Source organism: Fulvia fulva, chromosome 8 (genome assembly GCF_020509005.1).
Source record: "Fulvia fulva chromosome 8, complete sequence".
Taxonomy (NCBI): domain Eukaryota; kingdom Fungi; phylum Ascomycota; class Dothideomycetes; order Mycosphaerellales; family Mycosphaerellaceae; genus Fulvia; species Fulvia fulva.
This window is the reverse complement of record NC_063019.1, coordinates 3600667-3741541: the sequence shown is the minus strand read 5'-3', so window position 1 is coordinate 3741541 and position 140875 is coordinate 3600667. Positions and strand designations below refer to the sequence as shown.

Genomic DNA, 140875 nt, shown 5'->3' with positions numbered 1-140875 from the left:
GGTGTCGCTATAGATAGGGTTATAGCGGGAATGTCCGTAATAATGTCTTCGAGGACCTAGTCAACCTACTTTAATACTAGGTATATTCTTATTAGCTTGAACTATGTTTCGTGGTTCTCTCTTATTAGAACAGGTGCTACTCTCTTTCTTATAAACCTAGTCTCGCTCTCTATTTTCTTTTATAAGTTAAGGGACAGGTTAGCTACCCTTAGGTAAAAGGATGTATTCGGTCGTACGCGATCGGATCGAAATAGGATAAAATAAACGCGAGGTTAATAGCGGAGAGGATAGCTATCCGCCGGGAAGGGGAGGAAAGTCGAAGGATCGTATTAGTACTAAGATACTATAGCGTAACTCTCTTAGTAGAGGGGGTTTCTAAGACACTACGGCTCTCTTAGAATAAACAGTTAGTCTATACGAACGCGATGTCCGGAGAGCGACTCTTCTTAGTAAGCTCGCCTACTTGTCTAAGGTATTAGTATAGGCTCCCTAACTCGGAGTCTAATAGTGCCTTACTAGGCTCTTTTACGTCTTATATATACCTATAGCACGGCTATAGCTTCCTATATAAGGCGGGTGCGGCCTCTAGTCTGCCTTCCTTTTGTTCTAAAGAGGAATAACTCTAATACGACTTTGTCGAGGGTGAAACACCGAGTTACTAACCCGGGCTTATAACCTATTAAACAGGTACGAGTTACGTAGTAGTAGAAGACGGCGGATTATACGAAAGACGAAGAAGGACCTAATAGGATAGCGTATATCTATATATAGTATTGCCGGTATTAGTATAGGTAGATACTAGGTGTCTAGATGTTTACTAGCCTATAGGCTAGCAAATCCTAGTCACGTGATCTAGTCATATAACACACCTACACCTATATACTTGTCCTACGGCCTATATATTCTTAACATATTATTAAGATATAGTACAATAATTAAGAAGTTAGTCGTACTAAGACAAAATTCCTAGCTTACTAGTATTCCTAGCTTACTAGTACTTTACGTTATACCTTTTATATATATATTACTAAGCGATATAGCTAATACTAAGAAAGATATAGGAAGCCGTAGTTTAAGAATTTATAACTTCTTAGGCTCTCTAGCGCCTTTCTCTTTTAGCCTAGCGCTATATATAGTATCTATGAAATGCTTAGTAAGAGGCTTAGTAAAGTACTATACTCTTATATTATATAATTCGGCCTAGTAATACTTTAATAACTCTTAAAAGTTTACTATTATTACTCTTTTAACTCTTAGATATTAAAGCTACTACTAACGTCTACTTACGAATACAAACCGCGCTATCGCTAAATACGACGTATCTAAAAGCCCTTTTTAAGGCCATTCTAACGACCTAGAAAGTAGGTTACTACCCCTAGAAATAAGAGATTTCTACCGTATTTAATTTAGATAGCTTAAAGTTCTCTTTATCCTATTTCTTTAGCTCCGGCTACGGCCGGCTTCCCCTTTCTAACTAGCGCTCCCGAGCGAATACGAGTGTTACTAGATTAGACCTATAGATATACGCCCTTAGGAGCGGTGCCGTACTTACTATCGAAAGTAACTATAAACTCGAAGTCCTACCTCTAGGGGCCTAGACCCTAAAATAACGGAAGCTTCCCCTTTAGGTAACTACCTAACGCTAACGCTAACCCTAATACTAACGCTAACTCTAACTATAACGCTATCGACAAAATCGAAGAACGATAGACATTAATAGGATACTATCGTCCCCGGACGCCCTCTTATAGCCTATATAACCCCTAAGAGTACTAATATAACCGTAAAAACATCTCGTAGGTAATAAACGACCCGTAGTATATTATAACACCCTAACCCAGATAAACCCCTTCTCTTTTACGTAAGAATAGTCCCGTAAATCACAGATCGAAAGGAAAATACTCGATATAAGAGACTTAATCCTTTAATCCTTAATCCTAGTATAAGGTACCTCCGGATAGAACGACCTCCTTAACCTACTCGAGATCTTTTGCGAGTATATAGAGAAGAAGAAGGTTCGATTATTAGTTTATAAGCTTTATATAGCTACTTAGCGAGATATACTATTATAAAGCGGTAGACTATCAAATCTAATAGATTCTAATACCCGTAAGTTCCTAGTATCGCTAGGATCGTACGGAAATGCTTGTCTAGGCCGTGATAGGCTAGCGCCGGACTACCGGCTTAAAATATCTTTAGAACTAGCTATGTTCTAACTATATTGAAATCTAGAACGCTCTAGGTAGTCTAGAAGACAAGCTATAGAATCTTATAGAATATACGAGATATAACTTCTTATAAATCCGCTTCTTATTATAAATATACTACGTAGTAGATTACGTAGTATAGAAGGTTCTAGGAGTCTATAATCGAATATAAATAAGAGTAGAATAAGCCCTCTAGATAGGACAAGCAACAAAACAAGTCTACTACTCTTAACTACTATAACCTCGACTATTATACTCGACTCATTACGACTATCTACGAATATCCTAAGACTAGCTTCCGCTACGAACACCTTTTTAATAGGTTATAAGCCCGGATCAGCTCTTAGCCTACGGAACCTAGTCGCCCCTACCGATTAGGAACAATAACTACGCCCTATATATACGACAAGCGGCGTAGCGACCAAAGAAACCCGAGGAAACAAACGAGAAACGGCAAAAATCGCGCGAATCTACTAGAAGGTCCGACACGGACAGGGATTCTCCGCGTTACAAATAAGCGGGCTATACTAAAAAGGGAAACACCCCGGATATCCTAATATCCCGGCGAAAAATCAGCGCTAGTCTCGGCAAACCTTCTGTTTACGGAAGTACCCCGCATTTCGAAGCTACGAGGATTGTGACCTACTATAATTATTACAACTTCGTAAATTTAATAACTCGACAACCCTAGGACCTCAAAATTCAAACCAACCTGTTTCCGGATCGGGAATATACGACAAATCTAACTATAGAGAGCTTATGGCGTTACAAAGTCCCTTCGGAGCGCTATCCTAAGTAATTAGGAATTTTAGCGTTACTAGCAGTATAGAATCCTTACGAGGAACCTACTAGCAATCCGTATACTAATACGCTAGGACGAAAAATAGCGAAATCTGAGGGCGGGAGCCTGCGAAAGTAGCTAAAGTATTGTGCCTATCTCTCTATAAAAGGAAAGGGCGATTTTTAAATAAAGCTCTTTACTTTCTAAAGGACGCTTTTTTCAAGATGTCTTTAAACGATAAGACATTTAATATTACGCGTCTAAGGGGCCAATCTAATTATAAATTTTGGGCCCTAAGGATAAAAGCGTACCTTACGAAAGAAGGCCTAAATAGGGCTATAGAGGAACCTATTACGGACGATAAAGAAATTAAAAACAAAGCGCTCGCCGTTATTAGGTTATCTATCGAGGATAGGCCTCTTCTACAAATTCAAAATAAGAATACGGCCCGAGAAGCGTGTAATTCCTTAGAGGACTTATATGGTCCTAAAGGATTTAATTCCTCGTTCTTACTTTTAAGAGAGCTATTTAATACTACGGTCTCTAAGAGTAATAACTCGGTAGAAAAATATACGACTACGATTCGCCGTCTATACGACGACCTTAAATCTAAAGGCGTCGAGTTGCCTAAGACCGCTATAATAGCGTGGACTTTAAATAATCTCACGGACGAATACGAGTCGTTTGTTACCTCTATTAGTCAAAGCCTAAGAGCTGACATAGAGGCTTATTCTCTCGAAGAATTGTTTAGTAATTTACTAGACGAATCGCAAAGATATAGCGCTAAAGATAAGGAAGATTGCGCTTTATTCGTCGGCAACTCTTCTAAAGAAAAGCCTAAGAGATACGGGCCTAAACGGCCGGGAAATCAAGGTCCTAAACACGCTAATTCAAATAAAGTATGGTCCTATTACGATAAAAAGGGACACATCGAATCTACGTGTTTTAAGAAGAATCCTAATCTAAGAAATAAGACTCTTAAGAAAAAGGATAAGGATTCTAAGGAGGATAGCGACGCGCTATTCGCTAACTCTAACGAAGTTAGTAAAGTCGAAGTACTATTCTCTAATATAGAGGACTTAGGCGGCGAAGAATTAAATAATACCGCGGCTTTAAGCGTAAATAGCGATAATAATTGCGATAAAAGCGCTAAAAGTACCGAGTTTATTCTAGATTCGGGCGCTTCCCGGCATATTATAGCAAATAGAGACTATTTCACTATATTCCGGGATACTACTACCGTATTACGGTGGGGTAACGCCGGGAAAATAGTCTCCTACGGGCAAGGAGATATAAAAATGCGTTTTAAAGACACTAATAAGGTAGTTCTTCTTAAGGATTGCCTTTATATACCTAAGTTTGGCGTAAATCTTATAAGTCTAGCGCAATTAGATGCTCGTAATTGCTATGCCCGTCTTAAGAACGGCGTTATAGATCTATATAGCGAAAATAATGCCCTTATAACGCGGGCTAATAAAGACAAATCGCTATATAAGTTAGCCGTTTATTCTCCGAATAATAGCCTACCTAAAGACTCGAAAGACAAAGAGGGTACGTTCTATACCCTATCTTATAGCGAGAATAATTCGCTAATTTGGCATAAAAGACTAGGACATATAAATCCTAACGCCTTAGAAAAATTAGGCGTAAAGGTAGACAAAACCGATCCTAGGCTCGTAAATTGCGACGTTTGCCTAAGGGCGAAATTTACGCGCAAAATTAATAAAATAAGTAATACGAGCACGAAGGCTAAAGCCTTCCTAGATAAAGTTAGCTTCGATATCTGCGGTTCTATAGAGCCTAGGACTAATCGCGGACTTCGTTATTTTATTAGCTTTATCGATCATTACTCTAGATTTATAGAGGCGGATATAATTAAGTCTAAGTCCGAAGCTTTTCGTTCTATTTATGCCTATAAATTACGTACTAAGAATTCTTCGTCTAATAGCGTAGCCAATAATAAAAGGCCTAAGCTTAAGATCCTTAAATCGGATAATGCTCTCGAATTTCTAACTAAGAATTCGAAGAACTAGTACGGAATAGCGGTATTATACGCGAGCTAATCGCGCCGTATTGTCCGGAGCAAAACGCTAAAATAGAAAGGCCTAATCGTACTATAATGTCTAAAGTACGAGCTATGTTATACGAGTCTAGGCTACCTAAATATTTTTGGGGAGAAGTCGTTTTAGCGGCGATTTTTATCTATAATTATACGCCGCATTCTAGCTTAGGCTTTAAATCCCCGTACGAAGTTAGGTACGGGACTAAACCCGACCTTAATAATATTAAAATCTTCGGATCTATCGCCTATTATCGTAATCCGAGTCCTAAAAAACTCGACACTAGGGCGAAAAAGGCTATTCTATTAGGTTATACCGACTACGGTAACTATAAACTATTAGATCTAGACTCTAGAAAAGTAGTCTTTACTAGAGACGTAAGAGTCTTAGAAGGAACCTTTTTAGATAGTCCTTAATCCGAAGAACCCGCTATAGTTAGCGAATTCAAGGTAACCGATAATTTAAAAATTAGCGAGGATATTAAAGCTTCTAGCGAACAAAATAAAATAGCTACGAAGCAAAACGAGCCGAGTAATAAGAGACTACGCTTAGATACGTCTAGGAAAAATACTTCCGGAAGCGTAGAGGCTCTTAGTCCCGCTATCAACCTTAATAATAGCAATTTTAGCGCTACTCCTTCTATAAATTCGCAAAATAGGGCTGATACTACTCGTTCTAGTCCTCTAGAAAATATGAACGACGACGTAGACCCTATATCTATAGAGGCGAATAAGGAATTAGACGGCCCGTCGATTTCTAATAACCCGTTAATTTCTAATAATCCGTTAGAATCTAATAGTTCTAAGACTTTAGAAGACGACGGATTAGAAGACGAGCTAGCGCTACTCGCTAATTATAGCGGGTAGACCGCCGATCCTATTACTTATAAAGACGCGATTACTAGTCCTAATAAAGTCAAATGGCTAGAGTCTATGAAATCCGAAATAGGCGACTTAAATAAGCTAAAAACTTGGGACTTAGTTAACCTTCCTAAGGATCGCGTAGCCCTTAAAGGACGGTGGGTTTATAAGACTAAAACCGACGCTAAAGGCAATATAATTAAATATAAGAGTCGGTAGGTCGTAAAGGGCTTTAAACAAATATTCGGAGTACATTACGACGAGACATTTAGTAATACTTGTCGACCCGAAACTTAGCGTTCGTTATTCTATTTTGCGGCTTATAATGATTGGGAAATAAAGCAATGGGACGTTGAATTAGCTTTCCCTAATAGCCCTATAGATAAAGAATTATATATCAAACAGCCCTTAGGTTTCGAGGATAATACTCCGAGAGTTTGCCGTCTAAATACGGCGTTATACGGCTTCAAACAAGCCTCTAGACAATAGTACTTATACCTTAAGTCTATACTTCAAAAGCTAGGCTTTGTTCCGCTTAAGAAAAACGAGGTGGCGTTTAAAAACGCTAATACGGGCATTATAATAACGTGCTACGTAGACGATATGCTTATATTTAGTCCTAACGAAGGACTAGTTAGGGAACTTAAGGATAACCTCTCTAAGTCGCTAGAACTAAGTGATTTAGGCGACGTAAACTACTATCTAGGGATCGAAGTAACGCATAATCGCGAAAATAAGTCTATTACTCTAAGTCAAAAAGGGTATTTAGATAAGATCTATACTAGATTTAATAAGAGAGGTCTTAATCTGGTTAGTAGCCCTATAGAAAATAGCCTACGTCTAGAAAAGAATAAGGAACAAGCTAGTTTAGAGGATACTCGGCTATTTCAAGCCGAAGTAGGGTCCTTAATTTATCTAGCTACTAAAACAAGGCTAGATATAGGCTACGCCGTAGGGCAAGTAGCTAAATTTGCCTCTAATCCCGATAGCTCACATTTTAAAGCCCTAAATAGATAGATAGATAGATATTTCATTAAGCTGTTATAGTGCCCTTTGGCCTATACAGCTATACTATCTTGTTTTTGTATATATAGAGGGGAAACCGTGTTAGTAAAAACCCCTCCTCCTTCCCGCCTGTCTTTTCCTCCTCGTTATCGTCTTAAATTTCCCTTATTAGGGGTACGCTAGTGTTATAGGCCTGCCCTAATGACTACCCTATCTATAACCCCCCTCGCTTCCACCTCTTGTCTATCTACTCCTCCGTCTCGCTCGCGAGGCTAAACTACTAGAGGTATCCCTACTATAGTATCTACCGAGAGATTCGGCAAATGTTGCCTTTGTCCCTAATAATTAACTTATAGTCTCTCGTTCCCGCTTAGTGCCTCTAATTTCCCCTACCTCTCGCCTACTACGGGCATCTTAGTAGTATATGTTCTAGGTTTTACGATAGGTAGCTATACTAGTAGGCTAGGCTATAGATGTCTAGTACGCGTCTCTTAAATAGGTAGGCCCTTAATCTAATATATTCGGACCTGATTTGGATCGCTATGCTTACTTCGGCCCTTATTAGCTCCCTATATAGCTAGTAATTGTGTCTCTAGAAGGCTCGGAGCGCTATCGGGCCTGTTATCTTAGGGGGCTTCCTTTTCTAGTCCTACTCCTATAGGTAGCTCGCTATCTATTCCGCTAGGCTTTAGGTCTTAGCCTTACTCCCGCCGGCCTAGCGAGTCCTACGCTCCTCCTCCTTTCGTACTAGCTATTTAGTACTTGTCTATACGGCCGTAAAGGTAGTAAGGTCATCCTCTTTTTAGCTTGTCCTATGTCCTACCCCTCTCCGGTAGCGGCTTTCTATCTTATTCTTTACCTCCTAGATCGTAGTTTATACTAGGTAACCTATCGTCTTTACCGCGTATTAAATTCTTATTCCCCGGATATACTAGCCGGTTAGTAGTATTTCTATCTCTATTTCTACCGTGCTTATTAACGTTATCTTATATACGCCTAGTACCCTACGTAGGTTACCTACCTATGTCCTATTTAGGGGTTGCTCTATCCGTTTCGGGATTAGCTTACCTACGCCTCCTATTCCCTAAATCTATACCCCGTACAATATAGCTAGTCTAACGATCGCCTTATATATTACTCTTGCCTTATTAAATATTGCTCCCTATATAGATGCCGTAAGCCTCTTTATCGAGGCTTTATTGACTTACGCTCGACTCTAGGCTTTCTTAATCTATACATTCTAGCTTAGCTTCGGGTCGAGCTAGATCCCTAGTACTCGTAGCTCCGCTAATAGCTTAGTCTCGTAGCCTTAGATTCTTACCGCCGCCTTTATATTATAGTATGTTCTCGCTTTACTAAAGTGTATAAGTTAGTACTTTTTAGGGGCGAACCGGGTACTATACTTCTTTACCTACTCCTCGTATTTCTTATACCTATCTTTAAGGAGGCGACAGTTCTCTTCTGTCGAGTCTAACTAAGCTAGGATGTTTATATCGTCTACGAACCCTAATACTAAGGTTTACGGAGAGGTAAGTAGAGGGATAAGATCCGATATAAATACTAGAAACAGGATAGGGGAGAGAGTAGATCCCTAAGGTATTCTAGTCTCTACCTTTACCGGGTCGGACGTATACCTTCCTAGGACTAGGTATGTCGTCCGTTCCTAGAGAAAGGAGTAGACGAACGACGTTACCTACTAGGGGATGCCTTTCTACTATAGGATATATATTAGCCTTTAGTATAAGACGTTATCGAAGGCCCCTACGATGTCGAGGGATAGTAAGGACGCCGCTCGGTTCCTACCGTAGTACTAGAGGGTCTGAATTTGCTCCGTAATTAGCTCTATTACTATTAGTATCGATCGCTAGCTTCTTCCCCCTATCTATATTACTAGGAGTACGTAGTTGTCCTCGGCTAGCTACGTAAGTCTCTAGGCTACTATCTTTTCTAGGACCTTTCCTATCGTATTTAGAAGTGCTATTAGTCTATACGACTTAGGCTAAGTATAGTCTTCCTTCTATAGCTTACGTAGTACTACTGTTATAGACTCTCTATACGGCTTCGGGTAATACCCTAGCCGTAGGTACGCGGTAAATAGGTTTATAAGGCTCGGCGCGATCTCTTCTCTATACTCTTTTAGTAGTACGTTTAGTATCCTATCTAGGCCTAGGGCTTTTCGTCCTTTTAGCTTACTTATAACTCCTATTACTATATTAGAGCTAACCGCCTAATCTATATCTAGGGGTTCCGGGTATATACTCGGGTCGATGTCCGTAAGGTCTACCTCTACTTACGTCGAAAAGAAATAGTCGGCTAACGCTTTTGCCTTGCCCCGGGGCGTAGCCTAGTAAGGAAGGAATCGTATTTAGTAAGCTAGCTACGAGATAAGGTAACAAGTCTTAACCGCGCTTTCCTACTTATCTAGTACTACCGTATAGCCTCGTTTCGAGAGGTTAGCCCGGAGCAAAAGCTTCTCTCTACGCCCTCCCTCCCTATTTACTCCTTAAGCTAATATCTACCTCTATAGGCCTAAGCCCTTTAGTGCTCTCTATTAACCGATATACGTATCCGTCCTCTCGGGCTATATAGACAGTATTAGCCGTCGCTACTAGTATATACTACGCCCTAGGTTTTGACGCCCTTTACGTTACCGTAGCCTATCTCTAGAAAGCGGCCGTCTATACCTCGTAGGTTTGCTCGGGGCACATACTACGCCGGGTAGCGTACTCCTTACGTTTCTACCTACTAACTAATATAAAGTTCCTTATTACCCTACCCTCGATCCTCCCCGATTATAGAACTAATCTGCTTATATTATACGTCTTTTCCCCGTCCTAATAGCCGTCTTTTCCTTGCTTAGGCTATCGTCTTTTCCTCGTCGTAATCTACTATATTAGACTAGGTACGTTATATAGCGGGACAGGTAGTACCTTAGGTAAAACCCTCGTTCCTATACCGGGTGTTTAATAGGCCCTTATAGGCATCGTCGCGTGTCTACCTACCTACCGTATTGCCCGCTAGTAAATACTAGATTGTTTCGTAGTCCGCTCGACGCCGTCGTATAGACCGCTTAGTTATTGTTCTATAGTCCGCTCGTCTAATGTTCGTCGCTTAGCCCGCTCGGTCTACGGTCTCCGGAGGTAAAAATTCTATACTTATACTAGAGGTGTCCTGTCGAGCGTATAGGCTACGGTTCCGCGCCCTTCTTATACGTAGAAAGAAGAGGGACTCGCTCCCGACACGAGTATACGCTCGTTAGATAGTTTTTATACCCGTTTTACTAGTAGTCCTCTATTCGCTACGGCTTCGCCTACGTTACGCGCCCGTCGCGCCTATAACGCTCTAGCGTAAGAATACTTAGCTCTCTCGTAGCTAGACGAGAGGTTTGTAGCCGACACTACGTATAGGTGATTCTCGTCGTCGACTAAAGCCCTAAATAGGATTTGGAAATACTTGAACGATCCTAAGGCTTACGAGCTAAAACTAGTCTATAAAGCGTAATCGTCACCCCTATTATTAGGCTATAGCGATGCCGATTAGGGGGGTGATTTTACGACTAGAAAAAGTACTACGGGATATATTTTTACTATAGGACCTAAAGCGCCTATAAGTTAGCGTAGTATCCTACAAAAATTGGTCGCGCTATCGAGTTACGAAGCCGAATATATGGCCCTAAAAGAGACTATAAGAGAGTTCTTATTCCTAAGAGATATATCTCGAGATAGGAATTAGTACGGGCCTTAATACTATTCTTACGGATTCTAAATCCGTAATAGAACTAGCTTATAATCCCGAACACTACGCTAAGACAAAGCACATCGATATACAATATCACTTAGTTCGAGAGTGCGTTCAAGAAAAAATAATAAGTCTAGAGTTCATCCCTACGAAAGAAGAAATAGCGGATATTTTAACTAAAGCTCTAGACTCGCCGAATTTTAAGAGGCTACGGGACCTTATTTACGGCTAGTTCTTATATCATACTAGTACTCTTTTATCTTATTTAGGTTGTGATCCCTATCTAGGTTTTTAACGAGACTAGTTAGTTTAGAAAACCTTCGTACTCTTCTTCCTTTATTAAAGGTTTTTTAACGAGACGAAGTACTCTATAAGGCGTTAATCGGCGTAAAACGGCCCTTAATTATAGAGCTATATATAGGCCTTGATCCTAGAACTTAGGTAGGGGTAATGGTAGTTAGTTGGTACTTTTATTGTTTTTCTTTAGAGGGACGCCTTTAGAGAAAGTCATAATTTTCGAATTTTAGAAATTCGATTATAAAATAACGGCTAATCCTACTACTATCAACCGAGATTTAGGATACTTTACTTAAGTATACCTAAGAGGTTTTGTAGACTAGTAGGGTAAAGAGCTGTTATTAACCTTAAAATAAGCCGTTTTTAACGTATTACTTTTATAAAGTAATATTAAGAGGCAATTCGAGCTAAAGTACTATTATATACTTAAGAGCTTAGAATTCTCTAGAAATAGCGAAGTACGTACCTACCTTATAAGGATAGGAATACTAAAACGTTTTAGGTTTCAAGGCGTAAAGTCGCTAAAACGGTAGGGTTACCCCCGTTAAAAGTACCTTAATCCTAAAAAATTAGGAACGACGTTTTAAGTCTATAAGGAATGACTATAGCGAAGCTTTACTATAGTTAGGAAGAGGTCTTTAACCTAGCTTAAGGATTATATCCGACTAGGAGAATAGTATGTCCTATAGACTCTCTTAAAATTGCGCGTACTTAATACCTTATAGCTATCTATACTTTAGAAAAGAGTATAGAAAATAGGCTATTTACCTAAAGAAGGAGAGAGTCGTCTCTTTAGCCTAAAAACCCCTTAGTAGAAAGGTATTCTTGCCTTAATAGGTAGTATCAATATAAAGCTTATAGGGGTGTATTAGTTTATGAGCTTTATATAGCTACTTAGCGAGATATACTATTATAAAGCGGTAGACTATCAAATCCGATAGATTCTAATAACCCGTAAGCTCCTAGTATTACTAGGATCGTACGGACATGCTTGTCTAGGCCGTAATAGGCTAGCGCCGGACTACCGGCTTAGAGTATCTTTAAAACTAGCTATGTTCTAATTATATTAAAATCTAGAATGCTCTAGGTAGTCTAGAAGACAAGCTATAGAATTCAATAGAATCTACGAGATATAACTTCTTACAAATCCGCTTCTTATTATAAATATACTACGTAATAGATTACGTAGTATAGAAGGTTCTAGGAGTCTATAATCGAATATAAATAAGAGTAGAATAAGCCCTCTAGATAGGATAAGCAATAAAGCAAGTCTACTACTCTTAACTACTACAACCTCGACTATTATACTCGACTTATTACGACTATTGTTAAATAGGTACGAGTTGCGTAGTAGTAGAAGACGGCGGATTACACAAAAGACGAAGAAGGACCTAATGGGATAGCGTGTATCTATATACAGTATCGCCGGTATTAGTATAGGTAGATACTAGGTGTCCGGATGTTTGCTAGCCTATAGGCTAGCAAACCCTAGTCACGTGATCTAATCACATAACACACCCACACCTACATGCTTGTCCTACGGCCTATATATTCTTAACACTCCTACTCAGGCCACATAGTCTCCTACAATCCCTTTACGTAAGCTAGAGCTACCTTACAAAGTTTTGGAACTACTAGCTATTAAGGGGCTTTGTTAACCTATCAGTAGCTATGTCCTTTATATAGCAGTAGTCCACTGTAATCTTCTTCTACTACTAGAGATGTCTGACATAGTTATATATAACATCAATATGCTTTGACCTTTTATGTATATAGGCATCTTTAACAAGTGTCAAAGCGGCTTAGTTGTTACCTATAAGCTTGACTAGCCTTAGCTCGTTAATAGTGCCCTTGCTTGCCCTTATACTCGGCTAGAAAGAGCTCTTTCCCACCAGTTCTAGGCACCCCATTTCCCTAAGGACAGTAGCAAGAAATTGTGACTGCTTTGCGGCTACGTTCATAGCTATAAACTTAGCTTCTATTGTTAATGTTATAACAGACTTCTGCTTCCTACTTATCTAGGACACAGGTGATCCACAAAGGAACTATACGTATCCTAGAATTGAGACTCTATCCACTTTGTCTATAGCGTAGTCAGAGTCCGAGTATCCCTAGAGATTGCCCCCTCCCTTTCTATATATAAGACCTAGGTCTAGGTACGACCGCAGGTATCGGGAGAGCTTCTTTAAAGCCTTTATATACTACTACGAGGGATTAGCAACAAATGAGCTAATTCTTCTAAGGGGGAATGCTAAGTCTGGCCTTGTCATTGTCATTGGCCACATCTAGGTACCATTGTGGCTCTAGTAATCCTGTTTGTTGCACCTCTTATCTATAGGTACCGTAGGTACTAAATGCTCGTAGCTCTCTATAGGTGAGTAGGTTGGCGTAGCCTTCTCTCTAGCTATGTTCATCTTGGCTAAGTTAGCGTAGACATAGTGTCCTTAATCAAGCTTTAAAGTGCCTTAGGACCTGTCTCTTATAATCCTTATTCTAAGGATCTTCGTAGGTTCACTAAGATCTTTAATCTTAAACACTTTTCTAAGCTTAGCCTTAAACTACTGAACTTCTAATAGCTTCGGAGCTGTAATAGGTATGTCATCTATATAGGTAAGGACTATAAGGTCTCTATCCGTATAGATAAGTAGGCATAGATCTACCTAGGACTAGGTAAATCTAATCTTCTCTAGCTTCGTAACACAGAGCTTGTTCTAGTCTCTAGCTGCTTACTTAAGCCTATAAAGGCTTCGTAGGACCTTGAACACTATATTTAGAGGTGCTTCAACTCCTAGGGGTGGGATTATATAGATGTCTTTAAGAAGGCTGCTTTAGGTAAAAGCATTATTCACATCTACTAGGTACATCTCGAGATCTCTCTTACATACTACTGCCATGAATACTCGGAGAGTATCATGTCTAATAGTAGGTACAAAGGTCTCTTCGAAGTCAACCCTACATTTCTATAAAAACCCTCTTATAACTAGTCTTGCCTTGAACTTCTTAATAGCTCCACTAATCATTCTTTTCACATCAAAGACCTACCTAGAAGTAATTAGATTCGCACCCTTTGGCGGTACAACTGCTTCCTAGGTGTTGTTGCTTGCTAAGGTAATAAGTTCGTTCTCGATTACCTCTCTCTATATATGTCCCTATTCGGGGTCTCCTACGGCTGCCTTATAGGACTTTGGGATTGGCACTTCCTACTAATAGGCTATAGCCTACCTAATAGCAGCAAATGTATATTCTTCCACGTCGTTTAGAATCTCCTCTACCTAGCTTATTGTAGGGTCTAGATAGAACATCTAGGCGATAAGAGCCTTATAGTGTTTAGCCTTATACTCTTTAGAGTTATTATCTCCGTCCCCCCTTAACCTCTTGTTGCCTACAACCTAAGGTGGCGCTAGGTGTTCGGATAGGTCGAACTGAACGACATCTTCTTTTTCTTTTATTAGAGTACCCTAATCTCCAAACTTCTGGTATTCCCTAATGTCCTTTAGGGGAGGGGGAAGTTGCACAAACAGCGGTTGCTATAGTGTTGATGACTTAGGTAGGTTCTGTATAGATCCACCGTTATCGGCCTTCGATAGTGTTGAAACCGCCTTAATATTTTCTCCTAGCCTTCGTAACGGTGTCTCTAATAATCCCCTATCGGAAAATTTCGCCCTAAAGGGCTTCCTCCTAACAGGATTGCGCTATAGCGCTCGACTCGGCTAGTTAGTAAAGGTGATACCAAGATCTATATCTCCCCCCTTCTTATTCTTAAACTAGTCGACGTAACTATACGCTTTTATTGCTTTTATATCGGGATCCTAGAACAGCTATTGTTTTGTAGTGTTTTCTAAGTAGCCTATAAACACGGCTTCTTTTCCTCGGTTTATTAACTTGTCTCTCCTTAAGCCTTAAGGTTAGGCTCTTAGGTCTATATAGACTATAGCTTTGCATCCCTAGACGCGGAAATGGTCGACTGACGGTACTTAGCTAGTAAAGGCTTCTTCTAGTAAAAGAGCAATACTATCAATGATCGGACCATTAGGTAGTCTATTTCTAATCATAGTCTATGCTTATAAAGCTTCTAGCTAGAACTTAACTAGCATGCTAGAGTCTTTAAGCATAGCCCGGACTATGTTCTTAGAGGCTTAAATTGACCTTTCTATAGGTCCATTTTGAAGAGAGTTGTAGGCATCAGTTGTGTCTATCTGAGTACCAAACTCCTTCTCCTACTCTTTTAGCAAGGCGAGAATTTCCTTTGTACTATTACTACGGATCGTAGATAGAAAGCACCTTGACTACCGTTCTGCCTAGACCTTCTAATCCCGTAGGGCTGTAGGAGCGTCGCTCCTGGCCTTCAAAGGGATTACCCACTTCTTCCTAGAGAAGTTGTCTACAATCTCAAGCCAATATTTGTATCCTAGCCTAGAGACTACGCCCTGAAAAGGCCTATAGATGTCAATAGAGATGAGGGCCAGCCTCTCCCCTTTCCTCTCTATAGTAGGTCCTTTGAACTTCCTTATGTTTATAAGGGAGCAGACCTTGCAATTCTAGTGTTTAGAAAGAACAGGAATAGGATCTTTCTTATTAGTAACTCTATATAGGTTTCTTAGCAGTCCCTTACTAAGGTGTACACATCTTCTATACTATAGCTCCTACTGATCTTCGGACTTAGTATTAGCTATAGCGGTACCGTCACGTTCTTAAGAGAGTATACTAGTATACTATAGCTTAAGAATTTCCGAGATCGAGTAGATAAACGGTACTCCTCCTCGAAGTTTGGTCTAGACAACGGGTTTACTAGACAAGGATTTTAGGGTGAAACTAGGTAGTTAGACAGCAAACTGTTAGCTGAACTGATTCTACGAAACAAGACTAACTCTAAGGCTAGGAACAAACAGGACATTTTCTAAGACAATTTGCTTTCTAGAAGGACTACCTATTACTGCACTTCCTATATATATAGCTTGTAGATAGCTACCCCTAACCTTGATCCACTTCCTCTTTTGAAGAGGCTTTAGTGTCCTAAATAGTGAATCTTAGTCAGTTATATGTGATGATGTATAAGAGTTAAGCAACCACTCGGACGAGGGGTACTTGCCTTTAGCTTCTATAGTGGAATAGGCAACCTTATTAACATTATTATCTTCTAATAGTATCTTAGGGTCTAATGCGTCTTCCTAGGTCGTATAGGCCCTTATAGGCTTACTAGAGGAGGCCTTTAGCTTGCGGCTCTCCTTTATCTACTTTGTAAGGTCCGTTATTACCTTGAGGACATTACGAAGGTTTAGTAATAATAACCTCCTACGAGGTGGTAACGGTTGTCTCTTAGTAGGGTAGGTAACCCTAGCTAGTTTGTCCTTATTCCTAACAGCCTACTGAGCTATAGAAAGGTGTAGGCACTTGCTTATAAAATGGTCACTACCGTAGAGATAGTACGTGAGCTTGCCCTAGAAACCCTTCTTAGCGAACATAGCTATCCCTTAATAAATCATTGATTCTTGCTTCTCCCTAAGAATTGTAAGAATGTCTTGTAGTGAGAGATTCACCTAGGCTTTAATTACATCGCGAATTAAGCCAAATAAGTCTAGTAGAGCTACTAAGAGTTACTAGATCTTTCTGTCCTTAGTCTTGATGTCTTAGAACTAAGGCGAGATTGAAACAGCCCTCCTTACAATTGAGCTAAGCTCCTACTAGGCGTCATCTATAGACTGGTCTTCTGTCATTACGAAATTAGTGTATTGCTAAAGCAAACTTCTTCTAGTAGCGAGAAGTCTTCTCTTATATTTAGCTTCAGCCCATTCCTACAACTCCTTCGTATACCGGATCTCGTATATTATCTCTTAGTTATCTGTCGACAGACAGATATATATCTTATATAGGGCCGTTACATTGTGCCGTCTGTACGATGCCTTCCTTATCGCTTGATCTAAAGGAAGGGATGACTCCGATAATATAGAGGGTGTCGCTATAGATAGGGTTGTAGCGGGAATGTCCGTGATAATGTCTTCGAGGACCTAGTCAACCTGCTTTAATACTAGGTGTATTCTTATTAGCTTGAACTATGTTTCGTGGTTCTCTCTTGTTAGAAGAGGTGCTACTCTCTTTCTTATAAACCTAGTCTCGTTCTCTATTTTTTGTAAGTTAAGGGACAGCTTAGCTACCATTAGGTAAAAGGATATATTCGGTCGTACGCGATCGGATCGAAATAGGATAAACCGAACGCGAGGTTAATAGCGGAGAGGATAGCTATCCGCCGGGAAGAGGAGGAAAGTCGGTCGGTAAGGATCGTATTAGTACTAAGACACTGTAGCGTAACTCTCTTAGTAGAGGGGGTTTCTAAGACACTACGGCTCTCTTAGAATAAATAGTTAGTCGATACGAACGCGATGTCCGGAGAGCGACTCTTCTTAGTAAGCTCGCCTACTTGTCTAAGGTATTAGTATAGGCTCCCTAACTCGGAGTCTAATAGTGCCTTACTAGGCTCTTTTACGTCTTATATATACCTATAGCACGGCTATAGCTTCCTATATAAGGCGGGTACGGCCTCCAGTCTGCCTTCCTTTTGTTCTAAAGAGGAATAACTCTAATACGACTTTATCGAGGGTGAAACACCGAGTTACTAATCCGGGCTTATAACCTATTAAACAGGTACGAGTTACGTAGTAGTAGAAGACAGCGGATTATATAAAAGACGAAGAAGGACCTAATAGGATAGCGTGTATCTATATATAGTATCGCCGGTGTTAGTATAGGTAGATACTAGGTATCCGGATGTTTGCTAGCCTATAGGCTAGCAAACCCTAGTTACGTGATCGAATCATATGACACACCTATACCTATATACTTATCCTGCGGCCTATATATTCTCAACAACTATCTACGAATATCCTAAGGCTAGCTTCCGCTACGAACACCTTTTAATACGTAGCTCCTAGTACGACCGCTATAATCGTCTAGCGACTACTATAATATATAGGTACGAATAAGAAGGAGGACCTACTAGTTTACTTATAGAACCTACCTTTATTAAACCGTAAGTAGCGGGAGGACCTTAAGAAGTAGGGTAAGTACTACCGCTACTATATAGGCTCGTACGTATTAACGAACCCCGAATACCCAATATATAGTTATAACGGCGACTACCGCCCTCTACGCCTACGAAATAACGTAAACGCTAACCCGAACCTTAGCTCCCTTACTACCGACCTATAGTAATAGGGAAATAGTACGACCGCTACCTAAGCGTAGTAGATAGCGGTTAGTAACCGAACTTTCTAAGACAGAAAGAGTATAAGATTAAGAGATATAGAATGTAAGAGACGGACTATAGTAAGGAGCTTAAGATATTAGTATATATACTAGATAAATAACAACTAGCTATACACCCTTATATAGTATTACCCGTAATAATATAATATAAAAAGGCTCGCGGCCTTATAGATTCTACCTCTACCCCTCTCTTTCTTAATTAGAAATTTATACGTAAATATATAACCCCCTTAATCCCTTTGACAAAGAATAGACGATTAATACTAGGAGATAGATCGGCTATAGCGTGTCAGATCATATATATAGCCCTTATAGACGTAGTTATCGGCGGTTATTACGAGTAAATACTATACTACGTTACTAACCTCGAATATAATATCGTCTTTAGACTACTATAGCTCTCCGCGTATAACCTAAACATCTTCTAGGAAACTAGCGAGGTAGCGTTTAGATCTAACTACTACTTCGGTTACTATCGATATAATAAGATATTAATAATAGTACAATCTCTAAACTATATTGGTAGAACCTAGTAAACGAAATATAGACTAAAGCCCTTTACTAGCGAATTAGTAGGATTTATAGCCGGAGGGGCGGAGCTAAATGTGTCCGCTCTAGAGGTAGATAAAGAGGTAGATTACTAGGAAGTCTCGTAGCGCGTATAGGAGATATACGCGTACCGGCCTAGGGCCGAGTACTTCTAAATTATACCTACGGGGCGCGAGGATAACGATAATAACGATAATAGCCTTAAACTAAGCGCGATAGTAGCTAATAACCTAGATTAGTTCTTAAATAAGCAGTTTAACTACAATCCTAAAGAGAAGCTCCCGCCTATATACTACGACATTATAGATACTTTCTTAGTAAAGGAATATAAGAGACTCCTACCTTACCGACTAGGTATCGACTACGTGATTTATATTAACCCCGGTAGACCTTAAGAACCGCTATATCGAAAGCTATACGGACTAGCCGAGAAGGAGAATAAAGCCGTTAAGAAATAGTTACTCGAATAGACTTTAGAAGGTAAGGTACGTAAGGCCGGTTAGAAAACAAGCTAGTTACCGGCACCGGTATTAGTAGTAAGAAAGCCTAGAGGAGGGCTACGAGTATATATTAACTACCGTAGGCTAAACGCTATTACTATTAAGAATCGCTATCCTATTCTATTAATATAGGAAACGCTTAACCGTATATACGGTAAGAAGTACTTTATAAAACTAGATATTATAGTAGCCTTTAATAAGTTACGTATCGCGGAAGGGCACGAGTAGCTAATAGCTTTCGTAATACGCTACGGTATATACAAATGCCTCGTATTACCGTTCGGCCTCTATAACGGACTCGTTACCTTTTAGTTATATATTAATAAGGTTCTATAGAAACATCTAGATAACTTTGTGTTAGTATATCTAGATAACGTCCTTATCTTTAGTAATACTCTAGAGGAATACGTCGAACACGTACGAAAGGTATTGATTAAACTACGAGATACCGGGCTTACTATTAATATCGATAAGTACGTGTTCTACTAGGAACGTATAAAATATCTAGGCCTTATTATTATACCCTAGAGTATCGAGATAGACCCGGAGAAATTGGAATGTATATAGACCTATAAAGTACTAACTAATCTTAAGGATATCTAAGCCTTCCTAGGATTCGCGAACTTCTACTATAGGTTTATCGAGGCCCTCTCTCGTATTACATCCCTATTAACTAACCTAACGAAGTTAAATAGGCCTAGTAGTTATAAGAACCGTAGAATTAACTAGACTAATAATTGCTAGAGGGCATTCGAGGCGTTAAAAGTAGCGTTTAGTAAGGCGGGTCTACTAGTATACTATATACCGGGCAGGTAGACCGTCGTCGAGACTAACTCCTTAGACTTTATTAATATAGGTGTACTCTTATAATACGACGAGTAGGGAGTGTTACATCCTATAGCTTTCTATTCGAAGAAGCTAAGCCCCTAGGAGTATAATTACGAGATCTATAATAAGGAACTCCTCGTAATTATTAAAGCATTTAAAGAGTAGCGCCCGGAGCTTACTTACGAAGTAGACGAGGACGGCGATCTAGTTAAAGTGTTTATAGACTATAAGAACCTCGAATATTTTATAACTACAAAGTAGCTAAATCGCCGATAAGCGTAATAGATAGAATTTCTATTATAATTTAACTTCTAGATTATATACCGCCTAGGTATATAAGGAACAACGCTAGACAGCCTAACGAGACGTAGCTAGGACCTTCCGTAGGGGGTAGACGATCCGAGAAATTAGTACTAGTATTAGACATTAATTCCGCTAGAGCGATTCCTTAAGATCGACTCTATATAAGCTACTATCAAAGATACACCCGAAGAAGAAGAGACAACTCCCCTAAATCCTAAAGCAATCGAGTTTATTCTAGAACTAGAATAGGTACTATAAATATAGCTAGTACTAGCTTAGGAAGTATAGACTATAGATAAAGCCGAAGTCGAAGCTGAACTCGAGTACCGTATAACGACTACTTACGCCCTAGACTAAGAACTTAAGGCGGCAATTAAGATACTACGGAAAGATAGTACTATCCCTCTACTCTTATAGAAGGCGAAGATATACCCTACGTACTATAAGGTAGATAGTAACATATTATATATACGAAACTAGTACGATAGTTAGAGCCTATAGGTACCCGATAACTAGGCCCTATAGACTCGGCTTATTAAATGAATTATAACGCTCTAGTAGTAGGATATCTAGGACGATCTCGAACCTATAAACTCGTAGTACGAGAATTCTATTGGCCTAGCTTAGTAAGATTAGTACGTAGATATACCGCGAATTACCGTATATACTGTACGACAAAATCTCTATACTCCTAGCTACCTAGATTATTATACCTACTTTTAGTACCGGACCGACCTTAGAGGTATTTTGTAGTAGACTTCGTAGTCGGACTTCCTAATAGTACCCTTAATAGTATAACCTATAATAACATTATAACCGTAATAGATAGGCTAACGAAGGAAGTCGAGCTACTTCCGATCGGAGCGATAACTATATAGAATACGGTAAGACTTTTCCTTAAGTATATATTCTCCCGACGCGGATTTCCTAACACTATTACTTTAGACCGCGGTAAGTAATAGGTTGCTACCTTTCAGAAGAAACTTTATAAGATACTTTATATAAGTCGTTAGCTAAGTTCTTTATACTACCTAGAAACTAATAGATAGTCGGAACGTACTAACTAAGTAATAGAATAGTATCTCTATATATTTACTAACGAGGCATAAGATAACTAGGTAGAATAGCTTTGTCTAGCTTAGTTCGCGATCAATAACTATCTTTCTAAAACTACTAGTATGTCGCTATTCTACGCTACTTTAGGCTATACCCCTAAGTTTATAGAGCGCGTAGACCTAAGCGCTAGAAAAGAGGGAGGACTAACTACTCTCTAGCGACTAGATACGCGATCGGCTAAAGCCTTTATACGCCGGATTTACGACCTTTATAAGCACCTTTAAGAAAGTATACGGATGTTATAAGTGTCGCGATCCGAGCGTATATATAGGTAATATCCTATTATTAAAACTTAAGGCTACGTACGCTAAGAATTAGGTAACTAATTAGTTACCTATAGCCTCTTTAAGAGCAATACTTGTCTATTCTAGATAGACATATACAATACATAACCTGCTTTTATAACACCCTATATAAGCCCGTATAATGACTTCCTATACTTCTAACGTAATGGTTATAAGCCCGGTTAGCGCTTACTAACATTCGCTACGATAAGGAAGCCCTAAAGTAGAGTTTGTATCGTTATAGCACTACTGCTATAACTAGTACAGTAGTATCCCCTAGGCCTAGTGAACCCGCGTAGAACTTTCACTAGCCTATAACCTATTTTATAGTTATAGCTACTACCGAGACGCCGGTAACTACTAGTACCCTACCTTAGGGTACCGTAGTTCTAAAGAGCTATAACTAATAGGACAAGTTTAACCGTTAGCTAGAGCTCTACGTAGAGTCTTTAAATGTGTAGAAGTATATAGCTCCTTACTAACTAAGTAACGAGCTAATAGAGCCTACTTACTTAACGTTTAAGGAAATCTAATAAGCGTATACGGTAGGAGACGCTATATTAAGAGATCTTATTAAGCTATAATAAATAGACGTAGACGGAAGGTAACGGATATACGACATCTTTACTACTACGCGATTAAAGCTTATTACCTACCTCATCCGTACGACGATAGAGCTAGGGCAAGAGCTAATATACGGCTAGAACACCCTTAGAGCGAAATACTAGGCTCTTAAGGATTAGTATAGTCTAGACGATATACTACGTAAGCGGTAGCTTACGCTTGAGCTGTCTAGGCTTTAGAAGGCTAGCGTACGTAGAATTGATAACTAGTACTTAGACTAGTTAGTTTTGTAGACTAAGATACTTAAGTATAACTACGCCGAGTACGACGGCCTTAGTAGATACTTCCTACTTACTATTTAGTAGAAGTAGGCTCTAGCCTACGGTGCTTCTCTATATAACGAGTAGAAGCGTAACAAAATGTCACTACAAAAGCTTACTAAGCGTTACCTTAAATAGATACGCAACACCGTACTAGTAATAACTAACGGTCGATTAGTCTTTATAACCTTCTCCGGAGAAACCTTAGTAGAAGTAGAGGATAAAACAGTACCTATAGGTGCTAGTTAAAAGGAGGGTGACCGTAGTAGTAGCCGCGGTAATAATAACCGTAGTAATAGCCGCGGTAATAAGGGTCGTAGTAGTAGCCGCGGCGATAAGAACAAAGATAAGGACAATAATAGGCTAAGCGGCTACTAGAACATTACCGGCAAGCCTAAGGACACCTATTATAAGGACCTGTTCTTATAAGATGTAATTAACCCCGATAAGCGCCTAGTAAAGGATTAGCGCTTAGAGTAGTAGAAGAAGTACTAGAAAAACTTTATTAACTACTACTTAAGCGACGACGGCGAGCGTCTGCTTAGCGTATTAAGTCGTAACAATCGTAAGGACTAGGAACGTAATAAGGCTATTACTAATGCGAAGAAGGCATTACTAAGCTATAAGGGCTTTATTAGCCTTACTGTTCTTTCTAGCTTAATTAGTAAGTTAAGCGTTAACTTTAGGGATTGCTAGGTATATAATAACTGTTTAGACACTTATATAATCAATTATTATGACTAGGAGGGTATAGAGTTCATTATAGAGCGCCTTACTACCTTAGAAATCTAGGCTAGAATAACTACCTTTCTAATTATAGCGTTAGGGCGTGTTTATATATTAATTCGGGGCTATTTATTCACCTTACTAGATGTAGCTTACTATCTAGGTTTTTATATAAACGTTATCTCTTATATACGTATAGAAAGAGCCGGACTCTAGTATTACGGACGTAGCAATTCAATATAGCATAACGACACTAAATTGATAGACCTATACCGCCCTACTAGTATAATCCCTTTCTTTAAGGTGGTCATACTACCTAAGTTACCTATTATTTACTAATGGCCTATAAAAGAGGGCCTAGTACTACTAAAGGTTACTAAAAAGATACGTAACGCGCACTTTATTAGTACTATTAGTAGGGGTGTAAACATTAGCGATAAACCTACTAATAGCGTAGTATCTCTAACTGCTTAAGAGGATAGTAACCGTACCGTTCTCGTAGTTATAAACAGTACTAGGGGTACTAAAGGTATAGCTACGTCTATTAGGACCTCTATTAAACACCGAAAGCTCTCTAGCCACTAGTAGCATCAAATCTTTAGTCATATTAGCGCTAAACGTATTAAGTAGTTGCCGCTTAGAGTTAAGGGGGTGATTATTAACGATAATCTAAGCGCACCCCTTACTACATATTATAGAGTATATAGGCTTAGTAAAGCTTATAAGGTGTATAATTGGTCTTAGCCTATTAGGGTAATGACCCTATACGGCTATATAGCTATAGACTTAGTAGAATTCACTATCGCCTATAATAGTAATAGGTACCTTGTCTACTTCTACGATCTAGATACCTATAGATACTTCTAGTTCACTATTAAGAATAGGGATTAGTAATCGGTATTAGCTTACTTTAATAGCCTACTAAGCTTTATCAACTTTATTAGTCGTAGGTTCGTATACTTCTATAGCGATAACGAGCCCGCTATTAGGAAGGTATTTCGCTTAGTAATTATTAATAACAAGATTAAATAGCACGTAACCGCGGAATACGCGCCTACGTAGGACCTAGTAGAGAGAGCTAGAGCTCTAATTATTACTATAAGTAGAACTATTCGTATCTATATACGATTACCGGAAAAGCTTTAGCTAGAATGTACTATAGCAGCGGTATATATCCTCTAGCGATCCCCTATCTAGTTAAAGGGCTAGAAGACTCTATTCGAATTAGTAATAGGACGAATTCCGAACGTAGGTCATATAGTAGTATATAGCTCCCTTGTATACGTGTTTATCTATAGACTAGATTAGCCTAGTAAGAGCAAGAAACTCTAAGAGAGAGCGCTTATAGGCTACCTTATAGGATACGGCTCTACTAATATCTACCGCGTATAGGACCTATTAAAAGATAGGGTTATACGAGTCAAGGACGTCCTCTTCGATAAGACTACGTTCTATAACCTATTACGCCTAATAGTAGGGTATACGACCCCTATCGAGAATATCGTAGTAGCGGAACCGGCTAAAGAGCCTAAATAATACTACGACCTATATATCGCTTATTACGAGTAAGATATAGTATAGGCCGAGGGGGTAGAAGAACAGGCTTAGTAGCCGTACACCTAATAACCTCGAGACGCCTACTAAAAGCTCCTTAGGCAAGAACTATACTAGCCGTAACACCGCGAGTTAGTAATATATAACTAAAAAGACCGGCAAATCGAGTACGTAACAGATCACGTGACTCAAGACAATATATAGTAGTTAGCACCTAACACTACTAACTACTACGACACCCTGTAGCAGTAGATAATAGATGCCCTTACCGTAGAAGACCGTAAGGAGATTATAGGTAATACGGACCCTAATCGCGAGCTATATCTATTTACATTCATACTACTAGAAGACGCGTCAATACATAACGTGTCTAATATACTACTCTTCCCCCTAGAACTAGAGCTCTATATACTAGAGGAGTCTAACTATATATTTATAGAGAATAGAAAGCGCCTACGAACGGCCTACTTCTACTATATACTATACTAGATTATAGTCGCTAATATAATTATCGGCTAGATGTCCGGTATATAACCTAAAATACGCGCCTATCGCGATAAGAGCGATCGAAGCCCTATACAAAGAGGTAATAGCCCTCTAAGGCGTGTTAATACTACTACCTCTATATACCGCGATAACCTTCCGCCCGAACCTTCTAACTACCGAGCCGCTATAAAACACCGCTTCTCCTAATAGTAGATCGAAGCTATAGCTAAGGAGTTTGCTAAAGCCCTAGTAATAGGCACATTTAGATAGGTAATAAAGGAAGAGAAGGATTAGGATACTTAGTAAGAGGAGGGACTTTAGCTACTACTACCGCTTAAGTAGGTATATAAATATAAACTAGACGAGCACGGTATACTAGAGAGCTTTAAGGCTAGGCTATACGTAAGAGGCGATTTATAAGGAACACAATTCGATATTGTTAACGCCTTCCTAAACTCGGACCTACTATATACTATATATCTATAACCACCTCCTAGAATCGATAGGCCATCCTATAGACACGCCCTTAAGCTAGTTAAGGCCCTCTACGGTCTAAAGGAGCCCCCTTTATTATAGTATAACTCCCTAACCGAGACGCTAGCCTCCCTTAGACTAGTACCCCTATCGGACTCCGAATGTATCTACTATAATAACAAGGTTATGTTCTTCTTTTACGTTAACGACCTAGTTATGCTCTACTACTATGAGTATAAGGCCTATACTACTAATATTAAGTAGCGGCTACTTACTAAGTACGAGATATACGAGCTTAGTAATCTCTCCTAGTTACTAGGAATCAAGGTTACGCGCGATAGAAACAAGCGCTTACTATAGCTCTCTTAAGAAGACTATATTAAGAAGCTAGCCGCTAAATTTAGTATATCTACGAATTTACGTAAAACGACAGTACGAATAGATTAACACCTTAATTAGACCGTTCTAGAGGGTTATTAACCTACCTCTATCGCTATTCTTACGTACTAATAACGTATAGGATCCCTTAACTTCGCCGCTATATATACGCGGCCTAACATCGCCTTTTCCTTATCTATACTATCGTAGTATCTAACTAAGCTAACTAAGACATACCTTAAGCTTATAGATTAGTACTTACGCTATCTCCTAGAGACTAAGAACCTCTACCTTATATATAGCGCTAGCAAATATATCACTAGCCTTTATAGCTAACTAGAGTACCTCGGTAGTAACTACGAGTTCTTTAGAGCATCGGACACGTCCTACGGTATAAATAATAATAGGACTAGCTTAAATAGCTAGGTCTTTATACTGTTTAGTAGACTAGTAGGTTATAAGGCATCTAAACAAATCACTATTACTAAGTCCTTAATAGAGGCTAAGCTACTCGGGCTTTCGTAAGCCGCCTTAGAGCTTATATAGTAGGAACGAGTCTTCGCTAAGATATACCTTTAGTTCAATTAGCGTACCTACTTATACTACGACAACACGTAGACCATCCGCCTTGTTAACTAATAAGGGCAAAAGCTTAATACGAAGCTACGCCACGTTGATATCCACTACTACTAGCTCCGATAGCGAGACTAGCGCGGAGACATTAAGATCAAGTATCTTAGCACTAACGACATGCCTATAGACGGGCTGACTAAGCTACTTCTACTATAGAAGCACAAGCACTTCGTTAAGCTACTTAATATAGCTAAGGAAGGCGTGGACCTACGTACCTTAGTGCCCTCTATAGCCGTATTAGGAGGTAACGGGCTAATAGACGCCTAAGAAGCCCGTAGTAGCGGCCTTACCTTATCTCGAAACGAACACCGAACGGCTTTATCTTTACGGACACCTCTCTAGAAGCGCTAGTAGGCGCAAAACACGGCCACTAGTAGCTACTAATACTATAGACGATAACGAAGCTAGGGCAAAGTATCTACTATTTACCGGTACGGCCCTAGTACTATTATTAATAGGTGTTTCTCGGACTCCTATTAGGTAATAGCGTAAGGGCGAGAAACATCCCTATTACTAGTAGTAGCGTACGCGCGCGACAAAAGTAGCGCGTCTAATTAGAAAGCAAGAAACGCCTCTAACTTACTACTAGTAATAATACTACTACCTTATTACTATATTATCCGCTGCTTTCGCACCTTATATATAGTGTATACTTGCCTAAAACAAAAAGGTGTCACTACCCTAAGGTAATGACCTTTAAAAGTATAGAAAGTAAGGTACCCCGAAGGTACCTTTTTAACTTTCCGATACCGTTGCTCCGGTATTACCTATTAGAGCCCTATTATACCTTATATAGTATAAGCTCTGTCGTAGACAGCCTAGTACATTACGCTACTAACTAGTATCTTATACTCCCTAGGGGTAGAGCGAGCTCTCCTACTATTTGCCGGAGTAAAATAACTTAGTATCGAGCAATTATCGGACAATTTAATAAGTTAAGCGGACGACAATATATGTTCAAGTATACGATAGGACTAAGGCTACCCCTAGATTAAACTTAGGACCTCTAATGTTTACCGGTAGGTAAGATGATTATATACTTAAGTAAAAGTCCGCATAACGGGACTATTACCTAAGCTATCTTACCGGTAATAGTTATATATTCTATACTTTATTATATAGATAAAAATAGTAGTAGTGAAAGTAAGGAATGAGGGAAGGGGTACAAAGCTCACCTTACTTACCTTAGCTCACTTTACTTAAAACAGCTAACTTACCCTTACTATAGTAGTAGTAACACTAAGGGCCTGACGTTACTACTATAGGTAGGGGGGGTAGTTATAATAGGGTATACGTAATTATATAGGAATTAGCTTATTTACTCTAGCGTACGAGCTAAGGGGGTGTGTCGCGATCCGAGCGTATATATAGGCAATATCCTATTATTAAAACTTGAGGCTACGTACGCTAAGAATTAGGTAACTAATTAGTTACCTATAGCCTCTTGAAGAGTAACACTTGTCTATTCTAGATAGATATATAGAATATATAACCTGCTTTTAAAACCTCTATATAAGCCCGTATAATAACTTCCTATACTTCTAACGTGATAATAAGCTCTCTAAGCTAAAGTAGTAAACCGCTACCGAAGTATCCCGCTAGACTATAAAGTAGGCGACTAGGTATACCTAAGTACTAAGAATATCCGTACGACTCGAGTATCTAAGAAGCTCGATAGAAGATACGCTAGCCCGTACTAGATTATAGAAGTTATACTAGCTAAGCTCTTATATAAACTGAGATTATCGGATGCTATAGTAGGACTCGATAACTACTTTTATACTTCGTTACTTTAGCGAGCCGATCATCCCGACTTCCTACTACTCGAAGGCTAGTATCTAGTACTACTACCGCCGATAACTATTAACCCCGATACTATAGAAGCCGATATAGTCGCTAATATAGTCGTAATACCTATATATATATATATATATATATATATAAGGTAGAGAAGATCTTAGATATATATACCCGTAAGCGAGTAGGTAAAGTAGAAAAGGGGTAGAAGCGTAAAGTATACACTTAGTATAAGGTGAAATAGCTTAGATATTAGAATAAGGAGGATAGTAAGACCTAGTAACCGGCTAAGAATATGTTTAAATACGCGGCCGCCGCTATTATAGACTTTTACTATAACCGGCGGGAGTTATCTACGCCTATAGGCTTCGTAGCTCTATCTAATAAGGTCCTCCTAAGTAATAAGGTCCTCGGGCTCAATACGATTAGGGTTAATAGTAACACCGTTACGAATAAGTTATCTCGAGCTATACCTCTAATAGAATCTACTTAGTATATATTTACTACGTACCGCTATACTAGCTAGGTTACGGGAAAGCCTACTATCTTAACTAAGGACTCCGGTATTACCTACTACCCTTAGCTCTACGATAGTACTAGTAGTTATACCGATACTCGAGTAGAATCTATAGAGCCTATAATAATACCTAACCTTAGCTACAAGGATTATACGCGAGTACTAGCCGAAGATAGACTTAGGTCTAGGGTAAACTAGCTAACTAGGTAGTATATTTCTTAAAGAGAGCCGGTCGCGGATAGGCTAGTTATAGATAGACAGGATGTAGATATATTACTAGACGATAATAAGGTATTAGAGGATAATTAGACTTTCGTATAGTTATAGAGTAGTACGGGCAAGTGGCCGTATAAGATAGATAACGCTTAGAGGACTAAGACGTATTTTAAGAGGGGGGGTACTATTACGGGTAGCCCGCGACCCCTTACTATAGCTACGTCGGCCCGGGTGAACCGCGGACCTTCCGTATTAGGTTAGCGCGGCTTAGCTTGACTTTATAACTTTGCCGCGCCTCGCGCTCCTCTTTCGTAGCTTCGTAGAACAATAACTCTCTTATTCGGACCCTATAGTACGCGCGCCCTTATAAGAATATAGCTAGTTCTAAAGATTCTTTAAGCCGGTAGTCCGGCGCTAGCCTATTACGGCCTAGATAAGCATTTCCGTACGATCCTAGCAATACTAGGAACTTACGGGTTATTAGAATCTATCGGATTTGATAGTCTACCGCTTTATAATAGTATATCTCGCTAAGTAGCTATATAAAGCTTATAAACTAATATATAAAAATATACGTAAAGCGATATATAGTATAAGTCTATATCGCTATTATATATAGAGTTATTAGAAGATCTAGTTTTACCTAGTAAATCTTTAAGGTTCCTATTATAAATATAGGTTAGTAGGTATATCGTATTAGTCTAGATACTAGTATAGCGTTAGTACGAGACTACTATAGAGATCGTTGTTATATAGTAAAACGTAGGTAAAACCGCTAAAGCGTCGGGAAAGGAGTAGGGGCTAGAGATCTAGATTCCCCCTATATAGGTATAAGAGACTACGTCTCTAATCCTAGGGAATAAGATACCTTTATAACTAAAAGCTGTTCTATTATATACCGTCAAATACTATATTAGTCCTTCCTCGTTCCCTATTACCTATCCTAACTTCTATACGTATATATACTATACCTATTTAATAGGTTATAAGCCCGGGTTTACTTAATAGGATATCGATATACTTAGAAAGTATAACGTAGGGTATCGTACTCTATACTAGGAATCGTACGGTATACTACTAATAGACTCGAGGAGTCTATACGGAACGCTACTGATAGACTCGGGGAGTCTAAGCTTATTCTAACTACCGTAGTTAAGTAGGAGAGCTTGCTATATATCTAAGGCTACCTTCGCTATAGAAGACTTAACGAGTTATAAGGGCCCCGGAGGTAGACCCTACCCTTATCTATACGAACTAGAAGCGCTAGTTCGTAATACTATAGGACTATCTCGAAAGCCGGGAAGTATTCTAGGTTATCGACAACTTATTAGCTGACTCCTTATATATAACTAATAATAAGTCCCTATTTAGATTGCTTAGGAAACTAGCGAGAAGGAAGGTAATTAAAGTCGGTAGGGGGTATCTAGATACCTTCTATAAAGGAGTCGTAACTATAGGAGAACTAGCGGGGAAATAAATTGCGCTAGAAAAAGTATTGTTTGCTCCTAATCTCGGAGTTAATCTAGTTTCGTAGAGGTAGTTTAGTAAGTAATTTGATGTCGAACCTCTAAACTTTATACTTAAGTCTAAGAGCGGAAAGCCTATTATACGAATAGTATTACGGGGGGGAGTACCGGTAGTATCTTTAATATCCGACTCCCTAAATAGTACTTATCGGTCGAGATTACTAAGCTAGGTAGGTAATATATCTCTAGAGATATTACCCGCGGGTAATATTCTAGATAGAGAAGCTCTAGCCGCGGTAACTACCGAAGATTAGTAGAAGCTTTAGTATAGGAGATTTATATACCTAGGAAAAGGATTACCCCGGAATATCTATAGGGTAAGTAATAAGAAGGACCCGATTCCTATCCCGGAAGAGTACTACTATAAGGTATACTTAATCGCGAATATACAGAAATTTAAAGGCGTAGTTATAGAGCAAAAGAACGAGAGCCTCACGCTCGTATCTATTAATATCTACGGACCCTTTAAAGGTACGACATCTAGACTAGGTTTTAAATACTAGCTAGAGATTATAAATAACTTCTTAAGAAAGAAGTAGGTGATCCTACTAAAGAGGAGATCTAACGTAACGTAAGTACTATAATAACAGTAGCTAACTATAGAGAAAGTATATAAATATAGCCTAGGAGCGGTACGGAGCGATAGTATACCTAAGCTACTAATAATCCTAAAAGAGTAGGAGAGGGATTCTAGTATCTAGTACGACACGACGGATCCCTCTAACTCTCTACAAAACGGAGTAGTAGAAAGGTTAATCTAAGTATCGGAGAATACGATCCGCGTAATACTCGAAGAATTAGGAATACCGGTAGAATTCTAGCCTAAAGTACTAGAGGTATAGGTAGTTATACGTAACCTACTAGCGAACGGGCCGCTACTTAATAGCGTCTAACTATCGCCGGAAGAAGCTTTTACTAGGAAGGTACCGACGGTAGATTACCTAAGAGTATAGGGCTATAGAGTAGTTGTTTAGGTAGACTAGAAATTATATCTATAAGGGCTACGAAAGGATAAGTTAATAAACCGGGGTAAAGAAGCTATTTTCGTTAGGTACGGTTAATTAACTAAGTAATAGTTGTTCTAGGAGCTAGATATACGAGCTATTAGGTAATATAGCTAGGTAGATTAGTTCGAAAATAAGAAGAGGGGAGATCTAAATTTAGGTTTCTCCTTTATAGACTATTAAACAGGTACGAGTTACGTAGTAGTACAAGACGGCGGATTATACAAAGGACGAAGAAGGACCTAATAGGATAGCGTATATCTATATATAGTATCGCCGGTGTTAGGATAGGTAGATGCTAGGTGTCCGGATGTTTGCTAGCCTATAGGCTAGTAAACCCTAGTGACGTAATCTAGTTATATAACACACCTACACCTACATACTTATCCTACGGCCTATATGTTCTTAACACTCCTACTTAGGCTACATAGTCTCCTATAATCCCTTTACGTAAGCTAGAGCTGCCTTATAAAGTTTTGGAACTACTAGCTATTAAGGGGCTTTATTAACCTATTAGTAGCTATGTCCTTTATATAGTAGTAGTCTACTATAATCTTCTTCTACTACTAGAGATGTCTGACATAGTTATATACAACATCAATATACTTTGACCTTTTATATATATAGGCATCTTTAACAAGTGTTAAAGCGGCTTAGTTGTTACCTATAAGCTTAACTAGCCTTAGCTCGTTAATAGTGCCCTTACTTGCCCTTATACTCGGCTAGAAAGAGCTCTTTCCTACTAGTTCTAGGCACCCTATTTCCCTAAGGACAGTAGCAAGAAATTGTAACTACTTTACGGCTACGTTTATAGCTATAAACTTAGCTTCTATTATTAATGTTGTAATAGACTTCTACTTCCTACTTATCTAGGACATAGGTGATCTATAAAGGAACTATACGTATCCTAGAATTGAGACTCTATCCACTTTGTCTATAGCGTAGTCAGAGTCCGAGTATCCCTAGAGATTGCCCCCTCCCTTTCTATATATAAGACCTAGGTCTAGGTACGACCGTAGGTATCGGGAGAGCTTCTTTAAAGCCTTTATATACTACTACGAGGGATTAGTAACAAATAAGCTAATTCTTCTAAGGGGGAATACTAAGTCTAGCCTTGTCATTGTTATTAGCTATATCTAGGTACTATTGTAGCTCTAGTAATCCTGTTTATTGCACCTCTTATCTATAGGTACCGTAGGTACTAAATGCTCGTAGCTCTCTATAGGTGAGTAGGTTAGCGTAGCCTTCTCTCTAGCTATGTTCATCTTAGCTAAGTTAGCGTAGACATAGTGTCCTTAATTAAGCTTCAAAGTGCCTTAGGACCTGTCTCTTATAATCCTCATTCTAAGGATCTTTGTAGGTTTACTAAGATCTTTAATTTTAAACACTTTTCTAAGCTTAGCCTTAAACTACTGAACATCTAATAGCTTCGGAGCTATAATAGGTATGTCATCTACATAGGTAAGGACTATAAGGTCTCTATCCGTATAGATAAGTAGGTATAGATCTACCTAGGACTAGGTAAATCTAATCTTCTCTAGCTTTGTAATACAGAGCTTATTCCAGTCTCTAGCTGCTTACTTAAGCCTATAAAGGCTTTGTAGGACCTTAAACACTATGTTTAGAGGTGCTTTAACTCCTAGGGGTAGGATTATATAGATGTCTTTAAGGAGGCTACTTTAGGTAAAAGTATTATTTACATCTACTAGGTGCATCTCGAGATCTCTCTTATACACTACTACTATAAATACTCGGAGAGTATTATGTCTAATAGTAGGTATAAAGGTCTCTTCGAAGTCAACTCTATATTTCTATAAAAACCCTCTTATAACTAGTCTTGCCTTAAACTTCTTAATAGCTCTACTAATTATTCTTTTTATGTTAAAGACCTACCGAGAAGTAATTAGATTCGTACCCTTTGGCGGTATAACTACTTCCTAGGTGTTGTTACTTACTAAGGCAATAAGTTCGTTCTCGATTGCCTCTCTCTATATATGTCCCTATTCGGGGTCTCCTACGGCTACCTTATAGAACTTTAGGATTAGTACTTCCTACTAATAGGCTATAGCCTACCTAATAGTAGCAAATGTATATTCTTCTACGTCGTTTAGAATCTCCTCTACCTAGCTTATTATAGGGTCTAGATAGAACATCTAGGCGATAAGAGCCTTATAGTGTTTAGCCTTATACTCTTTAGAGTTATGATCTCCGTCCCCCCTTCACCTCTTATTGCCTATAACCTGAGGTGGCGCTAGGTGTTTAGATAGGTCGAACTAAACGACATCTTCTTTTTCTTTTATTAGAGTACCCTAATCTATAAACTTCTAGTATTCTCTAATGTCCTTTAGGGGAGGGGGAAGTTGTATAGATAGCGGTTGCTATAGTGTTAATGACTCGGGTAGGTTCTGTATAGATCTACCGTTATCGGCCTTCGATAGTATTAAAACCGCCTTAATATTTTCTCCTCTCTTCTAGCTCTATAAGCTTCTTCGAATTAGGCTCGTAGTCACCCCGAGGAGGTCGTCTATTCAATCGATACCCTAGTGTAGTTCGAGACGCGTCGTATACCTTTATAGTAAGTCGATTCGTGATTGTCGCGTCGCGTTTCGTGGCCTAGACAGCTAAGGTCAGTTTGGCCTCGTTTAAAGACAATATACGCTATAATAGTGGTTATATAGCTGTATCTGTAGAAGTGGTACAGTTCTTAGCAAAAGTGGCCCGCTCGGTGGTGTGGCCCGCTCGGTGGTGAAGCACGTTATATAGTAATACGTAGTATATATATCGTAGTCCGAAGCCTAGAATCGGCTTCGTCGAGGTAGCCCATCGCTAACAGCTAACGCCGACCGCCGACCGCTGACCGCCGACTACCGACCGCCGAGCACCGACCGCCCCCGACGCCGACCCCGCGAAGCGCGGGAGTAGCCGTGCTTACGTTCCTTACGTTCTACCCGCTGTCCTCGAGTAGTTTAAAGCAAGTTACGAAGCTCTCGCGGCTATGTCCGATCTCGACTGTATCTAGTCGTATCGTAGCTAAGATTGCGAGAGATTACCCGTAAGACTGCCTGTTGAAGTTAAGAATGCCTGCCACATAGTGCTGAGGTGCCTGCCGCATAGGTTTTGCCCAATGCATTGGACGCGTTTAAAGTTCTTTGATCTGCTTGGCTGCGTGGAGGATCACACGCGACACGCCCAGTGACAGGAGGACAAAGAATACAAAGGGATGGGAGGTACACAACCGAGGCGCTTGGCAACAGCGTGACACCGTTTGGTGCCACATGATATACTGGGTTATATCTAGATGGTCGTTTGCTCGAAGTCGGCCTGTGCGAGAGTGTTGATCTGTCTCCTCACACCTCCGTACCATATTGTTTCAGCATTGGACAACAGGACAATATGACGTCCCTAGACAAAGAACGCGGAGCGACAGAGCTGAGGAATTTCGAGACGAGCGATACTAATAGCAATGGCAAGGGATCTGCTGTTGAGCCGCAGGGCGAGAACAAGGTGAGACCGCGAGAGGCAAGAGCATCAATGTTGCAGGGCAAGACTGACATCCGCGATTAGGTGACCTTCAGCTTCTTCATGACCATGCTCGGTCTCAGCATGGCTTTCATTGTCGCTGAAGTCACGCCTCTGTTCCTGGTAACCTGCTTCACGGTCATCGCCTACGACCTCAATGCCATAGAGCAAGTCATCTGGGTCATCGTCGCACCCTACATCGCTACTGGAGCAATCGCACCTTTCGTTGGAGCGATGTCTGACTTGATGGGTCGACGAGGAGTCATCCTGGCATCTTTGGTAATGGCGGTTGTGGCCTTCATCTTGCTCGGAGCAGCACCGAACTTTGCCGTATTCCTGGTCGGGCAGGTGATCGTGGGAATGGCCATTGGGATTCAGCTCCTGACTGTCATCGCTGCCGCATCAGAGTTGGTGACTGTTGCAAAGAGAGGTGCAACGATCGGATACATCGTCATTGGATTTTTCCCCTTCGCTGCTGCTAGTCTGTATGGTCAGCTTATCGCCGAACGAAACTGGAGGTGGATCTTCCTACTACTTGGAATCTGGTCAGCCATCTCATTCGTCGTGCTCTTCATCTTCTACAGACCACCACCTAGAGCAGCCGCCGCGGGCTTGACAAAGATGCAGCTTCTCGGACGTCTGGACTACGTTGGATGTACACTTTCGGTCCTGGGAGTGGTACTTTTCTTAGTGGGCATCAATTGGGGTGGCCAGACCTATTCTTGGGGATCTGCGAGGGTTGTATGCATGCTGGTCTTCGGCATCGTGTCCCTCATCGCGTTCGGCGTCTACGAGCGCTTCTTCTGCAAATATCCGATGTTCCCAGGACGACTGATTCAGAGCAAGAGGCACTTTACTGCCGTGTCGATTCTGTGCTTGACATCCGGTGTCAACTATGTGCCTCTGACCGTATTCTGGACGATCCAGACATACAGCGTCTACGGGGCTAGCTTTGCGCAGGCTGGCCTCTGGCTGCTACCTCTCGGGTTCTGCATTGCTGGTGGTGCAGTAATCGCCGCTATCGGAATGACAGTCTTCAAGCGACACATTCAGTGGCTATTGCTATTCTTCTGTATCATGCAGACAGTCGGTAAGTCAAGTACCGACGAACCTCGTCGAGAGCTCGAAGCTAACATCGCCTAGGCATCGCCTGCATGTCCCTTTTCGACCCGAACAACATTAATACCGTCTGGGCCCCGATGATCTTCGGTCTCATCGGTGTAGGCGCTGTCTTGTTGCCATCGCAAGTCGTCTTCTCGGTCATCTCGCCAGATGACCTGATCGGGACCAGCGTAGCACTCTCGCTGGTCATTCGCATGATCGGACAAGTCGTAGGCAAGTCCATGTTCTACAACATCTTCAAGTCCGAGCTGCAGAAGAGAGCCACCAGCATTCTCGCCTTCCCTGCGATCTCAGTCGGATTTGGAGGTCCAGACGTTGTCGAAAGGATCACGAAACTGATCACTACCATGACTGCCGGACCATTGAGCCACTATGTTGCTCTGTTCCCGGAGATCCAAGGACCGGAAGAGTTGGCGACTGTGGTGACTGCTGGGCAGGAGCTGTACAGTAAGGTCTTTCCACTGTTGTACTTGGTCTCAATTCCGTGGGGTGTGCTGGCATGCGTCTCATGTCTGGCGCTTTGGGGAATTGATAAGTACATGGTCGACACTGTTGCCGTGCATCTGTAGATATGATTAGACGATGAATGACGAAAGTATTGTCTGTAAGCAGAAGTTTCGACTCCATGCCCGGGGAGTATTTCACTTGACCAGCTATCGTAGCTCCACTTTCGAGGTTGCTGCAGACGCGATGTTCTTGCCGTCCTCCAGGCTCAACGCATAAAGCGTCAATCTCGTCATCGCCACCCCTCCAATGACCGCAAATATTGCCAGCCCCACCGTCACAAGTAGCCAGCTCGGCGCAACGGCAGGCCTCGGTGCATCACTCTTCACCAACTTCTGCACCTCTTGATCAAACGTCTGTGCCATCTTGGTCTGGCTGAACTCGCTCAGCACCCTCTGTCGACCTTGCTCTCCCATCTTTCGCAAAGTCTCTGCACTCGAGGGTATAAGAGGTTTGCGCATGACTTCCGTCCACTTCTCCACTTGCTCGGGGTTTCGCAGCCAGCCAGTGCGGCCTTCGTAGATTGTTTCGAGTGGACCACCGGAGTTTGCTGCCAGGACAGGGACGCCGAAGAGCATGGCTTCAAGCGGTACGATACCGAAATGTTCGTTCGTTGGGGTGTAGATAAGAAGGCCTGCGGTCTGTAGTAGGCGTACCTTCGCCTCGTTGGGTATCGAGAGGAGGAAGAGAACATCCACGTCCTCTGAAGTCATGTCGATCGACGCTGTGTCCTGGTTCCTGAACGTCGCGTGCTTCAAACCCAGTGAATCTGCCAGTTCCTGTAGCCGCTTGTGCGTGACACTGTTCTCCTGATTCCTCGGATCATATCCACCAGCAAGCACAAGCCTCGCCTTACTTCTCTCCTCATCTGAGAGTTTCGCATACGCCGTGATCGCTAGATCGAGCGCTTTCTTGCCCTCGAACCGATTGATACTGAGCAGGATCTTCTTCTCGCTCTGGCCTTGCAAGCTAGCCTGCACCGCACTAGCCTGGGTAGTGTCCACACACGGATATATCACCTTGAAATCCCTCGCCTTCATGCTCGGAAAAGTCGCTTTGAACACACTCCTTGTGTAGCTACTATTCACCACGATAGCATCCGAGCACCCCGTACTCCAGCCTTCCAGCGCATCGAATGGTATCCGATACAGTCTCTTTAAGCTCCCACGCAACCCCGTCTCGCCCTTAGCCAGCAGTCGATCGGGGTAGTGTCCATAGAACAAGATCTTCGCCTTGGGATAGAGGAGTCGGAAGAACGGTACGCAAACGCTGAGTTGGTCAACAATGAAGACATCGGGGTCGATCTGCTTGAGCTCGGAGGAGAAGAGAGCCGCGCTAGCGACAAGGGCGAGTTGGCGCAGGATGGTGCAGAGGATGTGAAGACGGCCAGCTATGGAGGTGGGAAAGATGGCGTCGCCGCGAACTCGTACGTCGAGGGTTCCTTGGGAGCGGTCTCAGCCTTGTGCTTCTTAGTGAACTTCATACCACAGATTCTGGTCTGTACACACCATCGCGAGCTTCCTCAAAGCAATGGTTCTTGTCCCGGTAGGATGTGAGGATGGTCACTTTGTGTCCTAGTGACTGCAGACCAACTGCTGCATCAACCACCAAACGTTCTGCGCCTCCAATGCCGAGATCTGGGTGTACGAAGACGACGTTGCGTGGAGTGGTCGAATGGGCTTCTGCTGCCATGCTGGACGATAGGGGAGAACTGCACGACCGGGTGGTAGATGTCGTGCATATGTGTTGCTCTCAGTGTCCGATTTAGCCAGATATCGATGCTGCCACGCCAACATGCTTGCAGGGATCACAAGGTTGCACTAGCGTCCAGCGTCACTTTTAGCCACCTCGCCAAACACTTCGCGTTCCCTTCCCAATCCGGCTTCTTGACCTCGCAGACACATCTGGTGTGGACATAGATCTGCTTGCACGATATCGTCAACGATGATGGCAATGGACACAGTCGCCGTGCTACATGGCATATAAGAAGGTAGGTGAAGACAGTAAGTACGACTCCCATCAATCCAGAAGCCCATCCATGTACATCGACTGTTGCAACACTGCCTCTACTATCATCATGACCCTCTACAAGCATAACGACCATCCAAATTCCTTCGTCTCCCTCTTGCGCAGACTATACAACCCTATCGGCTTCAAGAAAGGCTACAACTTCACCCTCTTCTTCATCCTCGCCGGCGCACTCTTCGGCTTCTCCCTGGCCTCCTCTCCCAAGATGAACGTCAACGGCTACCTCCTCTCCCACACAGCCCCTGGTGAAGCATATTGGTACCGCAAGCCCTTCCACAAGACCGCCATCAGCCTCCACCTCACCGGCGCGATCCCAGCATCCCTCTTAGTCGTATGGCAGTTCGTCCCGGTCATCAGGTACAAGGCCCTAATCTTCCATCGCATCAACGGCTACGCAGTCTTGCTATTTCTGCTAGTTGGTAACATCGGAGCTTTGATTTCCGCACGCCACGCTTTTGGCGGTAGTCTTGCGGTCCAGACCGCTGTGGGAGTAGGAGTAATCGCCACGACGACGAGTTCCGTGCTGGCGTACGTCAACATGAAGAAGTTGCAAATCGAGCAACATCGCGCCTGGATGCTGAGGACATGGATTTGGGCCGGCAGCATCATCACTGTCCGCTTGATCCAGGTCATGAGTGTACAGATCATCAGCAAAACCGGCAGCTACCGAACCGTCATGCCATGCGCGCAGATCGATGGCGCGGGCGGAGATGTGGCAAAGTACGCGGGCTGTCAGGTTGACCCAGAGGGTTATGCGGTCGTCAATGCTACCTGGGCGGGTGCTGGTGGTATCGAGGCAGTGGCCGGTGCCTTCCATGTTACATTTGTGATGGCGTTGTGGTTGGCGTTCTTCATCCATGCAGTAGGTGTGGAGCTGTACCTTCGCCTGACCACGGCAGAGGCAGAGCGATTGAGGAAAGTGTCGTATGAGCGACAACTGGAGCGCGGCATGATCCAGCCTGGAAGTGCAGGATTGACGTCTGATCGTCTGGGAGACTGTGGGCCGTGGCGTATGCCTGTAGACAAAGTGCAAGATGCTGCAGTCGGCGATCGGAAGGTCCATGGGCCAGTTGTGGACAGCGAAAGTGCCAGCGATATCAGCAAACCCGCTGCAGTCCTGGGCTGGGGCAAGTGAAGGGTCGTCCTCCTTTCCGAAGCAATTGTAGCCCATAGCTCCGCCCTACTTAGAATACTCATGCACATGATGCTTCGACTTCCACCTCATAAACCAACACGCAATCGGAAACACCGCCGTATTGACCGCACCCCACGCAATCAACACTCCAAAATCCAGCCCAATCCTGCTATGCAAATCAAACAAAATCTGCCTTGACCCCTCCACAACATAATGCAACGGCCACGCATACCCCCATCGATAGAAGCCAGGTTCGATATCAATATCGTAAAACGCTGTCGAGACATTCGTAATAACCCAAAAAATCAACCACAACCCCGTCCAAGGCTGCCCCACGAAGATCGCAGCATTCTCACACGCCAACCCCAATGCAATCGTCCCGAAGAAGTTCAGCATCCAATACACCAGGAACGTCCCCTTGCCATAGGCGTCCGGATTGCCATACTCAATGAGTGTCGGCTCTGTCTGAGACGTGACTGGATTCCCACCCGAGTAGTTGATCTGGAACGCCAGGGAGATAAGCGAATACGCCAAGCTCAGCATGGAATATGCCGAAATCGTGCTGCACCAGCGCCAGATGACAAGGTGTGGAAACTTCAACGGCAGGTGCCCCTCCGGTTTAAGGTATTTGAAGTGGATGGGAAGGTAGAATGCGAAGCTGAAGAAGGATATGATGATTAGGTAGATCAATCCAATCGAGACCGCGGGGATGCTGGTGTATGGGTAGAAGGGTCGGAGGTTGTACATGCTGAATCCGATGGCTGGGCTGAGGGCTTGCGGGACGTTTGCAATGTTTGCGAGAAGGGTGTTGTAGGATGTGGCGTTTTGTAGGACCATCCTTGTCCATTCTTGGCCGACCATCGTGGTGGCTTCGGTCATGAAGGGCACTAGTTGTGGGTAGATGAAATCGAACCAGTTCGTGTCGTTGCGTGCATCTTGGTAGATCAGTTGGCATGCGCCCATAGGGTCGTAGGAGGTGTTTTCGCTCTGGACTGCGGATTACAGCATCGCGGTTGCATTGGGATTGATGATGATTGCAGCCCATGCGTCGAAGTCGTACACCGCTTGACGGACCTGGATGGGGTCGTACTCGAAGTCTTCAACAGGCAGACTCCCAAACCCAAGATGAGGTTCCCCGCTGGCTACCATCTCGTTCGCCAGTCGCACAATCGTTGGACCTACGAGAGGCTGTATACCAGTGGTGTTATATGGTGCAACCTGGCCGTCGAAGTCAATCACGTAGACTACCAGGCTTGAGAGGTTCTGTTCTACATGGTAGAAGACACCCCAGTAGATCGATAAAACGCTCAGGATGAAGGTCATCAGAACGGCGGTTGTGATCGTCCATTTTGTCATTGCTTCGCGTCGTACATGTTTCAGGCTCGGGTGCCAGAAGCCTACTGGTTTGGGCTGCTCGTCTTGTTGTTCTGCATCCTGTCCATCCTGGTCTTGTCCCTGATCCTTGAAGCCGTTGTCGCCCTTACTGCCAGACCCGGCTCTCTCATCTTTCTCGTGGTCCTTGCCGTTTGATAGCGGGCCGCGTCGCGTGCTGTCACTCGAGTCGTCCTGTGATGCATTTGTGTTCGTGGCGTTGTGCACATTCGCATGGTTCATTCTGATAGGCGCTTCATCGCCTCCAACCAACGGTCCTCCTCTTCCGACGCCAGCGCGCGTGAAGCTGGACATCTCGTCTTACCAGCATGAAATAGATGGAAAGGCGTAGGGAGACACACGACAAAGGAACACTTCCACTTACTAAAACCATCGCGGCCGCGTTTCGCAAGGCCCTGAACGCATCATGACAAAGTGAGCTCAACCGTGCCGGCGATTCCAAAGCAGAGGTTGAAGTGGATCCAAACAAAAGTCGTGATGTCAGAGCAGCCGAATTCCGCCAAGCCAGCGTCAACCCATTGCCGAGGGCTCCTTCCAGCATCAATACCATAGCTCCCACATCGTAAGTTGTGTCTATGCATCGCGCTGACTTATTCTCAATGACACTCACTAGCTGTCTTTATAGACGTCCTTATCCTCAGCCATCACCACCGCCGAAGGCCGTCCAAACCGACGTCGCGCCATAACAGCAAAGGTGAAGCAGAACAAGACCAGTATCAGGAGAAGGCCACTGCCAGAGGGCTGGAAGGGCTGCATTGCACTGTGAGTCGGTGGGCTGTCTGACACACGATCTTGCTCATCCTCCTCCTCCTCCTCCTCTTCCTCATCGGCATCATGGCCCTTGTCTTCCGCTGCCTCAGCTTCGACCTTCGACTTGTCCTTGTTGTCGACGTGGAAGGTTTTCAAACTAGAACTACAATCAGCACATTACCACGAAGTCCGTTCTGTGCTCCGTAAGTCTACCCTGGCGGTATCAACCTACACCGGCCGCTTGGTCGCCACCTTGAACGGGTGCGCCTCGGTGTTGTACACGAAGGTGTTCTTGTTTTCCTTTCCATGCTGCACGTTCCATTCTCCATCCTTCGGGCTCTGAATCATGAACTGATATTTCAAAGTCTCTGCCAGCATGAAGCTCGCCATGTAGTTGCCTGTACCTCCACCGTCGGCCTTGTAGATGTTCCTGACACTGGCGAAGCCAGATCCGACACGAGACGTCCGGTTCTGCGCGACTGTGTACGCCCAGGCGACGTCGCGCCAGTATTGGTCACCCGTTGTCTGATAGGCGTAGTACCAGCTCTCGATAGCTTCGGGAGTCTGGCCACCACCGTAGGCTAGGTTCTCGTCGATGAACCAGCCGGCGCGCTCGTATTGGTCAGTCTGATTGATATAGTTGGCGCCCGCCAGGACTGTCTCGTTCCAGCTATAGAGCACTGGACCTATGCCTGAAGGGGTGTATCTATAGCCATTTGCGCAGAACTCGCTGAACTTCAGGCCAGCATCGAGGTAGTCGTCTCTGTCGTAGATGGTGCTGCCTAGCAAAAAGTTACCACCAATGAAGCAAGCAAGCTGTTGGCTGGAGTTTTGGACAGTTCTCCCAGCGAACGTGCCTGCCATGGTGAGATCTGGACGAGAATTTGGGCTGCTCATGAGGTGCTTGATGGTAGAGTCTGCGGCGGCTTGCCAGCGCTCACTGTAGTTGCCGTAGCGTTCGGGGTCGTATGCGTACATCTTGATCAGGTACTCATAGGCACTATCGTTGCCGGAAGTCCAGCCACCATAGTCGTCCATAACTGAGCCATTAGCAACGCTGAAAAGGCCTCCCGTGAGACCGGGCCAAACCTCATCTGCTTCAAACCAGTACGATTCTGCCTTTTGAGCAAGTGCGCCGTACGTTGGATCGCCAGTGAGATCAGAAAGGTGCTGCCACTCCAAGACAAGAGTGCCGAGAACTGCAAGGCCTGTATACTGGATGCCATCCTCGCCGACATCATAGTTCGTGAAAGTCTGGTTGTCGACAAAGACATTATTGATAGGAAGGCCACTTGCCGTGTCGAAGGCGAACTTCAGCGTGTCTGCAAGAGAGACGGCTTGTGATAGAAGTGCATCGACTTGGCTGTCATCCTTCACCATGTGTTTGAAAGGCCCCGTCAGCAGATCGTAGGCCCCCAAGAGGCCACCAAGGTATCGAATGGTCGTCTCGAACACGCTGGTGTACAACGGTGTCGCAGCAGGAAAGACTTCGTTCAGTTCGGCGTTGGTCTTGGTAAAGTCAATAGTAGGAATGAACTGTGAGAGGCGCGGTGAGCGTGCATCATCAGTCGTTAGACATGCTTGCTCCACCTACGTTGAGTATAATGTCCACGATATCTTGCTGCTCCATGATGATAGCCGTGTCCAGCCCGTCCACCATCGTCAAGCCCCATCCATTGCGGTCATCGCGGTAGGTGTTGTCCTTCGGATGGAGGCTGTCGTGTGGGTAGGCGTATTGGTAGTATCCATCCCAAGCGAACCTGAACTGCTCTATCACGGCATCTGCTCGCTCTTGCTGATCTTGCGGAAAGCTGGTGTAGTCGTAATCCAAGCCTCGCTGCTTAGGGTACGCGAGACCGTTGGTGTTCGTCTTGAGGTCGTCTTGAGCAGATATCGTTACTGCTTGCAGGCCGAATGCTACAGCCAGAGATAGGCCTGATGTACGCATGATGTCGGTCGGTCTCCGAGGCTGTAAGGAGTGGCAGCTCTCGTGTCGTTATGAGGGTCTGGCGAACGAAGATGGTGACATTTGAAGTATTTGGACTCTGGGACAGCTCTTATGGATGCCCGCGTATAACACCGATGTGATTATCACAGCACCGGCAGGCACCTTGTGCTTCTTCCGGCGCGCCCGGGTGGACTTGACTGCCGTCCAAGCATGTGCGACAAATCCAATTTCATGCTCATTCCATACATGGGCTGTCGACGAGGGTTCAGTCAGGGATCAAGGTCGTTGCTTACGCTTGTCACGGTGATCTCCCATTGCGGCAGCAAGTGCCAAGGTGGTGACCGCAGTTGCAGGCCGAAATGTGGTGCGTTCTTGCGAGCGTCCAGTGGGACGAAGTGTGGTGTGTGAACTGAAGGTGGCACCATGAAGTTGCTGCCCTGGAGCACCACCGACAAAGTCTGCACGTTGAAGGGACAGGGATGGTAGCGTGCATGATTCGTGAAACAGCAGCAGGTTCTTCTGTCAGGTACCATCGCTTGTGCGAGGTGATGACATCTCTTCTCCAGAGCACAGCGTGCAGCCAATGCGCCTGATGAAAAAGTGTTCGCGTCGGCTGAAGGCAGTGCGATATCAGCGACACAGCGTCACCAAGCATCGGCAAGCTGAGCGGCCTGGCAACGAGTCCCAAAAATGAGAAGAATCTTGAATGAGTCCGTAGACTCGTTTCAGAGATTAAACTGAAAAGAACAGATACTACACCTGCGAGTGTCAGTCGGGGTTGCTGGTGTATGAAGTCGAGTGGTTGTACTGACTTGATCTAAGCCAAAAGGCACTGGAGAGAGTCAGCAAGTGGTCTCCTCCAGCAGGGAGGGCGAGGGTGAAAACTCACAAGACTGCGACGATGTTAGCGGTGGAAATGTGGTGGTTGGGGTGGAAAAAACTTACGAGCTGGAGAGCAGAAGAGAGAGTTGCAAGAGAGAATTGGTCGCAGTGTAGGAAACGCAAGTGGAGCCTTGCGGCAGCTAGTGGCTTAGCGCGCCTGAGACAACCAGATTCCTGCAATCACGACGACACGTCCTTTTCACGTATTCTAGTCGGTCGCCTCTTCAACCGAGGACTATCTGTCCCTGTACCGCGCGGGTTGACGAACGATTCTTCAATCCATCATGTTCATGCGGCGCAGTGACTAACGTGAAAGCGAACGCATTCTTTCAACTAACCCACTCACATGTTCAAGCAGTGTGGATGGCGGCTACTGATCGACGTTCTCACGCGCCGTTGCATTCCGAGGAGCTCGGCGGCCAAGGACTGTGCCTCACATAGACAGCTCTTGTCCGTCCACGCCGTCTTACCAGGACGCCAAGCGCTCGGCTACCATCTCGGGAACAACGAATCGCTGAGTGCCCCTACCTCCTACATCAAACCGCTGCTGTCAAGCCACCCTTTCCGAGCTGGCTGGTCACCTGACCAACCTTTCTCAAGGAGCGTCTGATTTAGGAGGTAGCAGTACCCTGGACTCTCACCATCATCTACCGCAACGTCGCTGCTGTGGCATTCACTTCCGGTACACGCCATGGAACGAAAGTGGAGAACCACCATCACTGCCACCGGCCGTCGAAGCCTCGTCACTCGCCGCCGGGCCGGTGAAAAGGAAAAATCACTATCCGACTACTACGAACACGAACTTGGACCAGAGCAAGTTCCAATGCGAAGCTTCTTTGAACGAGCTGATAACGCCATCGGCTGGTGGCTGTTTGAGGACATTCACAATCTGTCGCTTCGTAAGGCAGTGCAACTGGTCTGCTTCCCCATCTTAATGCTTCGGGTAGTCCTGCTTCCTGTTCAGAGTATATGGGAGGTGGTAACTCAAGGACGACTGAGCTACAAGTTTGAGAACGTGCGACCGAAGGTGTTGAGGAGGGCGGTGCAAGGGCTCTATATGCCATTCGTTCTGCTGAAGTTGGGGTTTGACGTAGTTTGGCACAGGCAGGAGATACAGGAAATGGTGCGGACAGGCAAGCAAGATGCTGAAGACGGGCAATAGCTTCTTTGCACCCTAATACGCTCGCAGAGACGAAGGCAAGGCGGATCAACAGACGCAGCTCGTCATAAAATACACTCCTCTCAAATCTAGTGTCCAGCGACATGCATGTTGTCGGCAGCCACTTCTCCAAGAATTTCCCGCAAGATCATCAAGCACGTCCGTGCCCATCAAGTCATCGTCCATGATCCGATCCCAGGGTGTCCAGTGCTCAACACTTCTTCGCCCTCTCACGACTCAACATCTCGCAAGCCTGGTACGTCTCTCGCGACAGTAATCTGTTCCATTGTCAGCACTTCTGCCACGGGCACAGGGAAGAGCTCCTTACCTATCATCTGCAGTCTTCAAGTACTCAGTGACCAGCTCAAGTGGCCGGGCGGTCCAGGTAATACCCATCATTCTTGCCGGCATGTACAGATCAGTCTTCAGCACAGTCCCACCAAGGTAAGTCCCTTCCTTCACCACCTGGAGAGCTTGTTCAGCATCCGTAGCGAACTCTGTCAATGCGGCACGAGGTTTCCAGTATGCTTTCATCATGACTGCCAAAGTCGGCGCCGGGCTTTTGATGCGAAGTACTTTGACTAGCTGGAGACGCTGGAATCCAATCTTCTTGGTCCACTTGTTCAGTAAATCGGCGGTATCGAAGGTGAAGTGGGCTTGTCGGTATAGCATTCGAATTGCTTCGGCGTGGGTTTGACGACAGGTGAGTACCAGACCAGGAGCAGTTGGCTTGATAGTATGAAGTCTCTTGCGCTTGACCGTCTCCCGTAGAATGTAAGAGATGTCGTCTTGTAAGGCAAAGTGGTAGATCCTGTTTCGTAGCTCGGGTGGCAGATTCAAGAGTCGACAGCCGTGCTGTGTAGCTGGAGCGCCCTGGATCTTGGTGAACAGCTTCGCTCGACTTGTCCGGCTCGGGCTACTGGTAGGCATGGTCTGTATCGATGGTGGAAGTGTTTAAAGGATGTATGTATGCATAGTAGGAGACAAGGAAAGGAAAGAGCTATCGTATGGCCAGGTGAGCTTTGCCGTAATATGGTCATGAGGCCAATCTCACTTCTGCTCACTCCTCCCAGCCACATCGTTTCAGAAAGCACATCGCTCGCTATGCTGTTTGCACTCACTCGCCGTGGATTTTGAGCTAGTGCTTGTATCGGGTCGTCTGTTCCGCAATCGATGCAGGACTCGGAAGATGCCTTGAACTCCCGGTCAGCGAACACTTTGAGTGCCGTGAGAGACGAACTTACTCAATGCCACCTCTATTGTCTCGTGATCAGCTGAGACTCACCATTCTCGGTGTATCTTCCGATGCTCCACGGGACATAGTGAAACGATGACTTTTAGACAACTTCATAAAAAGTACGCCTTCCTTCACGTGCGCCTTCTCAATGGCCCATTCCTTGCTGAAGGCCAAGAAGCTCTCGTTTACGGCCGGTGTGCAACAGGTGCCACCCGACAGAACGACTTCGGTCAGCTCGCGACCATGAACTGGCCCGACTTTCCTCATCCATTGTTCAAGTCGATAGATCCTAGCGAAGTCGAAACTAGTGTTGTTGTAGTAGATCTTGATTGCTTCGCAATGGATTTGCTTGCATACAAGTAGAAGGGCCGGTCCTTTCATGAGGCCTTTGCTGTTGGACAGACTGCGTCTAGGGACTGCACATGGTCTTTTCTCGAAGGTGAGTTCGTAGACGCGGTTCCGCAGCTCAGCTGGAAGTCCCAGGAATTTGCAGCCTTTCTGGTCGTTGGTTGCTGTCAAATTCAGCCTTTTCTTGATGAGCGGCATGGTGTGCGTGTGTATGCGTCAGGAGTGTGCTGGGTTCGCGATTGGTGCAATCTGTGGAATGTTGGTGTTGTAGATCAGACTGGTGATGTTTGCTGTTGGTGAAGGCTGATGTAATGTAGATGCTGCTCTGAGGTGTCCATGGTAGAGAAAGGAGAGTATAATGCCGCAAAGGGAACACATTATTAGGGGGCAGCATGTGAGAGAGTGATGAGTATCAGCTCTGTTCAGACTAAACATGTCAGCATGTTGAACCACCCCGGAATCTCGAACTTCATACTCAAGTCTTCGGCCACAGAGGACCCGTGTCCTTGATCAACTCATACTCCATGCGGCCATTCTCCAGCACCGTGAAGGCATGAGCGCGTCTGAAGAAGTAAAATGGCATAGGATAGTTGCCAACAACCATCACTCTCTCCTTGATCTCCTTGCGCTTCACGACCCACTCTCTGATGATCTTCAAGAACTTCTCCTCCTCGCACTTGAACGTCGCAGCCATCTGTCCAGTACGCCAAGACGAGGGATAAGGACTCAGCATGATTTTCTTCACCAGAACGCGATGGGTCGACGCCAGCTTGCGGGGCCATTGTTCGAGTCTGTACGGTGCGCTACAGGTGAAGATGGTCTTGCCGTAGAAGAGCTGAACGGACTCGGCATACGTTTGCTTGCAGGCCAGCAGCAGTCCCGGGACCCTGATAAGACCTTTGGGGTTTCCGTCTTTGCGGCGGTGACTGACATGGCATGTTCCTTCCTTCTTGAAGACCAGCTCGTAGATGCGGTTGCGAACCGCGACTGGTACGCCTAGAAGACGCGATTGTGTCTGGGTGGTGGCGGTGCTGACGATGTCGTCAATAGTCTTTTTGCGGCGTGGCATGTTGTGTATGAGTGTTGGAACGTATCTCGGTTAGAAGGTATCGGATCGTCCTGGGTTGTTGGAGTGATGTGAAATAACGGTGTTGTTGTCGTTGTTGAGTCACGAAGAGGCAGCTGAGGTTTTTTGTATGCTGAGTTCGTCGCTCCTTCCCTTCGAGTGTGGTATGATCGACTTCACTTCCGCCTCACCTGATCTGCTCAGCTTGATCACTATCGACGCGTACGTAGCTCCTGATGCACAACAACAGCGGATGGCGACTGGGGAACATCAAACTTTGGTATCGTGTCTATATCAGATAATCTAGCAGCCCTGGGACCTCGCCAAGGCCACACGAGAAAGGCAGCACGAGCGCATCCATACCCAGTACAGATCACACTCACACTACCGCACTTGAACGCCGTCCACTTTCGATGTTTCTCCCCAGCTTGAACTCCAAGCAATGCTGCCGCTGTTGCCGTCTTCTCGCACCTTGGACTCAGATATCGCGTACAATAAACCCATCCCATAAAGCACAGCCAAGAAGTGTGTGAAATTTCACGCTCTGGCCTTCATCTTCTGACCATGCCACCTTCGTCCCATCTCCCATCTGTCCTCGGAGAAGCGGCTGGCGCGGCGCGTTCTGACCTGCCTGCTGATGAGATCGTACGCTTTCGAGATAGGATGATATAGGAGGACGATGACGAGGAAGATGATGAGGGAGGCGAGGATGATGATCGGCCAGAGGTATTCGTCTGCGATGAACTCATAATTGGAGGCAAGTCACTGCTCCTTCTCGTAGCCTTCGGGCTTGGCGATCTTGTTCGTGTCGTACCATCGGTTGGTGCCTGTGATACATGTCAGTGGCTTGCTCTGTGGCAGGATCTAGTGGCTGCGGATCGTTGTGCACGTGCCACAAACTGACGTTCATGTGCCGAGACACAACGTTTCTGCATCGGCACGCGCTTGCATTGACATGTGCAGATCGGGTGAAACTTACATGAGTAACCATTCCAGTCGAAGTTGTCCTTGGGGTTGCAGTGGCACTTGAGATCCAGTCGCATCTGCTCGCCAGTCGGGCAATGCGTGAATGGGACGTGGTAGTATGCGATATCGTTGAAGAAGTGGATCTCCTCCTTCTTGAGCATGAGGCCTGCGGCAATGGAGTGGATGGGCGCATCGCCCCATCGCTCGTAGAAGAAACCGCCCTCCTTGTCCAAGAATGTGAAGTAGTCAATGTACTGCTTGCTGCGGAGCCAGTTCAGGTTGCCAATCTCGAAGTTGGACCAGAAATGGCAGTGGTTGTAGGTTTCGCCGCCATCGTCAGACAGGAACTCCATGCTGTTGTCCTCAGAGAGGTGCTCTGGATGTTGCTTCATGAATTTCTTCACGCTGTCCCAAAGAGTTGGGATGGTCTCGACGTATTCGTAGAGGGAGAGGACGAAGCTGTACTTCTTCTTGTTGTCGGCCATGAACTTGAAGGGATCGTATGCGACGTCGCAGTAGAGCTCGATTGATGGCTCGACACGCCAGTACCACTCGTAGTCAAGCATCAGCGGGTGGCGGAAGAAGAAGCCTGACTCGTATCGACACATATGCCTGTAGCTGATGCTGTCTCCGTAGATGATCTTGCGCTCGTGCATGTCCTCTCTTACTTTCTTCGCCTTCTCTTGGTCGATGAACTCAGGGAAGCCCCAGTGCTCGCTGTCGATTTTGCCGTACTTAGCTTTACCGGAGGTCAACGCAGTGGTGATCTTCTTGAACTGATCGTCGAATTCGGCATCGTTCAGGAAGACCCAGTCGTAGTTGTAGTTGTGGTTGAAGCGATCCTCAACTTGGCGGATACTGCGGGAGATTTCCCAGACGTCGCTGTTGCGGGCAAGGGTGACGAAGGTAGCGTTCATGCGCGGGCCTGGCGCTTTCGTGGATGGGAATGTAGTTTGGCCGACTCCTGGGTTGGGCGAGGTGTTGTCCTTGGTGCTTCCGACTTTTCCAGAATCAGTGACAACTCCTCCGACAGCTGGGTTCACAGTCGAGCCCATGGCTGAGTCTTCAGCGAAGGAGCTCTTCTGTCCCGCTGCCAGCGACTCTGAACCCTTCCATATCCCTTGTTGCTTGAGCAATTCCGCTGCAGATGTCAAATGCTCTTGGCCGATGCTTCGTGTCGATGATGAGGATAGGATAAAGATGAAGACCAGCGCCACAAAGGCGGCGAGGATGTATCGCAGGTATCGCGTCGAGCCGGCCATGTTGCTGTGGCTGTCGTATTGGTCCGGCGACTTGTCCTGTGGTGGTGGTGTTGAGAAGTGTAGCCACCAGCCAAGGGATGAAGGTTGGTGCTATCCCTTTGTGCCTGCTGTGCAGTCCTCAAATGCAATTTGCGGTTGTCGCCGCTTAGGAAATGTGTTCGCGACCAGTGCACAGGAAGCACGTGAAGATGGGTGTGGAAGGAGCGACCGTGAGTTGGGAAGGTATTGGTGTTACGAGAGAGTCAGCCGTCGAGGCAGGGATGGGATTGGAGTGCGTCTGCGGGAGACTTTGTGGTTGAAATGTGGCTCGGGTGCAACGAGAGTTTGGCTGCAGGTTGAGAACAGCTTTCGCCTCTTGACACCTCACTGAGCCTAAGGGCAGTAACACCTGCGATCTTGCAGTGATCTAACCAGAACAACATGCACCCTACAGGGCTCTCCTGGGAACACGAAAAGCCGTACTCGACGATGTTCCGCCTGCCAAGTAACCAATCTTTCTCTCGTATCACTTGCAGACGGGTTGGATGGCGCGTTCACCGCGTAAGGAGCAGAGCACGCTTGACTGCATATAACATAGCACCAAGAGACCCTCTTTCCCAGGTTTATTCTTAGGCCATGCTGTCGGCTCGTTCACGTGACCGGTGCAGCCACAGCAAAGTGGGATCGTCCGTGGGTGTGGCTTGTGACATTGAATCATTGAGTGAAGCTCGGAACGCATGGTAAACACACCCACCACCACCACCACCACCACATCCGTATCACTACACCGTGACAGCGTTCTGTTAGCACGGCGTTGGTGGCACTAGATCTTTCACTGCGCGCAGGCGCTTTCACCACATTCATCCACACAGCCTTCTTGCTATTGGAAACAGCTTCTTCAGCAGACAACACCCTCGCAGAGGGGCGCCCTTCGCCATGTCGTTCTTCGGCTTCGACACGAACCTGCCTGGGGACAGGCGAGGCGGACAGGGCATGTTCGATCGGCAAGATCCTTTTGGTGGACTTGGAGATGGCGGTGATCAAGAGGCGCTGGACTTTGACCAGACGTATGATGGTTTAGGACAGCATCTACAAGAGACGGGCGATGAAGACAACGACGATACCTTTGGCGGCGATATGCCCGTAACGCGCGATCAGCTTGGAAAAGACTTCGACTTCGCTGGCCAGACTGCCAACATCCGCGATACTCTGCTTGAGGAGCAAGTGCTTCACCAGGCACGCCAGCCAATGCAGCAGGCCCGCGCGCCAAAGCCTGCAAGGACTGGATATGAGGCATACAAGCAGCCAGACTACATGCCCAAGCTGGAAGCAGACGCCTCAATCTGGGGCACATCAGTCACGAAGAAGCAGGCACCTCAAGTACAGCAGGAGCAGCCGCTGGCGGGAAGTGCCCCAAAGATGATGAGCTTGGAGGAGGTTGAGGCCATGATGCGTGCCAATGCGAGACCCACTCCACTGGCTCAGCAGCCCGCTCCTGATGTGCATGCTCAGACTTTGGGCTTGAAGAACATGCTTGGACTTGGTGGTCCTCCGAGCGGTGCACCAACTCCGCCAGCTCAACAGCCACAGCCAGCCTTCGAGCAGCAGCAACAAAGACCGCCGCAGATCTTGCAACGCCCGCAACCTCCACAGGAAAATCAGCAGCCACAGCCAGATTACAACCTCCGAGCACCACAGATCCTGCAGAGACAACACTCTCCTGCTAATGCGAGACCCCAGTCGCAGGACTTTAACGGTCAGCCACAGTTCCAGCACGGCCCTCCTCCAGGTATGCCTAGGGTTGGTGGTCACACTGTGCCTCCACATGTCCGGCATCAACAGCAGAACCATCAGCAGCATGGTCATAATCGTGGCCCATCGTATAGCGGCCCGCCTATAACACAGGCGCAGCAACTGATGCAGATGGCACCCGAAGAGCGTGAAGCATACCTCGCGGAGGAAGCAAAGCGTGCTAAGCGAAACCACAAGATCTTCCTTCTCAGCAAGAACAACGGCCTCATGACACCTCAGGACAAGAACTTCATCACTCGCATCCAGCTACAGCAACTGCTTACAGCCACTGGCGGCATTGACAACGAGCAAGGCAGTGAGGAGCAGCTAGCAGAGGACTTCTACTACCAAGTATATGCATCAATCAGAGGTCCACCACGCAGTGGCCCTGGTCAGCCACTCAATCAGTTCGCTCAGACTTATCTTTTCCAAACTGGCAGTCGCTACGGCTATGGACGAAGTAGGCATCATCCACGCGGTGGCGATAATCACGTGCAAAGAATGGAGCAGCAGGTCGCCAGAGCTGTTGAGGCAGCGAAGGCTAGACCGAAGAATAAGCAGCTGGTGATGGAGGGAAGCCTTGGAAAGATCGCCTTTAGTAACTCTAAGACGCCCCGACCACTTCTTAACATCAAGCGGCCAGACTCAGCACATCCTCAGATGAGACCACCAAAGCCAGCAGACCGCAAGACCGCTCTAAGGAACATTGAGAGCCTTTACTCGACCTTGATGAGACTCGAAGACCACGAACGCAAGCTTCCACCGCCACCCAACGAGGATAGCCCGCCAGATGTGATAGAAGACCACATGAGATGGCGCAGTGAGATGCAGGAGCTCAACCAGCAGTTGTGGGAGACACTAAAGGTCATGGAGCCTATACAGCCCAAGTAAGTCCATGCCACTGTATACTTGAAGTCCAACACTAACGATTTAGCCCAACAACACCACACCCCTTTATCCAGCTCCTCTCCCACAGCAAAGGAAAAAAGGCGATCCCTCGCATCTTCCGTCACCTCGACGACAATCAACGCCTGACAATGCTCACCCTCATCGCCATCCACCTTGACATCCTTGATGTAATCCGCGACGCCTATCCGCCCGCCGATAACAGCCCCGTCCCACCCCGCGTCAAAGAAGAAGTCTTCACATTCGAACAAGCAGTCCTTCCACCACTGTACAGCTACATCAGCGAAGCACCTCTGAACATCATCATCGGTCTCGTCGGCCTTGTCCTAGACCGCGTACACCTCCAAGCCATCGTGCGGACGAAGATTGGTGTGTTGATCCTCACGGCATTCATCAACCGCGCCGAGCTTGTGACACAACAGCAAGGACCTAGCGACGACTGGAGCAGCCATTACGGTAGACTCTTCGATACGATTGAGCCAGTGCTGCCGTACATGTTCCCGACAGAAACGAATCTCGCCGCATCAGATGATGTGCACATCTGGCACTTTTTGGCAACGGTGGGCGTTGGTGCTAGCCCAGATCAGCAGCAGAGACTGGTGTTGGGTGTGAAGGATCGGGTCATGGAGACGGTGGCGGTGAGCAAGACGTTGCCGGAGGAGATGAGTCAGAAGAGGCTAGGGGATGTGAACTTGTTCATGAGAGCGATTGGGTTGGATGTTGAGTTGCTTGGTTGAAGAAGGAAATGAAAAGACGAGAGGGGAACGATCGTTGTGAACATGGCCAGCTGAGAGACAGCTTGCTGTCCTCCGTATGCAGAGGAAGTGATTGCAGGTAATGAACATGATCTTCTATCACTGACTCTCTGTGCTGTCCACCGAATAATCGCTGTAACGATCGCGCCAAAAACTCCGAACGCTACAACGCTACACATCTAAGTCCTCCGAACCGCATCTGCGTCTGCATCAAACACCCCAACCGGCTCCAACGCTCACATTATACAACCCAGGCAACAAGATCCATCACACTCTGTGCAGCCACCCCAAAGACAGGCAGAAAGACCTCCCTCCAACGCGTTAGCGCCACTGTTGCATATACACAGCAACGCATTCCCAAAAGCATCGCAAACTGCTTTCTTGAGCGATGTCCATGGCGAACCACATGAACATTCGTTCTCCTAGTCATCGTCATCGTTGACTCGCTTCTGCTTCTTACGCTTGGGCGCTTCGATTGGTGAGGGTTGTTGATCCTGCCTGCCGTCTTTCGCCATGAACGTTCGACGCGGAGGCAATGGGGCGCGTTCGCTCTTGGTAGAACTCTCTTGCGATGATGAGTCCTCTTTGTCCTCCTCCACGTCTCTCTGGGGCGGTCCTCTCTTCGCTGCGGGAGTCTTAACCTTAGCTGCAGATGTGGTACCACGATCCCCTTTCACAGGCGGCGATACAACCTCGACTTCCAAGAACTGCCCCTTACGAACCTGAACACTTTCCAGCACTGCTTTCGTCTCGTGCCAGGGTACGTTAAACAATCCGGAGTTGATACGAGGCATTCTGATCGCCTGGATCACCGCGCGGTGGACAGTGCTTGGCCCGGTCGTTTCTTTGTCGTGACGATTAGGTACTAACTTCGTGCGGTGGATATTGCTGAGGAGAGATTGCATGGCTTTGTGGGTGTTGGCCAGGATGGTATCCTTGGTATCTTTCTGTTTGCCGTGGCCGATCGATATGAAGAGGCAGGCGATCCAGGGTCCGGAGGTGAAGTCAGTGGAAGATTCGGAGGTCATGGTATCTGGGACGGATTGGTGAGTCTTTGTCGTGTCAGGAATGGTATCAAGGGAGTGCTTACCTTCTTCAGGGGCAATGAGAAGTGCCGTTCCAATCAGCGTTTCGGGCGAATTCTTTCTGCAGTGCTCTTCGTATGTCTTGAAGGCCCCGGGATACTTCTTCTTGAAAGCTGCCGCGATGCCAGCTCCCCATTTGCCCTGGCAGTTACAAGCGTGGGCGAGCACTGTGCTCCCGGCGTCCTCGAAGAGGTCACCGGTCTTCTCGACGACTTTGAGAGACGGCAAACTGGTGCTGTCTTGTTCTCGTTTCATTGGCCTTGGTCTCTGTACATCAGGGTATTAGCCTACGCTACGTGATCGCAATGGTCTTCCAGTCCGAATTGAGAGGCTCTGCCACAGGACAGCCGATTCGAGGCAGAAGATGGACCAACCACTTCGAGACTGAGCCTCCAATGTGGATGTACCTACTTTTTGTTGCTTGCTTGCTTGGGACAACTCGGCCAGTGGTGAAGGTACGCTTTCTTGCGCCATCGTTGCGTCTGCCAATACTTGGTCCAGGCGTGAGTACAAGATAGTGGGTGCGATGATGGTTGGGTCCTGGCAGTTGGAGGTTGTTGTTCTGTGCTGAATACTCTGTAGCGATAACGTATCCCGAGGCGACTTGTGAGGACTGTGAGCTCGTGTTATCAATGTTGTGCAAGAGACGTTCAATGTCACAAGAAATGTTATGGTTTGTTCCTGCTACATTATATCGATGAATTAACGGCGGCGTTGCTGCCTGGGGCATCCTTGCATCATTGACCAATCACAAAGCACGGAATCTGCTGAGCGGAAGGCGTAGATGCCCGGCTCAGCCCGAGGAAAGAAAGCACGAAGCATCATGGAGCAGCAACGGCTGCACCCTTTTCCCATCGCGACGACGAGCACCACACCCACCACCCATTGACTCTCCGCTCCGCCGCCACAGCTTCTCGAAAGCACGATCCAACATGTCGCTCTCTTCCAAGGCTACCTCGTCGCTCGTGCGGTCTGCCACCCGTTCGCAGGTCCCAGCACTCCGCTCCTCCACCTCGATTGTCCAGCAGAAGCGCGCCGCCACCGATGCCTCGACCTCACACGCAGAATACAAGTCGCCTTTCAGCCGAGGATCTTCGGGCAAGCAGGACACCACCGCTGTTCCCAGCTTCGCCAAGTACCGTGGCGGCAATGAGACTACCAACAAGATGTTCCAGTACTTCATGGTCGGCGCATTTGGTGGTCTCTCGGCATTGGGCGCGAAGAACACAGTACAAGGTGAGCATAAGCTATAGCACAGAGGTATTAGGAAGGGCAATGGCTGATTGATCGCGATGTAGACTTCCTGGTAAACATGTCCGCCTCCGCCGATGTCCTGGCTCAAGCCAAGGTCGAGGTCGACCTCGCCTCCATCCCCGAAGGCAAGAACGTTATCATCAAGTGGCGAGGCAAGCCCGTCTTCATCCGCCACCGCACCAGCGACGAGATCAAGGAAGCCGAGGACTTCGACTGGAAGCAGCTCCGCGACCCACAACCCGACAGTGACCGAGTCAAGAAGCCTGAATGGCTCATTATGTTGGGTGTATGCACCCACTTGGGTTGTGTGCCTATCGGCGAGGCTGGTGATTATGGAGGTTGGTTCTGCCCATGCCACGGAAGCCATTATGATATCTCTGGACGTGTGAGGAGGGGCCCTGCGCCTCTGAATTTGGAGGTGCCGGAGTATGATTTCCCTGAGGATGGTGCGCTGGTCATTGGTTAAGAAGCTCGATATGATGATGGCCGTGTGAGCGATTTGGGCGAATCTGAACGCAATAGATGCGACGAGATGGGGAGGGAAAGCGGTGTTGGCTGGCACAGCAGAGCTGGTCAGCGCTTGTACACTTAAGATACATCATCTGTTTCTAGCGTTTCACATCGGACTGTAAAAGGATCTACAACTTAAGATGCAGCCTCCATATTCTACTCACAACTCTCGCAGGTCAAGAGTCTTTCGATCACTGAAACCAGAACGCCGGCTTCCCACAACAGAAGGTCCTCTTCAGACTCTACAGATTCGCTCTTCAGATGAGCACAACTTCATCCAAGCAGTCTCTTCCACAAAACACCGGTCCTTTGCGATACAACTTCGCCATCTCAACCAACCCCTCCAACTCCCAAACTATGCCTCCGCTCCGTACACCAACACGGCACCGGCACCTTCTGTAAACACGGGCACCTCACTCTCCCTTCCCCAAGACACAGTATACAACTATTTCCATGCCTCCCTCGATCGATATTGGGACAAAGGTACTCGCCGAAACCTTTGCAGACTCCGCAGAAACCGGGGACTTTGCCGGCGCCTTTGCAGTTGGGACAGTTGCGGTCGCCGACACTGACGGGGGTCGGGGGCGTTGCTATTGGACATGTTAGAGTAGGGAAGGTGGTGGTCAGGAGAGGGTATGGGGAGGTACTGTTTGGACAGTGTTTCTCGTTCATGGGAACCAAGCGCCAGGCAGAATAACCTTGAAGGGTTGTGGACGTTAGGTGTTGAGGAGGATAATGTTTTTAAGTCGTCGTTGTGCTCTTACGATCGCGAACTTTCAGTGCATGAAGCGAGATCTCATGAGGTTTCCGTGAAGGAGTGTAGAAGGAGCAGATCTAGATGACCTTCAAGAAGCCTTGTGGCAGAGCAGGACAGAGCAGCTATAGCAAGCATTAATCATCAGGAACGCTTGACCATCTGTCCACTGCTTCAAGACTGCTTGTGCCTGATGTACGAGCCTTTGAAAGACAAAGGGTGTCGTCTGACCACACTAAGGACGTGATGTGGCGAAGTTGGTGCTACCAGGTGAGACATATATGACTGTAGCACCTAATTGAGCTATGTGATAGGCTGAGAGCACTACCACATCTGTCTCAGGCTGCTACATACCACGGGCAGTTCTTCTTCCCAGAAAGGCGTTGAGTGACGTGGGAGCAGATGTTAAGATATACAAGACCTTTATACACAACACTTGGAATGACACACGCCCATTAACACCTCGTTGCTACTGTACACTATGCTTTCGATAGCGGGATGCGGAAAACAGAATCAAGGCCGCACTTTCGGTGAATTCTAGGTAGCCTTTGGAGCCCTTGCACCCTTCTTGTGCGACTTGCTCTCGTTCTTCTCCCGGTTCTCCTTCTGTGGCTTCTTCTTGTTGTTGTGCTTCTTGTTTCTCTTCCGGCGCTGCTCTGAATTGAATCCAGCCTGCTTCATCACCTTGTAGACGTGGGCCATCCACACCTCACTGCCAGCACCCTTCGCCTTGAGATCGTCCAACTCCGTGCCCATAAGGTTGCGCTCCACTTCGTGCTCGTTCTTAGCCGCTTCCCAAGCTGTGTGGAAATCCTGAAGGTCCAGAGCATAGCTGGAGATCATGCGATGTGCTGTGCAGAGCTCCATGCCATACATCTTCTCTTCGAGGCAGATGCTGAGAATGTCTTGGGCATGATCGAGAGCGACTACGATGTTCGATGGCAGAAATGGATTGCATGAAGTGCTGTTGCCCTGTTCGAACTCTTGGAGGCCCGTGAAGAGGTTTGTCAGGAGCATGTGACGGTTGTCCGACCGACCAGTCGTATCTGTGCAGGCGTCGCACTGGCACGTGAAGCCCCATTGAGATCGGAAGATCTCCCAGCGTTGGATGCGGACTAGGTAGTGGCACTCACGTCCTATGTAGTTGGTGACCAGCTCCTCTCCTGCTTCAATGTCGCGCATAGCGTACACGGTCTTCATGCCTAGAGTCGGGTTGAAGGACTGGAAGACGTTCGGCTCGCAGGAGTGGTTCAGTCGAGATGACAGGAGAAAGACGGCGTGGTGGCCACCGGCGATGAGGAAATTGTTCGCGCTGAAGCGTTCCATGACGGCGACCTGCTCGGCCAGCACATTGCTGTCGTTTGAGCCAGGGAGACGTTGGCGCGCCTCTCGCTCGAGATCGAGCTCAGTACGGTGGAATCGGTGGAGCTATCGAGAGTGTTAGTGACATTGCCGCGAGAGGAGGCTGTTGGGCCTCAAAGTCTGAAGTAGCGTAGTTACACATACCTGGTCGTACTCATGCTTCAATTGCGGAGTCAACTTCTGATACTGCTCCCATGCCAAGGGTGGGTCGTTACTGGTAATGCGCAGGAGAGGTGCCTCGCAGATGATGCGAGTGCCGCGCTTGATTGACTTCTTCGCAAAGATCCCGAGACCCTTCCTTGGAGCCGCTGCGATTTCGAAGAGGTCCGTGGCGCTTGTAGGGCGGTTCTGTGGTATGAAAGGCGGCGCCGTAGCTGACAGGGTTGCGGAAGGGGATCTACGAACAACATTAGCACAGGTCGAGGAAGTGGTGCAGATCATCATTCTATATTGTGCTTCTGCTTAGTGCGCTACAGAACGCTTTCTCGAGTGCAGCATAGCCCTTGACAGTATTGATCGGGGTGTGTGCGCCACGTACCTGGAGTTTGTGCTGGAGTTGTCGCTGGAGCTCTCTGAAGCGCCGCGAGTCGCGACGGTACGCTTGCTCATAGCGGCGCGCTCCTTGGGGTCGAATGGTGGTACTTCGTATGCGCTGCTGTGCACAATAGTAGATGCAGTCGATGAGTCTTTGCGCTTGTTGTTCTGGGTAGTCTTGTTGTCGAGGAAAAAGTACACATGTTGAATTGAGCCGTCCATGGTGAATGCGCTGTAAGCCTACAATGTGCGAATGCTGTATGTTCTTGTTTGCGAATGTTTTATGTGAAGTCGCGATTGAAGAACAAAAAGACGGTGTTTGTGTGTGGGTCCGAGCTGCACAGGGCCAAATTCTGTGTCACGAGGAAGGGGCAAGTTGCAGCTCAAACGACTCGAACGCGGGAAGTCGCGACTTGGCTTCGGTGAGAGTGGGAGTTTCCCTGCTAGTCGTGCTTCGTGTCGTGAATGATCTATTCGCTATCAGTACAACAGTGCGGACGTCTCGACCTCGTAGCTTCTAGCAAAGGGAAGCGGACAGAATCTTGAAAGGACGTTCGCATGCTTCGTTGATCCAGTCTGCCTGGTGAGCATGAGACACAATGTCCCGCAGCGTCACCTCCTTACGATGGACTTCTCAGATAGCCCATCCCGTGGCTTTCTTCTTCGATCGCACCTTCTCCGCTACAACATCGGGGTCGTGGCTAAGCTCCAAAGGCTCGAGTCTAAAGTCTGCCGGCACGTACTGCTTGGCTGCCACATCATCCTCGACTGAAAGTCCTCCCAGATCTTCCGCCAGCGCTGGGTCATCGATCTGACCATTGCTTTCCACATCGGAACCACCGTCCTGTTCGCCATCTACCTGATGTGCTTCATCATCCTGATCTCCGCCGTCATCGTCATCCAGCTCCTCGTCTTGAGCTCCCTCATCCTGCTCAGTCTCACCCACACCGCTAGCCGTCGCCTCTACAAAGCGCTCAAGCTCCTTGCCCATCTTCTTGGAGAAACCAGAGGCCTCCACCTCGATATCGAGTCTCCGCTCTTGGTCCGCACCTTTCATAGCATCTGCGAAGAAAGGTCCATCTTCGTCAGAGACATACTTGAACCTCCTCTCAAAGTACCGCTTGACGCATGCCACATCTCTGTCAAAGTAGTACTCGGCATTCGCGTGGTTGGTGCTGACAGTTTGTGGGAAGTCGATAAGCACTGGCTTGAGCGTGACTTTGCCACCTTCCTCTCTCTCCTTGATCAGGATGTTGAACTCATTGAAGTCACCGTGGATCAGACCACGCTTCGCAAGGTCGACGATGATCTGCATCAGTTCTGCATAGAGTTTGCCGGGATCTGGAACGCTGTCTACCATCCGCAGTGGGAACGAATCGATGAACTCCATCACCACGGTATGCCGTGACCATGCGATGGGCTCGGGCACGCTGAAGCCTTCTCTGTACAGTACGCGCATGAACGCATGTTCTTTCTGCGCTGCGAGTCGGGAGAGGTACATCCATGATCCGGTCTGGCGGTTCCGAAGATAGTCGCGATTGGCCTTGACTGTTCTGAAGGAGATGCGGCCAAGTCGATGGAGTTTGAGGACTTGTTGACGACCATCAGCGTTTGCTGTGATGTAGATATCTGATTCTTTGCCGACACCAATTTGATTGCCCAAGCTGAAGATGGTGTCGGACTTGCGATGTGCGTTGAGTGCGAGGTAGTCCAGGCCACCATATGTAAGACGGTAGCCGTCGTCTATGCCAATGTTAACGACATGCTTGGACCAGTATCGCTGATGCTATACTCACACCGTGCATTCTTGACTTTGCCTATCAGACCAACTTTGGCGAGATTCGAGATGTTCTTGTGGACGCCACTGCCACCACGAAGGCCAGCAATGGACGAGATGAGAGGTGTCGGGACGACTTCATGATTCTTGCTACCCTGTTCAACCTACCAATCTCTTTAGCTCATGTCAGCCATGGCATACGACCCGCAGATGCATATCACGTACTGCAGCGAGCACGCGCCAGTCTTCGCTGCTGAGGTAGCGGATGGCTTTGGTGTCCAACTTCATGGTGGCGGCTGTACAGCTTCAGGTCTGATCGCCGAGCTCTTGTTCTTGCCGTCACTACCGTCAAAATAAACAGATTGTCTGGTCTATGTAGTCTATGAAGCATGTGACTGCAGAAAATGTGGTGAAGTCGCAGATGCTGACTCAGTCGAGTCGGCTGTTCCTTCCGCAATCGATTCGTGCTTGCTCGGGTGAGCTCACTAGCAGGCGAGCACTTGCAACGCGTTCATCACCAAACATCACCATTTCCACCCCCATATCCCTCCACAACGACCTCTTATCGGACACTACCTCTCATCATAGTAGAGTGTCTTGACTTGATACAGCCTGCCTCCCGCCTTGTGTATTACCCATCTCCTCACCATCAGCGAGCTCCGATAACCACCGCAACACCGAAACAGTAGCGCAGATGGCGAAGGAGGAGGAGAAGCCCAAGGCGACGCAGGACAAGGGCAAGGGCAAGGCTGAAGATCCAAAGCAAGCAAATGGCACAAATGGCGCCAAGCCAGATGGAAAGGACAGCAAGAAGGATGGCGACCTCGATTTGCCGCCGGAGGAGCTCAACGAGGAGGACCAGAAGCTGAAGGACGAGCTCGATATGCTCGTTGAACGCCTAACGGAGTCAGACAAGTCGTTGTACAAGTCATCACTCGAGCACATTCAGACCAGCATCAAGACAGCCACGAGTTCGATGACGGCAGTACCCAAGCCGCTCAAGTTTCTCCGGCCGCACTATGAGAAGCTCACAGAGGCATACGAGAAATGGCCCCAGGGTCGCGACAAGGACTTGCTGGCTGACACACTCTCCGTGCTGGGAATGACATACTCCGATGACGAAGATCGACGAGAAACACTCAAGTACCGATTACTTGCGCCAGGCACAGACATCGGGTCATGGGGACACGAGTACATGCGCCATCTAGCTCTGGAGATTGGACAAGAGTTCTCAAAGCGATTGGACGATGAGCAGGATACTGATGACATTACGCAGCTCGCCCTCTCCCTTGTACCTTTCTTCCTGTCGCACAACGCAGAGGCCGACGCGGTCGATGTGCTATCCGAGCTTGAGATGATTGAGCAGATCAAGGACTACCTCGATGAGAACACTTACCCCAGAGTCTGCCTATACATGGTCTCCATGGTTCCACTCCTCACATACCCCGACAACGACCGCTTCCTCCGAACAGCACACGACATCTACCTCCACTACAAGCAGCTCACGCAGGCCATCTCCCTGGCTATCAGACTGAATGATATGGAGCTAATCAAGTCTGACTTCAACGCGGCGTCTGACAAGGCCGTCAAGCGCCAGCTCGCTCTCATCCTTGGGCGCCAGAGAATATGCTTGGATCTGGAGGGAGACGACGCTGACGACACTGAGCTACAAGAGTGCTTGAACAACACAAAGCTGCCAGAGTACTTCAAGTCGTTAGCAAAGGAGCTGAATGTACTCGAGCCCAAGTCTGTGGAGGACATTTACAAGTCACATCTCGAATCGAGCCGGACCGCTGGCTTGACCAATACCGACTCAGCGCGACACAATCTGGCATCTGCCTTCGTCAACGCTTTCGTGAACGCAGGATACGGCGATGACAAGATGATGCTCGTGGAAGGAGGTGTGAAGCAGAGCTGGATCTGGAAGGTGAAAGAGGATGGCATGGTCTCAACCGCAGCATCAGCTGGTATGCTCATGCTATGGGACGTTGAGATGGGTCTTGATAAGATTGACGCCTACACATACGTGCCAGAAGACCAGATCAAGGCAGGTGCCGCACTTGCGATGGGTATCATGAACTCGGGTGTCAGACTCGATAGCGACCCAACCATGGCACTGCTGGGTGACTTCGAGGGCAAGTCGGTGAACGAGAAGATCGCGCGCATCATGGGTCTTGGACTCGCTTACGCTGGCTCTAACAAGGAAGACTTGCTCGACATTTTGCTTCCCATCGTGTCCGACTCTGGCTTGGAGATGCAACTTTCAGCGATTGCAGCGCTATCTCTCGGCATGATCTTCGTCGGCACCGCTAACTCAGATGTCAGTGAAGCCATCATCCAGACCCTCATGGACGACGACCGGCAAAAGCAGCTCAAGGACAAGTGGACACGGTTCATGACTCTGGGTCTTGGTATGCTGTTCTTTGGTCAGCAAGAGGAGGTCGACGTGGTCCTGGAAACACTCAAGGCTATCGATCACCCTATGTCAAAGCCCGCCTCTGTCCTCGCCGAGATCTGCGCATGGGCAGGCACTGGCGCAGTGCTCAAGCTGCAGCAGCTCCTGCACGTTTGCAACGAGCACATTGAGGAGAAGGATGACAAGGACGATGAGGACAAAGATAAGAAGGAGGACGAGCCTACGAAGGACATCGCCGGCGAGCAGCTAGTCCAAGCTTATGCTGTCCTGGGACTGTCGCTCGTAGCAATGGGTGAGGATGTTGGGCAAGAGATGGTGCTCCGGCAGTTCGGCCACTTGATGCACTATGGAGAGGCCAACATTCGCAAGGCAGTACCTCTTGCCATGGGACTCATCAGCCCGTCCAACCCACAGATGAAGATCTACGACACGTTATCACGATACTCCCACGACAATGACATTGACGTAGCTGTCAATGCCATCTTTGCCATGGGTATGGTCGGAGCTGGCACCAACAATGCACGTATCGCACAGCTTCTTCGACAGCTTGCATCCTACTACCACCGCGACCCGAACGCGCTCTTCATGGTCCGCATCGCACAAGGTCTGCTGCATATGGGCAAGGGTACAATGTCCATCAACCCTTTCCATACAGATCGATCTGTGTTGTCGAGAGTCGCTGCCGCTGGTCTCCTGACCGTTGCCACAGCACTGATCGACGACCCCAAGGCGTTCATCCTCAAGGACAACCACTATCTACTCTACTATCTGGTGACTGCTATGCATCCTAGGTTCCTCATCACGCTTGACGAAGATCTGAAACCACTGCAAGTCAATGTCAGGGTTGGTCAAGCTGTGGATGTTGTTGGCCAGGCAGGTCGACCGAAGACAATCACAGGTTGGCAAACACAGAATACACCAGTGTTGCTTGGCCACGGGGAGCGCGCGGAGCTCGAAGATGAGGAGTGGATATCTATGGCAAACGTCATGGAAGGCGTGTGCATATTGAAGAAGGTGAGTGAATGATTAGATAACCTAGTAACGACAGTGTGCTGACCTCTATCGCAGAACCCTGACTGGGAGGCCCCGTAGATTGGCGGCCACCGCCGTCAACGGTCCGACAGCTGTGGTGGCAAGATGCTGACGCCAGAAGAACGAAGCCTGCTCAGCCCTCGTGGCGCGGACAAGCTTCCAGTTTGGCGTCTTTGCTTTTGCAACGGACCATGTACTCCTGACTGCGATGTAACGAAGGGCCTCATCAAAGATAGAAAGAAGAAAGAAGAGGAAAAGAAGCGCAGGGAGGCCGAGGAGAGGAAGCGCCGTCGCGAGGCGAAGTAGATGTCGTCTCGCACGACTACGTTATTCCGGTGATACACACCTTGATATGACACGAATGCGGCATGAAGCTAATAGAGTAGCTCCACTGCTGCTGGGGCGATATGTAGAAATGGTCAATTGTACTATACTATGTCTCAGACCATGTGTTCGGTCTTTTAGCCTCCCACTCGAGCAGCTACTCGCATTTCTGCAGATCGTAACATGCCGACAATGTGGTCACACTGGTGGAGCATCTTGTGTAGTCAAAATCTAAATTACCTGCTGCGAAGTGAGATCATGTTGTGACATGTTCAAAGGTCGTGGCGGTCGGGAAATATCAATGTCGTTTCAGTAAACCACATCGAAAGCCTGTATGCCAACTTCGGCACGAAGAATTCATACAAGGCAGGGGAATTGTGTAGTCGCAAGACAGTTCACTGTCTTAGGGTGTATGTTGGGGTGTGCTAAAACAACCGCTGGGATCGCGCACGGACGTCCTTAATGACGCGCTATCCCAAGTCGCGTCTGCCTTCAATCAATGTTCGAGATGCTCACCTTCGACAACGACATCGACACCAACATGAACGATGGATGTTCAGATCTCATCGTCGCCGCCGCGCGGAACGAAACGCAAGGCTGATGACTTCGAGCCACCACGTCGAATCCGTGCCTTGCACCAAGATGTGGTCAACAAGATTGCCGCGGGCGAAATCATTGTTGCTCCAGTGCATGCTCTGAAGGAGCTCATTGAGAATGCCGTCGATGCCGGATCTACCAGTCTCGAGATCCTGATCAAAGAAGGCGGCCTCAAGCTTCTCCAGATCACCGACAACGGCTGCGGCATCAACAAGGATGACCTTCCCATTCTTTGCGAGCGATTCACCACATCGAAGCTGAAGGCGTTCGAGGACCTCCAGGCCATCGGTACGTACGGCTTTCGTGGCGAGGCTCTAGCGAGTATCAGCCACATCGCCCATCTGTCAGTCACGACCAAGACAGCAGAATCAAGCTGCGCTTGGAAGGCACATTATGCCAGTGGCAAACTGACTCCCGCGAAACCGGGCCAGAGCCCCGATCCCAAAGCCTGCGCTGGAAGACAAGGCACACAGATCACAGTCGAGGACCTTTTCTACAACGTTCCCACCCGTCGACGTGCCTTCCGCTCGGCAAGCGAGGAATTCGCGAAGATTGCAGAGCTAGTCGGCAAGTATGCAGTCCATTGTCAAAATGTCGCTTTCTCTTGCAAGAAGCATGGTGAAGGCGGTGCCGCCATTGCTGTGCCTGCCAATGCGAGCATACGGGACCGCATCCGTCTCACCCAGAGCAGCTCTGTTGCGAGTGACCTGATCGACTTCCAGATGACGAACGAGCAGTACGGCTTCAAGGCGGACGGTCTGGTCAGCAATGCTAATTACTCTGCCAAACGCACGTCTCTACTTCTGTTCATCAACCACCGCTGTGTAGAGTCATCGTCCATCAAGAAGGCCGTGGAACAGACCTACACAGCATTCTTGCCCAAAGGAGGCAAGCCTTTCATCTACCTGAGTCTCGAGATTGATCCAGCACGAGTCGACGTCAATGTCCATCCAACAAAACGAGAGGTCAACTTCCTCAATGAGGAGGAAATCATCGAGCTGGTCTGCGAGGCGATTCGCACACGCCTGGGAAAGGTGGACACAAGCAGGACGTTCATGACGCAGAGTCTGCTCAGCGGCGCAAAGACACCCAGCGTTTCCAAATCCAACGAAGCTATCACACCATCGGGTGCACCTGCTGCTCAGCGGCCATCTACTGCACAAGCCAGCGCACGTAGACCGCACGAGAACAACCTTGTCCGCACCGATGCAAAGTCACGCAAGATTACTGCCATGCTGCCAAATGCTCCGAGTGCTTCTTCGCCGTCGCGAGAACCAGCCTCGGATGGTATTGAATACGAGTATACGGACAAAGAGCCTACGATCATTCGGCTGACTACCATCAAGGACCTTCGAGCCTCGGTGAGGGACAACATGCACAACGAACTCAATGATACGTTCGCCAACCATACCTTCGTTGGCATAGCTGACGCGAGCAAGCGCATTGCAGCTATTCAGAGTGGGGTCAAACTTTTTCTCGTCGACTACGCTATGATCGCAGCAGAGTACTTCTATCAGTTGGGTCTTACCGACTTTGCTAACTTCGGAGCTATTCGCTTTAATCCTCCTCTCGCCATCAACGAGTTGCTGGAGATCGGCGTCGCTCAAGCCAAAGCGATGGATTCGGACCACGTGGCTTTCGAATGGGACGACGTTGTATCTGCCGTACTAGACCAGCTGATCTCCCGCAAGGACATGCTGTTGGAGTACTTTGGCATTGAGGTTACTGAAGATGGGGAGCTGCTCACCATTCCCCTTCTCGTCAAAGGCTACATGCCCTCGATGGCAAAACTGCCCAATTTCCTTTTGCGACTAGGACCACACGTGGACTGGAGCGATGAGAAAGGCTGTTTTCAGAGCTTCCTGAGAGAGCTAGCCAGTTTCTATGCACCCGAATCACTGCCTCCGGCTCCAGCAGATGGCACTACTGAAGACAGCGACGTCGCCGAGAGACGAAGGCATGTAGTTCGTGCCATCGAGCACGTGCTGTTCCCCGCGTTCAAACAGCGACTGATTGCCACAAGAAGCTTACTGAAGGGAACAGTCGAGGTGGCAAATCTCAAGGGCCTCTACCGGGTCTTCGAGAGATGCTGATTACCGCAGAGCCTCATCGTGGGCGGCGTGCCATGGCTTGCAGCTGTCGCGTGAAGTTGCCTTGCGGCACATGGTTGCCGTGCAGCTGACTTGCCAGCCGCATGACTTGCTCAGGGCGAAGTTGCGGACGGCTCGCCGCGCCTCCTGCGCCTTCCTCATACATTCACCATGCAGCGTCGAAGGTCCTGCTATTGCTATACCCAAGGGGTGTCCCGCGAGGATGTCTGTCAGAACAAGGGTCCCAAAAGAATCCTGCAGATTCGGACAGATGCAGGTGACGTTGCTCTGGCAATGTTGGCTACGCCAGCCTCGAGGTAGTTCTTACATACAGGCGAATCTGACATATGCAGCGGCAAGCGTGGCATTAACCCTGCAGTAGTTGACCTTACGCTCCTGCCATTTTGAGCAGAGGGACGCTCTTTACGCCTCGGTAGGACTATAAAGGCCATGTTTGTGATTCGTCCGTGATGTAAGGCTAGTCGCCTCCCCTCAGCGGCTGAATTTTGCGCCGTTCCTTTGGAGGCACCGCATCACGAAGCATCTAAGATCACCAAGCATCCACAAGGAGGATTGCCTGAAGCCACAGAGGCTTGTCTCTGGGTGTGATCTTGCTTGATACGAAGTTGGCTTGCCTTCGAATGCTTCTGCCCGGTGCTGCGATGACTACTTCGAAGTACATACAAATCTGTGCAAGAAATCGAAGTACTTGCGACGCTGGAGGTCCGGAGATGAGCAGTAAGAGGGAGAATGAAGCCGATGGTCCGAGCAATACGAGACATCACCTCGCCAAACTTCTCTCACTGCTCGCTGGCAGCATTCTGACGACACACTTCAGCCCTTGCTGAAGCCACCATGAAATGCCGGCTGCTCTTCCAGCGTCAGCGCACGCCACATTATGCAATATCGCTTCCAGTTGTGAGCTGATTAGGCGCCCCTTTCATGCCCTTATCAGACCATGACCCGGCGGTCGGTCTCCGTAGTCCAGGAACTGGACCTGACCTCAAATGACAGCGAGAAGACAGCGCCACTGATGTACATTCCAGACGCTCAGTAGTGAAGGTGGCGCCGCCCCCAGGTGTGGACCCGCGACGTCTTGCTGATCGCCGAGGCTTCTGCTTGGATAAAGTCTAAAATAAGCTTCGTGGTGATCTTTTGCCGTATTCGCCTTCCTGCCTTTACCCCATGAGACCTAACGAGGCGATGATGGTTGCCGCTTGAGCCGCCGAGCCCTTCAGCAACGGCTGTACCAGTGCTTTGCAGGGCACCTGAACGATTTGGAGGTGTGTTGCATCGGAGTAACAGCCCGTCGACGAATGAGCATCGATGTATTGCAAAACACTTGAGCTAAAAAGGCGCAGAGTTTGTGATCCCCAGGTTTCGCGTGTCCCATCGAGCGATGACCCCAGTCCAGCATCGTGTTTCGCTCCTTTACACGTTGACTCGCGACAGCGTAGATGCATCGGTGAAGCTTATGGGGCGCTATGCGGAGTGATAGAAGTTCAAGATGTGGACTCCTCGGCGCCGTTCACACTTGCAACGTCAGGTATAGAACACTGGTATAAGTACGCCTTGAACGATCTGCATTTTATCTTTCACTCCCTCATCAAGCCCTGCAAGCCCTCCAAGCAGCTCAGCATTACACTGGCAAACGCTTGAGCGCAACACCTCACCTCGACCGCCAAGATGAAGTCCTTCGTTGTGTCTTCACTTCTCCTTTCGGGGGCTGCTGCCTTCCCGTTCGTGGTTGACCAAGCTGGTGTCAACTCAGAAATCGTTCAAGCCGAGCGACAACGTGTTCGCAGACAACAAGCGAACCCAAATGGCCCAGGCAGCGCAGCAACTTGCCCATTCAACGCAAACCACGTACCTGCCCCAGGTGTAAAGGCCCCATATCTGTACAACAACGCGAAGAACGGCGCACCAGGTAATGGAAGGGGTGGCTACGTCGTCCCAGATCCAAACGATGCAGCCCACGCATTCGTTGCACCCGGACCAAACGACATTCGTGGCCCATGCCCAGGTCTTAACGCTGCTGCCAACCACAATTTCTTGGCCCACGACGGTATCACCACATTCAGCGAACTGGTCGACGCCCAACAAAACATCTACAACGTTGGCTACGACCTCGCGAACGTTCTTGCCCTGCTCGGCTTGACCCTCACCGACGGCGACCTCGTCACCGAGAAGCTGTCCATTGGATGTGATGCCACCACCCGCACATCCTTTGCCCCAATCTTGACCGGCTCAGAGCCAGGTCTTGATGGCCACAACAAGTTCGAGGCTGATACTTCGTTGACTCGTAACGACTACTTCACACACAACGGTGACAACTTCAACTTCAACGGCACCCTCTTCGGCATGATGACCGAGACTACTGGCGGTCTGTACAACCTTGAGAACCTCGCCCAGTACCGATACGAGCGATACCAGCAATCGAAGGTTGAGAACCCCAACTTCTAGTAAGTCACAATCCTGCAAAACCCCTTCTCAATATTCAGCTAACATCTCTCCAGCTTCGGTCCATTGAGCTTGCTGCTGTTCGGCGCCGCCTCGTTCTTGTACGAGCTCATGCCATCAGGCCCAGACTACATCCCCGACAAGGCTACCATCTCCTCTTTCTTCGGTGCCCAGGACAACAGCGACGGCACCTACTCCTTCAACAACATGGAGAAGATCCCAGACAACTGGACCAACCGTGTCGACCCATACGATCTCACCAAGGTCGGTTCCGAGATTCTGAAGATGTACCTCCTCAAGCCAGTGCCATTCGGCGGTAACACTGCTGCCGGTACTTTCAACGTCATCAACTTTGGTGCTATTCAGAACGGTACCATCGATCAAGCTGTTGGTCTTGACCCTAAGGTCGGAGCTTGCTTGTTGTACCAACTTCTCACTGAGCGTGTGCCATCGTACCTTAACGGACTTATTACACCATCTGTGGATGCGCTTAGCTTGATTGCGACCAAGCTTTCTGGCACTGACTTTGCCAACCTTGGATGCCCTCAGCCTTTGACTTAAGCGGTGGGTTGGCCATGGGAGAGAATCTGATGTTTGACGTGCAGATACCACGGTGGAATGAAGATGAAGCATAGCATTAGTAGTATTCCCGAACGATCATTTCATGGATCATCGCTTGCCTCAATAGTCCTCTCGTCTTTTAGACATTATGTGCTTCATTCCTCTACCAGACTGCTCGTTCCAGACTGCAATCTCACACACTGAGATCCTCCCCTTGCCAGGACTATAAGAATCCTCGTATGGCAAGATGAGATGCTCGGCCACGGAGTGTTGTCAACGTGTATCGCGGACCAAAGTGATCCAGCACAGAACACTGGCATAAGCCAACGTGTCACACAATCTGCCGAATGACCTCGCATACATCTCGCATCACAGGATGTGAAGTCGAGGATACTTCGAAACAACCAGAAAGCATAAGTGTACTGGGGAATCTCGATATAGAGCCACATGGCTTAGAACGATCTTGCGCAGGTACCAAGATCTGACCGTGACCGTGCGTTCCCTGACGTGCCTAAGATCTCGCGTGCGTCAAGAATGTTGCTATCCTTGGGTATAGTGCAGAACGTCGGAGTGAGTGGGTACTGACTCGGTGATGGGGAGTCAATGCCACAGCGTGAGGTTGGAACAGAGTCTGCGGAAACGGCCGGTATCCTTGTCAGGCTTGCTTAACATGCGAGGCAGAGGGAGGCGCCATGATGAAAGCTATCACGCCCGGGGCGTGTGGTAGCTTTAACAGCATGTGATTGTAGTATGCAATGAAAGTGTTTCTCTCGCGTGCGGCAACTTCGGCCGCCTCGGCCGCGCCTTCCGCGTCTTGCTCCCACAGGTTCTCACATGAATGAACTTTTGAACATTGTTGTTCCCTTTCCGTACCACACCATCCACCGCCACCAACACACCGTCACTACCGCATAAGCCCTACTCCTGATACCTCCGCAACCATGGCCGACGCACAACTCTACGAAGAATCCTTCGCCGCGACCCAAGTCCTCGACCAAACCTACGACCGCGTGCACCGAGTTCTCGGCAACTCCCACGACAACGCAACCTCCTTCACCCTCGATGTCAATTCAGAACTCTACCCAATAGCCGCGAACGAGAACTTTCAGATGCTGATCGCGTCAACGCTAAATCTGGATGGCACGAAGGATGAAGCGAATCAAGGGTAAGAGCGATTGCGCAGGACATGGAATGAAGCGCTAACCCAGGGATTGCGCAGATGGAGAGGCAAGCGCGATGCAGACCCAACACTAGCAGACATGTGGGACTACGTCTGCTACGGCAAGGTCTACCGCGTGGAAGATGTGGGTGAGGGGGATCAGATCAAGGTGTACATCTCGTTTGGAGGGCTGCTTTTGTGTCTACAAGGGCCGTACAAAAAGCTTAGTCCGCTGAAGATTGACTATGTCTACCTGCTTCTGAAGAAGTAGGGGGACGATCTGGGCAGAGTGTGAAAGAGCGAGACAGAAAAGAGAGGTCGGTTGCGCGTGGTCCTCGCGAAGGGAGGGATGACGAACTCGCGCCATCAGCTTGGCGCCTCATGATGCGGTTCAGATGCGCGAATGTAAGCAGAGAGCTGAGGACGAGAAGTGCCAGCATGCGACCGCCCATCCTGAGGAGACGAGGAAGCGCATGACCAAGAACAAGCTGGCCAATTGCAATTAGCGAGGCGTTGGGGACTGGAGGAGGTAGACAATTGTGTCGAGGCGCTTCATGGGTATCATGAGAACGTGCTATACAGGCACGTTACAGACTAAATAGTCTACAGCACCACCAGAACAAACGCACTCAAGGCGTTCGTATCTGCACAGGAAAGTCCAGCTTCCGATGCAATCTCGCAACAATATCGATGTAACTCGCGTCGGTTTCTGGTGTCAAGATGCCATGCCTCACGAAGAAGTCCAGCAGAACTAGCGAACAGTTTGGCTTGAACTCGCCATTCCTCAACGCCTGCTTCACTTCGTCAATGGTCATCAGCTCGAATCCCTCCACTTCATCGTCTGACGGCTTCGGAACCACATCCTCACTCAGCTGCAAATCATACACGTATTGCACCTCCGGCTGCAGCAAACGTATCTCTCCACCAGCTCTGTGGTCCCGGATATGGAAGTACGACACCATGCCCACAGCCTTGGCATACCGTCTCACCAGTTCCTCCGGCAATGAAGCCTCCTCCGCGGATTCCCTCACTATGCTCTCAAACGGACTCTCTCCACTTGCAATGCCTCCAGCCACAGTGTTGTCCAACATGCCTCCATAGGTCTGCTTATCAGCCGCCCGCCTCGGAACCCAGATCTTCATCTCCTCAGTATCTTCCGGCGAGTCTGTATTGTTCACCACTGTTCTCACATATGCTGTCATATGGCATCCATACGTCACAATTCCAAACAATGCGCTCGCGCTCCGCTCCATGTTGAACAGGAGTTGTCCTTGCGGTCCGTAGACGGGATATAGCTCGTCCCGCCATTTGCTCAGCACTTTGAAATGGCCTGTTGCGTGCATTGCTTTGATCGTTGCTTCCACGACTTGACTCCTCTCTTCCTCCGTTTCCCCAGTCATGAGTGTCAGACTCCTCTCTCCATCATCGATCTTCCAATCCGGCAGTCCTCTGAAGACTTCCGCAACACTAGGCAGCACATATCCCAGCTCCGTCTCTGGAAACTGTCGCACATACAGCGCGTAGTATGTGTTTATGTGTGCAGAGAAGAGCTTTGGATCAGTGTTGTAGTAGGGAAAGTTATCGCATTCATTAATCAGATCGAGATTGCTTTTGGGCCCGCTGGAGATCGGGATTGGGTCTGCGGGTTCCATTGTGATCGGTCCACTGTGCTCCACCGCATCTGTGTCGACGCTGCCGGCGGTGACGGGTCTGCTATCTCCATCTTCGCTGTCTTGTGCTGGCCAGGTGGGCAGGCGGGGTAGGTCTTTTGGGATGAAGTCGCGGAGGCGGTTGAGGTTGAAGGCCATGGCGGAGGATGTGTGGAGGGAGCGCCGTGGTGTGTTGAGGTGGAGGAGCAGGGCGTGTGATCGCAGCCTTAGCAGGCAGCGAGCTGGATGTTTGAGTAATCCTGAGCCAGCAAGCACTCACTGATGATATATATGCAGGGTCCTCGAGCTGAGGTGAGGATCGGCGTTTCTCGGCACATGTGATGTGACGTCGAACCTAGAGAATCTTCGCGTCGCGTCGAGACGATTTCACGATGTTGACATGAGAACCACATATCAAGCAAAAGCCCGGCGATGAAGTGTCTTCACTAAACACTTTCTCCCAGGTCTTTAAACACTAGCTAAGCCAGCAAATCGTCGGACCCGAAGCTATTGAACACTCTTACTGTGAAAGCAGAGACTCGACCATTCACCTACGATCTTCAGATCGGCACCCCGAAACAATGTTCGGCCTCATTATCTCTGGCCGGCCCGTGGACGCTGCACCACAAGCCATCACCGAAGCGCAGTATGCCTTCAGAATTCCGACTATACCATCTTTCAGCCACATTGTGGTCTTTCTCCTTCCGGGCGTGCAGCTCCCTCCAGGCATGGCAGCATCAGTCTATGTTCAGATTCCACCTGCACAGGAGTTCAAGCTGTTAGGAGGCATTGGTCCAGGCAAGGACTCTGCCATCTTCAAGGTTTCTGGTCTCAAATCAGCCGGCCCTACCGATGTCGATGGCGATGTCATGGCAGATGACACAATGGCCAACGCTGCGGCTGCTGGAGGGGACATTGTCGTTGGCATCTCAATTGAGCCTGCAGCCCAGGTCGAACAACAACTGGCTCAGCTCAAGGCTGGACAGGCCGACCCTAGCTCTGCTCTGGTCAGGACGAATGCAAGGACAGGAAGTCCAGCTACGACGAAAGTCCTTGCTCAGAGGATCATTGGCAACGCTTTCAACTTTCTGGCTAGCTTTGGAAGCGATACTGTGCCACTTAAGGCTTTCCAAGACTGGTGGACAAGATTTGAGAAGAAGGTTGAACTGGACCCATCGTTTCTGGAGAGGGAAGAATAGTGAGGATAGGCGATTATTTTTCGAAGACACAAAGGACTTCGGTCACCTCTTCCTGGCGACAGTCCGTCCAACTTGGTGTGAATTGAGACGGTTATGAAGTCCGACTGGTCCCATTCGAGACTCAGAGTTATGAAACTCAGCCACCAACTTTCATCGACTACACCCTGCGCGAGATTCCGTAGTGCCAGGGCACCATGCAGTACTTTCTCCTGCTGGAGGAACCTGGATCCCCACTGATCACGCATTTCAGGTGTTGTAAACGCTTTTTACGTACCCGATGCAGCCTTTCTGGGTGGTACTGTTCTCTGCTTCGATTGCTCGCCTTCCATTTGGCGACCTTGATGCGACGAACGACGGCGTCGGCTTCAGGTCTTACGCCCTCGTAATCACCGTGGCAGTGTTCCTCCAACTCGTTGGTATCCCAGGAATCGCGATCACGTCAACGAAGAACTATGGTGGCGGCATGCGATACGCCGTCTCTGTCGTGCTCAGGTTCATCCTCAAGACAGTCCAAGTACCGACCTTCTCCGTGGTAATTCCACTCTTCCTCTGCAACTTTCTCAGAGGCAAGTCTATCACATGGGACGCACAGAACCGCTACCAACTTGGCCTCAGCTGGATCGCGACCTTTCATATTTCTCTGGCCACAGACTCTGATCGGCTTCGGGATTGCTGGCTTGTTCGCTGTTCAGGGCGTCATGCCGCAGCTTTGGGCCCTGCCCATGATCGCTGGATTGTGTCTAGCAGTGCCTTTCACGGTATTCACAGCATCGTCGCGCTTGAGCAGTATTGCCACAAGCTGGGGTCTCTTCATGGTCCCGGAAGAAGCACCATCCCACCGGTGCTTTCAAGTCTGGTTGCGCCAGGGATCGTAGCTGCCGCCGCCAAGGAGAAGCCAAAGTGACACTCCCAGCATCGGCCCTCCTTCAACCTTTCACAAAGTCACCCGACGACGAGCTCTCCTCGTAGCCCGTAACCTCATCCGTCAACCCCGGCGCACACCTCATCGTCGTACTCCTCGTACACATCCACCCGCCCTTCCCCTTCCTCCACCTCAAAATCTGCACTCCATCCTCCTCCCTCCCACCGGGAAGTCCAACATGGCGAATAACCAGCATCACATCCGCCAGTTGCAAGTTCTTATCGACATACGTGTGGGAATCAGTGACAACAGAGCGATACCCTGGATTCGCTTCTGTCATCTTCTTGCGGGCGTTGATGATGTCCTGGAGGAGCATGACGCCGCGACCGACATCTGTAAAGCCGGAGAAGTCAGGGGTTACGTGCTCGAAGTGGTCCGCCACGCGGGTGAAGATGTTGTGGTCGAAGTGGCCGGAGTTGAGGGCCGAGTGGACGTTGCGGGAGAGGGTCTAGTACAAGAAAGCCACGTTAGTGTGGAACTCGAAATCGGCAAGATACACTGAACAATAAATGAGCAGCGGCGATAGAATTCCAGCTAGCGTACATTCAAGCATGCTACACGACATCGCACCGCACGCTTCAGCTCTTACCTCAATCTCATGCGGTAAGTCGTTCGCAAGCTCTGTCTGTCGTATATCGACGAGATCGTGAAGCCAAGGCCGCGATTCCGACATCTGATGGACTGTGGATCCAAGACTCCAGACTAGAATACCGAGCTGACCTTGTGATGTTGCGACTTGTATTCGCCTACCGGTCAAAGTGCGTCGTACAATGATGTATGCATCCACCTGACGCGGCTGTTCTAGATCGCGAGAGGGACCACTCGGCAGGATTCACACCAGGATCCTTCCATTCCTCAATGCCAAGATCAAGCTGTATTGCATCGCATTGCACAGATAGCTCATTCAAACTTTCTGTATCAATAGTGCTCCCTGACTTGCCAACGCTATGTTGCGATCTCTCCCTTCGCCAGTCCTGCCATGTCCTTAACCGCGGGTATCACAAGTAAGTAATCGAGCCCTCCTCGTCTCATGCACTATGGCGTTCCCTCTACTGTCCTTGTCCGCTCTATCCAAAGCTTCCGCCTCCTCTGTGCTTCCCTGCATTCCTAAAACCAGGCCTACTGCAAATGCAGCGCCTTCTTGGTATTTTCGTACACCACATACGTAATACTGACCGCGGGCACCACCTTCAGCAAATTCGGCGTCAATCCCCTGAACAGCCCTCTCACACCCTCTCCCTTAATCGTCTGCCGCGTCACATCCATGATTCCCGTGTAAGTCCTGGGATGGCTCGCGGTGCCCTGACTCTGTAGTCTCGTCCTCAGGAGATTCAGCGGATAGACAATACTCGCACCAATAGCGCCACTAAAGCCACCCATAAGAGCCAAGGAAAAGCTGTTGGGTAATGCGTCTTCGTCATGCTTGATGTGAGGGTTCTTTTTACGATTTCGTGCAATGATTCGTTTCTTTAGCCCTTCAAACGTGGCCAGGTCGATCGCGGCGTATGGGAACATGCCCACAAGGCCCATGGGAAGACCACGGTAGAAGGCGACAACGCCGTTCCTCGCCCACATCTTCTTGGCGGTGTGCCAGATCAGTCTTGTGCCGTGCTCGCCGCCCTTAACGGTGTTGCATTGCATTTGGAATTTGAGGGTGTCGAGTGGGTAGATGCAGGCTTGAGCTATCATGCCTGCCACTCCGCCGGCTACGAAGGTAGAGGAGCCGGCGATCCGTTTGGGGTCATTGTGGCCTTCGAGTTTGGCGATCGCGCGTTTGGAGGCCTGCGGGGATAGTGTTAGTACGGTCTCTTCAATCATCCCGGTGGTGAAAACGCACCTCATATGCGCCGAACTTTATCGACGATTCCGGCATGACTTTGACCACATTCAAGCCATTGCCTACCACATTGTCAGCATATATTTCCACATCATCTGACAACACTTCTTCATACCAGCAAAAAGACTCCTCATGCCACCCGCTGCCCACAGCTCCCGACATGAGCCCCATAACGTTGTCAAGCCGTGTTTGAAAGCAACAACAGCATGTCCACTGTTCGCCGCCTGCACAGCCTCCTCTTTCGCAGCGCCGGTCTGTGCTATCAGATACACCTTCAATCTATCGAGCGGAGCGGTCGCTGTTCGGGAAGTGATACCACTAAGACCGCCAGCAAGGAAGTAGCCTACATCAGGCACATAATCCGTCAGCTTTGTCTCGCGATACTGCCCAGTCGTCGCATCCAGTATCAGTCCTTCTGCTGCTGCTTGTTGCTGGTCCAGCTCTTTCCGCCGAGCTGGCTTGAGTGGTATGTGCGGGTCGTCTGCTATTATCTCCTGGTCGTATGTTTGTATTGAAAGTTGGAGCTTGTTCTCGCTATCCTCCCACATCGATATTGGCAAAGTATTACTTTCTCCGGCGTGCGATTGGGTGGGCTTGACTAGCTGGGTGACGGCGCCGAAAAGGGACGATTTCAGGAATGCGAGGATCGTACCTAGACCTTGGAGCGCTTCATCGCTCATGTGCACATCACCCTCCGAAGTCAGCTTGGCGGTCGTTTGGTAGTAGGAGAGGACGGCTTTGAGGCCTGGCGCGTGGGCAGGAATGAAGAGGAGAAAGTCTGTTGATCAAGGTGTCAGTCTGCGGCCCAGTATACCACTGTCTGCCTCTGCCAAAAGAAGGGATGGTAAAGGTGGCCTGTGGGAGAAAGTAATGTGCCTACCACGCCATTCGCTGAAGTCGATCGTGCCGTCGTGGTCCTTGTCGATGTAGCTGAAGAAGCGATCCAGTCGCGGCCCTGAGACTGCAATTCCTGCCAGCTCGAAAGCGGATTGCAGCTCGTTGCGGTCCAGCGCTCCACTGTGATCCTTGTCGATCGTTTTGAACAGCTGCCAGAGCTCCTTCTCGGTGCTCGTGCAGAAGCGACAGAACTCATCGTAGCTGATCTTGCCGTCGTGGTCGATGTCGCATGCAGAGAGCATGTCCTTGATGAGGCCATCCGCATCCTTAAGCGCTGCGTATCGTCTATCAGCACCATGTTGTCACCCCCACAACGCATATCCTGCTACATACGGTGGTTCATCGTGGCCAGGCCATTCTTGAGCGCATTGAAGTCCAGGGTGCCCTTCTTCTTGGTGTCTAGCTTGCTCCATAGCTGTTGCAGTCGCGCCTCCCTCTGCGCGTCGGACTCGCCACCCATAGTCCGTCTTTCAACGGTGCTATCTCCAACTCATCGTAGTCTGACTGGACTGTGCCGCGCGGAATGGGAGGTCGTTCACGTTGGTAGACTGTGAGTCGTGCTCCAGGGGCTTTCGGGGCTGACTGTTCGCGATCCGGTGTCCCGGTATAGCGCACGACGACTGTTGAGCGATCTGCTATGGCTCGCTCTACACGTGCCGAGCTCGTTCGTGCCTATATAGCGTAGCAGTGTCTGAAGTTGGCAAGGAAGATGGTCCCTTGTGCCTGCCAAGCAAACTCAATCCGTGTTGAAGGTGTAAAAGATGTGCCTGTGAATGGAAAACGGCTATGGTGGGCGCAAGATCGGTAATATGGTACAGAAGAGTGGAGAAGTGGTGGTGTCGTTGGATCTGATGTTTCTGCTAGGAGCTTTCCCTTTCAAAAGTGACGTCCCAGCGCAGCGGTATAGCCGCAAGCCCTGCCGAATGGGTTGCTTACTCACTCACTATTTACCCATATTCTATGGCGGCATTTAATCAATATCGATATAGTATATGCTCGTTCTTCGGCAAGCAAGGAGCATGCGTCTCTAGCTACTCTATACACCATCGTAGCATTCAACTCGATGATGACAGACCATCACAGAGTCTTAGGACCGAAAGCATCACACGATCAACAGCTACAGCCAGCTCTGTGCTGTTCCGGATAATCTTCGCGAGCCCATGTATTGTATCTTGTACCGCTTGTGGCCGAATGGCAGCCATATGCTAGTAAGATCTGTATGGAACAGCTCTGTACAATGCATGCTGTTGATATGTTGGGTATCACCTATGTACAATCGTCTTCCGCCCACAGTGCTACTCCTCATAGCTGGCTATCCTGCTTGACCTTGATCCTGAACCTCTCGTACGGAAAGCGCTCCAGGCTATTCAACAGAATAGACCACCCATCCCCAATCTCCCCAGGCGCACCGCTCGTAATCTTGCTCCCATCTCCACTAACCACTCCAATGCTCTCATTCTTCTCCTCAACCTCCTTATACTCCCCCATCTGCCCCGCCAACACCCTCTCCTCCCGTCCCTCATACTCCTTCAACAATTCCGGATGTGGGCACCACACAACCTGCATGCCCGCCCTACGCCCTGACTCAACACCAGGCACACTGTCCTCGAAGACTAGACATTCCTCCGGCTTGATTGCCTCTTTACCCTCTCGCTGTAATCGATCGTTGATCGTCTTGAGCGCGAGGAGGTATATATCCGGTGCGGGCTTTCCGCGTCCTTTGCCTATTCTGGGATCATCACCAAGGACTCTGTGCTCTTGTGCGAAGCAATCGAATGTCGATGCGAGGTGGTCCGTCTTGATCTTGAAATTTCCCGCATGCGAGGATGTCGCGAGCGCCATGTGCACCGCCGGGTCCGTCTTCTTCCATAGTGTCTGTAGCAGCTGCGACACACCGGGCAGAGGCTTGCAATCCGGAAAGTGTTTCTTCTGGCTCGCTTGGACCTTCGCTAGGTACTCTTCTCTCCCAATCGGTAGCTGCGCCCAGTCATGGAGGATCTTTCCTGCCTATAGCAACACCCCATCAGTGTCCCATTCTACAGTATCCTCTTCTTGTCCGCTTGAGCATGAACATACCGCTGGCCCAGGCCGTCCCTGCAATCGCGCCTTGATATGCCACGGCAAGTCGGGCCTTCCATACTCCCGTAAGACTTCGTTGGTGCAGATGGTGTATTTGTCTTCGGAGTCGATTAGGAGGCCGTCCATGTCGAAGAGACAAGCCTTGATGGCGGGGAGGCTTTTCTGTGGGATCAGCGTTCAGCAAGACTTTGCTTGTTGCGATAGTGGTTGGCTTACTCTTTGCCTTGCGCCATGATCGTGAGTGATCCGGAGGGCGTCGTGTCCGAGATTGGAAGTGCTGTGATGATGATCGGTGGTGCAGGCGAGAGATCGAGAAGAACATGAAGGTAGACTGCATTGCACGTGGGGGTGTGGAGGTGGGGTTGATTTTCGTAGGGCTGAGTGAGGTTCGAGGCCTGTGCGACGATGATCAGGCATTGGGAATTGAAGGAAGCACATTCATACAGTTCTGTCCTGGTCGTTCCATTGCAACTCTGTCGGGTATATATTCACATGTCAAATGTCCTCCCGTCCGTTGACCCAACCCGTCGTCATCATCATGTCGTGCTCTGTCCATCCAACTCCTTCCGTTTCCACTCGTTACAAGCATAGACGATGGCTTAGTACTGATTGTACCCTCCTCCGTAGCCACCTTGCTGATGCTGTTGATAGCCGCCACCGTATCCTTGATCGTATCCGCCATGCTGCTGCTGTGGTGGTTGCCAAGGCTGTTCGTATCCCTGTTGATAGGCTGTAGGGTATGCAGCGCTGCTCTGATCATAAGCAGCAGGTTGCTGTGGATGCGAGTACGCATCCGGTGGCACAGTATCACCGCCAAGCTCTCTCCTCCTGTTCAACATGTCGAACACACCTCCAGATGTAGCGCTGTGTGAGCCCTGTCCCATGATACCATGCTGCTGTGCAATCTGTTGGACGCCCTGAAACGACGAACCAAGGTCTTGCACTTTGTGGTTGTGGCCTGCCTTGACACTTTCGGAAGACAGAACATTGTTGAGGCCAGAGCCACGATCTGAACGCTTGTGCACCCAGCTTTCAACGACAGAGAACATCTTCCGCTGAATCTCGATGTTCTGGTCGCGGAGTGCTGGATGGTGGAAGACTCTGCCAACGTCATCCAAAATCTCATGCTCCGGCACTTCAGGATGCTCCCATCCATAGATGACCCGCGGTGCGACATATTGCAGGATGCAAGCTGCGAGTTCTCCAGCTGGCGGGTTGAGAATGTTGCTGAAATGGTCCTTGGACAACATCGAATGTGTTGGATCGCTTGAAGTTGGGTCGGACCAGACAAGATACTGTTGTGCAGCGCTGGAGTCCACCACCGAGCCCGATCCTTGCTTCAGCGCATTGGAGGCAGAGGCGATGATCGGCTTAATAAAGGGCGCGAGCAGACCCATCACAAACAATGTCACCTTCTCGGTGACTGTGTCGATCATCTTCTCCAGTCCTGGAATCTTGCTCACCATGGCGGAGATCTGGCGCACGACCTTGTCGCGGAACGCCAGAATAGGGTAGATCTTGGCCATAGCTGCTGCGGCATCAATCTTCGGCGGAGCTTGGAAACCGGCAGGTGTCTGGTTAGGACCGCCTTGGTATCCTTGCTGTGCGGAAGGGGCGCCTGGAGGATTTGCTCGTGAAGAGCTGTAGTCATCTCCATATGGAGCATACGAGTCGTCCATACCGCGGTGGCCACTGTATCCTCCACCCTGGGCATTCTGTGCTGCCTGAGCATTGGAAGCTGCCTGTAGGCTCTGTGCTTCCGAAGCCAAGCTGCTAGTGCCTGGAATCTTGGCCAGAACATCGAAGAAACTGCCTCCTGAGTCGCTGTCGCCACGTTTTCCTGACGACTCGGCGTTTGATAGAGCACTGTTGAGCTGATCGACTTCGGTCTGGTTGACCTCGACTTGTGTAACATGATCCGTAGCCTCTCCAAGGACAGAATGCAAAAAGTCGACACCTCCAAACGTGCCAGTCACTAGCGGGTAGATCTGCTTGCCACGAACGTTGGTCATGGTTTGTGTACCAACATGCGGGAAGACATTGTTGAAGCCCAGCTCGCGCAATGCCAGTTCAGTGTAGTTGGTGTGGGCACCAAAATCCTCCATACAGTGAAGACCCTGTCCAAGGCACCGAAGAGCTTCACATAGATCCTCTTCTCTGCCCTTGTTGTGGCCGGAAGTATAGACTCGGCCAAAGTGAATGCTACGGGCGAAACTCCACTTGATGTACCCTAGTGAAGTGGCGATCTGGCAATGCTCGTTTGCAATGTAATTCTTCATACCAGTGTTCGGATCCACTTGAAGCTCAATCGGCTGGACTGGTCCTCGCAAGCGGGCATCATATTGGCGTGCGTCTTGGTTGTCAGCGTAGTCCTTAGGGTTATCTACAAGCAAAGGGTTCAAGGTCAGCAGTTGTCTCAGACACGCGAAGATGCCTAGCATACCGATGTGCTCCTCGGGCCTGTACACCCCAAGACGGTCTGCGGTGACTTCAAATTCAGCAGTCGCGTATCCAAAGCTCATGAAACTCAGCACCCATACGAGAACTCGAATGGTATCTGCTGGTACGCCTTTCAAGGTACCAACATCGACTGCCTGACTGTAGTCTCGTAGCCAGTTGCCAAAGTAGGCCCGCTTCACCATCATGCTGGTCCATTTGTGGCCGTGTATGAACGCCACGGTCTCCAGAAGATCCTCAATATCGCCGTGGCGCCAATTGTGGCCTTCAATGGAGGAGATTGAGGCAATGTTTCCGGCTCCGAAAGCTGCGGCTGGCGAGGCGAAGAGCACGATGCCCGCCAAGCATACCAAGAGAAAAGTCGTCGATCGGTCCATGTTCGACACTTGTGTGGTCAAAATGAAGAGGTGATGGTCTCGAATTGTATCAACAGTTCACGTTGCACAAGTAGTCATGCGAGATTGTGCGTCTTCGTGACAGCTGAAGTGTGGATCAGCTTCGTGGCTGAGCCGTCATCCGAGAGCGGAATGCTTGATGTCTTCCGCGGCGCTGGGTTGTTGCTTGTGATTTGGGCCTGTACGATCGCGGAACAGCGGTCTGATACGTGTGGTGTGGGTTACGAGCAGGTTGAAGATCTTTTGCAGGTGTAATTGTGAGAAATGCGATGATGTCGCCGCCTAGAGAAGCGCACGGACTCTGCGGGAAGTGACGTTGAAGGGTGGTGTCAGCAACAGAGCTTGCCCTCCTTCTCTCCAACCAACATCAACAGCGAATATCGATATCGAGCGTTGCAGCGTTTCTCCGTGGTACCAGCAATCGTGAAGGAAGGCGCTTGTGCTGGACTAATGCCGAAGCCTTGCCTAGAGCCGCAGCAGTCCGACAACCACATCACGTGGCGACGTAACGGGCTCGTGAACAGCTTGTCTGCGGCATCCTAATATGATACACCGTCCTGGCATAAGCAACTTAGCTTGAGCTTGTCTGCGCGAGATTCTATACAAGGGCAGCATGGCGGCCAACTACTGGGACTCAACGCAGGCCAAGTTCTGGACCTTCAGTAAGAATGAGCTTGCCGACTTGCGGCAGGATCTCGAGAAGATCAATCAACCACTGTACAACAAGTACCCTCTTCCGGACCGTCGACACATGAATATCTACTTCCAACAACAGTTGACCAAATTGGCGCGACGTATGAGTCTACGCCAACAAGCTTTGGCGACTGCGCAAGCTTACATGAAACGCTTCTACCTGCGGGTTGAGATGCGGAAGACAAACCCTTACCTTATCATGGCAACTGCTGTCTACCTGGCCTGCAAGATGGAAGAGACGCCACAGCACATCCGTCTCATGCTCGGCGAAGCAGCACGTCAGTGGCCAGAATTGGGAGTCTCCGAAAGTAGCAAAATCGGTGAGTGTGAATTCGCGCTCATCTCGACTTTGTCTTCGCGCTTGATCTGCCATCACCCTTATCGATCATTGTCAGATCTAGCTCCACTGTTTGGTCTCAGCAGCGAAGAAGTGCAACTGGCACATTCGATCATCAACGATAGCTACAATACAGATCTTGCGCTGCTTTATGCTCCTCATGTCTTGGCTATCACTGCCATATTCCTTGCAGTAGTCCTCCGTCCGGCAGGCCAGCCAGCTGGGCTCGCCGCACACTCCACACATGGCTCAACGAATATGCAATCTCCTACTTCAGGATCGCCAATGTCGAGCTCTGGGCCCAGCTTCTCTCCCACGATGAGCTCTAGCGCTGCGCAACAGGCTTTCCTTGGCGGCTTCAGTGGCCTCAAGCAAGCAGGTCCGAAGCTCAGTAAGCTGGTGGAGTGGCTTGCTGAGAGCAAGGTAGACATGAATGCCATTGTCGACTCGACACAGGAGATGGTTAGTCTCTATGACGCCTGGGAAAGCTACAGTGAGCGTGCTTGCAAGGAAGGCATCACCAAATTCGTGAAGGACGGAGGTGCCGGTAGCTCTGGACTTGGACCGAAATGAAAGCGGGAAAATCTTGAGTTCATTGCACTATTGTAATGGTCTGCAGTGTATTGCACATGGTAGTGTTTTGCCTACAGCACATATCTGAACGCGAGGTTCTCCCGATCTGTCAGTTCCAGCATACGTGCGTCAACCACTTCCTCGGAGGTCGTGCCATCTTCAGTGTGTTGGACAACGCCAACCTCGGTGATCACACCTTGCTCCTCCAGCCTATCTCTGCGCTCGTTTTCCTTCAAGAGGTACCATCTCAGGAACAACACAAGTAGCATCGGAAAGACGCAAGCAATACCCAAAATGACTCCCCACGTCACACAATAGCGTGGCTTGTACTGCGGCTGGAAAAGCTGCGGTGACAAGATATTGCCGAGTCCATAGCCGACATGGTACAGAACTATCACCGTCGTCTTCTTGGTATGTCCCGCGGAGCAGTTCGCTCCCCAGATCATGACTACAACATAAGGTATGCCAGCTGTGGAGCGTATCCAGATTGCCACAAGCATTGCCCAACGAGCGCTCCACGGAAGTGGTAGCAGAAGTATACACGACACAACAGCAGGTACGTAAGCTGCGCTCGAAACCCATGCACGACTGTTCGTAGTTTTGGCCAAGATGATAGCAGCAGTACTGAGGGAGACGAACGCTGTCACCCCATTGATGCATCCGAGCAGCGTGGTCTGGAGTGTAGAGAACCCGAAAGACTTAATGATGAGCGAGTATTGGTTGGTGACTCCATTTGCCATCTCCTGACTCCAGGCGTGCAGAAAGAACATCCAAGTCTTCGGGTCCTTCAATGCTTCGATGAAATGGTACCGTTTGAAGCATTTCTGCTCGATGCCAGAGTGGTTACTCTTGATACGGAGCACGGCTTGCGCACGCTCTTCCAGCGTGAGAAAGTGAGCATTGAGAGGACTGTCGGGCAGCCACAGCCAGACCGCGAGACCAAAAAGGACTGTCAATCCGCCAGTAATGATCATGAACAACTTCCACGGACTGAAAGATCCGGTGTCGATGAAGAGCATACCATACGACAGCAGACCAGATGTGATTGGGCTCGAATTGCCAATCGCCCACATGCGCGGCATTAGAACCGCCTGCTCATCATAAGTGAAGAACATCGACAGCACTAGCAAGAAAGCTGGCACAATACAAGCCTCCGCCACACCAAGCAAGAACCTAACCACGAACAAGGATGCAAAGCTGTCACATGGAATATGCAACAGCAGTATAGCGCCCCAGATGACCAAGTTCATCACGAGCCATCGTCCGACAGGAAAACGCTGCAAAGCCCAGTTCTGCGGGCATTCGGCCAGGAGGTACCCGAGGTAGAAGATAGACGACGACCAATTATACTGGCTGCTGTTGAGATTGGCGTCTTCCACGATTCCCAGGATGGCGGAGGATCCCAAGGTCTGTTTGTCGACGTACATCAGGTGGTACTCGATGCACAGGAATGGTAGGATTCAGCGGACACATTTGTTGCGGATTCTGGTCGCTTCGGCTGGTGATGGGTCGTCGACGTTGATCTTGGAGAAGAGTTTGTGGCTTTTCGTCTGCGAACTTTTCGGGGAGTTTTGGGGTGTTGGAGGTTGAGGCTGCTCGATCTGGAGAGTTATCGTCCCAGCCTAGGACTGTGGTCTTGTGTTCGCTCTTCGCCATTTCTCTTGTGGTGTGGTTAGAGATGCGCAGGGCAGGTTCTGGGCTTGGAGGCGCAAGAAATCGATGTTCACAATGACCATCGGTCTGTGACTACATACCGCGCATACCTGGCTCACGGAGGACATCGCTCTGCAAGACTTTTCACTATCACCTCATGCAACCCCAGCATTGCCTCGTCGCGAGAGACCAAAACTAAAGCGAATGATCACCGTAAGCAGTGATCTAATCGTGGAGCAAGAGGGTCTCTTACATATCAGCTTGCATTGGATGAGCTGCTGGCGTGGCGACCACATGTCTGACCCGGCTATCTACCACGCGAAGCTCAGCATATAAATGCTTGCCCACTCGAAGCTTTCGAGGCTTCAGTGTAGCTTCTGGTGGATACAGCCCGATTGCGTGCTTTGCGTACGCTATATCATCACCTGTGAATCACTTGGCAGTACCCAGAGTTTGGCCGGAGTCTAGGGTGAGCTATTTATAGCTCTTGACTTGCCGCTTGGGAAGCTTGGATCTCTCGTGGTACTTATCTGAACGTCTTCTGTATTGCATCAATCGACTCGGCATTCGATACAGATTCCCATAATGGTAGAATCCGACAAACTACGCATACTAGTGGTCGGGGCAGGCGTTGCCGGTCTAGCTGTGGCAATAGCTCTCAAGAAACACGAGGGTGTCGATGTACAGATCTATGAGAGAGCGACACAGCTGCAAGAGATTGGTGCAAGTATAGCTTTGGGACCCAATGGCATGAGAACGCTAGAGAAACTTGGTGTACTGGAAGCACTTGACGATGAGGTTGCTTTTCGAAAAAGCTCTGGATATCCCATAATATACCGGTACGTTGGGCACCGTCAGGGAGAGTCGAGGCTCAAACTGAACCATTCGCAGACACTGGAAGACGAACGAAGTGGTATCTGTTGACAAGCACCACGGAGAGATCGAGTACCGACATCGAACTTCAAGATTCTATCGAGCACATTTGCAGCAAGCACTTCTGGCCCACGTCGATACGGCACATATACATTTGGGCAAGGCTTTCGCCTCCGTGTGCGAAGCCATGAACACAGACGACCTGACAATTTCCTTCGACGACGGCTCAACAGTGTCGGCCGACATCCTCCTCGGGGCCGATGGCATACGCTCAGCAGTCCGACGATCCTTCGTCCCCCACTCGGCGCCCAAGTGGACAGGCTGGGGAGCTTTCCGCTCAGTGTTCGACGCAAAGCTTGTCGAGCATATCGATGGTGTCCTTGACGAGGCGTGCCACTGGTGGGGTCCAGACCGAACATTTTTCGCTTCGAGACTAGGCAAAGACTTGTTCACGATTGTCGGTGGGAATTAAAGCGATCCTGCTAAAAGTGATGCACCATTCAGAGATGCGTCGTGGAACTCAGAAGGTAATCTCCAGATCCTCAAGGATTACTATAAGGACTGGCACCCTGCGATCCGGCAGATGATCGATGCTTCGCCGTATACGAAGCTCTACCCGAATACATTTGCTTCGAGTCTTGACACTTGGATACACGGAAATGGACGAGTCACCTTTGCTGGCGATGCAGCCCATGCTCATGGAGGAGCCTTTGCAGCGGGTGGTTCGCTGGCATTGGATGATGCTTACGCTTTTGCGTTGGCTATAACTCATTTCTGTCCTTCCGGTTCCTCGAAACCATCAAAGTCGACCATCACAGGGGCTTTGCGTCTATAAAATGCTGAAGAGAGGCAGAGGCCTGCCTCAAAGACGAGCGAAGGCACTACCGAGCGCTATCCGTGTGTACATAGCATTCTGCGAGCAAAGGAGCGAGCTTAGGAGGTAGGAGGTACCTTAAACTTAGAGTGAATCGCACGGGTCGGAGAAACAAATTCGCTAGCGCTAGAATCTGGCCACTTATAGGCGCTATGCAAAATTAGTTTTAACTAATCAAAAGTGCCGCTATCTATATCGCTAAGGTAGAGATATAGTACGGACGTACTTTATATTTACCTACTCGCGCGACGTAATTAGTAGAACGCTAGTATAAACACCTAGTACACTCGGCTTCCTCGATCGTCGCGTTAAACCGCGACGTTTCAAACAAAACAGTATATTAGGCAATAACGAAGTGCTTAACTATATATAGTAATATATATACTAAAATGCTCGCCTATATATACGTTATCGAATACGTGCCTTAAAATACTATATACTAAGAGTCTATTTTCCCGAGAGTAAAGAATAGTAAAGTCTTAGCGCTTATATTACGAGACAGCCCTTTTTACGAACTACCTCGTAATATAGTATCGTCGGCCGTACGCCCGCGCGCTAGCGGCCGCTAGTACCCGCTAGCTCGATTCGCGCGACTTTATCTTCTCGCGCTTCTCGCGCTCTCTTAGATAGCTCGCGTAACTATATATATCTTTGCCCGACCCTATTATAGTACTCTCGCCCGTAATAGTTAGTTACGCCTTCTTATAAGTAGAGAGCTAACCTCTACGTATAATACCGAGACCGCCCGAGATAGTACGATAGTACTAGACCGTACGATTAATTTGCGATAATAGAGAACGCCGACGAGGCCTCTTAACGCCCTCCTCTATAACCTTTAAGTATACGATTTACCGCCGCTACTTAGCGATAGTAATACCTATATCGTACGCCCTCTATCTTAGCCGAGTTACTAACCGGAGACCCTTAGAACCTAGAACTTTAGAACTAGCTCAACTCGATCCTTAGCGATAGTATATATCCGGACCGCGTAAGTAGGATATAGTATAAGTAAGGAAATAGAATAGGTAGAGATATACTACCGTTTAGTATAGATAGGTCTACTCTCTCTTATCTTTATATACCCGATTTATAAATTCCTATAACTAATAATACGCCTTAGTCTTTAATACGATACGAGGGTAGTAGAGTAGAGGGTAAGAAGCTAGTACGACTAGATATTAAAGATACTCGTCTCTCGTCTTACGAGGACGATAGTAAAGGTATTAACTTTATATAGTTTATTAATAGTATAGCGTCTCCTTATATAGACTAGATCGACTTTGACGATATAGACTTCGAGTACGATCTAATAAACTATAAGATCGCCAATACCGAAGTATTTAAGAGGGTAGCTACTATACGACCTAATACTATATATCTTAAGATTAAGAGTACTATAGATAGGTACGCCTACTAGAAGGTTATACTCGACTACTCCCGAGCCTAGGTACGATACTATTGCGAGGAATGTCACAGTAGCTCCGTAAGTAGAGGATTCGGATCGGGTCACGTGATTCGTGATCACGTGACATCGATGACTAAGCTCGGCCCGAGCGCGACCTCGGCTTCTCTTAAGAAGCCCTCTCTCTCTTAGAACTACCTTCTCTCTTTAGCTATCGACTTCGTTAATAAACTACTACTATACTTACCTACTATAGCCTCGTAACACTTTAATAGCTCGATAATAAGGACGCTACTATATATAGCGCCGACGAAGGATCTCTATATAAGGCGGATTGACGGAATCATCGATCTCTGCGCCAAAACACGACACATTCGAAAGCTCTTATCAAGGCCATTCCAACGATATAAAAAGCAGGCCACTGCCCCTAGGACTGAGGGAGTTCTACCCCATTCAATCTGGACAGCTTGAAGCTCTCTTCACCCTGTTTCTTCAGCTCCAAACGCCGCGGAGGTGCCTAGCTACATTAGGCAACTCCTAGGCAATGGCAGCCCAGGCTACGGTACTAACGGCGCCTACGGCCCTACAGGCGAAGCCCCCCCAAGACAACTGGCAGCAACTTATAGAGGACGCAAAAAGCATGGAAACTAACGATCAGCTCCCTTACCGGTCTCTACAGGTAATGATCACTCAGCTACGCACGGCGCTTGTACTGTCGTATCACCGAGGGCAACAAGAAATGAGGACGACGTCCCAGGCGATTAGCAAGGCCACCCGGAATCAACACCCCCATAGCTGGGCATCGGTCGCGGCATCGATACCAGGCCCCCGCCCAACGCACGATGCAGTTACGATCCGCATTGCAGCAAAGGAAGACCAGGCCGAAGTTGCGAAGCTATCGAACAAGGAGCTCGCCCAACGAATTAACCAACCAGGGGTGGTCGCAGTGAACCAACAGTCTAACGGCACCCTACAGATCTATACTAGCTCTGCTACTGCTAGGAGGCACCTAGAGGCACAGCCACAGTGGGCATCTAAGGTTGCGGCATCAGCGAAGGTCTCAACGAAACAATTCACGATCCTAGTCCACGACATGCCTAAGGAGTTTGACCCAACCAACCAGGGTCACCTACGCGCTCTCCAAGAGGACAACCCGGTCACTCTTAACTCTCCAATCCAGAAGGCGACTTGGCTCCATAGGAAATGGCCAGAAGGCAAGAAGGCCTCGGCGCTAATAGTATGGCTACAAGACGCGAAAGCGGCGGATCTAGCGATAGAACAAGGCCTGGTCTGGCAATACAGCCTCAAGACAGTAGAAAAGCACTCCTCATCCTTTCGTGTCCTCCAATGCTTCAAATGCCAACAGTATGGACACCAAACCTACACGTGCACAAACAAGCAGGCCTGCTCGAACTGTGCAGGAGACCATATGTCTAGGGACTGTACATCGACTACGAGACGGTGCGCGAACTGTCCGGGGCACCACCCATCGTATAGTGCGGAATGCCCACAGCGGAAACTAGCGAAAAACAAGGCAATCACAAACAGAACCGTCGCCCCAAGATTCTACGGCGACCGTGAGGCTAGCCCACACCGGAACCAACTAGCGGCGGTCGGGCACAAGCGCCCTAGGGCCGAGAACGATGTAAAGGATGCGCAGCCTAGGGCGTACGGGAGGCCACGTGCTCTGCTAGCTGCGGCGAGGGAATCTAACCAGGCCCGGCTCCCCTTTAGTACACAGCCGATAGGCGTAGACCAGGACGCACAGGGCAGTAGGACACAGGACGATACAGAGGAAATGATTGTCGATGCCGATGACTAGCCTCGACACGCTTAGCATCATCCAGTATAACGTCAACCATAGCAAGGATATAGTCCAGAACCATTTCCTACACGAGGCGGACCCGCGCGTCCACCACGTCCTTGCAATCCAGGAGCCATGGATTAACCCGCACTATAAGAGACCAACGACCTGCAAGTCACCAGGCTACACGACATGCCTACGAGGCGACGGCAGACCCCGCACGTGCTTCTATGTCAGCAAGGACATACTAGAATCCGACTGGGAGGTAGTGTACTACGCAGACGAAGAAGGCGGGGGCGATATTACCTCCCTCCACGTGGGTAGCACCTGGATACACAACCTATACATGCAACCGCCAGCCTCGAGGTCTAGCCGCGACCTAGGGGTCTGCAGACACCTAGACAGTGCGCTCAAGAGACAAGGGTGCCACATCGTAGTAGGAGACTTCAACATACACCACCCTTCCTGGGAAAGCCTTATGCAGCCGCACCCTATAGCCGACGAAGTACTCGACTTGATGGCGAGCAACGCAATTGCCCTCAATACCCCGAAGGACCTGGGCACCTGGAAGAGAGGGGGACTCCAAGGCACGATCGACCTCTCCTGGATCTCAGATAGCCACTACCACACGGTAACCTACTGTGGGATCGAACATGAACTCGAGGCGTCGTCAGACCACATGCCAGTCAGGACCTCTATTGCGACACAGATACAACGCACACCAGCGAGAACCCCTAAGCCAAACTGGGGAAAGGCCCACTGGGCCAACATCCAGGCGTACCTCGATGACTCCAAGAGGCTAGTCCAGATCGCGCAGCAGCAATACAACAGTAAAGACGAGATAGACGAAGCAGTCCAGGGGTTGACAGACGAAATAAGAAAAGCGACCTCACTCCACGTTCCGCTTGCCCAACCAACGACATGGTCCAAACCATACTGGACGCCGGAGTGCACTGCGGTAGTAAGAGAAGCAAGGAGAGCCCGCCGGGTGTGGACGAGCAGCCATAGCGAGGAGGCCTGGAACGTATACAGGGAGGCATGCCAACAGAAGAAGGCCATAATACGGAGGGAGAAAGCAGTCGGCTGGAGGGCCACAGTGGAAGAAATCGCCGGCAAGCCAGAGAGGATGTGGAAGCTAGCGAAATGGGCCCGACAGGACCCTACACAGGGCCCCTCCTTCTCTATCCCAGCGCTACAATCGCCTAGTGGCCCGGTTAGCGACCCCGAGGCCAAGGCGCGTCTACTGGCTAGCAAGTTCTTCCCACCCCCAGTCGAGGCTGATCTAAGCGACATAAACAGCTCTACTCCCCTAGCCCCTAGCATCGCGGTCCAACAGGAGGTGTCCGAGGGAGAAGTTACCGCTGTGCTGAGGAAGTTGCCGGCGAAGAAAGCCCCGGGGCCGGATGGGATCCCAAACGAGCTACTAAAGAAGTGTAGAGATCAACTAGCCCCAGCAGTTGCAGCGATCTTCAACGCCTGCCTACAGACCGGATACCACCCGATAGCTTTTAAACAATCGACGACAGTGGTCCTACGCAAGCCGCAGAAGGAAGACTATACGCAGGTGAAGTCGTACCGCCCAATTGCGCTCCTTAACACTCTTGGGAAGGCGCTTGAGAAGCTGGTTGCAACGAGACTCTCCGAGGCGGCAGAGGAACACTCCCTACTCCCGGACACCCAGATGGGTGCGCGCCCACAGCGATCGACGCTATCCGCGATGGAACTTATCACCTCTCAGGTAAAGGCCATCTGGTATGAGAATAGGGACAAGGTGGCTTCCTTACTTAGCCTAGACATATCGGGAGCCTTCGACTACGTGTCACACCCGCGGCTTCTCTACATCCTAAGGTCGAAAGGACTCCCTGAGTGGCTTGTCAACTTCGTACGGTCCTACCTCCAAAACCGCAGTACGTCGATCCTGGTCGGCCAGTACAGAAGCCCATTTCAAGCAGTCCACACTGGAATCCCGCAAGGCTCAACGCTAGCACCTATTCTGTTCCTCTTCTTTATGGCGACGCTGCTCCCAGCCCTAGAATCCCAGAACACCGCTGCGAGCGGCTTCGTAGACGACACAAACATCCTAGCGTGGTCTTCCTCGACTGAGGAGAACTGTAGGCTACTAGAAGAGAAGCACAAGATCTGCGAGGACTGGGCTAGGAGGCACGGGGCTCGGTTTGCCCCAGAAAAGTACAATCTGATACACTTTACGCGCCGGCCACGGTTCCACAATATGCAAGCTTCTATCCAGATACAGGGGCACACGACTAACCCGGCAAATCAGCTCAGGATCCTCGGACTATGGGTGGACCCGGCGCTACGGTGGAGGAAGCACGTACAGGCAATATTACGGAAAGCTGAACAGAATATGGCATCATGCCAGAGGCTCACTGCGTCCACATGGGGGGCGGACTTCCGGCAGTCACGACTTCTATATACGGCTATTGTACGGCCAGTCCTTACCTATGGCAGCCAAGTGTGGTCCTTAGGCGAGAGGGCCTGCCCATCGAAGGGACTCGTCGCGCCGCTAGCGAAGATCCAAAACCAATGCCTAAGGAAGGTCACCGGGGCATATAAGTCGACACCAACGAGGATGCTTGAGCACGAGACCGCTATACCGCCGATCGACCTATACATCCAGGGACTACGGACCTCCTACTTAGGCAAGTCGGCACAGTACCCAGTACAGAAGGTCATCGCCAGTGCAGTCGCAAGGGCCCGCGAATCAGTACCAGCGCATAAGGGCATTCGACCCGGAAACGAGCCGAACTACCGGGCAAGGGACGAACAGCTAGCAACACAATGGGAAGGTGAGAAATCGTTTGTAGAGCAACTATGGAAAGAGAGGTGGAACAACCAGGTTGTAGGGCATAGTGGACGCCCTCAGCCAGCGGGACAACCTAAGGAATGGTCAGCTACAAAATCCGCGGTCAAGCACCCCCCGAAGCTCATCCACTACCGCCTTACGAGGGCACAGAGTAGCATAGCAACCCAACTGCGAAGCGAACACATCGGCCTCCAGGGGTACCTATCATGGAGGAAGGTCCCAGGATACACGAATACTAGCTGCCCCTGCGGCTATCGCTCCCAGAACGTACGGCACGCACTCCTCGTCTGTCCGAGGTGGTCGCTAGGAAGGGGGGAGTGGATGGTAAAGGCGAGGAACCGGACGATTGGGGCACTTCTTAACAACGCTGAAGACCTACGGCGCATTACGAACTGGATACTAGAGAAGGGCTGGCTAGAACAGTACCGCCTAGTAGGAGCAGTGCAGGAAGAGAGGACACGACGCAGCGCGACGAGACCGGCTAGGAGCGGGGGCTAACGGGGTAGTGACATGGACTACGTACGTTCAGAGGGAAAGCTAATCTAGACAAGGAGTAGTCGGGGGCGGGAAGGGTTTTCACCTATTCGGGTTTCCCTTTGTACATAACAATAGATATATACCTGCATAGGCCGGATAGGGTCCTAGAACAGGGGAATGACAAATCTATCTATCTATCTATATATAGCGCCGCTTACGAAAAAGCCGCGACTCCGCGTACTTAAAGCCGCGATATCGTATATCTTCGGAAGTCGCGATATATAGTAACTTCCTTAGTACTAGTAATAGGTAGTATAGTACTCTCTTCTTAGAAGCCGCCGCTTAAGGTATAACTTATATTATAGCTAGAGTAAACGGCTATAGCGGCGATAATACTTAACGTATTAGTCGCCTAGCTAGACTAACTCGAAACTTAGAACTCTTTACCCGAGCCGACGAATATACGTAGTTAGACGATACGACAGTTAGACTCGATCATACTAAGTACGCCGAATAATAGCGGGCGATCCTCGACGAGTTACTAGAAGAGGAGGAAGAAGGTAATTAGATATAGGAGATTCCCGACTACTTCTACCTCGCGGATCTTATTCGAGACTCGGACATAACTACCTATCGGAAGGCTAACGGAGAGTAGGATTAGGCTCGCTAGGACTTTACGGTCGATATTACGGATAGCTAAGGCCTAAGCTCGACCTTACGTATTCCTCTTAATTAGCTAAGTATACTCGACTCGGCTTCCCTACGTTATTAAGTTTAAAACTAACCGGAAGCTATATTATATACGCTCCGAAGACTCGAGGCTAACTATCGCTAAGCTATTCTAGATAGGGCGGCGTTATAGAAAGCTAACGAGCTAAATAAGAATAAGTACGAAGAAGTATACTCGGAACTCTAGCGTACGGCCTAAGAGGGGCATAATTATAAGCTAGAAGCGGAGCGCCTTTAGAAGGAGACAGAACGTCTTTAGAAGGAGACAAAGTGCCTTTAGAAGGAGGCTAATCAATAGTATTATAATACTAAGGCGGCTAAGAAGGCTACTAAGATCGTAGATAAGGAGGTCGCTATACTTAAGGATAAGGTAAAGGTACTCGAGGACCTCGTACTAGACGATACCGCGCCTACGGTAGCGGACATCGCTAGTCTTTAGTAGACAATTAAGGACCTCCGATAGTAAGTCGCCGACGCTAACGGTATACGCGGCCGATAATAGTCTAAGTAGCGCTCTACGTAATCACTCTCGGTATTACGCCGCCGACGAGGAGATAAGGCTCCTAACGAGTTAGTAAACAAGCCTAATATACCTACCGAACTACCCGCTAAGAAGTCTAAGAAGGACAAGCGTAAGAAGAAGCGTAATAATCTATATAACTCTAATTTATTAGATCTATCGTTATTAGATTCCGAGTCCGACTTCAAAGACGTTCGACCCTATAAGAATAAGTATAAGAAGGCTACTACGAACGAGGTCGATAATAACGGCTTTAAAATCGTCGAGGCCCTAGCGGATACTAGTATCGACGTAGTACGCTATAATCCTACTATAACTAAGGACTTTAAGACATCTACCCGAGTCGATATGCCTAAGCCTAAGTTCTCGGGAGAGAATATTAGTAAAGACTCACTAAACCTCGACGAGTAGATAATTTAGGTAGGTAATAAGATCGTAGTAACCGTATTTAAGGACGTACCGTCTATATTAAGGTTTATCTAGGAGTATATAACGGGACTAGCTTAATAGATACTCTATAACTACGTACCTTAGAAGATTACCTTCGGTAGATAAGTTACGGGTAAGCTATTTAAGACAGTCCGTAAGGCTTTAAAGTTCATTAACTAGAACTTCGGTAACTACGACCCCGAGAGTACCGCGCGTAATAATATAAACGCCCTTAAGATAACTAAGACCGACAAGTTTTTAGATTTCTACTCCCGCTACTAGAAGGAGCGCGCGCGTCTCCTACCTAGTATAAGCCGTAAGTAGGAAGCCTAGGAACTTAAGTCTAAGCTTAGTTTTAAATACTATACGCGCCTTATTAGCTAAGACTTTAAGACAGTTAAGCTACTATTAGTATAGTACTACCGACTAGAGAGCGAGCTAGCTTAGCTCGAGATCGATCTCCCTCGTAAGACTAACGAGAAGGAACCGAAGGACAAGAAGCTACCTAGTACTAAGCCGCCGGCTATACCTACGGTAGTATAACTACTACTAGTAGCTCTACTAGCTAACGCGTCCGTACCTCTTAGCCGCTCTCTATACATTAATTAGCCTCTACTACCCTAGAACTAGTAACCTAAGCGTTTTAAGAACCTAGCCGCGCTTACCTAGGATAAGCGTACTCGAATTATCGCTATAGGCGGTAATCTTCGTTACCGCCGGACCGACTACGGTCCTAGTATAGCCGAGTGTCTACTCGACCTATATAAACGCCCTAAGAAGCGAGCTAGTAATAATAGTATTACCGCGGTACCGGTAGTAATACCGTCGAAAAACGCCTAGACTATTATCTAAGCGTAATAGATAGTAGTCCGATATAGAAAGTATTATATTAGGACAAATATAAGCACCTCTACGAACATTATAAGAAACACTAGTATATATATAAGATATAGGTATTCTCCTTATAAGCCCGATCGAATACGCTCTCCTCTATAGAAGTAGATAGAGGACCTAAGATCTTATATTACTTTATAGTTAAGGGTAGGGCAAATAGATATACTATAAATACATTTCTTAATAATAGTACTAATACTGAAATTATAAACACTTCCTTTAACGTACTTTACTACTAAGTAGGCTATACTACCGAGCGGGCTACTTTTACTAAGAACTATACCACTTCTATAGATATAGCTATATAACTACTATTATAGCGTATATTGTCTTCAAACGAGGCCAAACTGACCTTAGCTATCTAGGCTACAAAACGCGACGCGATAATTACGAATCGACTTGCTATAAAGGTATACGACGCGTCTCGAACTATACTAGGGTATCGATTGAATAGACGACCTCCTCGGAGTGACTACGAGCCTAATTCGAAGAAGCTTATAGAGCTAGAAGAGAGGGTGATACTTGAGTATATACTCGAGCTAGATCTTAGAGGTTTCCCGCTATTAAAGGCTAGTATACGAGTAATAGCCGATTTATTACTATAAGAGAAGGGTCTTAAGCCCGCTAGTCTTAATTAGATAGACAGGTTTATTAGGCGGTATCGTAAGCTAAAGGTTCGTATAACACGTAGATACGATCGTTAGCGAGCCCTAATAGAAGATCTAGACGTTATTAAGAAGTAGTTCTTACTTATACATACTATAAAGGAGAAGTATAGTATCCTTAACTAGGACACCTATAACTTCGACGAGATAGGGTTTATAATAGGTGTCATTACGTCTTAGAGCGTCGTTACGGGTTCAGAAAGGCGTAGTAGAAAGAGAAAGGCCGTTTAATAGAGCAATAGAGAGGGAGTAGAGAGATAGCGTATTAGATAGCTCTTATACAAAGCGAGATTAGTAAGCTATATAAGTCTAACGAGGCCCTTATATAGCGGAAAGCACGAAAGCGCAAGTATATTCAGTCTAGAGGGTCTCTAACCTTCATAAGGCGTCGTAATTAATACCTCTAGAGGATACTAGGAGGTAGGAAGTGAGTAGAGAGTCGCTAGATAGTGTTCGGCTAGTACTAAGGCCACGACGCTATAAGCGATATAGCGAGTCGGGGTATAACGTACGTACCTATTAAGTAGACTCGCTAGATAGCGAAGAATCTAAAGAGGAATTGTCCTCCTAGTAACGATTCTATAGGATATCGTCGTATTAAGATACCGTCGTAATTAAAGTAGAAGTAGTATAGTTCTTAGTAAAAGTAGCCCGCTCGGTAGTATAGCCCGCTCGGTAGTAAAGTACGTTATATATAAATATAACATTCTAATATATAACGTCGAACTATATACGCTTAGACTCGGCGATAGGCCGTAGGTACCTACGATTACTACTAAGGCCGCGGATATTAAGCTAAATCTTAGCGGTTATATAGAACGTATTTAATGCTTCGTATCCGATACTACGTACAATTTACTACTAGGCCTTATATAGTACGCTAAGTATATATACTATAAAGATTAGCGTAGGTCTAGATTTACTTTTAATAACCCTTACTATAGCGAGTACTCCCTATATAAAGGTATTATACTACTAGTCGTCTCCCTACGTATTACTAACTCCTTCCTAATACCCGACTACGATACGCTAGAGCGACTAGACGTTACTAATACACTAGTCCCCTTAGCTATCGCGGAAGTCGGTCTTAGAGATATTAGTCGGGGAGGAGAGCCCGATATTAAGTAGATCAATATCTACTAGCTACGTAGGGAGTGTTATATACGTAGTATAGAAGTCTATACGATATATATTAACCCGCGAGAAACTTACGCTATAAAGAGTATAGCGGACCCGGTTACGGCCTAAGTACTCGGCCTATACGCTATAACGGCTCGTAAGGTTATAGCTAGTAACTTAGCTTTCGATTATACGATATACGTTAAAAAGGACTACTATTGCGCCCTCCGGCGTCGATAGGAGTACTAAGCGGAGGTGTACGCGATAAACGCTATAGACTACGATATATTTATAGAGAAGCTATATTATAAGGAGAAGCCGGCTGATCTATCTAAGCTACCGGTAGAGTACTAATATTAGAAAGCTCTGTTTTCTAAGGTAGACTTAGAAAAGCTACCTCCTTACTAACCTAGGCTAGATTATAAGATCAAGCTTAAGAAAGACTATAAGCTACCGTTTAAACGTCCGTATCCGATATTGAATAAGGAAGCGGAAGTTATAAAGGTATAGGTAGCTAATTAACTAGAGAGGGGCAATATCTAGCGAAGTAACTTACCGTTTATAGTACTAGTTATTATCGTCTATAAGGCCGGAGGTAGCTTACGTATCTATATTAATTATCGAGGGCTTAACGTAATTACCGCGAAATCTCGATACCTAATTCTACTTATATAGAATTAGCTTAACCGAATAAGCGGTAAGAAGTACTTTATAAAGCTAGATATAATTATAGCCTTTAACGGACTAAGGGTCGCGGAAGGCGACGAATAGAAAACCGTATTTACGACTCGTTACGGACAATTCGAATGTTTAGTTATGCCCTTCGGGTTATATAACGCTCCTAGAAGCTTCTAGTTATATATTAACGACGCTTTACGTAAGTATCTAGACGACTTTACTTCCGTATATCTAGACGACGCCCTAATTTTTAGCGATATACTTAAGGAGTATATTACCTATATAGACAAGGTAATAGCTAGGCTCTAAGTAGCCGGGCTCTAACTCGACATTAATAAGTACGAATTCTATATATAGATTAGATGAGATTTGTTATTCCCCTATTCTAGGACCCTATCCGGCCTATATAGGTATATATCTATTATTATTTATAAAGGGAAACCCGAATAGGTAAAAACCCTTCCCGCCCCCGACTATTCCTTATCTAGATTAGCTTTCCCTCTAAACGTACGTAGTCTATATCACTACCCCGTTAGCCCCCGCTCCTAGCCGGTCTCGTCGCGCTACGTCGTATCCTCTCTTCCTATACTACTCCTACTAGGCGGTACTGTTCTAGCTAGCCCTTCTCTAGTATCTAGTTCGTAATGCGCCGTAGGTCCTTAACATTATTAAGAAGTGCTCTAATCGTCCGGTTCCTCGCCTTTACTATCTACTCCCCCCTTCCTAGCGACTACCTCGGATAGATAAGGAGTACGTACCGTACGTTCTAGGAGTAATAGCCGTAGGAGCAGCTAGTATTCGTGTATCCTAGAACCTTCCTCTATAATAGGTACCCCTAGAGGCCGATATGTTCGCTTCGTAGTTAGGTTACTATACTACTCTATACCCTCGTAAGGCGGTAGTAGATAAGCTTCGGGGGGTATTTAACCGCGGATTTCGTAGCTAACTATTCCTTAGGTTGTCCCGCTAGCTAAGGGCGTCTACTATACCCTATACCCTAGTTGTTCTACCTCTCTTTCTATAGTTACTCTATAAACAATTTCCTACCTTCCTATCGTATTACTAGCAATTCGTCCCTTACCCGGTAGTTCGGCTCGTTTCCGGGTCGAATACCCTTATACGCTAGTACTAATTCGCGGGCCCTTACGACTATACTAGCAATAACCTTCTATACTAGGTACTATACCGACTTGCCTAAGGAGGAGGTCCGTAGTCCCTAGATATATAGGTCGATCGGCGGTATAGCGGTCTCGTACTTAAGTATCCTTATTAGTATCGACTTGTATACCCCGGTTACCTTCCTTAGGCATTAGTTTTAGATCTTCGCTAGCGGCGCGACGAGTCCTTTCGATAGGTAGGCCCTCTTACCTAAGGACTATACTTAGCTACTATAGGTAAGGACTGGCCGTATAATAGCCGTATATAGGAGTCGTAACTACCGGAAGTCCGCGCCCTATATAGACGTAGTAAGCCTCTAGTATAATACTATATTCTGTTTAGCTTTCCGTAATATTACCTATACGTACTTCCTCTACCGTAGCGCCGGGTCTACCTATAGTCCGAGGATCCTAAGCTAATCTACCGGGTTAGTCGTATACCCCTATATCTAGATAGAAGCTTATATATTATAGAATCGTGGCCGGCGCGTAAAGTGTATTAGATTATACTTTTCTAGGGCATACCGAGCCCCGTGCCTCCTAGCCTAGTCCTCGTAGATCTTATGCTTCTCTTCTAGTAGCCTATAGTTCTCCTTAGTCGAGGAAGACTACGCTAGGATATTCGTATCGTCTACGAAGCCGCTCGTAGCGGTGTTCTAGGATTCTAGGGCTAGGAGTAGCGTCGCTATAAAGAAGAGGAATAGAATAGGTACTAGCGTTAAGCCTTACGGGATTCTAGTATAGACGACTTGAAATAGGCTTCTATACTAGCCGACTAGGATCGACGTACTACGGTTTTAGAGGTAGGACCGTACGAAGTTGACAAGCTACTTAGGGAGTCCCTTCGACCTTAAGATATAGAGTAGCCGCGGGTATAACACGTAGTCGAAGGCTCCCGATATGTCTAGGCTAAGTAAGGAAGCCACCTTGTCCCTATTCTTATACTAGATAGCCTTTACCTAAGAGGTGATAAGTTCTATCGCGGATAGCGTCGATCGCTATAGGCGCGTACCTATCTAGGTGTCCGGGAGTAGGGAGTGTTCCTCTACCGCCTCGGAGAGTCTCGTTATAACTAGCTTCTCAAGCGCCTTCCTAAGAGTGTTAAGGAGCGTAATTAGGCGGTACGACTTCACCTACGTATAGTCTTTCTTCTACGGCTTACGTAGGACTACTATCGTCGATTGTTTAAAAGCTATCGGGTAGTACCCGGTCTATAGGTAGGCGTTAAAGATCGCTATAACTACTAGGGCTAGTTGATCTCTACACTTCTTTAGTAGCTCGTTTAGGATCCTATCCGGCCCCGGGGCTTTCTTCGCCGGCAACTTCCTTAGTATAGCGGCAACTTCTCCCTCGGACACCTCCTATTAGACCGCGATACTAGGGGCTAGGGGAGTAGAGCTATTTATATCGCTTAGATTAGCCTCGACTAGGGGCGGGAAGAACTTGCTAGCTAGTAGACGCGCCTTGGCCTCGGGGTCGCTAACCGGGCTACTAGGCGATTGTAGCGCTAGGATAGAGAAGGAGGGGCCCTATATAGGGTCCTATCGGGCCTATTTCGCTAGCTTCTATATCCTCTCTAGCTTACCGGCAATTTCTTCTACTATAGCCCTCTAGCCGACTGCTTTCTCCCTTCGTATTATAGCTTTCTTCTATTAGTATGCCTCCCTATATACGTTCTAGGCCTCCTCGCTATAGCTGCTCGTCTATACCCGGCGGGCTCTCCTTACTTCTCTTACTACCGTAGTGTACTCCGGCGTCTAGTATAGTTTGGACTATGTCGTTAGTTAGGTAAGCGGAACGTAAAGTAAGGTCGCTTTTCTTATTTCGTCTATTAACCCTTAGACTACCTCGTCTATCTCGTCTTTACTATTATATTGCTACTACGCGATCTAGACTAGCCTCTCGGAGTTATCGAGGTACGCCTAGATATTAGCCTAGTAGGCCTTTCCCTAGTTTAGCTTAGGGGTTCTCGCTAGTATACGTTATATCTATATCGTAATAGAGGTCCTAACTAGTATATAGTCTAACGACGCCTCGAGTTTATATTCGATCCTATAGTAGGTTACTATATAGTAGTAGCTATCTAAGATCTAGGAGAGGTCGATCGTGCCTTAGAGTCCCCCTCTCTTCTAGGTACCTAGGTCCTTCGGGGTATTAAGGGCAATTACGTTACTCGCTATTAAGTCGAGTACTTCGTCGACTATAGGGTACGGCTATATAAGGCTTTCCTAGGAAGGGTAGTATATATTAAAGTCTCCTACTACAATATAGCACCCTTGTATCTTAAGCGCACTATCTAGGTGTCTATAGACCCCTAGGTCGCGGCTAGACCTCGAGGCTAGCGGTTATATATATAGGTTGTATATCTAGGTACTACCTACGTAGAGGGAGGTAATATCGCCCCCGCCTTCTTCGTCTACGTAGTATACTACCTCCTAGTCGGATTCTAGTATGTCCTTACTAATATAGAAGTACGTACGGGGTCTACCGTCGCCTCGTAGGTATATTATATAGCCTAGTAACTTATAGGTCGTTAGTCTCTTATAGCACGGGTTAATCTATAGCTCCTAGATTACTAGGACGTAGTAGATATACGGGTCCGCCTCGTATAGAAAATAGTTCTAGACTATATCCTTGCTATAGTTGACGTTATACTAGATAATACTAAGCGTATCGAGGCTAGTTATCGGTATCGATAATCATTTCCTCTATAGCGTCCTATATCCTACTACCTTATACGTCCTAGTCTACGCCTATCGGCTATATACTAAAGGGGAGCCGGGCCTAGTTAGATTCCCTCGCCGTAGCTAGTAGGGTACGTGGCCTCCCGTACGCCCTAGGTTACGTATCCTTTATATCGTTCTCGGCCCTAGGGCGCTTATACCCGACCGCCGCTAGTTAGTTCCGGTATAGGCTAGCCTTACGGTCGCCGTAGAATCTTAGGGCGACGGTTCTCTTTAGAATTGCCTTGTTTTTCGCTAGTTTCCGCTATAGGCATTCCGCGCTATACGATAGGTAGTGCCCCGGATAGTTCGCGTACCGTCTCGTAGCCGATATATAGTCCCTAGATATATAGTCTCCTATATAGTTCGAGTAGGCCTACTTGTTTATACACGTATAGGTTTAGTGTCTATACTATTAGTATTTGAAGCATTAGAGGACACGAAAGGATAGGGAGTGCTTTTCTACTATCTTAAGGCTATATTGCTAGATTAGGCCTTGTTCTATTACTAGATCCGCCGCTTTTACGTCTTATAGCTATACTATTAGCGCCGAGGCCTTCTTACCTTCTAGCTATTTCCTATAGAGCTAAGCCGCCTTCTAGATTAGAGAGTTAAGAGTGACCGGGTTGTCCTCTTAGAGAGTACGTAGGTGACCTTAGTTAGGTCGAACTCCTTAGGTATATCGTAGACTAGGATCGTAAATTGCTTCGTTAAGACCTTCGCTAGTACCGTAACCTTAGATGCCTACTATAGCTATACCTCTAGGTGCCTCCTAGTAGTAGTAGAGCTAGTATAGATCTATAGAGTACCGTTAGACTATTAGTTCACTACGACTACCCCTAGTTAGTTAATTCGTTAGGCGAGCTCCTTATTTAATAGCTTCGTAACTTCGGCCTAGTCTTCCTTTACTATAATACGGATCGTAACTATATCGTACGTTAGGCGGGGGCCTAGTATCGATACCGCGACCGATACCTAGCTATAGGGGTATTAATTCCGGGTAGCCTTACTAATCGCCTAAGACGTCGTCCTTATTTCTTATTACCCTCGGTAATACGATAGTATAAGCGCCGTACGTAGCTAAGTAATTATTACCTATAGAGACCGGTATAGGAGCTAATCGTTAGTTTCTATACTTTTTACGTCCTCTATAAGTTACTACTAGTTGTCTTAGGGGAGCTTCGCCTATAGAGCCCTAGGCGCCGGTAGTACCGTAGCCTAGGCTACTATTACCTAGGAGTTGCCTAATGTAGCTAGGCACCTCCGCGGCGTTTAGAGCTAAAGAAATAGGGTGAAGAGAACTTTAAGCTATCCACCCTAATAGTAGGATATAGCCTCGAAGACAGGTACCTTTAGTAGTAGAATAGGCGACTTCGTCGTCGTATAACGATAGCTCCGTAGGTGTCGTTAATCCGAGATCTTTCCTTCTATATAGGTAGGCCCTTAAGAAATTTATTAATAATAGTATAGCTAACGGTACGGTCGAGCTATCTAAATTAGACATATCGTCTCCCGTATTAATTATTAAAAAGCTAGGAGGTAGACTCCGCGTCTACGTCAACTACCGCGCCCTAAATACTATTATAGTTAAGGACCGATACCTAATACCTCTTTTAAGGGAGACACTTAAGCGAGTTTCTAAGGCTAAGTAGTTTACTAAGCTTAATATTGTCGCCGTATTTAATAATATACGTATCCGTAAGGGGGACAAATAGATAACCGCCTTTATTACTAGGTATAGATTATACTAGTTTAAGGTCCTTCCGTTCGGCCTCTATAATAGCCCTAGTAGTTAGTAGCGTAAGATCAACGATATCCTCCGAGAATTCCTAGACGACATCGCTATAGTATACCTCGATAACGTTGTTATTTATACGGACGGCTCCTTAGATAATTATAGAGCTTACGTACGAAAGGTCCTATATAGACTACGAGATATAGGGCTACTAGTAGATATCGACAAGTGTGAATTCTACGTTAAACGAATCAAATACCTAGGCCTTATTATTACGACGGAGGGCGTTAAGATAGACCCTATAAAGATTAAAGCTATTATAAACTAGGAGGTACCTCGTGATATTAAGGACGTTCTTACGTTCCTTAGCTTTACTAGATTCTATAGGAAGTTTATCTACGCCTTCTCTAAAGTAACCGCGTACCTTATAGACCTTACGAAGATAGGTAAAAAGAGTAAAGTCGACGGTAAGATAGTTAAGAAGCTACCCTTCGTATAGACCTAATAGTACGATATAGCCTTTAAGGAACTTAAGTAGCGCTTTAGCTAAGTAGGTATACTCCTATTATTAACTAGGCGAGTAGATTTATATAGAAATAGACTCTAGCGACTAGGTTAATAAAGGGGTACTATTATAGATAATTAACGGCGTCCTTAGATCCGTAGCGTTCTACTCGAAGAAGCTTAGTCTATAAGAATAAAAGTACGACATTTACGACAAAAAGCTACTAGCTATCGTTAAGGCGTTCGAGGAATAGTAACCGGAACTTATCGGCGCTATAGACGATAAGCTAGTTCGGGTACTTACCGATTACCGTAATCTTAAGTACTTTATAACTACTAAGTAGCTTAACCGGCGCTAGGTACGCTAGGCTAAGTTCCTATCCTAGTTTAACTTTAAGATTACCTATCGCCCGGGCGCCTAAGGAACGAAACTAGATAGTCTTACCCGTCGCTCTTAGGACATACCGGCGGGGGTAGACGATACTAGAACGTAGTATTAATAATAGACTATTCTAAAACCCTATAACCTAGACATTATTACTTAGTTTGCTATATAAGTATAGGACGACCTACTAATAAACTATTAAGCACTATTAATTTGCGACTCGGACGATAAACAAGAAGACTACTATACTAGCGATGTCGCTACCCCCTAGCAATTAACCCGCCCTATCTAGCGAGACGTAATATAGCCGTTACTCGAACTAAACGACGCTAAGGCACGTAGTAACGTCGACTCTAAACTAAATAATAGAGTCCTAGTCGAAGAGATACCTAGTAATAAGCAACCTATCGAAGGAAGTATAGAGCCGTTAGACGAACCTACGCTACTAGAGGAACGGGAGTAAACGGAGTTATATAAAGAAGAACTATATATAGAAGTATAGAATAGCCGGTCTATAACGATACGTATACTTAAACTGAAGTCCTATCTCTAGTAGGGGATCGCTAACGTATAGCTATAATAATAGAAGATCGCCGTATTAGATTTCGAAATTATTACGGATCGACTATACGTCGAGAAAGCCTTATATATCCTAGCCTTTTAGAACCTCCGTACCCGGATAGTACGTAAATACTATAATAGTAGAGTAGCTAGCTACTAAGGTAGAGTAAGGACTTTTAATCTACTATAGAGGCAAAACCTCTTCTAGCCTAGTATAGTAAGTAACGTCGTAAGATACGTACGATACTACCTAATATATAGGCGCTCGACTCTATTAAGACTAATAAAGTAAGGTACCCTATCCCTATACTATACGCCCGGTTACGAATAGAAGTATATCGTAGTAGACTTTATTATCGACCTACCCGCTAGTAAAGATCCCGATACTAGACTAATCTATAAATATAAAATAATAGTTACCGATATACTAGCTAAACGCGTACGGCTACTCTCTACTAAAAACTTAAACGCTAAGCACGCCGCCACCTTATTCTATAAGTATATATTCCCCGTATACGGCCTACCGGAGGTAGTCGTAAGCGATAGAGGCACGTAATTTATTAGCGCGCTCTTCCGTAGACTCTACGTAAGGCTTAGTATCTACTAAAATCTTTCTATAGCCTTCTATCTAGAAACGGATAGGCAATTAGAACGTATAAACTAAGTACTCGAATAGTATATCGGCGCCTATACTAACTATTAACAAGATAACTAGGTCGAGTTACTACCTAACGCCGAGTACGCCCTTAATAATTACAAGTCTATAAGTACCGGAATGACTCTATTCTTCGCCGACTCTAGCCGCTACCCGCGGATAGAGTTTAGTAGCCTAGCTAAACTATAAGTTATAGCTCGGGAAGTACCTAACGTCGAGGCCGCTAACGCGTTAGTTAATAATATATAAGATACTTAAGTATAAATACGGCGGCTACTCGAGTCTATACGCCGCGACCGCCTAGACGAGCTACGCGACGTATATACTTTTACGTAAGTATAAACGGCCGAAGCCGTATATACTCGGCGAGCGCTAGCGCCTATCTACTAGCCTAATAATATAGTTCTACTAGATACCCGTAATATTAAGACTATACGCCTAAGTAAGAAACTTGATTATAAGTTCCCTAGACCGTTTCGAGTCGTTAGGGCCGTAGGTAGATGCTCGTATAAACTCGAACTTAGCGATAAGATATAAATCTATAACGTATTCTATACGAGTAAGTTACGCCGCGTAGTAACCGAAGGGATACCTAGATAACGTAGACTACTACTAGCGCCCGTAGTCGTCGAACGCGAAGGCTAGGTATCGGAGGAATACGAAGTAGAGGATCTAGTAGATTCTAAGATTAGGTATAACAATAAATGGTATATAGTTATTTAGAAGGACCGATCTAGTAACTAACTAATCGATCTATTATAGCCCTAAAACACGACATATCCGAAAGCTCTTATTAAGGCTATTCTAACGATCTATAAAGTAGGCTACTACCCCTAGAATTAGGGGAGTTCTACCTTATTTAATCTAGAGAGCTTGAAGTTCTCTTCACCCTATTTCTTTAGCTCTAAACGCCGCGGAGGTGCCTAGCTACATTAGGCAACTCCTAGGTAATAGTAGCCTAGGCTACGGTACTACCGGCGCCTAGGGCTCTATAGGCGAAGCTCCCCTAAGACAACTAGTAGTAACTTATAGAGGACGTAAAAAGTATAGAAACTAACGATTAGCTCCTATACCGGTCTCTATAGGTAATAATTACTTAGCTACGTACGGCGCTTATACTATCGTATTACCGAGGGTAATAAGAAATAAGGACGACGTCTTAGGCGATTAGTAAGGCTACCCGGAATTAATACCCCTATAGCTAGGTATCGGTCGCGGTATCGATACTAGGCCCCCGCCTAACGTACGATATAGTTACGATCCGTATTATAGTAAAGGAAGACTAGGCCGAAGTTACGAAGCTATTAAATAAGGAGCTCGCCTAACGAATTAACTAACTAGGGGTAGTCGTAGTGAACTAATAGTCTAACGGTACTCTATAGATCTATACTAGCTCTACTACTACTAGGAGGCACCTAGAGGTATAGCTATAGTAGGCATCTAAGGTTACGGTACTAGCGAAGGTCTTAACGAAGCAATTTACGATCCTAGTCTACGATATACCTAAGGAGTTCGACCTAACTAAGGTCACCTACGTACTCTCTAAGAGGACAACCCGGTCACTCTTAACTCTCTAATCTAGAAGGCGGCTTAGCTCTATAGGAAATAGCTAGAAGGTAAGAAGGCCTCGGCGCTAATAGTATAGCTATAAGACGTAAAAGCGGCGGATCTAGTAATAGAACAAGGCCTAATCTAGCAATATAGCCTTAAGATAGTAGAAAAGCACTCCCTATCCTTTCGTGTCCTCTAATGCTTCAAATACTAATAGTATAGACACTAAACCTATACGTGTATAAACAAGTAGGCCTACTCGAACTATATAGGAGACTATATATCTAGGGACTATATATCGGCTACGAGACGGTACGCGAACTATCCGGGGCACTACCTATCGTATAGCGCGGAATGCCTATAGCGGAAACTAGCGAAAAACAAGGCAATTCTAAAGAGAACCGTCGCCCTAAGATTCTACGGCGACCGTAAGGCTAGCCTATACCGGAACTAACTAGCGGCGGTCGGGTATAAGCGCCCTAGGGCCGAGAACGATATAAAGGATACGTAACCTAGGGCGTACGGGAGGCCACGTACCCTACTAGCTACGGCGAGGGAATCTAACTAGGCCCGGCTCCCCTTTAGTATATAGCCGATAGGCGTAGACCAGGACGCACAGGGCAGTAGGACACAGGACGATACAGAGGAAATGATTGTCGATGCCGATGACTAGCCTCGATACGCTTAGTATTATCTAGTATAACGTCAACTATAGCAAGGATATAGTCTAGAACTATTTTCTATACGAGGCGGACCCGTATATCTACTACGTCCTAGTAATCTAGGAGCTATAGATTAACCCGTGCTATAAGAGACTAACGACCTATAAGTTACTAGGCTATATAATATACCTACGAGGCGACAGTAGACCCCGTACGTGCTTCTATATTAGTAAGGACATACTAGAATCCGACTAGGAGGTAGTATACTACGTAGACGAAGAAGGCGGGGGCGATATTACCTCCCTCTACGTAGGTAGTACCTAGATATACAACCTATATATATAACCGCTAGCCTCGAGGTCTAGCCGCGACCTAGGGGTCTATAGACACCTAGATAGTACGCTTAAGATACAAGGGTGCTATATTGTAGTAGGAGACTTTAATATATACTACCCTTCCTAGGAAAGCCTTATATAGCCGTACCCTATAGTCGACGAAGTACTCGACTTAATAGCGAGTAACGTAATTGCCCTTAATACCCCGAAGGACCTAGGTACCTAGAAGAGAGGGGGACTCTAAGGCACGATCGACCTCTCCTAGATCTTAGATAGCTACTACTATACGGTAACCTACTATAGGATCGAATATATACTCGAGGCGTTATTAGACTATATACTAGTCAGGACCTCTATTACGACATAGATATAACGTATAAAAGCGAGAACCCCTAAGCTAAACTAGAGAAAGGCCTACTAGGCTAATATCTAGGCGTACCTCGATAACTCCGAGAGGCTAGTCTAGATCGCGTAGTAGCAATATAATAGTAAAGACGAGATAGACGAGGTAGTCTAAGGGTTAATAGACGAAATAAGAAAAGCGACCTTACTTTACGTTCCGCTTACCTAACTAACGACATAGTCTAAACTATACTAGACGCCGGAGTACACTACGGTAGTAAGAGAAGTAAGGAGAGCCCGCCGGGTATAGACGAGCAGCTATAGCGAGGAGGCCTAGAACGTATATAGGGAGGTATACTAATAGAAGAAAGCTATAATACGGAGGGAGAAAGTAGTCGGCTAGAGGGCTATAGTAGAAGAAATTGCCGGTAAGCTAGCGAGGATATAGAAGCTAGCGAAATAGGCCCGATAGGACCCTATATAGGGCCCCTCCTTCTCTATCCTAGCGCTATAATCGCCTAGTAGCCCGGTTAGCGACCCCGAGGCTAAGGCGCGTCTACTAGCTAGCAAGTTCTTCCCGCCCCTAGTCGAGGCTAATCTAAGCGACATAAATAGCTCTACTCCCCTAGCCCCTAGTATCGCGGTCTAATAGGAGGTGTCCGAGGGAGAAGTTGCCGCTATACTAAGGAAGTTGCCGGCGAAGAAAGCCCCGGGGCCGGATAGGATCCCAAACGAGCTACTAAAGAAGTATAGAGATCAACTAGCCCTAGTAGTTATAGCGTTCTTTAACGCCTGCCTATAGACCGGGTACTACCCGATAGCTTTTAAACAATCGACGATAGTAGTCCTACGTAAGCCGTAAAAGAAAGACTATACGTAGGTGAAGTCGTACCGCCTAATTACGCTCCTTAACACTCTTAGGAAGGCGCTTAAGAAGCTAGTTATAACGAGACTCTCCGAGGCGGTAGAGGAACACTCCCTACTCCCGGACACCTAGATAGGTACGCGCCTATAGCGATCGACGCTATCCGCGATAGAACTTATCACCTCTTAGTTAAAGGCCATCTAGTATAAGAATAGGGATAAGGTGGCTTCCTTACTTAGCCTAGACATATCGGGAGCCTTCGACTACGTGTTATACCCGTAGCTACTCTACATCCTAAGGTCGAAGGGACTCCCTAAGTAGCTTATCAACTTCGTACGGTCCTACCTCTAAAACCGTAGTACGTCGATCCTAGTCGGCTAGTATAGAAGCCTATTTTAAGTAGTCTATACTAGAATCCCGTAAGGCTTAACGCTAGTACCTATTCTGTTCCTCTTCTTTATAGCGACGCTACTCCTAGCCCTAGAATCCTAGAACACCGCTACGAGCGGCTTCGTAGACGACACAAACATCCTAGCGTAGTCTTCCTCGACTAAGGAGAACTATAGGCTACTAGAAGAGAAGTACAAGATCTACGAGGACTAGGCTAGGAGGTACGGGGCTCGGTTTGCCCTAGAAAAGTACAATCTAATATACTTTACGCGCCGGCTACGGTTCTATAATATATAAGCTTCTATCTAGATATAGGGGCATACGACTAACCCGGCAAATTAGCTTAGGATCCTCGGACTATAGGTAGACCCGGCGCTACGGTAGAGGAAGTACGTATAGGTAATATTACGGAAAGCTAAACAGAATATAGTATTATTCTAGAGGCTTACTACGTCTATATAGGGGGCAGACTTCCGGTAGTTACGACTTCTATATACGGCTATTATATAGCTAGTCCTTACCTATAGTAGCTAAGTGTGGTCCTTAGGCGAGAGGGCCTACCTATCGAAGGGACTCGTCGCGCCGCTAGCGAAGATCTAAAACTAATGCCTAAGGAAGGTCACCGGGGTATATAAGTCGATACTAACGAGGATACTTAAGTACGAGACCGCTATACCGCCGATCGACCTATATATCTAGGGACTGCGGACCTCCTACTTAGGCAAGTCGGTATAGTACCTAGTATAGAAGGTCATTACTAGTATAGTCGTAAGGGCCCGCGAATTAGTACTAGCGTATAAGGGTATTCGACCCGGAAACGAGCCGAACTACCGGGTAAGGGACGAATAGCTAGTAACACGGTAGGAAGGTAGAAAGTCGTTTATAAAGTAACTATAGAAAGAGAGGTAGAACAACTAGGGTGTAGGGTATAGTAGACGCCCTTAGCTAGCGGGACAACCTAAGGAATAGTTAGCTACAAAATCCGCGGTTAAGCACCCCCCGAAGCTTATCTACTACCGCCTTACGAGGGTATAGAGTAGTATAGTAACCTAACTACGAAGCGAACATATCGGCCTCTAGGGGTACCTATTATAGAGGAAGGTTCTAGGATATACGAATACTAGCTACCCCTACGGCTATTACTCCTAGAACGTACGGTACGTACTCCTCGTCTGTCTAACGTAGTCGCTAGGAAGGGGGGAGTAGATAGTAAAGGCGAGGAACCGGACGATTAGGGCACTTCTTAATAACGTTAAGGACCTACGGCGTATTACGAACTAGATACTAGAGAAGGGCTAGCTAGGACAGTACCGCCTAGTAGGAGTAGTATAGGAAGAGAGGACACGACGTAGCGCGACGAGACCGGCTAGGAGCGGGGGCTAACGGGGTAGTAATATAGACTACGTACGTTTAGGGAGAAAGCTAATCTAGGTAAGGAGTAGTCGGGGGCGGGAAGGGTTTTTACCTATTCGGGTTTCCCTTTATATATAACATTAGATATATACCTATATAGGCCGGATAGGGTTCTAGAATAGGGAAGTAATGAATCTAATCTAATCTATTTAGAAGGACCGTACGCGGAGCTAGGCTAAGTAATTAGCCGTACTACCTAGATATAAAGAACTCGTAATCGCGTTCTAGTAGCGATACTAAGATAAACCTAAGCCTACCTTCGACGGACTCGATTAGCCGGTAACTTAATACGGGCTAGCGCTAATCCTCGGACCGTATATATAAACGAGGCATAACTATAGCTTCCTCGATAAAGCTCTCGAAACTAGTACCGGTATTAGTACTAGCGATAGCCCTCTATACGCTCCGTATACTAAACGTAGAAATGTCGTAGGAGCTCCTTATTCAAGGGGGGGTACTATTACGAGATAGCCCTTTTTAAAAACTACCTCGTAATATAGTATCGTCGGCCGTACTAATACGGATAAGGCGTAAGATAGGGCGTAAACGTATTAATACCTTAGAATCGAATAAGTTCTACGAAGAAGAGAAGATAAGAAAGTCGCGAAGCCGCGATAAAGTAAACGTCGAGGTTAGGGTCTAGGGTCCGGGCGCGCTAGCGTACTAGGTCACGTAATACTAAGTATAGCCTTACGAGGTAAACCGTAATACTACCCCCCTTCTTAAACCGCCGTACACCCTCGTACGCGGAAACATATCGCCGTAGGATATATCCGTAAGGAAGGACCGTACTATTAGGAAGCGCTAGCTTATATCGGGTTAACCGTAGAGAGACTATATATCTTACCGTAGTAAGCCTTAAGTCGAGTCTATATTATACCGTAGTATACCTTAGATAAGCTAACTATATATTAAGCCTTAGCTTGCCTTAAGTTATATCTATATTACGCGGGCGTCGTAGGGTCGACTATCGGTAACGATATCTAGATCGTCTAATATCTAGCCTTTAGGCTTACGCTATCTAGGTAGTAGACCGGCCGCTAACGGGTTCTTATAATAATAATCTACTATCGCTTCCTCGGTACGACCTTTTAATTTACTATAAGGCACTTCTATAATAGTACTACCTTCCTAACGGACGGTATACTTTATATACTTCTTAGCTCTACTAGTCTATCTACTGTCTATAATCGCCTTAACTACGTATTTATCTAGCTCCTCGCTATCGCCTTCTATTACGGGCGACCCGCGCTACTTTACTACCGAAGCGTCGGCCCGGCTAAACCGCGGACCTTCCGTATCGGGTTAGCGCGGCTTAGCGCTTCCTTATAAGCTCGCCGCGCCTCGCGCTCCTCTTTCGTAGCTTCGTAGAACAATAACTATCTTAACTAGACTCTATTGTACGCGCGCCCTTATAGTTTGTTCTACTACCCTACCTAGATTACGGATTTAGGTAAGGGACGCGTAATAATAGGATAGAACTCGAATCGCGAGAGCGCGACACCCTAGAATACGGTAAGGCGTATTACGCGTAGATAACTAGAGAGCGTAACGCGGCGACATTATTAGTAGGTAGTCGCGCGTTAGTAAATAGTTAGGATATAGGTATCGTTACGCCTCCCCTAAACAACCTAGACAATATAATCTTATAGATAGATAGCGGTATACCGCTACCCTAGAAGCCTAATTAGAAGGGTAAAGGTAAGTAGTAACGTACCTCTCTTTTCCCCGACCTCTCCTCTTTTCCTTAGAGTTAGACATAGGTCGACAACCGGCGTGTTATAGTTAATACCGGTGTCGCGTTATAGTAAGAGATTGACGAAGTATACTAGAAGGCTGTCGACCGGGTAGTAGCTAGCGAGATTAACTTTATAGAACTGTTCGAGTTTAAGCTCGAAGAGAACCCTAACGACCCCGATAAACTAGACGAGGTGTATCTATTACTCGACGAGGTAGAGTATATCCTCGTATCCGAATACTAGAATGTCGATCTAGACAAACTCGCGAACCTCGCTTCCTAACACCTAAAGACTACCTACGATTTAGTACTATAGGTAGTTAATACTATAATCACTAAAGGCTAGTAACTCGATATAATAGAGCGAGCTAATACCGTCTAGAACGACTAGTACACTACGCTATATACCGAGTACGACCGTATCTATAAGATGCTATAAAGCGAAGAGGCTATAACGTAGAGAATGGCCGCGGACCTTAAGAGCAAGAAGGATTACGACCTAGCCAAGTTATAAGAGGTAGAGAAGAAGTATAAGGAAGCTAATAACTTATATAAGTAGTGTAGTAAGATCTATAAGAAAGAGAAGAAGAAGGTACAGGATGCCGAGGCAAAGAAGTAGGACGCTAAAGCAAAAAACCTAGCCCTATAGAAGGAGATCGATGACTTAAAGGCTCGACTCGAAGCTATAGGCACTATATAGAACGAAGGAGGCAATCGAGGCCGGTCTAGTCGCCGACCCTCTCGTTCCCGCCTACGTAAGACTTTACTCGAGTAGCTAATACGTAAGTACCGCGAAGCTACTAGTAGAGACGGGGGTAGTAGTAGTAGAGATAACGATAATAATAGTAATAGCGGAAGACGTAATAACCGCCGCGATAATCGCCTACGCCTAGACAACCGCGACTCGAGACTACGTTCTAGTCGTATATAGACACTACTTACGGACCTCTCTAAACGCCTATTCACTATCGACCGTACCCTAACTCGCGGCATAGAGATTAGGAAAGGCGTGCTAGATCCTAGACACTTTAAGAACGATAACGATCCGAATTTCGATAGCTAGTATAGTAGCGTACTCCTAAAGTTAACTATAGCCACTTTCCGTATAGAAGTAGATAGTCTACGCTTCGTATACGGATAGACCTAAGGAGATCCCTAGCGAAGTATTAAGCCGAGGATCCCTATACTAGGGCAATAGTCCTTTAATAAGTTTAAGACGGGCGAAGAACTATTAGATTAGATAACACGCTAGTATAGTACCCGTAACGAAGGAACCAAGGCTATAGTTAATATCGCTACCTATAAGTAAGAGTAGGGCGAGACCTTCGTAGCCTTCTACGCTCGCTATTCGAAGCTACGTGCCTAGATAGAATAGAGCGATAAGACCGAGCTTATACTATTCCGTAACCGACTAAACCGTAAGTACTTTATTAAGACCTTCGGTAACCGCGAAGTCGACCGTCGACTATATAATATATAGGACGTTATCGAAGAGTATACTACTCTAGACGAGAGCTTCTACGAAACAGACCGCCTATACCCGTAGAAGGAGCGTCCTCGTAGTAACGGTAACGGCGGCTAGAATAACTAGAATAGCTTAGTAGCTACTAGTACCGCTATAGGCGTAGTAGGTGCCGTAGTCTAGCGTCCTCCGTAATACGCCGGTACTAAGAAGAAGGAAGATCTACCCGTTCAATTGTAGAATCTACTATAGCTTAACCGTAAGTAGCGCGAAGAACTTAAGAAGTAAGGTAAGTACTACCGCTACCGTATAGGCTCGTATATATCGACTAACCCCGAGTGCCCGATATACGGTTACGATAGCGACTATCGCCTACCGCGACTACGAAATAACGCGAACGCTAACCCGAACCTTAGCTCCCTTACTATAGACCTATAGTAATAGGGAAATAGTACGACCGCTACCTAAGCGTAGTAGATAGCGGTTAACCGAACTTCCTAGGTCAGAAAGAGTATAAGATTAAGAGACATAGAATATAAGAGGCGGACTATAGTAAGGGCGAGCTAAGATTGTTAGCTTACGTACTAAAAGGATAACAACTAGATATACATCCTTATATAGTACTACTAGTAATGATATAACATAAAAAGGCTCGAGGCCTATTAGATTCTACGAGTACATCTCTCTTTCTTAACTAGAAATTCATACGCAAACATATAATACCCCTCTTCGAGCTAGTAAAAAGCAAGAGGCTTACGCTAGGAGATAGAAAGGTAAGTATACGGCGCATTACCTACGTAGCCTTAATCGACGTAGTTATCGGTAGTTATTACGAGTAAATAATATGCTACGTAACCGACCTCGAGTACGACATCGTCCTTAGACTACTATAGTTAAGCTAGTATAACCCCGACATCTTCTAGGCTATAGGTAAGGTAGCTTTTAGATCCGACTACTACTTTAGTTATTATCTACCTAACCGGACATCGACAATAGTATAGTCCCTAAACTACCTTAGAAGGTAGGTATAAGTACGATACGGACTAGAGCCCTTTACTAGAACCTCCGGTAGGTTTATAGTAGGAGGGGCGGAGTTGAATGTCTTATCGTTTAGTATAGGCGACGAAGAAGAGGTGGACTACTAGGGCGTTTCTTAACGCGTATAGGAGATGTACGCGTACCGGCCTAGAGCTAAGTACTTCTATATCTTGCCTACGGGACGTAAGGACGAGGGCGGCGACCTAAAGCTAAGTACTATAGCGGCTAATGACCTAGATCAGTTCCTAAATAAGCAATTCAACTACAATCCGAAGGAGAAGCTCCTATAGATATATTATAATATCGGGGACGCCTTCTCGGCGAAAGATTATAAGGGACTCCTACCTTATCGACCCGGGATAGATCACGAGATTTATATTAAACCGGACGGGCCCTAGGAGCTACTATATCGTAAACCCTACGGCTTGGCTAAGAAGGAAAATAAAGCTATAAAGAAGTGGATACTAGAGCAATCTAAAGAAGGCAAAATACGTAAAGTAGGCTAAAAGACAAGTCAATCGCCTACGCCGGTCTTAGTTATAAGGAAACTAGGTAGAGGGCTACGAGTATATATCGACTACCGCGGCCTTAACGCTATTACAATCAAGAACAGATATCCGATTCCCCTAATATAGGAGACGCTCAACCGTATATACGGTAAGAAGTACTTTACGAAGCTAGACATTATAGTAGCCTTTAACAAGTTACGTATTATAGAGGGGTATAAATAGTTAACGGCGTTTACGACACGGTACGGTATATACGAATGCCTCGTATTGCCCTTTAGACTATATAACGGCCTAGCCTCGTTCTAGTCTTACATTAATAAGGTGTTATAGGAACATTTAGATGACTTCGTCTCCGTATACCTAGATAACGTGCTAATCTTTAGCGATATACTAGAAGAACATATCGAGTATATACGTAAAGTCCTTATTAAGCTTAGAGACGTAGGGCTAACGGTAGATATCGACAAGTACGAATTCTATTAGTAGTAAGTCAAGTACCTAGGACTAATTATTACGCCTAACGGAACTAAGATAGATCTAGAGAAGCTCGAATATATATAGATATAGGAAGCACTAACAAACCTAAAAGATATATAGGCCTTCCTAGGCTTCGCTAACTTCTACCGCCGCTTTATTAAGGCCTTCTTACGACTAGCCGCACCTTTGACCAATCTGATAAGAAGCGAAGGACCTAGCAATTATAAGAATCGGAGAATCGACTAGACAGTAGATTGTTAGCGCGCCTTCGACGTATTAAAAGCTACGTTTAGTAAAGCGGGTATACTCGCGTATTACGTTCCGGGTAGATAGACCGTAGTAGAGACGGATTCCTTAGACTTTGTAAACGTAGGAGTGTTATTATAGTATAATGACGAAGGCGTTTTGTACCCGGTAGCCTTCTATTCGAAGAAGCTCAGTCCGTAGGAGTATAATTACGAGATTTACGACAAGGAGCTCCTCGTAATTATTAAGGCCTTTGAGGAATAGCGACCGGAGCTAGCCTATAAAGTAGATAATAGTAGCGAGCTAGTCAAGGTATTCACGGACTATAAGAACTTAGAATACTTTATAACGACGAAGTAGCTAAATCGTCGGTAAGTACGGTAGGTAGAGTTCCTATCGTAATTTAACTTCTAGATTATATATCGCCCCGGGGTATAAGGAACTAAGCTAGATAGCCTAACGAGACGTAGCTAGGACCTTCCGTAGGGGGTGGACGATCCGAGAAATCAGTACTAGTATTAGACATTACTTCCGCCGGAGCGATTCCTTAAGATCGACTCTATATAAGCTACCGTCGAAGATACGCCCGAGGAGGAAGACACGACTCTACTAAACCCTAAAGCCGTAGAGTTCATTCTAGAACCTGAGCTAGTACCGTAGTTAGTATAGCCTACGTATAAAGTCTAGATTAAAGTCGAACTCGAATGCCGTATAACGACCGCTTACGCTTTAGATAGCGAGCTTAAAGTAGCTATTAAGCTACTATAGAAGGATAGCAGTACTATCCCTCCTTTATTATAGAAGGCGAAGATACACCCTACGTATTATAAGGTAGATAGCGACATATTATATGTCCGTAATTAGTACGAAGGTTAGAGCCTATAGGTACTAAATGACTAAGCTCTATAGACTCGATTGATCAAGATAAACCACGATGCTCTAGTAGTAGAACATCTAGGGCGGGCACGTATATACGAACTCGTAGTACGTGAATTCTACTAGCCTAGGCTAGTAAGATCCGTACGTAGATATACCGCGAATTACCGTACCTACTATATATCGAAATCTCTATATACCTAGCTACTAGGATTATTATACCTACTTTCTGTTCCGGACCGACCTTAGAGACATATCGTAGTCGACTTCGTCGTCGAACTTCTAGATAGCACCGTTAACGGTATGACTTATAACAATATTATAACCGTTACGGACCGACTGACTAAAGAAGTCGAGTTGATTCCTATCGGAGCTATAATAGTATAGAACGCGGTAAGACTTTTCCTTAAACACGTCTTTTGCCGTCGAGGCCTACCTAACACTATCACCTCGGATAGAGGGCGGTAGTAGATCGCGACTTTCTAGAAGAAGCTCTATAAGATATTACGTATTAATCGCAAGCTAAGTTCTTCCTACTACCCTAAGACTAACGGATAGTCTAAGCGTACGAACTAGGCTATAGAACAGTACCTACGTATATTCGTTAACGAGGCATAAAGTGATTAGGTAGACTAGCTTTGTCTAGCGCAATTCGTAATTAATAACTATATCTTAGAGACTACCGGCGTATCTCCTCTCTATACTACGCTTAGCTATAATCTAGAATTTACGGAGCGTATCGACGTATAGGTAGGTAAAGACCGATAGATAACGACACTATAGCGATTAGATAGCAAATCTGCCGAGACGTTTATTAAGCGACTATATAGCCTATATAAGAATCTATAAGAGAATATAAGAATGTCGTAAGCACTATAAGCTAAGGCCGCGAATCGCTATCGAAGCATCCTACTAGATTATAAAGTAGGCGATATAGTATACCTTAGTATAAAGAACATCCGTACGACACGGCCGTCTAAGAAGCTCGATAGACGATACGCTAGTCCCTATAGAATTACTAAGGTAATGCCTACTAGACTCTCGTATAAGCTAGACTTGTTAGATACGATAGTAGGGCTCGACAGCTACTTCTATACCTCCCTTCTACAAAAAGCCGACGACCTAAACTTACCTCTACTCGAAGACTAGTACCTCGTACCGCCGCCGCCGGTAGTTATCGAGCCCGATACGACCGAAGCTAATACGATTGCCGACGTAGTAGCTATACCTACTTCCCCGATATACGAAGTAGAGAAGATTCTAGACATATATACTCGTAAGCGAGTAGGTAAGGTAAAGAAGGGACAGAAGCGTAAGGTGGACACTTAGTATAAGGTGAAATAGCTAGGATATTAGAATAAGGAGGATAGTAAGACCTAGTAACCGGCTAATGATATGTTTAAACACGTAGCCGCCGCTATTATAGACTTTTACTATAACCGGCCGGAGTTATCTACGCCTATAGGTTTCGTAGCTCTATCTAACTAGTCTCTACTAGCTACTAAGGTGCTTAGGCTTAATACGATTAGGGTTACTTAGTAGAACGACACCGTTACGAATAAGTCGCCTCGAACTATGCCTTTAATAGAATCTACTCCGTATATATTTACTACGTACCGCTATACTAGCTAGATTACCGGAAAGCCTACCGTCGTAACTAGGGTCACCGGTCTTATCTACCGCCCTTAGCTCTACGATAGTACTAGTAGTTATACCGATGCTCTAGTAAGACCTATAGAGCCTATAATAATACCTAACCTTGGCTATAAGGATTATACGCGAGTACTAGCCGAAGATAGACTTAGGTCTAGGGCAAGCTAGCTAACTAGGCAATATATTTCTCGAAGGAAGCCGGTCGCGGATAGGCTAAAGGATGAACTGAAGGTAGATTTAGAGACAGAGGTGTTACTAGATAAGGACAAGGCTCTAGAGGATAATTAGGCTTTCGCGAGACTATAGAGTAGTATAGGCAAGTAGCCTTATAAGATAGATAACGCTTAGAGGACTAAGGCGTATTTTGGGAGGGGGGGTACTATTACGGGCGACCCGCGCTACTTTACTACCGAAGCGTCGGCCCGGCTAAACCGCGGACCTTCCGTATCGGGTTAGCGCGGCTTAGCGCTTCCTTATAAGCCCGCCGCGCCTCGCGCTCCTCTTTTATAGCTTCGTAGAACAATAACTATCTTAACTAGACTCTATAGTACGCGCGCCCTTATACCTTCGGAGGCCTCGATAAGTAGTTGACCTTAGCTTTAATTTAAGAATAGGTCGTCGTTTACTAGGCGTAGTATACTAGTATAGAACCTCGGGTATATACGTATACTTTCCTAAAGGTCGAGCTCGTATACGTCTACGTTAATCTTACGGGTAATCGTAAAGGGACCTATATTCTTATAGTCAAGTTTCTTATAGGGCCTTCGAGTACGGATGTTTCTAGTATCTAGCTAAACCTTATCGCCGATTACGTATCTTAGTATAGGCTTACGCTTATTTACTACGGTGTCTACGTACCGCTCTTAGGTATATCTAAGCTATATAATATAGTATACGTTAACGTTCTCTATAAAAGTCGCGAAATCTTCTACGTACTACTTCGATAAGGCCTATACTTTCGGAAGCTTAGTACCGTCACCGCTCGTAGCCTAAGGTAACACCTCTATTCGAGGATTACGGCCTAGCGTTACGAAGAACGGTAATATACCTATAGTAGCGCTCTATTAATTGTTTAGGGCAAACTCTACGATAGGTAACTACTAGACCTAATCGTCCTACGTATAGTTAATATACGCGCGTAGGTACTGTTCTATAGCTTAGTTAGATACTTTAGGGTTAGCTCCTAGGCCTATCTTCTAAGCCTAAGGTAGTCGTATTCGTAATAGATATTTCTCTATAAACTTCGTATTATAAAATAGCGACTCGGTACCGGGATCTATTAGAATACGTACTAACTTACTACCCGCTACGCCTACTACTATAATGTACGAGCTTCTTAGCGGAAGGTCTATCGTCTTTATAGTATATAGTATAACCTCCGGACTAAAGATTATAGGGATGTTACTAATTACTATTTCCTACTATATAGGGTCCCTCTTTCCTCTATAACGGTAATGTAATAAGGGCGTAACCTTAGGAGGTTCTAGTAGTACCGTCTTTGGAGGATTAGTACTAGGCGCGAGTATAGGCTACTAGTCGGTACGTATAGGACTAGAGCCGAGGCTTCCCCCGACTTAGTAGCCTTAAGCTCTACTAGTACGTCGCCGACCTAGATCGATACGTTCTTCGTAGCGTTATTAGCGTCGCTACTAGTCTTCTTATACTTCTTAAAGGGACACCTAGGCGACTAGGCACCCTTATAGTCTATAGCCTTATATACGTAGTAGAATCTATCCTCCTTAGGCTTAGCTACTTCTTCCTTAGTAAGATTACGGAAGGTATAACTATCGTGCTTAGCGGCTTCAAGATTATATTCCTTACGAATCTTCTCGTTATAGTAGACATACTTAGGCTTACCTTCGTTACTACCGCGACGGCTACTACTATTACGGCCGCTACCGCCTCCGCCGGAATCTTAATATCGTCTAATTTCAGTTCGATATCGGGAAGGTATTACTAAAGGGCTAGGAGGTCATCAAAGTCGTCGCGATATACTAGTACCTACTTTAACTTATCGTTTAGCTTGTCCTAGATATCGTCGATAAGTTCCTTATCTATCTTCTCTAGGTAGTACCCGTACTCTAGGAACTTAGTATAAAATGCGTTAAATATACGATTACCTTAGATATAGTTATTATAAGCATTCTTATACTTCTTAAGCTTATAGTGCTCGCCGTAAGAGTCGTTTAGCACTATTATTAACTTAAGCTAACCGGTCACCTTCTTCTTATATAGCCGTAGGCGGGCGTTAGTATTACTAACGATAAAGTTATTAAATACTACTAAGTATACTATAGATAATTGGCTATATAACTCTTCTATAGTTATATAGTCCTCTACTTTCTCCTTCTACTCTATAAATCCTAGTTCATCCTTATAATTAGGTATATTAGCTAAGAATATAGAAATCTTTCTCGAGTAAATCGGGTTACGGATACCGCCGTTACTACGCTAGATAGCGGCGTTAACTAAGACTACCGTAGTGTCGTTATTATTATCGCTAGCTACGGTAGAGGTAGCCTTCTTAGTCTTCGTTATACCTATCTTAATACTAGAGTCCTCGCCGTCGAGTAGCTTCTTAAGGGCGGACTTATACCTTATAGGAGGTAGTAGAGGTGTCGGTTCCTTAGGCTTTAGCTAAGCGATACGGTTATCGCGCTCCTTTAGCTAGGCTTATAGATCCGTAATAAACGCGGTAGTACGCTTACCTAAGCTCTACTTAGTAGCTAACTTAGTCTAGGTCGCTTCGAGTTCGCTAGCTAGATCTATATTACGACTACGTAAGTTCTTAATCTTAGCGGCCGCCTTCTTACCTAACTTCTTTAGGGAAGCGATCTTAGCCGCTAAGTCCTTATCGTCCCTAAGCTCGTCGAGTATTACTTAGAGCGATTCTAACTTATTCTTATACCGATTAGCCTTAGCCTATAGCCGACTCTTCTAAGTAGTTAATACCTCCCGTACCTCCTTAAGACCGAGGTAGGCGAGACGGTGTTTGTCTAGGATATCTAGCTAGGCTTCTAGGTTCTTAGTATCCGAGCGAGAAAGCTCCTCGGCTATAGCGATCTAGAACTCGGTAGGGTTATACCGTAGCCTATATTCTACTCTTCGCCCTTCTAGGTAAAGTTAATCGGTATTGTATAGCGGTAGCTAAGATATTCCTCCTTCCGCGTACGTATACCCTATTATAAGGTCTTATCCTCTCTACCTATATAGAGTCGAGTTTCCTTCTTAGACTAACGTTAGTTATACTTATTACGTAGTAGCTCTTAGTACTTCTAGCGCCGACGTTCTTCCTCTTACTAACGAGCCTACTTAGTGTCTCCGCGACCCTAAGTCTCGTTCTATATCTCTTACGCTATATTACGTAGTCGTTCTATACCTACGGTATCGTCGAAATCCGGATCCTACTACGACTCGTCTTCTACCTCTTACTACGCTACGCTAAGTATACCGTTCTACTTTTATCGGGCTTCTCGGAGGAACGCCTTCGTAAGAGGGTTTAGGTTAAGTCTTAGGATAAAGGATAATTCGTCTAGTCCGATAGTCGTATTAGTATCTACGGCTATTCGAGTCTCGGTCGTACGCGGTCGTAGCGGCGATACGTAGTCTATAATCGTACGGCTCGGCGATCTAAGGGCGGTAGAACTTAATAATACGGACAAGGCGTAAGATAGGGCGTAAACGTATTAATACCTTAGAATCGAATAAGTTCTACGAAGAAGAGAAGATAAGAAAGTTACGAAGCCGTAATAAAGTAAACGTCGAGGTCAGGATCTAGGGTCCGGGCGTACTAGCGTACTAGGTTACGTAATACTAAGTATAGCCTTACGAGGTAAACCGTAACAATATCGTTATACCTAATCTTAGAATCTACTAGATCCTCTACTTCGTATTCCTCCGATACCTAGCCTTCGCGTTCGACGACTACGGGCGCTAGTAGTAGTCTACGTTATCTAGGTATCCCTTCGGTTACTACGCGGCGTAACTTACTCGTATAGAATACGTTATAGATTTATATCTTATCGCTAAGTTCGAGTTTATACGAGCATCTACCTACGGCCCTAACGACTCGAAACGGTCTAGGGAACTTATAATCAAGTTTCTTACTTAGGCGTATAGTCTTAATATTACGGGTATCTAGTAGAACTATATTATTAGGCTAGTAGATAGGCGCTAGCGCTCGCCGAGTATATACGGCTTCGGCCGTTTATACTTACGTAAAAGTATATACGTCGCGTAGCTCGTCTAGGCGGTCGCGGCGTATAGACTCGAGTAGCCGCCGTATTTATACTTAAGTATCTTATATATTATTAACTAACGCGTTAGCGGCCTCGACGTTAGGTACTTCCCGAGCTATAACTTATAGTTTAGCTAGGCTACTAAACTCTATCCGCGGGTAGCGGCTAGAGTCGGCGAAGAATAGAGTCATTCCGGTACTTATAGACTTGTAATTATTAAGGGCGTACTCGGCGTTAGGTAGTAACTCGACCTAGTTATCTTGTTAATAGTTAGTATAGGCGCCGATATACTATTCGAGTACTTAGTTTATACGTTCTAATTGCCTATCCGTTTCTAGATAGAAGGCTATAGAAAGATTTTAGTAGATACTAAGCCTTACGTAGAGTCTACGGAAGAGCGCGCTAATAAATTACGTGCCTCTATCGCTTACGACTACCTCCGGTAGGCCGTATACGGGGAATATATACTTATAGAATAAGGTGGCGGCGTGCTTAGCGTTTAAGTTTTTAGTAGAGAGTAGCCGTACGCGTTTAGCTAGTATATCGGTAACTATTATTTTATATTTATAGATTAGTCTAGTATCGGGATCTTTACTAGCGGGTAGGTCGATAATAAAGTCTACTACGATATACTTCTATTCGTAACCGGGCGTATAGTATAGGGATAGGGTACCTTACTTTATTAGTCTTAATAGAGTCGAGCGCCTATATATTAGGTTTAAAAGAGAGCGGAATATCGACGGGGAATATTTATTCGATAGTACTTATTAAGACGAGCAATCTACTTAAGTAGTAGCGACCCGCCTACGCTAGCGGCGGCGTAATCGTAGTATAAAGAACCCTAGAACTAAGGTTCCGTTCCCCTAAAGGTAGAGTCTAGAGTTACGGAGTTACGGAGGATAACTACCTAATTAGGAAGCGCGATATTATAAGTAGGTATAAGTACGTAGTCGGGTAAGGTATAAGTCGAATAGATGTTCTATCTAAGGGAGGCGTAGAGGGCGCGAGAGTTATATACGGGCGCTAAGCCGCTAGTCGGATTAGTTAGCGGGCGCGGGGTCTAGGTACGTACCTACGGGTTTAAGTAAATATATACCGGTACGGTAATAATATAATTAAGGATTAGGGCCTGTTCGATACGGTAGTATTAGACCGTAGTAGTTAGTAGGTAAGCTAATTCTAGAAGGCTCTAATAGCGCGTCTAGCTATACGTATAAAGATCTTGACTACCTTTTACCCTTAGACTAATAGGTAGTTAGAACGTATAAACTAAGCTATAGAATAGTACCTACGCGCGTATATTAACTATATATAGGACGATTAGGTCTAGTAGTTACCTATCGTAGAGTTTGCCGTAAACAATTAATAGAGCGCTACTATAGATACATTACCGTTCTTCGTAACGCTCGGCCGTAATCCTCGAATAGAGGTATTACCTTAGGCTACGAGCGGTAACGGTACTAAGCTTCCGAAAGTATAGGCCTTATCGAAGTAGTACGTAGAAGATTTCGCGACTTTTATAGAGAACGTTAACGTATACTACATTATATAGCTTAGATATACCTAAGAGCGGTACGTAGACACCGTAGTAAATAAGCGTAAGCCTATACTAAGATACGTGATCGGCGATAAGGTTTGGCTAGATACTAGAAATATCCGTACTCGAAGGCCCTATAAGAAACTTAACTATAAGAATATAGGTCCCTTTACGATTACCCGTAAGATTAACGCGGACGTATACGAGCTCGACCTCTAGGAAAGTATATATATATACCCGAGGTTCTATACTAGCGTACTACGCCTAGTAAACGACGACCTATTCCCTAATTAAAGCTAAGGTCAACTACTTGTCGAGGCCTCTAAAGGCGATAGCGAAGAGCTAGATAAATACGCGGTTAAGGCGATTATAGATAGTAGATAGACTAGTAGAGCTAAGAAGTACGTAAAGTATACCGTTTGTTAGGAAGGTAGTACTATTATAGAAGTGCCTTATAGTAAATCAAAAGGTAGTGCTAAGGAAGCGATAGTAGATTATTATTATAAGAACCCGTTAGCGGCCGGTCTACTACCTAGATAGCGTAAGCCTTAAGGTTAGATACTAGACGACCTAGACATTGTTACTAATAGTCGACCCTACGACGCCCGCGTAATATAGATATAACTTGAGGTAAGCTAAGGCTTAATATATAGTTAGCTTATCTAAGGTATACTACGGTATAATATAGATAGATAGATAATTCAGTTACCCGTTATAGTACCCTCCGGCCTATACGGGTTTATGTCTATATATATTGCTATATAAGGTAGGAAACCTATTCCTAGGTAAAAACCTCCTCTCCTTCTCTAATAGCTTCCTTGCTATAAGTTCTTAGTTTTCCTTCTATTAGGGCGCACTAGTGTTATAGTAGTTAGCCTCTAACTACCTTGTCTATAACCCTAGAGTTGTCCCCCTCTTCCTGCTCTCCTCCTCCTTCTTTCTCTCCTTAATCTATCTCTCTATTTCCCTAGTAAGAGAGAACTGCTCTAAAAATCCTTAGTAGATAATCCGCCTTATAATTCTCTAGAGGTCTCCCTTATTACTAATTATAGCTTAGAAGTTTCTGTTCCTTGCCCTTGCCCTCTATTCACCTCTCCCTATACTCCATTCTTTATAAACTAGAAGTCTATATTCGATATTCTAGGATAGGTAGCCGTATAGGCAACTCTTATCTTTAATACCTAGGACTCTTCTCTAATATAGGTATACCCTAACTCCGATGTGTTTAGAGCGGATTTGTATTACTATACTTGCTTCTGACCTAGTTAGGTCTAAGTATAGTAGGTAGTTATAGCTACTAAACTATTAGAGTGCCTTTAGGGTTCCTAGCCTCTATAGGGTTCTTATCTATTTAGTCTTCTAGAGGAGTCCTACCATTCTTTTAGCTAGAGACTATTGCTTCTTCCCTTAGCTAGCTACTAATCCTCTCCCTTAAGCCCTTCTATCCTGTTCCTACTAGGCTAGGTATAGCTATTCTGTTAGTTTTTTGAACTTCTATAGGTCCTACTACTTCTATAGGGCTAGATTAGGTCTTACTTGTCTATACCTTCTTATATACTAGCTCCTAATTTTATTAACTGCCTTCTAGGCTACGGTATAATATAGACTCTCGACTTAAGGCTTACTACGGTAAGATATATAGTCTCTCTACGGTTAACCTAACGTAAGCTAGCGCTTCCTAATAGTACGGTTCTTCCTTACGGATATATCCTACGGTAATATATTTCCGCGTACGAGGGCGTACGGCGGTTTAAGAGGGGGGGTAGTATTACGGTTTACCTCGTAAGGCTACACTTAGGATTACGTAACCTAATACGCTAGCGCGCCCGGACCCTAGACCCTAACCTCGACGTTTACTTTATCGCGGCTTTACGACTTTCTTATCTTCTCTTCTTCGTAGAACTTATTCGATTCTAAGGTATTAATACGTTTACGCCCTATCTTACGCCTTGTCTATATTAGATATATAGTATATAGTTATTTAGAAGGATTGTACGCGGAGCTAGGCTAAGTAGTTAGCCGTACTACCTAGATATAAAGAACTCGTAATTACGTTCTACTAGCAATATCTAGATAAACCTAAGCCTACCTTTAACGAACCCGAGTAGCTAGTAACTTAATACGGACTAGCGCTAATCCTCGGACCGTATATATAAACGCGGTATAACTATAGCTTCCTCGATAAAGCTTTTAAAACTAGTATCGGTATTAGTACTAGCGATAGCCCTCTATACGCTCCGAGTATTAAACGTAGAAACGTCGTAGGAGCTTCTTATTCGAGGAGGGGGGGTACTATTACGAGATAGCCCTTTTTATAAACTACGTCGTAATATAGTATCGTCGGCCGTACGCGCGCGCTAGCGGCTACTAGTACCCGCTAGCTCGATTCGCGCGACTTTATCTTCTCGCGCTTCTCGCGCTCTCTTAGATAGCTCGCGTAACTATATATCGACCCTATTATAGTACTCTCGCCCGTATTAGCTTATCGACGTCGATAATTTATAACAAACTTTTATATATATAGCTATAAATCCTAATATAGTATATTTAATATTATAAAACTCAAATTATCGATAGATCTATAACCTATTAGTTCTATATTTCTAGAAATTTGTATTCTTATATCTAGCTATACTACTAAGTTATATCTTATTATTACGGTTTACTCCTACCGTAACGTCGCGCCGCGGCTCTTCCCCGCGGGGAACCCGTATCCCCGCGTACTAGCGCCTTCGCGCTTCCTTATATATCTTGCGCGCTTTACGCTTCTCTTTCGTAGCCTTACCGAACAACGCTTATTTTACGGTAACCCTATACTATCGTCTTATAGATTACTACCCGTAATAGTTTATTCGGTCCTATAAGCGGCCTATCTAGTTAGGCTAGTAGTTATAATCAAATCGTACTAGTAAAGTACGCGTTAAGGTAGGTCAAGTTTACTATAGTTACTAACCGTCGAGTCGCGCGTATAGGCGTATTAATAATAACTATAGTCGCGTAAATAAGCGTATTAGTTAAGTCAATAGATTACCTCTCTCCTTCGCGTAAAACGCGCGCCTCCCTATACTTATAGGGCCCTTATATACCTACTAAGAGAGCAGTCTTATCTACTACGTAATAGTATAATATAGCTATACCCGGTAGTACTACTAACGGGGTGCTCTTGCCTAAGTAACCTCTTTATCTAGATCTTAGTAAGTATAAGCGTTAGTCGCTCGTACGCGCTAAGCTTTTCCTAACCGTATCTACTAAAACGTAGACACTCGATAACCTAGGTATCGATACCGCCCTAGGTACCTTCCCTTCCGACGACGACTCGAACGTATTCGCCGCCGAATAATAAGAGATCGAGAGGGACCTATTACCTAAAGAATAGTAGTTTGCCTTAACCTCCGACCCTATTAACTTCGTATAATTCCTCGACGAAGAATAGATCTTAGAAGAAGGAGGAATTAAGGTGTATAAGATTATAGACTCAAGAGATAATATATCTATATAAGATAGTAAAACTAATGACATATACTAACCTAAGGAGTAGGCAATCGCCTTAGAGTATACTACTATTAAGAGCCTAGCCGAGTTCGCGACTCGTACTATAGTATACCTAGAGATTATGTTTCACCTCGTTCGCTAGATATAGTTAGACTTTATTATACTTTTTAACTAGGTCGAGTCCCTAAAGAAGGCTAATTAGGTTATATAGCGTAAGTACGCTAATATAAAGAAGGAACGTAATATTATATCCGAGAGTCTTAGTTAACTCAAAAAGGATAAGGATGTTAAGGGCCTCTTTATATTCTACTTTAACAAATACTAGAAGTATAAGAGTTAGATATAAGACCTTAAGAAAGCTAATTAGCGCCTCCGATTGGATAACGATACGTTCTTTAGACAGATCGAGGAGTCGTAGGTAGGTATATCACCTTAGGACATTATAGCCCTATCTAAGCGTAATTAGGCTCTAAATAAGGAGGTAGTAGAGCTAAAGGCTTAGCTAGTAGCTAAGGACACGAACGGTACTAGCGATACTAGCGGTACTAACGGTAATAATAATAAAACCGTAGTTATTAGGTCCGCGTCTACTCCCCTCGTTATAACGGTATTTTACGATCACCTACGCCTCCTACTTAGTAGGACTATATAGGTAGAGGCACCCGACGAGGAGGTAGTAGAGGTAGTAGCGATAACGACGGAGACAACTCTAATAACGATAAGGGTAGAGATAATAGTCGACTACGCCGTTACCTACGCCGTAACTCCTTACGACGAGAATACTAGGGCATACCTAGTAGTACTTCTAGGGTAACTAGTAATACCGCCGTTAGCTAGTTCACTACTATCGAACCCTCCGTTAATATTATATATACTAATAAGTTAGTTAAGGATCTAGAAAGTAAGTTCGATAATAAGAATATAAACTTTAACCGTTAGCTCGATTAGCTAGAGATCAAGCTGTCCGTAATATAGTTCTAGACTATCGAGGACGGACTACGCTATATCCTTAACTACCTCGACGGGTACCCGTACTAGCTATATAATCCGCGAGTACCCTCTAAGCGTACTAAGCGCAATTACGTTAACCCCTTTAAGTCTATCGATAGGATGATCTAATTCCTTATCGATCGGTATAGTAAGAAGGACGTCGTAGACAAGGCCTTCTAGAAGCTCTAGGTCTTATAGTAGGGTAAGAACGCGTCATTTTCTATCTTTATTACTAAGCACGACGAATAGCGCAACTTATACGACCTATTAGCTAAGACTAATTACCGCCTACTCAAGGGTAAGCTTAACTATAAATATATAGAGGCACTGCCTATAGAGACTAAGGACCGCGAAGACTTAGTCGACCTATACTATAAGCTCGAAGCTAAGTTTAAGCGCCTAAAGTCAAAGACCCTAGCTATACTACGACTACCTCGTAGTACTAGCGGTAGTAATAGCGGTAGTAACGGTACTATACCTACCGCGCCTAGCGTAGCCTAAGGTTTAGGCCTTAAGCTATACGCTTAGATACCGCGCGAGTTTAAGGAACTTAAGAAGCTCGAGCCTAAGGAGAAGGCTAGTATTATCGTAGTAGGCGGTTATGTCCGTTACCGCCGTATAGACTATAACTTATACTCGCTAGACTGCCCTATTAAGTAGTATAAGCGCCCTCCGCCGCGCGTAAATACTAGCTCTATAATATAGATACCGGCTAACCCTTAGTAATAGGAAAATAGCTAGACTAACGCTTAAGTACGACAACCGCTAGTCCTACTTACGAACATAATACTAAGAAGGAAATATAGCGAGATACGGTAATATAAGGACTAGAGTACGCTTTACGTATATTAGTAAGCTCTCTAACACGGCCTATAATACAAGGGGCACTAAGGCTAAGAGTGTCCCCTTACCTTATAATGCCTAGTAGTATAGATAGTAATTAAGCTCTTACCTTCCTTAATTATAGTACTAACTCTTAGTATATAAATTCTGTATATACTCGTATATATAATCTTCCTCGACTCTAGGAAGGACCTCTTTAATTAGGACTAGCTAATAGCGGCTCCGCTAACGAGCTTATTACCGAGTTCACCTACTTTCCTTTTAATATCGGCGGCTACGTCGAAATCCTTAGCTACTATTTAGTAGAATTACTAGAGTATAATATCGTACTCGGCTCTAGTTAGTTCGTAGACTACGAACTAGAGATGTAATAGGAGAAGGGTATTATAATAATAAATCATTTAAAATGCCGTACCTATAAGGCAAACTAGAGGTCTAATAAGTACCTAATAGTATAGTCTATTAACTATCTAGCTACGCTAGTACTATTAGGCAATTATCGACCGCCGATAGTAGAAGATAACCCCGACGAAGTCACCGCTCCTACGCTATCGGTACCTAACTATATACCCTATTAAATAGGTACGGGTATATAGTAGCGGAGTGGAGTAAGAGATCAATCTTTAACTAACTAATAGCACGAGTATGTAGTAATATATTAGGAACTAATATGTTGATTATGTTAGATGTCTATCTAAGCTAAAGGGGAGAGAAGGTATCTCCCTATAAGCTAAGTCATCGTAGATACCTTAGGCTACTAGATCACTTCCTAATTATTGACTCCCTTTGAGATGCTACATCTTAACACTCCTACTTATCTCGTATAGGAGGTTACAGTCTGCTCACTTCCTATTAATAGTACTTAGACCTTTTTATAATAGGTTTAGCTAGCTTATAAACCTCTAGAAGTGTAGACTAGTCTTTGGTTTTATAAACCCGTCTATAACTATCTTAGAGGTTAGGGTATACTTAATAGTAATAAGCCTCCTCTACTAAAGTTTCCTAATAGCGTTATAGGCAATGTCAATATGCTTCGACTTGTTATAAACATGTACATCTTTTACTAGGGTGAGGGCAGCTTAATTGTCACCTCTTAATTAGACTAGTCTCAAATTTGATACAGTCTCCTAGTTTCTAGTAATTCTTAGTTGATAGGAACAGTCTCCTACTAACTCTAGATAATCTATTTCTCTTAGTAGTAAAGCTAGGAATTAGGACTGCTTTGTATATATATTTATAGCTATATATTTAGCCTCTATTATAGATGTTGCTATAGACTTTTGCTTCTTACTTATCTAAGAAACTGGTGCCCTATAGAGGAAGAAGACATACCTAAGGATTGAGACTCTTTCTGCTTTGTCTATTATATAATCAGAATTATAGTATCTAATAAGGTGTCCTTTTCTAGACTTTAAGAACTGAAGTCCTAGATCAGGGTATAATCTTAGGTACCTAGTGATCTTCTTTGAAGCCTTTATATAGTAGGTAGATAGGTCACTTATAAATGAGCTTATCCTTCCTAGGGCAAAAGCAATGTCTGGCCTTGTGATTGTTACTAGCCACATCTAAGTACTATTAATACTCTAGTACTCTACCTTGTCACACCTCTTATCTATATGGCTTGAAGGTTTAAGGGCCTTATAGCTGTCTATAGGTAAGTGTATAGGTACTGCCTTCTTATAGTTCATTCCTATCTTAGCTAGGCTGTCCCTAATAAAGTGTCCTTAGTCAAGTTTTAGGATTCCTCTCTTCCTGTCCCTTATGACTCTTATGCTAAGGATCTTTTTAGGTTCACCTAGATCTTTGATCTTGAAGATCTTACCAAGTTCTCTTTTGAACTAGAGAACATCTATCAACTTTAGTATAGTAATTAGAATGTTATCTATATATATAAGGATTATAATCTCCCTCTTCTTATAGATAAGTAGGTATAGATCCACTTCTGACTATGTGAATCCAATCTCTCTAAGCTTTGACACATAGAGTTAATTCTAATCTCTAGCTACTTGCTTAAGTCTATATAAGCTTTGAAGGATTTTGAACACTATGTTTAGTAGAAGCTCAACTCCTAGTAGTAGTAACATAAAGATGTCTTTATAGAGGGTGCTTTCTATAAATGTATTGTTTATATCTACTTAGTGAAGATAAAGATCCTTCTTATACACAATAGCTATAAATACCCTAAGGGTGTCCTGTCTTACTATAGGTGCAAATGTCTCTATAAAGTCAACACTAAACTTCTATAAGAAGCCACTTATAACTAGTCTAGCCTTGAACTTTTCAATAGCTCTACTAATGCTTCTCTTAATATTAAAGACCTATCTTGATGTAACTAGATTTGCTCCTTTTAGTAGAACAGAATTTTCCTAGGTGTTGTTACTCTATAGAGCATCTAGTTCCTTTTAGATTGCTTCCTTCTAAAGATGTCCCTATTTCTTATTATTTATAGCATCCTTATAGGATTTTGGAATTAGGACCTCTTACTTATATATAATGGCTTCTATAGTTACTACAAAGGCCATTTCCTTAACTTCTTCTAGGAATTCGCTATCCTATAGTATTGAACTGTCCACTGATTATATAGCTACAAAGAAAGCTTAGTAAAAAGTAGCAAGGTTCTCTAAGAGGTCTATTGCTTCTCCTACTTTAGTGGTTAGTTCGGGCTTAGGGACTATAGATTTTAGGGCTTTCTGTTTCATATTATAGCCCTTAACATCATAGTCAGCCTTTCTCTTTCTAAGGGATGATTTAGGGACCGTTACTTATAACCTAGTAACGTCTATTTCCTAGGGATCTAGGGAGCTTCTCTTAATTAGCTAATCGATTTTTTGAAATTCCCCTACGTTCTCCGGAGGTTAGGGAAGTTATATAAACAGCTTTCTCGGCTAAGCAACTTTAGGGCTCTTAATTAGCTAATCTATTTCGGGGGTGCTTTAATAGACGCCTAAATAGTAGGTAGATTGTCCTAAGGATACGTTCTTCCTCGGCCTTCCTAAGGGCTTCCTAGCTAGTATACTACTTAGTAGATTCAATGTTAGAACATTAAGACCTATATCACCTCTAGGCTAGTCCTTAAAGAAGTCTGTATATATGTATTGTTTAACAGCTCTTATGTCTAGTTCCTAAAAGAGCTAGGCTTTAGCTATGTTTTTAATATACCTAATAAACACTACTTCTTTACCCCTATTTATTAGCTTGTTACTTCTTGCCTATTGAGGTTAGGATCTTGTGTCTATATAGATAACAGCTTTATATCCCCAAACTTTCAAATAGTTAATGGTCGGTTTAATACTATTAAAAGCCTTATCTAGTGAAACCTTGAACCTGTTGTAATCTAGGCCATTTAGTAGTTTATTCCTTATATAAGTTTGGGCCTCTAGTACTTTAGGCCAAATTTTAACCGGCATTTTAGCCTCTTTAAGCATTGCCCCTATAGAGTCCTCTAAGGTTTGTATTGACCTCTTAACTAGTCTATTCTGTAGAGAGTTATATGCCTTAGTCGGCTTGAGCCTAATCCCTAAATCCTTCTCCTACTACTTTACTAATGTAATAAGTTCTTTTATATTGTCAAGTCTTACTGCTTTTAGCTACGCTAATAATTTCCTCTCTACTTTGATCTTCTAGTTCTGGAGAGCAACTAGAGCATCTTCTCTTTTCCTAAGAGGAAAGGTCTACTTCTTCCTAGAGAAGTTGTTAATAATCTTAAGCTAGTATTTAAATCCTAGTCTTGAGATTAGTAGTAGGCTATATATGTTAATAGATATAAGGGCAAGTCTTTTAGGTCTGCTCTCTATAACTTTACCTTTGTACTTCTTTATCTTTGCTATTAAACATACTCTATACTAGTGAAAGCTATCCTTAGGGATAGGAATAGGTTCTTTTAAGTCTATTACCTTATAAAGATTCTAGAGCAAATTCTTCCTAAAGTGTACAAATCTTCTATACTAAAGCTCCTACTACTTTAGGTCGGTCTCTAATTAAGTAGTCACAAAGGCATTCTCTATTAGTGGTGTATATAATGAGTAATGTACCCGTTCTTATAGGAGAGGAGAAATCTCATCAATGAATAGAACCCCCCTAAGGAGCTTTGTCTAGACAACAGTCTTACTAGAGGGGGAAACAAGAGAAAATGATAGAGGTTGCACACCAAACTGCTTGCTAAACTGGTTCTATAAAACCAGGTTCACTCCTAGCTTAGGTATAAGCAGGACATCTTCTAAAACAACTTTTCTGCTAGCTCTCCTACTCATCTCTACATTCCTAATATAAGTGGCTAATAAAAACCCACCTCCTACTTTGATCTATTTCTTCCTTGTCAAGGGAGTTATAGATCTAAAGAGGTAGCTTTAGTCAGTTATATAGGATGAAGTATAGGAGTTAAGTAACTACTCTAACGAGGGGAACTTGCCTTAGACTTCTATAGTTGAGTAAGCCACTTTCTTATACTCATTATTATTAGACATTGTCTCTAGGGATGAGCTACATAAGTCACGTGACTCTTAGGCGGAAAAACCTTTTCTAGTCTTCTTTACTTTAGAGGTATAAGACTAGGCCTAGTTCTTCTAGAGTGACAGTATATTAGAGCTGAGTTTCTTTACTATTTTCTTAAGTTCTTCTATAGAGGACTTCTCTCTTAGTGTCCTCCTTAAAGTAGGTGGTAGAGTTCTCTTCTTCTTAATATATATTATATTCTAGGAAGATGGTAGTTAGGAATGAGATCTAAGGACCTTTCTTACCTTAGGTAAACTAGGGCAGTCCTTAATCAGATGATCCTTCTTATAGAGAAGGTAGGAGAGTGGTCTTACTAGACCTAAGGGCTTAACCTAGGTGGCTGCTATACTATACTTAGCCTTAGAGGGATCTAACCTAGCTTCTTAAGCTTTAAGGATCTTTAAGGTCCTTTTATGATCTATCTTTAGCTAAGCTATAATAGTATCCCTAGCTATATAGTAGTTAGGTAGCAGTGAGCTTAAGAGCTAGGTCATCCTTATATTAGCTTTCCTATAATGCTGACCCTCTAGGTCAATATTAGTAATCCTTTTTCTAAGAGAAACTAGGTGTATCTTCACAGATCTAATAGTAAACTCTTTACTTATCTCAAAGGTCACAAATTGCTTTATAAGCTTATATATATAGGTTAGTAGCACCTAGCTATACTTGTTCTAGAGATATACCTACTTCTTAGCAGCTCTTCTAGATTTATATAAGCCCTTAAGCTCAAATTCATCTTCTTCTATAATCCTACTAAGGATACTGAAGTTGTATACTATATTGTGTCTTGTCTATATTAGCGTATTAAGGATCTCTTTAGTTGTAGCCTCTTCTTAGAGTTTCAGAGTCTTGCCCTTAATGTTGTTAAAAGACACTTCTATTAGGTCATCAATTGTAAAGAATACTAATTGGCTCTCTATCTTATATCTCTAAAGGTTGAGCTATCTCTTCTAATTGTCCCTCCTAAGAATTAGGATTTTTCCTCCCTTCTCCTCTATCTTCTCTTAGTATAAGGCTATAATAAATTGGATGTAATGAAACAAGGTATATATGTTCTAAAGTGGTGGCTCAGATCCTACTAAGGCTTCTAGTATAGAATAGGAAAGTTCGTAGGTGTGGATTAAAGTAAAGAAGGAGCGGTATAAGGTCTCGGGGCTAGGATATAGGTCTGTCTCTCCTAGTAGAGCTTCAAATGACTTATTTAAAGTCCTTCTTAATAGTATCTCGATGCAGTTCTACCTATAGAGTATCTTTAAGGTATTAGCTTTAAGTAAGCCGTATAGAGTCCTTATCTAGGTTACCTATTACTTAGTATCGAACTAAGCTCCTTAATAGGATAGACGGGGTAGACTTCTGATTCCTAGATGTTTTCTACTACAATAGTAAGGGATACAAGTAACCTATACTAATATAGGTTGCTCTTATTCCTATATAAACCCGGGCTCATAACCTATTAAATAGGTACGGGTAGATAGTAGCGGAGTAGAGTAAGAGATTAATCTTTAACTAACTAATAGTACGAGTATGTAGCAATATATTAGGAACCAATATATTGATTATGTTAGATGTCTATCTAAGCTAAAGGGGAGAGAAGGTATCTCCCTATAAGCTAAGTCATCGTAGATACCTTAGGCTACTAGATCACTTCCTGATTGTTAACTCCCTTTAAGATACTACATCTTAACATACCCTAACTATAGTTCTATATAACGTTCGAGGACGAAGAGGATAACTTCCGTATATATACTCGATAACCGTTACCGGTAGACGGCATTAAGACGTTAAAGCGACCGTACCGATAGATAAAACAAAAGTAACGAGTTGTCGAACTAGAACTAGAGATTAATATCGTAAACATCTCCGCGGCCTACGTAGTAAAACTAGCTCGTACGAAAGGAGCGGAAGTCTATATAATATAGATTATACTACCTAGTTAGAAGCACTACGCTAATCTATTACGAGCCTATATAATAGTAGCGACTAGGTAAGACTTCGATCCTACTAGGCTCTACGCTATAAACCTTCGAAAGGTGTAGTTAGCAAACCCCTTAATAGTATATATAATAATAGTAAATAGCGACTTCGATAGATTTATAAAAGGTAAAGATAAGGACTAAGATACTAAGGTCTACTTACCCTAGGAACTATATAATTTCGAGGACTGTTTTACCCGTTAGGATATATTGAAGATCCTACCTTACCGCCCTAGCGAAGACTATAAAATATACCTTAAAGACGAAACCAAGTCACCTCCTTTTAAGCGGCTATACGTAATATCGTCTCGTAAGGATAAGGTAATTAAGAAGTAGGTCGATAATCAGCTAGAATCTAGAGCGATATAACGAAGTACGAGCCCGGCTTCTATACTAGTACTAATTATACGTAAACTAGGCGGCGGTCTACGGGTCTATATTGACTATAGAGCTCTTAACGCCCTTACGGTCAAAAGTAGATACCTAATACCGCTATTCTAAGAAACACTAAACCGCCTAGATAGGAAGAAGTACTTTACTCAACTCGATATTATCTCTACCTTTAACCGTATTTATATTACGGAGGGCTACGAATAAAAAACTACGTTTAGTACTCGCTATAGTCAATTCGAGTATATAGTAATGCCTTTCGGCCGATATAATACTCTAGGAACATTCTAATTATATATTAACGATACGCTTAGAGAGTATCTCGATAACCTCTATTTAGTATACCTAGATAATATCCTAATCTTTAGCGACATGTTCGAGTAATATATATAGATAGATAGATTATTCATTCGCCTGTTTTAGTGCCCTATGGCCTATGTAGGTCTCTCGCTATTTAGGTCTATTTGTGTAGGTAGGAAACCCGATTAACGGATGAAAACCTCCTCGTCTTTGCCCTCATCGTTCTTTCCTATGTTGTCCTTTCGTTCTCCTTCCTTCAGGGTACGCTAGTGTTATGGTTGTTACCCTATGACTACCTTGCCCGTAACCCTGGTGATGTCCTCCTCTCGATTCCCTTTCTCCCTTCTGTTTCCCCGGCTCTTCTCTCTCTCTCCCTCCTCTCTATCCACCTTTCCGTTTCTACTGCTAGGGAGAATTGCTCTAGGTAGTCCTCGTTAAGGATCCATCTTGTCACTCTCCTTATATCTTGTCTGTCCTAGATGATGGCCTGGTATTGCCTGTCTCTTGCCTTCGCCCTCCACTGGCTTCTCCCTTTTACCCACTTAGCACAGTTCAGCACCATGTGCTCCGGGTTTTGGGATAGGTAGCCACAGGGGTAACGTTTGGAATCGTATCCTAGGACTCTTCTTTGGTGCAAGTATGCTCTCAGCCCAATGTGCTCAGAGCGAATCTGGATAGCTATGCTTGCTTCCGCCCTCTTCAGGTCTTTGTAGATAAG

General features: G+C 46.0%; 28 protein-coding genes across 28 annotated transcripts; 11 read left to right on the top strand and 17 right to left on the bottom strand.

Moving 5' to 3' along the window:
• Nucleotides 1-35376: 35376 nt before the first annotated feature.
• CLAFUR5_11567 (Trichothecene efflux pump TRI12) lies at nucleotides 35377-37193 on the top strand (the record flags this gene model as incomplete). Its single annotated transcript, XM_047910715.1, has 3 exons — nucleotides 35377-35487; nucleotides 35548-36592; nucleotides 36646-37193. The coding sequence occupies 3 exons, from the start codon at nucleotides 35377-35379 to the stop codon at nucleotides 37191-37193; spliced, it is 1704 nt and encodes a 567-aa protein (XP_047765329.1).
• Nucleotides 37194-37277: 84 nt separating this feature from the next.
• On the bottom strand, nucleotides 37278-38820 carry CLAFUR5_11566 (Alpha-1,3/1,6-mannosyltransferase alg-2; the record flags this gene model as incomplete). The annotated part of the gene is made up of 2 exons (XM_047910714.1): nucleotides 37278-38569; nucleotides 38637-38820. 2 exons carry the CDS (start codon nucleotides 38818-38820, stop codon nucleotides 37278-37280), a joined length of 1476 nt encoding a protein of 491 aa, XP_047765762.1.
• A 385-nt stretch (nucleotides 38821-39205) lies between these two features.
• Nucleotides 39206-40291, top strand: CLAFUR5_11565 (uncharacterized protein; the record flags this gene model as incomplete). The annotated part of the gene is made up of 1 exon (XM_047910713.1): nucleotides 39206-40291. One exon carries the CDS (start codon nucleotides 39206-39208, stop codon nucleotides 40289-40291), a length of 1086 nt encoding a protein of 361 aa, XP_047765330.1.
• A 45-nt stretch (nucleotides 40292-40336) lies between these two features.
• Nucleotides 40337-41254, bottom strand: CLAFUR5_11564 (Nitrosoguanidine resistance protein SNG1; the record flags this gene model as incomplete). The annotated part of the gene is made up of 1 exon (XM_047910712.1): nucleotides 40337-41254. The coding sequence occupies one exon, from the start codon at nucleotides 41252-41254 to the stop codon at nucleotides 40337-40339; it is 918 nt and encodes a 305-aa protein (XP_047765331.1).
• A 36-nt stretch (nucleotides 41255-41290) lies between these two features.
• On the bottom strand, nucleotides 41291-41977 carry CLAFUR5_11563 (uncharacterized protein; the record flags this gene model as incomplete). The annotated part of the gene is made up of 1 exon (XM_047910711.1): nucleotides 41291-41977. One exon carries the CDS (start codon nucleotides 41975-41977, stop codon nucleotides 41291-41293), a length of 687 nt encoding a protein of 228 aa, XP_047765326.1.
• Nucleotides 41978-42661: 684 nt separating this feature from the next.
• Nucleotides 42662-44381, bottom strand: CLAFUR5_11562 (putative mannosyl-oligosaccharide alpha-1,2-mannosidase 1B; the record flags this gene model as incomplete). Its single annotated transcript, XM_047910710.1, has 2 exons — nucleotides 42662-43969; nucleotides 44028-44381. The coding sequence occupies 2 exons, from the start codon at nucleotides 44379-44381 to the stop codon at nucleotides 42662-42664; spliced, it is 1662 nt and encodes a 553-aa protein (XP_047765568.1).
• Nucleotides 44382-46633: 2252 nt separating this feature from the next.
• Nucleotides 46634-47352, bottom strand: CLAFUR5_11561 (uncharacterized protein; the record flags this gene model as incomplete). The annotated part of the gene is made up of 2 exons (XM_047910709.1): nucleotides 46634-46700; nucleotides 46751-47352. 2 exons carry the CDS (start codon nucleotides 47350-47352, stop codon nucleotides 46634-46636), a joined length of 669 nt encoding a protein of 222 aa, XP_047765327.1.
• Nucleotides 47353-47560: 208 nt separating this feature from the next.
• CLAFUR5_11560 (uncharacterized protein) lies at nucleotides 47561-48205 on the bottom strand (the record flags this gene model as incomplete). The annotated part of the gene is made up of 2 exons (XM_047910708.1): nucleotides 47561-47581; nucleotides 47708-48205. 2 exons carry the CDS (start codon nucleotides 48203-48205, stop codon nucleotides 47561-47563), a joined length of 519 nt encoding a protein of 172 aa, XP_047765328.1.
• A 277-nt stretch (nucleotides 48206-48482) lies between these two features.
• CLAFUR5_11559 (uncharacterized protein) lies at nucleotides 48483-49076 on the bottom strand (the record flags this gene model as incomplete). The annotated part of the gene is made up of 1 exon (XM_047910707.1): nucleotides 48483-49076. The coding sequence occupies one exon, from the start codon at nucleotides 49074-49076 to the stop codon at nucleotides 48483-48485; it is 594 nt and encodes a 197-aa protein (XP_047765764.1).
• Nucleotides 49077-49835: 759 nt separating this feature from the next.
• CLAFUR5_11558 (Alpha-1,2 mannosyltransferase KTR1) lies at nucleotides 49836-51301 on the bottom strand (the record flags this gene model as incomplete). Its single annotated transcript, XM_047910706.1, has 2 exons — nucleotides 49836-49900; nucleotides 50053-51301. 2 exons carry the CDS (start codon nucleotides 51299-51301, stop codon nucleotides 49836-49838), a joined length of 1314 nt encoding a protein of 437 aa, XP_047765763.1.
• A 915-nt stretch (nucleotides 51302-52216) lies between these two features.
• Nucleotides 52217-54714, top strand: CLAFUR5_11557 (DNA topoisomerase 2-associated protein pat1; the record flags this gene model as incomplete). The annotated part of the gene is made up of 2 exons (XM_047910705.1): nucleotides 52217-53958; nucleotides 54006-54714. The coding sequence occupies 2 exons, from the start codon at nucleotides 52217-52219 to the stop codon at nucleotides 54712-54714; spliced, it is 2451 nt and encodes an 816-aa protein (XP_047765766.1).
• Nucleotides 54715-55154: 440 nt separating this feature from the next.
• CLAFUR5_11556 (ADP-ribose 1''-phosphate phosphatase) lies at nucleotides 55155-56291 on the bottom strand (the record flags this gene model as incomplete). The annotated part of the gene is made up of 3 exons (XM_047910704.1): nucleotides 55155-55765; nucleotides 55823-56084; nucleotides 56229-56291. The coding sequence occupies 3 exons, from the start codon at nucleotides 56289-56291 to the stop codon at nucleotides 55155-55157; spliced, it is 936 nt and encodes a 311-aa protein (XP_047765765.1).
• Nucleotides 56292-56749: 458 nt separating this feature from the next.
• Nucleotides 56750-57537, top strand: CLAFUR5_11555 (Cytochrome b-c1 complex subunit Rieske, mitochondrial; the record flags this gene model as incomplete). The annotated part of the gene is made up of 2 exons (XM_047910703.1): nucleotides 56750-57053; nucleotides 57116-57537. 2 exons carry the CDS (start codon nucleotides 56750-56752, stop codon nucleotides 57535-57537), a joined length of 726 nt encoding a protein of 241 aa, XP_047765768.1.
• Nucleotides 57538-58872: 1335 nt separating this feature from the next.
• Nucleotides 58873-60453, bottom strand: CLAFUR5_11554 (SET domain-containing protein 5; the record flags this gene model as incomplete). Its single annotated transcript, XM_047910702.1, has 3 exons — nucleotides 58873-59763; nucleotides 59842-60094; nucleotides 60236-60453. 3 exons carry the CDS (start codon nucleotides 60451-60453, stop codon nucleotides 58873-58875), a joined length of 1362 nt encoding a protein of 453 aa, XP_047765767.1.
• Nucleotides 60454-60865: 412 nt separating this feature from the next.
• Nucleotides 60866-62296, bottom strand: CLAFUR5_11553 (Serine/threonine-protein kinase rio2; the record flags this gene model as incomplete). Its single annotated transcript, XM_047910701.1, has 3 exons — nucleotides 60866-61974; nucleotides 62028-62172; nucleotides 62234-62296. 3 exons carry the CDS (start codon nucleotides 62294-62296, stop codon nucleotides 60866-60868), a joined length of 1317 nt encoding a protein of 438 aa, XP_047765770.1.
• A 406-nt stretch (nucleotides 62297-62702) lies between these two features.
• CLAFUR5_11552 (26S proteasome regulatory subunit rpn-1) lies at nucleotides 62703-65516 on the top strand (the record flags this gene model as incomplete). Its single annotated transcript, XM_047910700.1, has 2 exons — nucleotides 62703-65438; nucleotides 65493-65516. The coding sequence occupies 2 exons, from the start codon at nucleotides 62703-62705 to the stop codon at nucleotides 65514-65516; spliced, it is 2760 nt and encodes a 919-aa protein (XP_047765769.1).
• Nucleotides 65517-66328: 812 nt separating this feature from the next.
• Nucleotides 66329-68470, top strand: CLAFUR5_11551 (DNA mismatch repair protein Mlh1; the record flags this gene model as incomplete). Its single annotated transcript, XM_047910699.1, has 1 exon — nucleotides 66329-68470. One exon carries the CDS (start codon nucleotides 66329-66331, stop codon nucleotides 68468-68470), a length of 2142 nt encoding a protein of 713 aa, XP_047765772.1.
• Nucleotides 68471-70153: 1683 nt separating this feature from the next.
• On the top strand, nucleotides 70154-71488 carry CLAFUR5_11550 (Aromatic peroxygenase; the record flags this gene model as incomplete). Its single annotated transcript, XM_047910698.1, has 2 exons — nucleotides 70154-70929; nucleotides 70984-71488. 2 exons carry the CDS (start codon nucleotides 70154-70156, stop codon nucleotides 71486-71488), a joined length of 1281 nt encoding a protein of 426 aa, XP_047765771.1.
• A 941-nt stretch (nucleotides 71489-72429) lies between these two features.
• On the top strand, nucleotides 72430-72918 carry CLAFUR5_11549 (DNA-directed RNA polymerases I, II, and III subunit RPABC3; the record flags this gene model as incomplete). The annotated part of the gene is made up of 2 exons (XM_047910697.1): nucleotides 72430-72653; nucleotides 72708-72918. 2 exons carry the CDS (start codon nucleotides 72430-72432, stop codon nucleotides 72916-72918), a joined length of 435 nt encoding a protein of 144 aa, XP_047765289.1.
• Nucleotides 72919-73276: 358 nt separating this feature from the next.
• Nucleotides 73277-74455, bottom strand: CLAFUR5_11548 (uncharacterized protein; the record flags this gene model as incomplete). The annotated part of the gene is made up of 1 exon (XM_047910696.1): nucleotides 73277-74455. The coding sequence occupies one exon, from the start codon at nucleotides 74453-74455 to the stop codon at nucleotides 73277-73279; it is 1179 nt and encodes a 392-aa protein (XP_047765290.1).
• A 422-nt stretch (nucleotides 74456-74877) lies between these two features.
• On the top strand, nucleotides 74878-75495 carry CLAFUR5_11547 (uncharacterized protein; the record flags this gene model as incomplete). Its single annotated transcript, XM_047910695.1, has 1 exon — nucleotides 74878-75495. One exon carries the CDS (start codon nucleotides 74878-74880, stop codon nucleotides 75493-75495), a length of 618 nt encoding a protein of 205 aa, XP_047765294.1.
• Nucleotides 75496-76421: 926 nt separating this feature from the next.
• On the bottom strand, nucleotides 76422-77090 carry CLAFUR5_11546 (uncharacterized protein; the record flags this gene model as incomplete). Its single annotated transcript, XM_047910694.1, has 2 exons — nucleotides 76422-76865; nucleotides 77007-77090. The coding sequence occupies 2 exons, from the start codon at nucleotides 77088-77090 to the stop codon at nucleotides 76422-76424; spliced, it is 528 nt and encodes a 175-aa protein (XP_047765295.1).
• Nucleotides 77091-77536: 446 nt separating this feature from the next.
• On the bottom strand, nucleotides 77537-79611 carry CLAFUR5_11545 (Calcium-binding mitochondrial carrier SAL1; the record flags this gene model as incomplete). The annotated part of the gene is made up of 5 exons (XM_047910693.1): nucleotides 77537-78199; nucleotides 78255-78316; nucleotides 78370-79032; nucleotides 79135-79425; nucleotides 79485-79611. The coding sequence occupies 5 exons, from the start codon at nucleotides 79609-79611 to the stop codon at nucleotides 77537-77539; spliced, it is 1806 nt and encodes a 601-aa protein (XP_047765292.1).
• An 842-nt stretch (nucleotides 79612-80453) lies between these two features.
• On the bottom strand, nucleotides 80454-81668 carry CLAFUR5_11544 (uncharacterized protein; the record flags this gene model as incomplete). The annotated part of the gene is made up of 3 exons (XM_047910692.1): nucleotides 80454-81158; nucleotides 81228-81392; nucleotides 81447-81668. 3 exons carry the CDS (start codon nucleotides 81666-81668, stop codon nucleotides 80454-80456), a joined length of 1092 nt encoding a protein of 363 aa, XP_047765293.1.
• Nucleotides 81669-81829: 161 nt separating this feature from the next.
• On the bottom strand, nucleotides 81830-84064 carry CLAFUR5_11543 (uncharacterized protein; the record flags this gene model as incomplete). The annotated part of the gene is made up of 2 exons (XM_047910691.1): nucleotides 81830-83613; nucleotides 83674-84064. The coding sequence occupies 2 exons, from the start codon at nucleotides 84062-84064 to the stop codon at nucleotides 81830-81832; spliced, it is 2175 nt and encodes a 724-aa protein (XP_047765298.1).
• Nucleotides 84065-84695: 631 nt separating this feature from the next.
• Nucleotides 84696-85685, top strand: CLAFUR5_11542 (RNA polymerase II holoenzyme cyclin-like subunit; the record flags this gene model as incomplete). Its single annotated transcript, XM_047910690.1, has 1 exon — nucleotides 84696-85685. The coding sequence occupies one exon, from the start codon at nucleotides 84696-84698 to the stop codon at nucleotides 85683-85685; it is 990 nt and encodes a 329-aa protein (XP_047765299.1).
• Nucleotides 85686-85756: 71 nt separating this feature from the next.
• CLAFUR5_11541 (uncharacterized protein) lies at nucleotides 85757-87112 on the bottom strand (the record flags this gene model as incomplete). The annotated part of the gene is made up of 1 exon (XM_047910689.1): nucleotides 85757-87112. One exon carries the CDS (start codon nucleotides 87110-87112, stop codon nucleotides 85757-85759), a length of 1356 nt encoding a protein of 451 aa, XP_047765296.1.
• An 811-nt stretch (nucleotides 87113-87923) lies between these two features.
• On the top strand, nucleotides 87924-89046 carry CLAFUR5_11540 (6-hydroxynicotinate 3-monooxygenase; the record flags this gene model as incomplete). The annotated part of the gene is made up of 3 exons (XM_047910688.1): nucleotides 87924-88177; nucleotides 88230-88672; nucleotides 88718-89046. 3 exons carry the CDS (start codon nucleotides 87924-87926, stop codon nucleotides 89044-89046), a joined length of 1026 nt encoding a protein of 341 aa, XP_047765761.1.
• Between the last annotated feature and the right edge of the window lie 51829 nt (nucleotides 89047-140875).